General features: G+C 34.9%; 4 protein-coding genes across 5 annotated transcripts; all 4 read right to left on the reverse strand.

Moving 5' to 3' along the window:
* Positions 1–4,946: 4,946 nt before the first annotated feature.
* LOC127559743 (Fc receptor-like protein 3) lies at positions 4,947–32,873 on the reverse strand. Of its 2 annotated transcripts, XM_051993718.1 has the most exons (8): positions 32,813–32,873; positions 25,793–25,813; positions 24,463–24,702; positions 23,728–23,994; positions 23,205–23,489; positions 16,755–16,889; positions 6,046–6,114; positions 4,947–5,251 (listed from the first exon to the last, which is right to left on the reverse strand). In XM_051993718.1, the coding sequence occupies exons 1-7, from the start codon at positions 32,841–32,843 to the stop codon at positions 6,068–6,070; spliced, it is 1,026 nt and encodes a 341-aa protein (XP_051849678.1). In that variant the 5' UTR covers positions 32,844–32,873; the 3' UTR covers positions 4,947–5,251; positions 6,046–6,067. The 2 variants fall into 2 exon arrangements, with proteins under 2 accessions (XP_051849678.1, XP_051849677.1); XM_051993717.1 differs by lacking the exons at positions 4,947–5,251; positions 6,046–6,114 and adding an exon at positions 15,640–15,715.
* Positions 32,874–49,944: 17,071 nt separating this feature from the next.
* On the reverse strand, positions 49,945–74,222 carry LOC127558699 (Fc receptor-like protein 4). The gene is made up of 8 exons (XM_051991940.1): positions 74,192–74,222; positions 72,598–72,618; positions 71,216–71,461; positions 70,463–70,729; positions 69,943–70,227; positions 64,290–64,577; positions 63,535–63,672; positions 49,945–50,014 (listed from the first exon to the last, which is right to left on the reverse strand). Exons 1-8 carry the CDS (start codon positions 74,220–74,222, stop codon positions 49,959–49,961), a joined length of 1,332 nt encoding a protein of 443 aa, XP_051847900.1. The 3' UTR covers positions 49,945–49,958.
* An 18,086-nt stretch (positions 74,223–92,308) lies between these two features.
* LOC127561318 (olfactory receptor 10R2-like) lies at positions 92,309–102,540 on the reverse strand. The gene is made up of 3 exons (XM_051996599.1): positions 102,448–102,540; positions 94,470–94,512; positions 92,309–93,252 (listed from the first exon to the last, which is right to left on the reverse strand). The coding sequence occupies exons 1-3, from the start codon at positions 102,538–102,540 to the stop codon at positions 92,309–92,311; spliced, it is 1,080 nt and encodes a 359-aa protein (XP_051852559.1).
* An 8,688-nt stretch (positions 102,541–111,228) lies between these two features.
* On the reverse strand, positions 111,229–133,234 carry LOC127561319 (olfactory receptor 10R2-like). The gene is made up of 4 exons (XM_051996600.1): positions 133,079–133,234; positions 120,974–121,072; positions 113,927–113,947; positions 111,229–112,164 (listed from the first exon to the last, which is right to left on the reverse strand). The coding sequence occupies exons 1-4, from the start codon at positions 133,232–133,234 to the stop codon at positions 111,229–111,231; spliced, it is 1,212 nt and encodes a 403-aa protein (XP_051852560.1).
* Positions 133,235–144,179: the final 10,945 nt, after the last annotated feature.

The following is a 144,179-nucleotide window of genomic DNA, read 5'->3' on the forward strand; positions in this document are numbered from 1 at the left end:
ACATTTGCCTAGTGTAATGGCAGAGCTTGTTTGACCCTATTTGTCCTCCTTCCTTTGCATTATTTTTACTCTTTTCTTACATTATAAAGTTCTTCAAATTTATAGTCTTTCTCTGAATAAAGTCCTCTCTTCTCTCTTTTTTTCCATTTCTCAAGATAAGTCAGAGTGTTTATTGGAAACAATAGGAGGAAGAACTTGATCTTGAGAAATCAGTCGAGCCTGGGATGGGTATAAGGAATTGACAGCAATTACCTGATTTTTCCTGGGTCCACCCTTAGAAATCCTGCTCAATGGGAAGAACATTGCCATTTTCCTACTTCTTTTGCAGCTCCACCAATGAAGGTGCAATCTGCATTGGCAGATTCTTGGGGACTTGGGATGGAAAGACTCCCATGACACATAGAAACACATGAAGATTACTGATAATGAGTGAGATAGTCATGGAGGTGGGAAAAGGATGTGATGATCTTGGGGTAATTAGAGAGGGAAGAAAATACTGATTTCAGGGAAATCAGTTGCATGGAAAGCTTTGGGTATTTAAAGGATGATAACTTCCTATATATAGACTCATGATATTATTGGAACAAATATAAGCAGGAAAGGTGGTGGGTTGATTATGTAGAATGCGTGAGGATAACAGATGGATAGCCTAAGGACTGCACTGATATCCACAAAATATTAAAAGAAGAAGAGGAAAGCTCCCAGCATGGGGATAGATTCTCTAATTAGGCTCTATAGTAAGACATGGCAAGCAATCACAAAGAACAAAGTACTATGGTTGGGAAGGAAGGATGAAAGGATGCTCACGTGTAGGAGAACAAATTCTGAAGTGGAAGCTCTCATGGCCTACATTCATGCTGATTGTGTAGGCTCTTTTAAGGAAAATTCTAGAAAGTAAGATGATTTGAAGCAGAGGTTCTTAACCTATTTTATATCATGTATGCCTGGTAAAGCTTATGGACTTTCTATCAAGGTTTTTAAATACATAAAATAGAACATGTAGGATTACCAAAAATCAATTATGCTAAACTATAGTCAACAAAATAATAAAATCAAAACAAAAAAGTTCAGAGACCTTCAAGTTAAAAGATCCTCCTATGAAGAATACTCAAGATACCTTATCAATCTACCTACATGTACTCTTCCATTTAGTGACATACTGGTCTTTAGCTGTTTTTTGTTCACTCCATCACCGGATTTAGGATATTTTCACTGACCATCCTCCATGGATAGGATCTTACTTTCCTCACCTCCAGCTCCTGGCTTCTTCCAAATTTTAGCTAAAGCATCACTTTCAAAAAGAAAAGTATCTTCATCTGTTATTTATTTCCTAATTCTGTATACATCTTGTTACAAGGTCTTTTGTATGTTACCTCCCCCACTAGACTGAATTTCTTGAGATCACAGACTCTCTTTCCTTTCTTTCTATCCCCATGGCTTAGTACATTGTCTAGCCTTCAGTAATCACTTAATGTTTATTGTCTGAATGAAAATAGGGCAGGCAGGGAGGGGATAGAGACAACTGAGGTAATGGAGCAAACATTAGTTATCATCATTTCCCAATTCAAAGACCTTTAAATCCTGAGGTATTGGGACCCTGGCAGCATGGGAGTCTGGGCCAGGAGAGTGGTTTACACTCACAATATTGATCATTCATTCACACTCTATACTTTATTTTCCTCTTCTAGCCTCACTTCATCTATAAAATGAGGCAGTTAGAACAATATATCAGCTTATAAAACTTTAGTATTTTATTTCCCCAATTACATGTTAAAAAATCAACATTAAAAAGTTTAGAGTTTCAAATTCTTTCTTCCTTCCTTGATTCCTTCCTTTCTTTCTCTTCCTCTCTCCCTTCCTCCCTCCCTTTTGTTTATTTCTTCCTTCCTTCCTTTTGTTCCTTCCTTCCTTCTTTCCTTCCTTCCTTTCTTCCTTTCTTCCTTCCTTTTTATATAAAATGACCAATATGGAAATGTTATACATGATTGAAGATGTATAACTATAGAAAGAATGAGAGAAACAGAGAGACATTATCTATATCAAACAATGTCAGTTTTTTTTTTCCCCTGGAGAGGATAGCATTCTTCATCATGAGTTTTTTTTTTTTTTTCTTTTGAATTGCCTTGGATCATTGTATTGTTGAGAATACTATCTTGCTGTTATTGTGTACAATGTTTACCCTATATCTTTTTTTCCCTTGAAGCAATTGGGGTTAAACGACTTGCCCAGGGTCACACAATCAGGAAGTGTTAAGTATCTGAGAGCAGAATTGAACTCAAGTCCTCCTGACTTCAGGGCTGATGCTCTATTCACTGAGTCACCTAGCTGCCCCCACCCTATATCATTAAAGACACTTCTAGCTCTGAGAAGATCTGTAAACAGTAATAAGTGCCCAGTTCATAGATTTGGAGGACAGTGATTGGGCCTAATTCTATTTTCACAGCACTTAAATGCATTCTATGAAATTAGAAAACAGGAAGATTATCAGTGGCAAATAAGAGCTTCATCTATGAGTACATTTTCTGCAAAACAAAGGAGAAGAGAATTCTGGACAGCAGAGGGAGCCCTTGGCTCAACCTTTCTCATAATATCAGCCATTCTCTCCCTTTCTAAGCAGTTGACAATGTGGAATAAAGGCAACCAAAAATTTTCCTTCCTTCCTTTCTCCCCTTCCTCTCTCCCTCCTTCCCTCTCTTCCTTCCTTCCTCCTTCTCTTTCTCTTTCTTTCCTTCTCTCCCTCCTTTCTTCCCTCTCTCCCTCCCTCCCTCCCTCCCTCTCTTCCTTCCTTCTTTCCTTCCTTTCTTTCATCTTCTTATATAAAATGACTAATATGGAAATGTTATACATGATTGCAGATGTATAACTATAGAAAGAATGAGACAGACAGAAAGACATTATCTGTATCAAACAATGTCAGTCCTCCCCACCCCACCCCACTCCCCCGGAGAAGACAGCATTCTTCATCATGAGTTTTTTGGAATTATCTTGGATCATTGTTTTGCTGACTATGGTTAAGTCATTTACAATTCTTTATCATACTATCTTGCTTTTACTGTGTACAATGTTCACCCTACATCTTTAAAGACACTTCTAGCTCCGAGAAGATCTGTAAACAGTAAGAAGTGCCCAATAGTTGGCCTAATTCTGTTTTCACAGCACTTAAATGTATTCCATGAAATTAGAAAACAGGAAGATTATCAGTGACTTATAGGGGCTTCACTTCTGAGTACACTTTCTGCAAAGAAAAGGAGAGGAGAATTCTGGACAGCAGAGGGAGCTCTTGGCCCAAATTTTCCCATAATATCAGCCAGTTTCTCCCTTTCTAAGCAGATGGATAATCTGTAATATTTAAAGGCAACCAAAAATCTTATTAGACCTCTTTCTTTCTTTCTTTCTTTCTTTCTTTCTTTCTTTCTTTCTTTCTTTCTTTCTTTCTTTCTTTCTTTCTTTCTTTCTTTCTTTCTTTCTTTCTTCCTTCCTTCCTTCCTTCCTTCCTTCCTTCCTTCCTTCCTTCCTTCCTTCCTTCCTTTCTTTCTTTCTTTCTTTCTTTCTTTCTTTCTTTCTTTCTTTCTTTCTTCTTTCTTTCTTCTTTCTTTCTTTCTTTCTTTCTTTCTTTCTTTCTTTCTTTCTTTCTTTCTTTCTTTCTTTCTTTCTTTCTTTCTTTCTTTCTTTCTTTCTTTCTTTCTTTCTTTCTTTCTTTCTTTTTCTTTCTTTCTTTCTTTCTTCCTCCATTCCCCCCCTCCTTCCTTGCTTGCTTCCTTTCTTTCCTGTGATCTACAGTGGAAATATCCCTAGGCTTGGGTCTTAGAGATATGTCTAATCCTAGGATTACTAAAATTTGCTGGGACACTTTACAATAGATCTTTAGACCTTTTAAAGTGGACCAGTGGAGAGAACTCTGAGCCTCACATTTCTGAGTTCAAATCTGGCCTCAGACACCTACCACCTGTGTGAACTTGGGCAAGTCACTTAATCCTGATTGTCTCAATCTGTTGGAGAAGGTTGGCAAACTACTCCAATGTCTTTGCAAAAAAAAAAAAAAAATGTAAGTAGCCAATTAATCCATGGATGGTATTAGCATTCTATGGTCCATGGGGTCATGAAGAGTTACACACATCTTAATTAGTGAGCAATAGCATGGTGTTCTATCCTAAGAACTCAGTACCTAGTTCCTTATAGCCTTACACTTTAAACATTAGTAGTAGACTTTTTATTATTTTGTATGTGGATAGGTCATCTATTGGAAATTCATCTTCATGAGTTCAAATCCAGCCTTAGGTTACTTACTAATTATATGACCCCAAGCATGTTACTTAACCCCATTAGTCTTAGTTTTTTCATTTGCAAAATGAGCTGGAGAAGAAAATGGTAAACCATTTCAATATTTTATGCAAGTAGGTGGCACATGGAATAAAGTGCTGAGTTTGGAATCAGGAAGTTTCATTCTCCTAAATTCAAATCTGGCTTTAAATAGTTGTTGTGTGACCCTGGGCAAATCAACCCTGTTTGCCTAGAGAAGGAAATGGCACACCACTCCAGTATTTACACCAAGAAATCCTTAAATGATGTCACAAAGAGTGGAATATAACTAGAAAATGACTAAACAACAGCAACAAAAGACTAGCTATGGACAATACCTAAAGAAAATAATATCAAAGAAAAGAGAATGATTTACAGTTTCAAAGACTACACAGAGAGGTCAAGAAGAATGAAGACTGACTAAAACTTATTGGATTTAATAATTAAGAAATCACTGGTGGAGGTAGCTAAATGTCAACAGTGGACACAGCACCCACAAAGGAATTTAAATCCAGACTCAGATACTTGACATTTATTAGCTGTGTAATTTTGGACAAGTCACCTAACCCTGATTGCCCCACCAAAACACACACACACACACACACACACACACACACACACAAAGAGAAAAGAAATCATTGGTGACTTTGGATTTTATGATTCATATTAAGGTAGTATATAGTATGATAGAGCTGAAAGGAATCTTGGAAATTATCTAATTTAATCTACTTATTTTACAAATAAGAAAATTGAGGCCCAGAGGTGTTAAATCAGTCGATGAAGGTCACATAAATATTAGACACAAACCGATGTACTTGAACAATGCTTCTCTGACCAGATTCAGTATGCTTTCTCTTGTACCACATATCACTGAAGTAGATGAGTGCTCTGGGTGGACAGTTTTTATGTCTTGAAAAGTTAATCTGGTATAACTGAATGAGGACTCAATACTCTGTGGGGGGAAAACAAAGTGAGTTCCTATTGCTTGGAGAATTGTGGAATAAATAATGGAATATATAGGCACACCTCACTTTATAGCACTTTACTTTATTGCACTTCCCAGATATTGTATGAATTTTTTTTAATTGAAGATTTATGACAACTCTGTGTCAAGAAAGTCTACTGGCACCATTTTTTCTATGACACACGTTCACATCTTCTCTCCATGTCACATTTTGGTAATATATTTCAATCTTTTTGTTATTTTTATATCTGTTATAACATATTTTGATGTTACTATTATAATTGTTTTGGGTATCACAAACTACACCCATACAAGAAAGACACCTAATTGATAAATGTTGTATGTGTTCTGACTTCTCTACCAATGGCTTTCTCCCTCTCTGTCAGGCCTCCCTATTCCCTGAGATGCAGAAATGTTGAAATTAGGCCAGTAAGTAATCCAACAATGGTTTCTAAGTGTTCAGGTGAAATGAAGAGTCAACCAATGCGGCAAACTTCATTGTTGTTTTATTTTAAGAAATAGCCACAGTCACTCCAACTCTTACCATTCACCATCCTAATCAGTCTAAAACCATCAACATGGAAACAAGACTCTCCATAAGCAAAAAGATTATGACTTGCTCAACATTCAAATGATGATTAGCATTTTTATAATAATAAAGTATTTTTAATTAAGATATGTACATTTTTTAGACATAACAATATTGAATACTTAATAGACTACAAATAGTATATATGTAACTTTCAAATGTACTGCAACACCAAAATATTATTATAACTCACTTTATTGCAATATTTATTTTATTTAAGTAGTCTGGAGCTGAACCGGCAATGTCTCTCTCTGAGGTATGCCTGTAAATATAATGGAATATCAATGAACCATAAGAAACAATGAATATGAGGAATTCAAAGAAACATATACAGACTTATATGAACTGGTGCAGAGTGAAGTAAACAAAAGCAAAAAGAATTAATATGCACAGAAGTTATACTAATATAAACAACTCCTCCCTAAAATTAAATCAAGGTCAGTTATCATGTTCAATATTGGCCTTGGAGAAGAGATAAGGAAATTTACCTCCCTCATTTCACTGAAGATCTAGATATGGAATGTTACTGTGTTAAGAAGCATGGCCTATTGATTTAACTTAACTGTTCTTTGTTTGCTTTGTTAAAAATTTGTTTATTTATTTAAAAGTTTAAAATTTAAAAATAAGAAAGAAAAAGAAAGACAAAAAAAGAAAAAAATTGTCATGTGTTCAGGAGAACATTGGGGAGGATTCAAAATATGTAACAAATTTTCACATCAAAAAAGTGTATCTAATGATAGAAGACATTGTATCATAATCGTCTGCCATTTCTTTTCTTGTGAGTTTTCTGTTGTTCACTGCTATACATTTTTTACTTTATTTTTTTTCCCCTTTCCTCCCTATCTCATCCTCCAAGCAGGCTGCAGTTATATATATACATACATATATACATATACATATACATATACATATACATACATCTAAGACAATATTGATATGGTTGACATATCATGCAGATTTCTCTCTAGATTGAATCTTTTTAAAGTTAGACACAGTAAGGGAAAATCATCAAGAGGATTGGGAGACTCAAATGATTAGGAGAACCCTAATAAATCCTTGGCTAGATAAGAGAAGGCGTATCATGGGAAAAAGAGAGGAATCATCTATCTGAAAATGTCTATGAGATTGAAATATCTATTTATCTGTATATATATGTATAAAATGTATGTTATATATAACATATGCATATATGTGTAGAATATGTATATATAGAAAAGAAAGACTATATAATAGTATTACATACAAACAACAAAAATATCTATGATAGATATTATATGTATGTATATATGTGATATTGTTATCATATATGTTTATTATTTGTCCTTCATTTTTAAAGGGAACAAGGTAATGTTTCAATTCATGCATGAAATGTCTTTAAGTGAGTCAGAACTACATAAAGTCCTCAATCCAGGACTTTATTCCTGGCATTGAAATCCACTGGCAAGACAAAAATCAAGATGACTAGTGATGACCCGGGATGCAGTGGATGACCCTGACATTTTTGATTCCTGATCAAGCTCTAAGTGCTTCACGATACTTGATTCAACCACTTTCATTGCTGTTGGAAGCAACTCTATTCATCTCTCCATTCCACTGGTTCAGCTTATCTGCCAAGATAGCTTACCAGGATGTTGCTGCTGCACACGCTACAGCTTCTTTTAGCTACAGCTAAGAAATAAATACCAGGTGGACACCAAAGGTAGATGAGTAGCTCTGAAATGGACCAGTTAGGTATCATACCAGAGATGGTAGAACTCCTTGAACATTCAAGGACACTCAACACACATGTATACACATACACATATGTTTATACATATATACTCGAACTTATACACATGAACTTTTATGTATGCAAATGTGTTTAAATATACACATCTGTGTGTGTGTGTATATATATGTGTGTGTGTGTGTGTGTGTGTGTGTGTATTTATATACATATGTAATATATATATAAAAGAATGATGCATCTGGAGTAGAAAGCCCTGGCTCCTAAGCCTATATCTAATGCTGACTGTATGATTATTGTCAAGTTTCTTCATCTTATGATCTTTAGTTTCTTCAGTTGTAAAATGGATTTCATTTGCACCACTCATTGTGAAGGATCATTGTATAGAGAAATACAGGCTTCTGCAAGCCGAAATGTACTATAGAAATGTGAATTTGCTATTATTATAATAGTCAGGACCAGTCTTCAGGAAAACCAAGGATTCATTAAAGTGGCTCTTTGGTGCCTTCAGTTCTTCTTTGTATGCCTTAAAAAAAACTACATACTTTTGTGACATCCCCTACCTCACCTCTTTGCTTGACTCAAAGCTCTCTCTTTCTGCCAACCTTCCAAATTAATCAACCAAGTTTTATGAGTCCCCTAGGCAGGGAAGGAGAAAGGGAAATGACTATGAAAATAAAATTTTGCTTCTTTTTGTAACCTCCCTTATGAGAAGTTCTCCTTATCAGTGAAGATGAAAATCCTGGCCTATGTGAAGAACAGGGATATGTTGGTGAGAAGCAAGAGAGATCCAACCTTCAAGAGTCTCTTTAAAGTCTCCTTTTGGTACGCTTCAAGGATGGAGTTGCTTTGAGTGCTTCTGGTTTCTAGCCTCAAGAGAGAAAGATGGAAGAGACTAGTACCACTTAAAGGGAAAGACTCTGGGAAGACATAGCTGGAGCAAGCAATCACTATCATGTCCTTGCTACACTAGAAACTCCAGATAAGTTTCGCCTTGGGGGAGAATCAAGATATTCCCTTTTGGTTGAATTGAGTTACCTCACTCCCAATGAAAGAGTACCTTCACTTTGCACTCTGTCATATATTCTCTTATTTATATTTTCTTTGATTTCTATTTTGCTATTGATTTGAATAGATGAATTTTCTTGCTATTTTTATTCATTGCGGAAGTGGAATTTGGTGAGGAAGGGGTCAAGCCTTGGATGTAAATCTTGGGGTACTCCTAACTCAAATGATAAAGTGATCAGATGGGAATTTGGTCATGTCCCTAGATTAATAGTATTTAAGAGGGGTGGTAGACAACTTCTAGCCTAGTATCTTCTCATTCTGAGAAGAACAAAAGGGCAGCCTTAGGCCTCAACTTCTTGCTTTACTTCCGGGCAGGAATTCTCTTTTCCCTTGGAAAAAGGTGGGGAAAGGAAGGGTTAGTGATGACTATTCTGCTTACTTTCAAGTCACACAATGATAGCCCTCACCTCTCCTCTGTATGAAGTTCTTTTTTATGTTAAAAATAAATCATCAAACTGAAACTTTCTGCTCTGTAATTTCTGCATTTTAAGTCACCTATCCTTTGCACCTCCCTTTATCCTCTCTCCCTACTTCCTTCTCTATTCCTGCAACTTAAACAGTTCTTTCCCAAATAAATTAGGTAAAGTTAAAGAAATTAATAATTCAGATGTACTGTCCCAGGAAAAATTAATCTCATCACTTCTCCTTTTTCTCTCTCTGTTGGTATTTTGTCAGTAAAAGGTTGCATTATTCCTGCCCAAAGCCTAGGGTTCAATCCAGAGCAGTCTTGACCTTCCCAGTTCAGCCTTCCATCAAGCAGTCATCTACTCACTAATTCCTAGACCATTAACTCCTGATGAACTATCTAGTCCCTCAAGACCATCTTCTATGCCCCGTGTGCCTTGATATGCTGACACTGTCCTCTCATACAATGAGGCTGACTCATAAAAAAAGCCTTCCCATTTTTCATCTTCTTCCTTTTCCACTCAATCAGATTATTCATATTTGCTGTACTCCTAAGGCTAACCCTCCCATTACTTACTACACTTTTAGTAGTTTTCTACCATTCTTGACTATAAGTAGATCTGGAGACTACTTTCTTATAACCCTAAATAAACTAGAGGTCTGAAAGCCCTTTTCTCAGGGCACATAAATATTTCCTGTTGGAACCTACTATTTCCCCCAAGCCCAGACAAAGAGGATCTGAAACTCATTGACACTGGCATAAATGAGTGATAATAGCATGTACTCTGAGAGGACCTAAAACCTTAAGTCAAAGGGATGGCCAAGGGATGGCTTTAGCCAGGAGATTAAGGATGATGTGCGGGGTGTGTACAATCCTTCCCCTGCAATCACATGCTATAGAATCATTTTCATCATTTTCACCCACCAAGTGTTGTATTTTTACAAGAGTCCAATTGTTATACCTTTGTTATCTGTGAAATATATCTAGGGGTATACTGGAAGTTATCAAAATAAAACAACAGAATCTCAAAATTGGAATCTCATTAATAGGCTTTCTGAAAAAAAAAAACATACATATACTTTTAAAGTTTAATCTGCATTATTAATATTTTTTCTATCACTTTTGTAAGTTTAGAAAATCAGCAAAACAAAAAAGCAAGGCTGGATATGTCAGGTTTGCCAGTCACAGAAAATTATTGCTTATGTGATCCTGAACAAATTATTAAACTTTTGTATATCTCAGTTTCTTCATCTGTAAAAAGGAAATCATTTCCTCTCAGAGCTGTCATGAGGAACAAATGAGATAATATATGTAAAAGTGCTTAGAACAGTGGCTGCATGTATTATTGTTGAATCATTTAAGTGTGTTCAACTCTTCATGATCCCATTTGGTATTTTCTTTCCTTTTAATTTTTTAAACATTTTTTCCCACTTGGTATTTTCTTGGGAAAGATACTTGAAGTGATTTGCCATTTCCTTTTCTAGCTCATTTTACATATGGGGAAACTGAGGCAAGTAGGTTTAAATGACTTGCACACAGCTAGTGTCTGAATCTGGATATGAACTCAGGAAGATGAGTATCCCTGGCTCCAGACCTGGAACTTTGTCCACAGTGCTACCTATCTATAAAGATAGATTCATTATCTTTTCTTCCAAACCTTCCTCTCTACTAAACTGAACGACTTCCATTTTTTCCCATTCTCCTAGGTTGTAACCTTGATATTTTTTAAGTTACTCCTTCTCCCTCTGCCCATCTCCAGTTAATCACTAAATCTTGCTCTTCCTATCTTCATAGCATCCCTTCTCTGTACTCATGGAGTTCCCACTTCACTTCAGGACCATAATTTTTATCTCTTGCCTGGATGATTGTAATGACTTTCTAATTGATCGTCTTGCCCAATCTCTCCTCACTCCAATCCATCCTCTATAAGCTGCCAAAGGGATAAAGTGATCTTCTATAAGCACAGATATGTCAATTTATCTCTTTTGGTAAGTTCTACTGACTCCCTATTGTCTCCAGGTTATACAGAACAGCTTTGGTCTTCCCAGTTCTGGAAACAAACTCTAAGGTTCCTTCCAGACCCAAATCTATGACTATTATTGAATGATTAAGACATACTCTTCTATCTACTAGTCTTTTTGATTCTAAAGGTGCATTGCTACACATCAGTATTCTAACTGAATCAACAGAATTTAAAGTATTATTTTTAACCTATTACTTGAATAGTCTCCATAACAATAATAAGACTTTGAGAGCATCTTGATATATATGAGTATTTGTAAGTGACTAGTTTGGTATATTAAATATAATACATTGCAAAATGCAATTATGCCATCAAAAACTAAAAACAACAATATTTTTTCTTCCAGTAAATTCCAGTAATAGGAGTATACACAGAATTAAAATTTTGGATGAGAATTTTTCAGGTGGAAAGTACAGTACAAGTGGTATCCAAATACAATGTGGTAGATGAACCTTCCAATGTAGACTCTGGCACATTTCTCATTTAGGGCCTTTGAATTATTTCCCCTAGGTTCCAGACATTTTATGAATGATTAACCTCTCAAAATATAGTTTTCAATCTTCCACTCACATGCCTTATTTTTACCAATTGGTCATAAGATATATTTAGCTCATAATAAAGGCATTTTAATTAAGATTATTTAAATAAAACAAAATAAAGTGTATTGACCAAAACTCTTGAGCTATCCCATAAATATCTTCTTGGAGATTTGGAAAATGCTATACAAAGATGAGCCAAAAATAGAAAATAATCTTTTAAGTCTGTGTTCATTCTAGATAATCTGTGCACAGCTTTGTCTTTGGGGGTGTGTGTGAAATTTGATTATATAAGAATTTCTTTGTGGGTCTGTAAAGTTTTAGTAGGGGTGGAGAGTATTTGGAGCCATAATAGATATGTTATTGTAGCCTTTAAAAATTTAACTGACCCTAAACTAAGGGGTCCAGAAACTGGATGGAGTCACATATAGAGAATGAACCCTTAGAAAAAGGAATTTGGCCTCTTGGTTCCTGATTAGGAAGTTTCTGAGATCAGGAGAATTTAAATTTGATTTAAATTCAAACCCGAGGAGAGCATCTGGGGAAACAGCTAGACCAAAACATAAAGCTTGAAGGAAGACTAGTTGTGATATAAGCGCAACTAATTTTTCATTGTTTACTTATATCCTTGGTATTATCTGCCAATCCAAATTTTCCCCATATTTAAAAAAAACACAACACCTTTGCATAAATCTCAAAATGATTTGAAAGTGGAATAGCTGAATTAGTTATGATATATGAATATAATAGAATACTATTGTTCTATAAGAAATTATGTACAGGCTGATTTTAGAAAAGCCTGGAAAGAGTTACACGAACTGATGCTGAGTGAAATAAATAGGACCAGGAAAACATTGTACACAGAAACAGTGAAACTGTGAAATCATCAAAATTATAAACTAGTTCTTCTCAGCAATTCAGTCATCCAAGGCAATTCTAATAAACTTTGAGTGGATAATATTATTCACATCCAGAGAAAGAACTTTGGAATTGATTGTGGATCAAAGCATACTATTTTCACTTTTTGTTTCTTTTGCTTCATTTTTTTCCCCTAGCTTTTCTCTTTTGTTCTGATTATTCTTTCCCAATATGACTCATATGGAGATATGTTTTTTTTAAAAATGCACATGTATAATCTATATCAGTTAGATGCTAGAATGGGGAGGGAAAGGAGAGAATGAGAAAAAAATGAAGGTCAAAATCTTACAAAAATGAATTTTGAAAATCATCTTTACATGTAATTGGGAAAATAACATACTATTAAAATAATTTTAAGAATGATTTGAATCTATTAAAGAGAATAAAGATGTAATCTTTGTGTAAAGCATCAGGAATATGTCACTGAGTTTGGGGGATGCCCTGAAGTATAAGATTATAGGTTACAAGACAAGCATTGTAGCCTTGAAGAAGTCTCAACAGTTGACTTCTGAGGTAATGTGATGTGAGGTAATATGACATAGATTGATTTTACAAACAAGAGACGTGTTTAAGAACTGCTTATGATATATTCTATATGACCTTGGACAAGTCACATGAACTAGTCACAGATTTGGCCATCCTGTCTGTAAACCCTTGAAATGCCTGGTGATAGTTCCTCATAGTGGTGCCATCCTGGCATATTCCCAAGAGACTTAGGGCCCCCCTTAGTGCCCTATAAGCATGAAATACCTGGTGTGTATTTCTTAATAATGCTTGTTGACTTGTCTTATTGACTCACAGAAGGCCCAGCATTCTCTTTATTTCTTTCTGGGCCCCTTAGTCTTCAGTGACTATCTAAGAAGCAACAATTATAGAGCTATTTTATGAAATTATTCCCCAGTCAAGCTTTCACAACAGGATTTAGTGTAGAGATCTCCCTGAAAGGAGCTTCAGCAGCCTCCTCCTAGTTTTTCATGGACTACATGGAGGCTGTTCTTGCTGGTCTGTCATATCTCCTTCTTCTCCTCTATCTGATGCACTCTGAAACCACTTGTTATTTTTAATATCTTTGTCCTACTGAGCTTGGATGTGTGCTTGGGGGTTATCTCTTCTGCTTGGAATAAATGTCACCAAATTGACTTCTTTGTTTCTATAATGCTATAGTAGCATTGACAAAGATAGGTGGGAGTTGGGGAAAAATAAAGATAATTTTAGGAGCTGGTTTACCATTTATGGGACAATAAAACAACAAATACTTAAGTTTTTATTATGCACAAAACACTACCCTAGGCTCAGAATAGGTGCTACCTATCTGTTTCCTGGAGGTAGAGGATAGGTATGGCATCACAGAGTAGTAGCAGAACTACTAATGTTGTGACTTTAATCGAAGAAGATATGGAATGAAACTCAGAGGCATTGAATGCCTAGGATGCCTTTTCTGATATCCTCCCATTCTCCATCTTCCAAATTTACCTTATGATGCTTTGTATAAACATATGTGTATGTGTGTGTGTGTGTGTGTGTGTGTGTGTGTGTAAAATACACATACACACAGAAGCAATATGACATAGATTGATTTTACAAACAAGAGACGTGTTTAAGAACTGCTTATGATATATTCTATATGACCTTGGACAAGTCACATGAACTAGTCACAGATTTGGCCATCCTGTCTGTAAACCCTTGAAATGCCTGGTGATAGTTCCTCATAGTGGTGCCATCCTGGCATATTCCCAAGAGACTTAGGGCCCCCCTTAGTGCCCTATAAGCATGAAATACCTGGTGTGTATTTCTTAATAATGCTTGTTGACTTGTCTTATTGACTCACAGAAGGCCCAGCATTCTCTTTATTTCTTTCTGGGCCCTTAGTCTTCAGTGACTATCTAAGAAGCAACAATTATAGAGCTATTTTATGAAATTATTCCCCAGTCAAGCTTTCACAACAGGATTTAGTGTAGAGATCTCCCTGAAAGGAGCTTCAGCAGCCTCCTCCTAGTTTTTCATGGACTACATGGAGGCTGTTCTTGCTGGTCTGTCATATCTCCTTCTTCTCCTCTATCTGATGCACTCTGAAACCACTTGTTATTTTTAATATCTTTGTCCTACTGAGCTTGGATGTGTGCTTGGGGGTTATCTCTTCTGCTTGGAATAAATGTCACCAAATTGACTTCTTTGTTTCTATAATGCTATAGTAGCATTGACAAAGATAGGTGGGAGTTGGGGAAAAATAAAGATAATTTTAGGAGCTGGTTTACCATTTATGGGACAATAAAACAACAAATACTTAAGTTTTTATTATGCACAAAACACTACCCTAGGCTCAGAATAGGTGCTACCTATCTGTTTCCTGGAGGTAGAGGATAGGTATGGCATCACAGAGTAGTAGCAGAACTACTAATGTTGTGACTTTAATCGAAGAAGATATGGAATGAAACTCAGAGGCATTGAATGCCTAGGATGCCTTTTCTGATATCCTCCCATTCTCCATCTTCCAAATTTACCTTATGATGCTTTGTATAAACATATGTGTATGTGTGTGTGTGTGTGTGTGTGTGTGTGTGTGTGTGTGTAAAATACACATACACACAGAAGCAATATGACATAGATTGATCTTACAAACAAGAGACGTGTTTAAGAACTGCTTATGATATATTCTATATGATCTTGGACAAGTCACATGAATTCATCATGCCCTATATAAATAAGAAGTTGTTGAGCTATGTTGGTAAAGAAAATTTTCAGACCTAACAGTTTCTTTTAGCAACAAAATCACTAGTTTAATCTATGTTCCCATTCTCTTCTTTATCTCTATCCCAAGCCCCACTCTAATCCTTATTCCCATCCATATTCCTGTTGTATGCATACATACTGTTTCCTCCATTAGAATATAAAATCCCTGAGAGTGAAGACTATTTTATTTTTGTTTTTGTATTTTTAGCACTTAGCAGAGTGCGTGGTATATAGTAGGCATTCAATCAATGAGTGCTGATCAAGTGAATGAAAACATGATCTAAAGAAGAGTACAATATGAGATCAGTTTTCAGAATATAAGACAAAATACAATACATGAAAAGTTAGTAATTTTTGTTGTTGTTCAGTTTTTTTCAGTCATGGCCAATTCTTCTTAACCCCATTTGGGATTACCTTGGCAGATATACAGGAGTGGGTTGCCAGTTCCTTCTCCAGCTCATTTTATAGATGAGGAAATGGAGGCAAATGGGGTTAAATGACTTAACCAGGGCTATCCAGTTAATGAATATCTATTTTTGATAATATCCTACAATAATTAACAATTACCAGATGAGTGGAACGGGTGGTGAGTATGAAATGTTTTCAAAAGATAAAGAAATTGTTATGAGCTTAGCTCCTCAGAGATGCTGAGATTTAAGTTGGGTCTTGAAGGGTAGGATGGTAAACTTGAAATTAAGAGACCTGGATTTCAGATCTCATTTTAATACTAAGATGAAAATATGTAGATAAATACAAATATAAATACTATTATGATTGAAGGAGGAATATAGTTTTCTTTTTTTCCCAGTGCCTAGCACAGTGGGAGGAATTTAATAAGTATTTATGAATATTTACAAATAACTATTTGTAAATGAGTAAGAACAAGAAAGAAAGGAAAGTAGATTATATAAAGGCAGAAAATGAGGGAAGAACACTTCTGGGAGGGAACCTAGCTTGAGCTAAATTGGGGAGATTAGTCTGATAAAAGCAGGGATCTTGTGCTGGTAATAGAGATAAAGTTGAAAAGGCGGGTTGGGCCCACACTTTCCTCATGGAGGACTTTATCCTGTACTGTAGGCAATGGGGTCACTGAAGTTTTTTTGAGCTGGAGTTAGTAATGAATATTTTTTGGGGGCAGATTAACCTGATATTAGTATTTGGGTGGATTGGAGCAGGGAGAGATTGAGAGGTAAAGTGACCATTTAGGAGTATATTTCAATAAATCAGGCATGGGGTGATTAGATGCTGAACTAGGATGACAATACTGGAAAATAGGCAAGATAAGAAACATGGTGAAGGACTAATTGTAAGGACATAGTGACTGGCTAAGTGAGGTCTAGAAGAAAGAGTCATCCCTGGTGACTAAAGATTTGGGATCTGGGATAAATGAATGAATGATAATAACATTGGCAGAAATCAAGAGGAGAAGATAGCTTCTTAGGCAAAGATGATTAATTCATTGTGCACTAAAGTTCAAGAAAGAAAAGTCACCAACCTGACTTACTCCACGGTCCAAAGAAAAATAGAAGCGCAGAAGCAGCAAGTACAACCACAATGAACTGGGTCACAATGAGTCCAAGAGATAAGTGACTAATCTTTTCACTTGAATTGAATGAGGAGAGATTTCCACCTGAGGATCAGAGTAAATAAATTTGTGAATGAAGCTATTATTTCAGTTGATGTCATTAAAGATAATAGAGTCAACCAAATCTAATACACTCCCAAATGTAGGTGAATTAGTTTTGAGATTATGCATGCTAGGTGATGACTCATTTATTTTCTTTATGAAAAAAAATACAGTATTAATATAGACTTTATGAGGGTATCAAAAGAAGGTGCCATTAACTCCCACATTGCGGCCTAAGAATAAAAAAAGGAATTTTGAGAGACTGTCAGATTATCAGAAAAATTAACTATATTTACCTAATAACCTGAATTATGGTTACCAGTAACACACTAATACGGGGAGAAGGATGATAAGCAGTTGTTAAGCTCTGACTTCCCCTCATCCCACTCCAGTTAGAATCTTAGCTGAGCCACTTTCAGAAAGTATTGTCCTATAATTCACCAGCATCAAAGTTTTGCCACCATTTTTGGAGGACAGCATCAATTCCGGAGTATCTCATTTACCTGAGATGGAGAGTGTTAGATTTTCACTGAGCTGATAACTGAGACTGTTGTTGCCTTTATACAAGTAATTTCCAGAATGCTCAGATGTCATGGTGAGGTTGAAGGAAGCTGAACCTTCAGAAGGGGCTATTTTGTTCTTAAAGATTGTGTTTTCATGATAAAATTGATTTGGATAAATATGTGAATAAAACTGAATTGGAAAAGAACCTCTGAGGACTTTACAATGAAATTTTACCACACCTACCATAGTGGTCGGTGCCCAGAGTTTGAAGAGGAGCTGAGACATTGGAACTGACAGAGAAAATAAAACATATCAGAGAAAGTTTTTCCTCTTCTAAAGAGACTTATCAATTCTTTACCTGAGATGTGGGAAATAGAAAGGTGTCTCAGTGGTCTTTCCAGGCTTCATAATATGTATATTTCATATTTAATAATGAGGTTTTTCCTCAGATACTTTCTAGATTTTGCAGTTTTTTCCCCAGTAGAGTGGTTCTCTAAAGTTTATAATTTCTAAGAATAGATAAGCAAGACCTAAGTCTCATCTTCAAAAACTCAAGGATACAAATTTCAGTGGGAAAACTGCTTATTTGACAATTTTCAAAATATTGTTAAACAATCTAGCAGGAATTATGTTTAGACTTACATTCACACCATTGGCCACAATAACCTTCAAATGGATACACATTTTAAGTAAAAAATCACAAACAAGATATTCAGGAAACTGAAACATCTTGTACAACTCTTGACTAGAAGGAGAGTTCTTAAATATTTAGTCAAATTCTCAAAGAAACAAGGGATGGAAGTAATCACAGAAAATAGAATAGACAATTTCAATCACATAAAATTGAAAAATTTCATATGAACACAAAGTTTCCTAATTTGTAAGATGAAGATGATAATACTCATATCACAAGGTTACAGTAGAATCAAATGAGATAGTTGCAAAATGTTTATGAAAATATTTGTAAAAGTATTTAGCACATAATAAAAAGTTATTCCCTTTCCTTACCTTCTCTTTCATCAACGTAGTCAGGATTAGAAAGAAGCAATTAACTGGGAAACATTTTTGCAATATCTCTCATAAAGATCAGATTTCTATGTTATATAGGGAATTGCTGAAAATAATATCAAAACAAGAACAGTTCTCCAATAGATCCCCAGTGACCAGAGGATATGAATAAACAATTTATTCAATCATTAATTCAACAAGCATTTCTTAAGCTATATCTTGTGCCAGGCACTGTGCTATATCTTGGATATACAAAGACTATAAAATAAAATAGTTATAGTCTTCAAGTAATTCAAATTGTATTGAGCAAAACAATGTGTGCATAGAAAATTAAATACAAAATACACAGAAATTTTTAAGGGGTAAATACTAGTAACTGGAGGAATAGGCTTTGGCAGACAAAGAGATTTGAACTAGACTTCAAATGATACTGGGGATTCTCTATGGTTGAAGTAGGAAAAGAGTTTTCTTTTTAAAAAATAGTATTAGTTTCATTAAACTTTAATCTCTTCCCTTCTCTATTCACTCTTCTCACTAAAATAAAAGTCTCAATTATAGTAAATGAGTATAGTCACTCAAAACAGATCCAGCACTTTGGCAGTATCTGAAAATGCATATCTCATTTTACATTTTCACCATCACTTCTCTGTCATGAAGTGGATCTAGAAACCTGACTGGTTATTGAATTAATCCGAAATCCTAGATTGTTGACAATTATTTCCTTTATGATATTGCAACCATTGTGGAATTTTTGTCTATTATTTCTGCTTATTTCATTATGGGTCATTTCATTTCAATCATTCCCAAATTTCTCTGAATTCATCCCTTTCATAATTTCTTTAAAAATTTTTTTTTCTGTTCTGAATTCTCTCCCTTTTTTTGCCCCTTCTCTATTCATTGAGAAGGCAAAAAACCTTTCAACATTTCTTCTGGGAAAATAATATACCATAGCAGTTGATAATCTCATCAGTTTCATGGATTTAATAATTTATCCTTATGCTAATGATTTTCATATCTAACCCTAACTTGAATCTCCAATTGCCAATTAGACATCTTAAACTCAATGAATTATAGACAGAATTATAGACAATTATAGACATAGGCCCAAAATGAACTCATTATCTTCTCTCCTCCAAACATTCCTTTTGAGGCTTCATCACTCTCCCAGACACTCAGTCTCAGGATATATCCTTAGCTTCTCACTCTTTCTCACTTTCATATTGAATCAGTTGTCAAGGCCTGCAACTTTTGCCTTCTTAACATCTCTCATAGATATTCCCTTCTCTCTTCTGATATCACTCTCTTGCATCTATCATTTTGCATCTGGACTTTTGCAAAAACCTATTGGCTAGTTTCTCTGTCATAAGTCTGCCCCATTCTAAATCATCCTCAATCAGATGTCAAAGTGATGCTCTTAAAGCTTGGGTCTAACCTTGTCACTCTTCCTCTTCCTTCTTTATTTGCTTCACCTCTACCCCTATTCAGTAGTCTCCATTTTTCCCCTATCACATAGAGGATCAAGTAGAAAATCCTCTGTTTGGAATTCATAATCTTTCATAACCTCTATCTCCCTGTTCCTCTCTCCCCCACCTTTCTAATATTCTTATGACATACAACCTAATGTGTATTCTATAATTTTGTCTCTTTTGTTATTTCTTAAATAAGACATCCATCTCCTGACTCCAGGCATTTTCACTGGATGTTCCCTATTTCGGAGTTATATGTATGTACAATGGGAACTTAGTGAAACATATAGTAAGGAAAGAGGAAATGGGTCACTGGTATATTAAAATTAAATATGGGGAATTATTCTGAATATATTAGTGGGGAGAAGTCACCCCCCCTCCAGTTTAAGATAATTTTGATTTCCTGCTCATAAATTTCTGAACCACAACTGGCTTTGGACCATTACAGGGTAGGCCAAAGCAGGGAATTGAGACATTTCCTCACTGGGTAGACATTTTTGTCAGATAGGATAGAGAGGCTACTGAGAAGTGTCAGCTCTACCCTAAAGTGGAATCATTCAAAATACTTGAACTATATTTGCCTTAAAGGCCCCAAAGAAACTTTTTTTATATTCTTCAAGCCTATAATTATCTTTCTTCTATTACTTCCTCTAAATTAAATGACACAGTATACTATCGATCTATACTCTGTCTTGGGGCTTGTATTTCTTAATGTCATTGTCAGCTTGTACTCAGAAACCATGCCTGCAGCTTCTTTGTATCTTACTATTTTGGTTTACTTCTTAAGCATTGAGAATAGTATTAGGCATGAAGCAAATATTTAATAAATTTTTTTTTGGAGGTGGCTGGATTGGCATGAAGATATAGAATTGTAAAAATGTTATCAATTAATCCTACAATTCTGGGATTCCTTTTTCATTTTAGACCTGATGACCATAACTATAACTTGACTGGTGCAGCTGGAGTTTTGATTTAAGACATCACAATTAATTTAATTATCTTGGAACATATTTTTCTTCAGCAGCATAGAAGTCATTGTATTAATGAATTTCCCATCTTCCTCATTCTCTAATGAATTTATCTCATTTTTTGTTATATTGTTGCACTGACAATTAAAAATAATCATTTGAGGGTGGTTCAACCAAATTATAAAGAATAAGAGACATTCCTCAATTGATAAATGATCAAAGGATATGCATGGCAGTTTTTCAAAAGAAGAAACAAATCAATAGCCACATAAAAATCCTCTAAATCATTAAGAATTAGTGAAATGCAAATTAAAGGTACTGCCAAATACTTATCAGATCAGCTATGACATGCTAGAGGGGATATGGAAAAATAGAGACATCAATGTACTGTTGGTGGAGTTGTGAACTTTCTAGAGAATAATTTGGAAGTATGTCCAAAGAGCTATAAAACTGTGCATACCCTTATAGCAGCAATCCAATTATTAGATCTGTATCCAAAAAATATAAAAGAAAAAGGGAAAACACTTATATGTACTAAAACCTTATGGCAGCTCTTTTCATGATGGCAAAGAATTGGAAATTCAGAAGATGATTGTCACTCGAGGGAATAGCTAAACAAATCATGGAACATGATTATAATGGAATACTGTTGTGATATAAAAAATTACAACAGTTATGAGTTCAGAAAACCTAAAAAAAAGGTGGAGCTAAGATGAGTAAAGCCAGAGACTTGCTCAAGCTCCCCCCCCAACCCCTCCAAATTTTTTAAACTATTGACTCTAAACAAATTTTAGAGCATCAGAACCCACCAAAAGGCAAGTGCAACAATTTTACAACCTAAGATAATTTAGAAAGTCAAGCAGGAAAATTTCTGTTGCACCAGGGATAAGAGAAATACAATCCTAGTACAGCCCATGAGAGTAAGTCTCAGCCCCAGCCAAACCAGGAGTGGGCCCAGGGCCTCTGAATCAGTGGCAGCAATGGTGATTTCCAGACCTCTCAGCCCACAGATATCAAAGAGAACTTGGAAGGTTAGCAAGAAAGGTTTGTCTCACTAGGATGAGAGGGCCTTGGGAAATCAGCAAACCAAGGGCAGGCCTTGTTAGCCACTGAATTAGCAATAGCAGCAGCAGTGGCTTCTGGAGATCTCAGCTCACATATGGTAAAGAAATTTAATTGATCAGAAGGAGATCTCATTATTTGCATTGAAAAAGGTTTTTGTGAGCTTTAGCACAGTAGAACTTATAGCCACAGTGGAGTAGGACCATCCTCACAGTTTCAGGGCAGAAAACAGCATTTGTAGTCACTCAAACACACATCCTTTTGGATCATACCACCTTGGAAGAATTGTAAACTTATAAGTTCCTAGAAGAATCTTTGAAAACAGCAGCACAAAATTTCTGAAGCTTAAGACATTGTACCCTACATCCTAGAAACAGAGCCTGACTTTAGCAAAAAGTTAAAAACCAAGTAATAGACTGGGGAAATAAGCAAACAACAGAAACATATTCTGATCACAGAAAGTTAACATGGTGACAAGAAAGATCAAATACACATTCAGAAGAAGATAACAAAGTCAAATCTCCTATATCCAAAACCTTCAGGAAAAATAAGAATTGACCTCAGAACATGAAAGAGCTCAAAAGAAATTTTGAAAATCAAGTAAGAAGGGTAAAGGAAAAATTGGAAGAGAAATCAGAATGATGCAAAAGGAAATATAAAAAGTTATTGAAAACCTAGAAAGAAACCTGATACAAATGGAAGTGAGCAGAATTAGGAAAACATTATATAAAGTACAGCAATATTATAATGATGATCTTCTCTGAAAGACTTAGCTACTCTGATCAATATAAGCATCCACACATTACAAAGGATATATGATGAAAAATGCTCTCCACCTGTAAAGAGATCTGATGAACTATGAATGCATATGAAGCATCCTTTTTTCACTCTTATTTTTGTTGCTTTTTCTGTAACATGAATCATATGGAAACATGTGTTGAATGATTTCTTATTTATAAGTAATATCACATTGCTTTCCCTCTCAATGGATGATAAAGACAATGGAAGGACAGAAAGAATTTGAAACTCAAATTTAAAAAAAATAATGTTAACAATTAATTTGAGGGTGCTTGCTCAGGATGGGATTCACACTGCTTGTTTATATCAAATTTGCTCTGTTGCTTGTCTCCAGCAAATTATTTGTAACTCTATTGATGTCTTAATGTAATAGAAGACCCACAGAAAGCTAACTGGTTGTCCCCATTTCCAAGGAAAGAGGAAAAGCATATTACAAAGTATCCCAAAGTCTAAATTGATGCCAGGGCCCCTTCCTCCATTTCTCTATCCCAGCCTGCATCACTGATACTCACTTTTCACACTGATCTTCACGTAGTTGCTCTGTTTCAAAATATTCTGAGTCACTGCTTTTGCCTCACACCGGTATGACCCTGAGTCTTTTGTCTGGATGGCTGGGATCTGGAGCACATGGGAATTCTTCCCACCTGATGCGATGACCGTGCCATCTCTGATGAAGGAGAAGTTCAGTTTGGTGTCTAACCTCTGTGGAGAGAGCTGAGTCTCACAACTCAGTGTCATTGGGGTCCCTTCTATGGGTTCAGAGGTTGTGGTTTTCAGCTCAGGGGGTGAAAACAGTTCTAGAGAGAGGAGGCAAAGCCAGGACAGTGAGGGTCAGAGTACCTGGGGTAATGTCTTATATTCTCAGCTGAACATATGAAGGAAAACACAAATGACTCCATCTCATTTCCCTTCTATGCTCCAGCCATGAGGTCATCTTCCTGTTATGAGTCTACCCAACCCACCACATAAAGAGCCTGGCCCTGAAAAGTCCTTCTCCTTCCTCCTTCTCCCCTATCTCAGGACTGAAGTTCTTACCTTGGACTTGGATAGTTACAGGTTTTGAAATTTCTGTCCAAGTAGACCATCTAGAAACAATTCTTGTGCAATGATATTTGCTACTGTCATTTAAGCCAACTTGTGAGATGAAGAGGAACTCATCAAAATCTCTAATAAGATCACGCAATTTTCTTTCATCTTTATAGTATGCCATGTAATTGACTGTCCCCATGTTCTTTCCCCGGCATCTCATGACCAGCGTGTCTCCTTCAAACACAGAATATGGGGTCTGCAAGATCAGCGTTTCTGTAAGAGAACCCAGGAGGCATTGGAGACTCAACTCCCACCTTTCTGCCCTGTCTTCCTTCCACCTGCCTCTAATCTGGAGATTATCTGGTGTATAGTGGGGAATCCATGTTCCCCTTGTGCTTCCCACTTTACCCAGATGATTCACTAACTCTCCCTCCCTGGAACAAGGAGCTTTCCTAGATGGTGTCTTCTCAGATAAATCCCAACACATCTACTGTGTGAAGGGAGTCCCATCCTTTACCCTCAGTGGTCAGAGTTGGTCCCTAGCTGCAGGGAATCTCAGGGTATCCAACTGCTTTCTGAATGACTGAAGGGGAGTCAAGGCACCCCCAGTTCTGCTGCTATCCCAAGGGCATCATGCAACATTCTAGAGCCCCCAGTGCCTTTCCCCTTGTCCCTCCCTCCCAGTGAGAGACTGCACTTAGAAAGTCTGTCCTGAGGGTTAGTGAGACCCTCTGTCCTCACCAGAAGAAAATACCAGGTTTACAGGGTCACTGAGAGTTGAGTCCTGGGTCTGGCATCTGTACTCTCCAGGCTGATTAGTCTGAATGATGTTTTTAGATAGAATTTCTTGTTGATTTTTGTACCACCGTGTCCTTTCTTGTTTAAGAGGTCCGACTCCATGGCAAGTTAAAGTCACTAGCTCCCCTTCCAAAAGAGGTGTCCATGAAGGCCTGGGTTCCACCACAGATTTCTTTGCAATAGCTGGATGAGAGAAAAAGAAGGGCATGAGATGAAGATGCCTGTGCACAATTCCTGAAAATGGGAAAGGTAGGAGAGAAGCAGAGAAGTCCTGACCCCATACTGGCCCCACCCTGGGATGGAACCTAAAGCTTGGAGTTCCAGGTTGAGATGCTCTGTCCCAGCCTCCAGCTCATGCACAGTCCACTTGCCAACTAGAAATTTAGTAAAAAATCAAAGAAAAGTCTTGGCCTCTTAAAATGCTAAACCTCCTTCTGATTCCAGTCCAAATTGATAGGAGAGATTAGATATCAACTAAAGATTGGGTTGGAGGGAAGGTAATCAAATGTGCCCAAATGAACCCAGGAGATTAGGGCTAATATTGTTTTAATGGCAGGTTAGGTCCCCAGGAAACTGAGTTGGTTCTGAAGTCTCCTTGAAGTAGACTTTCAATTGAATTAGACACTCAAGATGTAGTTTTTTTTTCCCCTCTTGCATGTGTCCAGTGCTATTTGTACATATTTTCACATTCCATCCTCCACACAGATGAAATTATCACCATTTTACAGATGAGATCATTTGATTTGGAGATGAGGCGATTGTCTAAGATCACACTGTAGATATCAAGTCTCTTGATTCCAAATCTAATACTCTTTTCACTACACCATGGAATTAGAGAGTCTAAACTTGAATTTTTGTTTGAAATCCTGGATACATGATTTTACCTAATTGAGTCTCAGTTCCCTTTTCTGTAAATTGAAATTAATTTAGATCATCTGCAAGATCTTTTCCTGTTCTAAAATGTAACAGTTTAGAATGATCCTGTTTGCATCAGGATGCCCCAAGGTCAACCCCCCAAACTCTCAACATAACAGAAAATTGTATCAACGTTCATGTCTGAGGGAGTAGAGGAGAATTCTGAGCAGACATACTAGAGGATCTGAGAGTAGTCTGAGCCTGAGACCCAAGGCCAGTCAAGGAAAAAAGAGAGCTTGGGCACTGCAGACCTCAACCAAGAGGTATAGAGCAGTCAGGGCAGCTCAAAAGGCATCCTGTGGTCCTGAAGGAGACAACATTACCCAGAGACTTTGAAGAGCGAAAAAAGGGGACTTACCAACATGTCTGCTAAGCAAACCTGGGAAAGAAAAAAGAGCCAGAAGGTAAATGGAGTGGAGATTCTCAAACTTTTCAGCTTTTCTAAATTCTTAAAAATTCTTCAGATCCCTCAAGGATATTATCAACTTTCTTTAATCTCTCCCCATCCTTGGCCTAAAAGAAATCTCCTAGATCATGACTTTTTAAAATAATATTTTCCCCAATTACTTATAAAGAGTAACATTCATTTAAAAGTCATTTTGAGTTCCAAATTCTCTCCTTCCCTTCCTCACCTCCCTCCTCCCTGAGGCAGTAAGGAATTTGATATAGGTTATATCTGTGCAATCATCTAACATATTTTCATACTGGTCACGATGTAAAAGAAGAATCAGATAAAGAGAAGAAGTTATGAAAAAATAATAAAGAAGTTGAAAACAGGATGCTTTGATCCATATTCCAACTCCACCCATTTTTTCTCTGAATGTGAATGGCATTTTCTATCATGAGTATCAGCACTCTCTAAAAAGCCCTTTATATCCTGGCTCCAGTCTTTCTGTCCAGCCTCACTCTATGTCATACTATTTCATGAGCTTTGTGCACCCACTAGCTGGCCTGTCTTTTCCTTCTCCAGGACACTTCATTTCTGAACTCTCTCCTTTGTACTATCTCCTATGCTTACAATATGTATCTTTTCCACATCTACCATAAAAATCCCTCTCTTCCTGAGGAGTCACCTTAAATATTCGCCTTTAACTTGCCTTTCCTAATTCTTCAAATACTAGTGCTCTGCCTCCTATAAAATCTTTTGATTTTTAACAATTTATATTTATTCTATCTCCATCTAGTTCTGTGAACTTTGACTGTGTGACTTTGATAATATGCAAGGTTCTTGAAAGTAGAAATTGTTTCATTCTTTGAATTTATAATATTCTGACTAGCTCAGTGCCTGACACATGGTAAGGCTTTAATTGATTTTTGCTGATTGATTGAATCACTCATCTTAAAACACTAAAAAGATATTTGGAACTCAAAATTCCAACTGTTATGAATTAATTCAATAGACATGTATTAAGCACCTACCATGTGTTAGTCACTGTGCTCAGTGTTGGTGACATGAAAAAAGGTAAAAGACCATCACTCCCTTCAAGAAGCTTACAATCTAATGATCCCCTTAAAAGTTTGAACTGTTTCATCTGAAAGCAAGGATCATGGAAGGTAAGTGGACAAATTATTTTTCTCCCTGTACAGACAGGAGTCCTAATCTAAAAGGTAATGGTGTAGAGTGGAAGGAATTCTTAAGAGTAAAGAGACTGGAGTCTAGTTCTGATTTTCTGTCACTTTAATCCCTATAACTTTTTAGTTACTTTAACCCCTGTGATCCTCCTTTTTCTTCTCTTAAAAATGAAAAGGATAAAATAAAAGGCCTCTTGAGGTTCCTTATAAATTTTACATATGAGAGTCACTTTCTAAATCTTGTTTTGAAAGAGATCATAAAATCACAGATCACAAAATCACAGAAATTTGAATTGAAAGGGAACTCAATAACCACCCCTAGATATCTGCAAATTATTTGATATAAATTGAAATAATTCAATTTGTTGAGCTATGCAATAAACCTTTATAATTTGTTATATCTTTTAAAAAAGTTAATGTACAATATTTTCTTTTTTACTATAGTCACTTATTTTATATGCTTTGTCATTGAGTTCACAAAATTTTGACATGTATTCTTTAGTTTTTCATCATGAAATCAGACTACATTGGATTAGACAAACTTTGATGAATAGTGCATTTTTAAAGGTCGAGGTTTTTAATGTGATTTCAATTCAACAGATTCTTAGGCTTTTGAAGTATTTTGATTTCTTTTTCTTCGATAAATTTCTTAATATTGTGTGATATGAAGCATGTCTTGGTATTCCATTTCCATTTGGGAATTTCTGTAATTCCAGAGCAATTCTACTTTTCACTCTATCAATACATGTTGTAGAGTTCAACATTTTGTCAGTGGGAACAAAACTTCAGGCTCAGTGGAATTTTTTTTTAACTCCTCAAAACATCTTTTAGTATGTTTTACAGTCTCATAAAGATGACTCAATCTTATAGGCTCACTTGGGCTCTTCTGAACAGTTTCTGTGTATCCTTGGGGGGAAAAAATGAGCCTCTTTCATAAGAATTTTTTTTTCATATTTTCAGTGCTTTAAAGTCTTTGTAACTCATTGCACATGACAAGTTTTGTTTTGTGTTTTTTCCCTCAATAAAGCAAATGTTTTTAACTATCTTCCCTCCCCGCCCTCCACCCCAGATTTTTTTTATTCTTCTTCTAACTTCTAGAAGAAAAATCAATAATAGTCTTTGTCAATCAAGTCCCTCTGAAGATCTTTGCCTGTTTTCTAGGAATAAATTAGATGTGCATCAATATTTTTGTCAGATTGGATTACTAATTTGTCATATTATTGTTTTGCATTTTTTACTTCAGTTGGTATGACTAATTCTGATTCATTGTAGACTTGAATTATCTTTGAGATATTTTCTTTCTCTATAATTCTAATGGTAGGTAGAGTGTGCTCTTCATGAACTACAACTTCTGCATGCTTTCTTGGAGTAATACCTATTTTTAAAAAAAATCACAAAATTAAAGAAAAAGATAAGAGAGACAGTTGGTCTTAAAAGACATTTGTATAATATGAAATCCAGCACTCAGCTGACAGAGAACTAAGTGAATATAGGAAGCAGTTTCAGTCTGAAACTGTAACTGAACCTTTGCTTGTCACACATAATTGACCCATTTCTATAGTCTACTTCTTATATGAAAAAGGATTTTCTTTATAAATACCTAAGATGGGGTCATCTAGTCTTTGCCTATTGAACTCACAATGTGGGGCAGCTAGATAGCCCAATGAATGGAGCACTGGCCCTGGAGTCAGGAGAGCTTGAGTTCAAATCCAGTTAAATCTGGCCTCAGACACTTGACATTTATTAACTGTGTGCCTTGGACAAGTCATTTAATCCCAATTGCTTACCAAAAAATATGACACTTAAAATGATAGGGAATCCATTAATCTTTGAGTCAAATCAAATTATTAGAATATTTTTCCTATAGCTAAACTTGTTTCTTTGCAATGTGCATATATTGCTCTTTTCTGTTTTCTGAAACTAAAGAGTATAAATCTAATCTCTACTCTAAATGATATCCCTTTGGATAATTGAAGATAGCTATCCTCATGAGTTTTTTCTTCTCCAGGTAAAATATCATTATTCTTCTAATTGATCCTCATATGATGGGGATTCTTCTGCATTTTGACTGTTTTCCTCTGGACATTCTCCAGATTGTCAATTTCCTTAAACTGTGGTGCCTAACAAAAGTGGAATTCACAGTATCAATAATGACAAGTAATGAAACAATATTACGATTCATAGACAATGAATAAATAGATTAGCATCAATTTTTCACAATACTAAACATTTATACATCATTGCATAACATCTAAATATCTAAATGGACAATAATCCTTGAAAAAAACAGAAAAAAATGTAAAATACCTACTTGATCCAATAATCCTCAGATTGTCTTTCCTAGATCTATTTTCCAGGTGAGCTGTTTTCCTAAGTAGATATTTTACCTTTTTTTCATTTTTTTTTGGTTTTGCTTGACTGATTCTTGTCTCATTGAGTCATTAATTTCCATTTGTTCAATTCTGATTTTTAGTGAATTATTTTTTTCATTTACTTCTTTTTGTATTTGTCCAATTGAGTTATTAAATAAGTTGTTTTGTTCTATGGAATTTTTTTCCCAATTCACAAATTCTGTTTTTTAAGAAGTTTTTTACCATTTCAAATTCACAAATTCTATTTTCCTTGGAGTTTTTTACCTTTTCCATTTCACAAATTCTGTTTTTCAGGGAATTGTTTTCTTTTTCCACTTTATCAAATCTATCTTTTAACAAGTAATATGCCTTTTCCACATGCTCTTGCAGAGTTTTCCTTTCCTTTCTCCATTTTTCTTCTAGCTCTCTTTTGAGATTCTTTTAAATTGCTTCTAGGAGAGCCTTGTGTGATGGATACCAGATAATCTTCTTTTCGTCTCCTCAAGGTTTGAAATCTGTTCTTCTTTTTCACCATAGAAGCTGTCTACAGTTAGAGTTCGCTTTGCCTTTTTACTCATTTTTTTAAAGTTGGGAACTGCTTTTAGGGCAGGGAAGGTTTTCCAAGCTTCCTCTACAGGCATCAGCAAAGTGGCTGTGGCTGCACTGGGAAAATCTCCTCTCTCAAGAAAAATAATGAATGAAGTAAGCATGATGGAGGAATACTACTTTCAGATCTCAATTTGAGAAGTTTCCCTCTTCTCTATTCCTCATGTTGAAATACTCAGATGCTTACTGTCACAGTTTCCTCTTTCATCTGCCCCACATAGCAAGGTGGCACTTCCCCTTGCCAAAGCAAACCCCTTTACTTCAAAAAGCAATCCCATTTCTTCCCATCTTCTCCAGCAGATTGTCTCCTCTATAATCCAAACTGTCACTAATCTTTGACCTCTTCCTGTCTATTGTTTGCTTCTCTATAGCTTTTAAACATGTCTTTCTCTCCTTCCTCCTAAAAAAAAATGTCATCTGATCCATTCATCCCAACTACCTCTCATTCTATATCCTTCTTTTCAAAGTTAAACTCCTTGAGAAGGCTCTCTTCACTTGGTATATCCACTTCCTTTTCTCTCACTTCCTTCCTAACTCTACAATCTGGATTCAGATTTTAGCTTTCAATAAATCTGTTCTCTCCAAAGTTAATATTGATCTCTTCCTAAATTTAATGGCCTTTTCTCACTCCTCCTTTTTGACTTCTCTATAGACATTTACATAGTCTTTCTTCTTGGCATTCTCTTTTGTCTTGATTTTTGTGACACCATCCTTTCCTGATTCTCTTTCTATTATCCTACCACTCCTTCTGTTTATTAGAACACTACTCAGTCTTCTTCATTCAGGTTGTACTTATTACCCATGAGTGTCCCACAGAATTTTTTCTTTGGCCCTCTTTTCTTCTCTCTCACTATTATTTTACTTTGTGGGTTTATGAATTCTCATGTATTCAATTGCTTCTTTATGAAAATAACTTTAAAATCTCATTATCCAGTCCTAAAATCTCTCTTCACCTCATGTCTTGCATCTCCAATGGCCTATTAAATATCTCAAACTCAACATGTCAAAAACTGAACTCATCTTTCCACCTCTTCCTAACTTTTCTATTACTGTTGAGGATATCTTCCATTCTTCCAATCACCTAGCTGTCATCCTCCACTTTTTATTCTCTCTCACTGCTCGTATCTAATCTGTTGTCACTGCCAGTTAGTTTTTTCCTCTTAGCATGTCTCAAGTACATCCTTTTCTCTCTCCCAACACTGCTGCCATTGTGGTACAGGACCTCATAATCTCTTACCTGGACTATCACAACAACCTGATGGTTGGGTTCCCAGCCACAAGTTTCTCCCCACTCCAATATATCCCCCCATCAACAGACAAACACATTTTTCTAAAACACAGATCTTACTATATCATATCTCAACTCAATGACCTCCCATGGCTCCCTATCACCTCCAATATAAAATCTTCAATCATTGATAACCCTTCATACTTTGAACCTTCAGATTTTCCTTTTTTCCAGCTCTGTGAGCTTGTGTCACTAGCTTCTTTGCTTTTTTTTTTTTTTACAAGAGAGTCTCTCTTCCACCTCTGGGCACTTTCACTCACTGTCCCCCATCTCTGGAGTTCTCTCCCTCTTCATCACCTCTTTCTGCCTTTCCTGATTTCTTCAAGTCCCATCTAAAATCCTTCCTTCTACAGGAAGCCTGTTCTTCATTCTATTTATAGTTAGTGCCTTGCCTCTCTCCTCTTTTGCTTGTACAGTTGTTTGCATATTATCTTCCCCATGGGACTGTGAGTTACCTGAAAAAACGGATTTTTTTTTTTTTTTGCTTTTCTTTGTATCTCCAGTGCTTGGTACATAGTGGACAATACCTATTTATTGACTGGCTGACTATCTTCCTTCAGGGCCAAATTTCCTAATTTGTTTCTCTTTCAATTTCTCTCTTTCCCAATCCATCCATTCTATAGCACCAAGTTAATTTTCCTCAGATTTAAATGATATCATACAATCCTCCAGTTCAAAAATTCTTACTCACTCCTTATTCTTTCTAGTATAAAATAGGAAAAAAAAAGTCCCTCACCAATTTGTTTCCCTCTTACCATTCTGATTTTATTTCCTAGGGCTAGCTTTGGTGTACTTTCCACTTCAATCAAACTGATGTGGTAGTTGTTGAAACAGGACCGAAATGTAGACAGAAATACATACTATTTGTAGAGAATATGTACCATTTCTCTATCTCCTGCCTTAGTGCCTTGGCACAAATGGTCCTCTTTAATTGTGGTGGATCTCCTTCTTTAGGAATCTCTAGATTCCTTTGAGACACAGCTCACGTTTTGCCTCCTATAGTAGGTCTTTCTTAGTTGTCAACAGACTTAACCTCTTGAAAATATTCTCTATTGTTCTGAACATATTTTGAATTTATTTAACTGTATAAGTTGAAGATAGTCCCTGTTTCATTTTTGCTTTTGTACCCCCAGCTTCCTCATTCAGTTTCTTACTTTGGAAAAAGTTTTTTAATTGAATTGGTTCCTTTACAAAGAAACTTAGATCAATCCATTAAAAATTTTGTTTGTAGCCAATTTTCTTGCAAAGTTAAAAACACATGCTGGAAATCTATAATTTAATGTCATCATTTTTCCCCTACAATATCAGGATTATCCATCTTCATATTGTTTTTCTAGTATTCAATATTTTCTTTGTTTTTCCCCTCTACAGCTTGGCCTTGGTCCTGCAGAACTTACCTTGAGGGAAAGACTGAATTTCCCATCCCCTTATAGAGATAGATTTTCTGTTTATCCCAGCTTCCCCAGAGTAGGGACTTTTATTCCAGAGGAAGTATGTTCTCAAAAAAACAGAATTCTACTTGGTCCCCATTCCAGGTTCCCCTCTGAGTTGCTGTACTCACCAAGGACCATTAGCAATGTCCACAACAGCATGAGGGGTAGGTAGAGAGATACTAAGATGGGAAATTCTCTAATGCAGTAGAAAATGACAAAACAAAGATCAGAATCAGTAGATTTAAAACTTATCTTCAAAAAAGAGCTTGTGAAATTAGAAAAAAGGAAGTCAAAAGGACCTTCCTCAATTGTTAACTCATATTTCCTCTCCTGCAGACACTGAGAAAGCAAAAGATATTCTCTTTGGTAGAACAGCTCAAGTATACATTCAACCCTTCTCTCCCCGCCCTGCCTTGACTTGTGATGATCCTTCATCTGCTATACCCCCAAAAGAACTGATTTCTTCAAATCCAGTTTCCCAGGAGAAATTGCCTCAACTTACTATCTCTGATTTCAGATGTCAGATTATGGTCCTTTTCAAATCCCAACTATATTTGTTTTGCATCTTTGGGACATGTAATGTTTCTTTTCTCATTTATAGTCATTCCTGTGAAAATCTGATCATTCCTTTGAGGACCACAGTCTGTTCGGTCCATCATATCATATCTAGTCAATTTCTTCTCTTTCTCCTTCTCCTCTTCTAACATCTCAGTTAGTCATCGAATTCTGTTTTGTGCTGTGCCACTAACAAAGAGAATAATTTAGCCAGATACAATTCCTGTCCTGGAATCTTACAGCCTAAAAAAAGCACACTATTAACTACATTTGTCTGAGGCTAAAGAGAAAGGAAATATTTAACTATACATAAATGAGTAAAATGAAAGTATTTAAGTGATATATTTCTAAGGAAGATGTATAGTCAGATGAGGAAATAGGAAATGAACAATGGAGCTCCATGACCAGATAAGTCAGATAAGGGAATCTATGACCTTTTCTCATATCAAGAGCAACCAAGAAAACTTCTTGAAGGAGGTGTTATTTCAGTAGCTTGAAAGAGGTATGAATGGTTTATTAGGATAAAGCATATATTTTATGTATATAGTATTGATAGTAAGGATATTTATGATAGGGAGGAAAATAAGATATGAAAAGGAACCCATTGTTTTGTGCTCCTATATAACTTTTACAAAGGCAATGATTTGCTTATGGTGAAGTATGACCCTTCACATGGACGGTATGTAGGTATTTAATCATCTTTCTAGGATACCTCACTTATTCTAATTTTGTCTTACCTTGTGAGATCTAGTTTCCAAGTGATAGAATTCTTATCCTTCAGTTGTTTTCAATCATGTCTGATTTTTCATGACTTCATTTGAGTTTTCTTGACAAAGTGATTTGTTATTTCCTTCTTCAGTTTATTTTATAGATGAAGAAACTGGGGTGGAGTTAAGAGACTTGTCCAGGGTCACACAGTTATTGACTGTCTGAGGTGAGATTCAAACTCTTGCAGATGAGTCTTCCTAACTTCAGACTTGGCACTTTATCCACTAAGGCACCATCTATATGCAAATAAGCTGAGGAATCATTATACACTGCATCATTTAGTGTCCTCAATACAGTCCTTAAATACCTTTTGGTCTATGAACTTGTTTCTTTGTTCTTATTATTTTTCATTTTCCTACAAATTGAATAATTTTTTTACCCACTTAAAATACTGAATTGTTTGTATACAAATGAAATATTGTTCCATATACTTTACAAAACTATTTGAGCATTTTAAAATTTATTCCATATTTTTTATTCTAAACCACTTGAATCCCATTTGAAAACTTTATAGCTATTTTTTATTTTATTTTATTTTTAGAACAATCAGATTTATTTAGATTAGTCTCAGGCATACAACCCAGATAGCAATGTTACCTTCTAGGAAGTTGTTAAAATGGAAATATGGCTTTGGTTATTTTCTGGTAGAACAAGTGCTCTTTTTTTTTTTCTTTCAGAAATTTTTTTTATTATAGCTTTTTATTTACAAGATATATACATGGGTAATTTGTCAGCATTGACAATTGCAAAACCTTTTGTTCCAATTTTTCCCCTTCTTCTCCCCACCCCCTCCCCCCGATGGCAGGTAGACCAATACATGTTAAATATGTTAAAGTATATGTTAAATATAATATATGTATGCATGTCCATAGAGTTATTTTGCTGTACAAAAAGAATTGGACTTTGAGATAGTGTACAATTAGCCTGTGAAGGAAATAAAAAATGCAGGCAGACAAAAATAGAGGGATTGGGAATTCTATGTAGTAGTTCATACTCATTTCCCAGAGTTCTTTCACTGGCTGTAGGTGATTCAATTCATTATTGCTTTATTGGAACTGATTTGATTCATCTCATTGTTGAAGAGGGCCATGTCCATCAGAATTGATCATATAGGATTGTTAATGACATATAAGATAGTTTCCTGGTCCTGCCCATTGCACTCAGCATCAGTTCATGTAAGTCTCTTCAGGCCTTTCTGAAATCATCCTGCTGGTCACTTATTACAGAACAATAATATTCCATAACATTTATATACCACAATTTATTAAGCCATTCTCCAATTGATGGGCATCCACTCAGTTTCCAGTTTCTGGCTACTACAAAGAGGGCTGTCACAAACATTCTTGCATATACAGGTCCCTTTCCCTTCTTTAAGATCTCTTTGGGGTATAAGCCCAGTAGTAGCACTGCTGGATCAAAGGGTATTAATAGTTTGATAACTTTTTGAGCATAGTTCCAAATTACTCTCCAGAATGGCTGGATATATTCACAATTCCATCAACAATACATCAGTGCCCCAGTTTTCCCATATCCCCTCCAACATTATCCTTCCCTGTCATTCTAGCCAATCTGACAAGTGTGTAGTGGTATCTCAGAGTTGTCTTAATTTGCATTTCTCTGATTAAAAATGAGTTGGAGCATCTTTTCATATGGCTAGAAATAGTTTCAATTTGAATTGTTTGTTCATATCCTTTGACCATTTTTCAATTGGAGAATGGCTTGATTTCTTATAAATTAGAGTCAATTCTCTATATATTTTGGAAATGAGACCTTTATCAGAACCTTTGACTGTAAAAATGTTTTCCCAGTTTATTGCTTCCCTTCTCATCTTGTCTGCATTAGTTTTGTTTGTACAAAAACTTTTCAATTTGATATAATCAAAATTTTCTATTTTGTGATCAATAATGATCTCTAGTTCTTCTTTGGTCATGAATTCCTTCCTCTTCCACAGGTCTGAGAGGTAAACTATCCTATGTTCTTCTAATTTATTTATAATCTCATTCTTTATGCCTAGGTCATGAACCCGTTTTGACCTTATTTCGGTGTACAGTGTTAATGCCTAATTTCTGCCATACTAATCTCCAATTTTCCCAGCAGTTTTTGTCAAACAGTGAATTCTTATTACCAAAGTTGGGGTCTTTGGGTTTGCCAAACACTAGATTATTAAAGTTATTGACTGTTTTGTCCTTTGAACCTAACCTATTCCACTGATCAACCAGTCTATTTTTTAGCCAATAGCAAATGGTTTTGGTAACCGCTGCTTTATAATATAATTTTAGATACTTTCATTTGATTTCTTTTTCTTTAGTTCCCTTGAAATTCTTGACCTTTTGTTTTTCCATATGAACTTTATTGTTATTTTTTCTAGGTCATTAAAATAGTTTTGGGGGAGTCTAATTGGTATAGTGATAAATAAATAGATTAGTTTAGGTAGTGTTGTCATCTTTATTATATTTGTTTGCCCTATCCAAGAGCATTTAATATTTTTCCAATTGGTTAGATCTGACTTTATTTGTGTGGAAAGTATTTTGTAGTTTTGCTCATATACTTCCTGATTTTCCCTTGGCAGATAGATTCTCAAATATTTTATACTATTGGTAGTCACTTTAAATGCAATTTCTCTTTGTAACTCTAACTGTTGGATTTTATTAGTGATATATAAGAAAGCTCATGACTTATGTGGGTTTAGTTTGTGTCCTGCAACTTTGCTAAAGGTGTGGATTATTTCTAATGGCTTTATAGTATAATTTCTGAGATTTTCTAAATATACCATCATTTTATCAGCAAAGAGTGATAATTTGGTTTCCTCATTACCTACTCTAATTCCTTTAATTTCTTTCTCAACTCTTATTGCCAAAGCTAGCATTTCTAATACAATATTGAATAGTAATGGTGATAGTGGGCAACCTTGTTTCACTCCTGATCTTATTGGGAATGGTTCCAGTTTATCTCCATTACATATGAAGCTTACTGAAGGTTTTTAATAGATGCTACTGATTATTTTAAGGAAAAGTTCATTTATTCCTATACTCTCGAGTGTTTTTATTAGGAATGAATGTTGGATTTTATCAAATGCTTTTTCTGTATCTATTGACATGATCATATGTTCTTTGTTAATTTGATTATTGATATCATCAATTATATTAATACTTTTCCTAATATTGAACCAGCCCTGCATTCCTGTATACCTATTTTTTAAATCCAGCTTTTATTAAAAGAAAGTATTTTCTCATTTCTTTTAGACTTTGAGAATGCTTTTCACATTTGTATTGAGTTTTAAATTTTAGTTCTCAGTAGAAGTTAATTGGTGAAAAACTTTACCAGCAAATGCTTCTATGTGTCTTTCTTCTTGTATTGTCTATGTTTTGTATCTTGGTAAATCAACTTAATTTCTTCCTGTGCCCTTTCAGCCAAAGGAAAAAGAGTATAAAGAATAAAACTTTCTCTGCACAACTTTTAGTCTTCAGAAATATATATATATATATATATATATATATATATATATTATATATATATATATATATATATATATATATATATATATAATATATATATAGGAACCAATTCAATTAAAAAACAAAAAACAAACTTTTTCCAAAGCAAGAAACTGAATGAAGAAGCTGGGGATGCAAAAGCAAAAATGAAAAAGAGACTGTCTTCAACTTAAAACAATTAAGTAAATTCAAAATATGTTCAGAACAATAGATATTTTCAAGAGGGTGAATCTGTTGACAACTAGGAAAGACCTACTATAGGAGGCAAAACTTGAGTTGTTTCTCTTTCTCTCTCTCTCTATCTTTCTGTCCCTGTCTGTCTCTGTCTCCATTCTAATTCTGGACAGGTCAGAGAAATAAAACTAGATAAGAGGGAAGGTAATCTGCCCCTGCTCCCCAGTCTGTACAAATTCTTGCCATTGTAAATTAATTGGAGATTAAATTTGTTACTGAAATGTAATTTCTCTGTTATTGTTGAGGTTGGGAAGGGGGACCCCAAAAGTCCCAGACAGGTGTCACAAGGTGTCTCGAAAAAATTTTTAGGCTTGAACCCATCTCCTAGTCAAAGGGAAAAATTCTTTTGTATACATAGTAATGTAGTCATTACTAAGTGGACTGAAACTGAAGGAAGGAAACAGATTTATATAGCTCTCAATCATAGATATATTAATTCTATGGCCCGAGGGTAAGGCTAGAGAGTAATCTCCAGATAAATTGTGGTCTCTGAAATTTGATTTTCACTGAACAAATCAGTCAGCAATGAACTGAGAAATAATCTATTCAGAATCAGACAGATTGGGTGTAGGGGTTTCCTGAGGCCAGAAGCTATCTGACTTAGGAGTGGTCAGAATCAGCCTCCAAAACCAAAAGTTCTAAGGTTTCATATTACATCATTCCCCTCCCTAAAGCAGTCATTTCCAAATTAATTTGGGACAAAAGGATGGAGGTCTCATCTTTTGGAGCTGCTTCATGCTGAAAAGGGGTATAAAGCTGTTCCTGCCCAGTGAGGTCCAGACTGAGGAGGGGAGACAAGATGGCAGCAGCAGCATTCAGTGGGGTGCTGAGTGTCAGAATCAATTAGCCATTGGTATTCAAGGTGAAAAAAGAAGTTGGAAGTTCATAGTTTGGAGCCTGGGGGGGAACAAATCTCACAAGTGGGTTAAAAATGCAGGGGCCAAATATGAGCAAAAAGGATAATTAAAAGTGGAGTTAGTAGGAACAATAGCCAGGATCTCAACTCAGAGAAAGGCTGGATGGGGAGGAGATGAGACTATCATGAATGTCTCTTATCCAGACAACTTTTCCTAGGATAAATACCAAGGAATGTTTTCCCCCCAAATCCCCACTTTTATCTCCTTGAAGGGGTGAGGGCAGTATCTGAAGCAGTGGTCTTATACACAGTGAAAGGAGAACTCAGATGACCTGGGGTGCAAGCACCATGTTTAAAAGGTGTTAAGCATTGGGTAGAGAGGATGATATGCAGAGTGGAAATATAATTAATCTTAAATGGATTTGATCTCGTTTTACAAAAACTCTGAGCTTTTTCAGTCTTACCAGGGAAGGCTTTTACTAGTAAAGGTGACAACAAAAACCAAAAAGCAGTTTGAAGCTCCTGAGAAAGGATATATGTGTAAAATCCATCTACCAGTCCTTGTCTGGGTGTGTACCCCTCCTCCAGAGAGGCTGCAGGATGGGGGTTTAGCAGCCCTTTCACAAACTGGGCATATTTTACAGATCTGTTTAAATTTTTCTCCCAGCTTGTGACCAGTGGAAATAGGTTTCACAAGGGATTGAAGACATAGTGATGGGGTAAGTGACATTGTCAACATGATGGGTGGAAGAGGGCAAGGGGAAGGAAGGAGGGCCAGAGGCATTTGGTAAAGGGAGCCTTTTTTAAGTAAGTAGCTTGGTGCAGGCCATAGAGAAGTTCTTACTGCCTGGCTTTGGGATTCTGAATGTTAGTTCTCAGGAGTTCATGAAGAAGCTTTAAGGAAGATAATGTGGAAGCATTAGGAGTGAGTTTGCCAGAATAATTTTGGAATAGATATTCTATAATTATTATCTTTCTGGCAAGAAGACAAAGGTTAGTCAAGTTAAAGTTATTCCCCTGTGGGGTTAGCTAGTACAAATGGTGTGACATTTGGGAAAGAGGCCTCTGCAAATAATGCATCAGGTCGCATGTGTGGGCTACCTTGAGGAAGGTGAGGGCACACCCAACAATCCTGAATGCCCCCACTGTTCATGGAGTTCACTAAAGACTAAGGAGTTATCTTACCATTGGCAGGGGCATGACAGAATAAAGTTCTCATAAATAACAAGAAAGAAAGAAAACTAATCTTAAATGCCTCAACCCGTTATTGAGTTATTTGAGAAGTGGTTTTATTCACTTTGCAAAGAGATGGGCTGGAATTAGAAGCTGAGCTGAGGGTGTTTGAAACCACCCAGAAGAAGAAAGAGTGTGTTCTCTTTTTTTCCGGCTGGGGAAGTAAAGATGCAGGGGTAAATGGGCAGCAGCAGGGGCAGCTGAATCTGCAAGCCTATTTCTCTTGCATATTTAATAGAGAGCTTTTTGCTGTCAAAAGTCCCCTTTCTTTCCACCTAACCCCATAAGTGTGCAAAATATGAAAAGCATACCTGGAGTTTGTATAGATGTTCACTTTCTGGACAGAAATTCCAGGGGGTAGTGGCTCAGCCTCCAGGATGCTATTGAAGTTCATCACAGAAATAACCTGCCTTTCTTTCCCCATTTTCAAGAAAACTGGATCCATCTGTAAACTGACTTGTCAAGAGGAATGTCCCTCAAGTCAAGTCAACTAGAGTAGACAAAATCTAAAGCTTCCTTGCAATTATGAATAAACTCACCTAACTGAGTGTTGTCAGGGAGCAGAGTGGCAGGATTAAGAGTATGACACACAAAGGCAGCTAGGTGGTGCAGTGGATAGAGACCAGCCCAGAAGTCAGTTCAAATCTGGCCTCAGACACTTAACATTTCCTACCTGTGTGACCCTGGGCAAGTCACTTAACCCCAATTACTTTAGCAAAAAAAAAAAAAAAAAAAAAAGAGTGTTACTCACCCAGAGAGTCAGGTTGGGGGTGTCTAGCAGGAGAGCCTGATGTCTAGTAAGCCTCCTACCAGCAAACCACTGATGCCCTTTGGTTTCCAAAATGCTCTAAATCTGGTGGGGAGTTAAAACCTCCAAGGACTGCCCTAAGGTGAGCTTAGAGGCTTAGAAGGGCTATGGTAGCCATTGCTCTGAGGCAGGAGAGTCACCCCAAAGACACCAAGTTTCTTTGAGAAGTAAGCTTTCATTTGGTAGGGGCCAAGGCTGGACAAGAGATTAGTTTAGCTTTCAGGATCTTAACAGACTGATAAGACTGTGGGGGGGCTGGAGAGAGGGTTTGTATGGCTGCAGCCAGAGTAGCCTCTGGAATGGGGCTGCAGATACCCTCACCTATACTGGCCCTGTGCATTGGTGGAGGGTTACATCCCCCTGAATTTGCCCTTCAAGGGCAAAAAGAAATTGTCAGTCTTATGCAATGACATGCAAAGGAAAGCATCTTTAAGATCTAGATCTAGGAGAGCCAATGTGTCTCTTGGGATCTGAGTGGGGACAGTATAGGGATTAGGCCACTAAAGCTGGGGCATGATGACTCTCCCAGGGATTCCTGGATCCCAGACAAAGGGATCTCCTTCCTCCCAGATTTCAGAGGGAATATGGGAGGGCTTTGAGAGAAGCACAAAAAGTTCACCTGGAGGTCTGAGACGGGAAAATTAGGTCCTCAATGTCATCAGTTAATCAGCCCCAACAAGGGAGCAGGACATGAGGGATTAATAGTAAAAGAGTGTTTAAATAACAGGCCAGCAAACATTACTCTATGGGGGAAGGGACAGGTGAAACCAGAGTGCCAGAGCATGACAGAGAGGCTCCTCTATAAAAAAGAAATTCAGTGGTCTTACCTGCCACATCCAAAATTAGCCTGAATTGGCCATCGTGATAGAGTTAGGGGGAGCCTGACCAAGTCCCAAACTCCTGTTGGAGGGCAGGGTATTGGGGGGGCAGCTTGACCTTTGTGGGCAGTCTCTCTTCCAGTGCTCTTCCTGATTGCACCTGGGTCAAGGGCCTGGAGTTTCCTCTGAAGATAGTTTCAAAACCAATGGCCCTGGCCATGACATCTAAAGCTTGAACCTCCATCGTTCTGGATATGGAAGCAGCTAAAAATTGAATCTGTTCCTTGTTTCTTGCTCTGGCCCTGCGGTTTGCTCCTCTGCAACTGTTTTGGTTTCTATTATTAAAGACTCCAAAGGCTGTTTCTAACAGCTGAGTTTGGTAAGTTTGAGGTCCCAAGGCTAATTTCTGCAGCTTCATCTGAATATCTGGGGCAGATTGATCAATAACAATGCATGCTGAGGACAGTGGTCCCCTCTCTGTTATTTTTTTTTTAGAACCTCTACAAGATGCCTCCGAAAGAGGGCAGGATTCTCCTCATCTCCTTGGGTAAATGTTGTGCCACAGTTCCCTTTTAATATCCTAACCAGTTTCCCTAATTGTCCTATTTAGTTACTCTGCCTCAGCTTATAACCATTCCCTCTTAATGTTTGATGGGATAAAGGTTTTATATCTTAGACCTTAGGCTATACTTATTCCCTCTTAGTGTTTAATGGAATAAAGGTTTTTATCCATTTTAGATGTCATTAGAATATCAGGAGCTTCTTCACCAGTACCTCCCATTATGTCATCCTAGGTGCCTGCCTCCATTATGCATCCCCATCCAGATACCTCCCCCATTATGTCATTGTTCTTATTATCTTATAAAGGAATCTTGTGATCCGACAATCAGGGCTGAATTCTTTGAGCCAATAGTCTCATTCAGCCCTAGGACCAAACATAGATCCATTTGGTCCCAGTAAATCTCTCCATTTAATAAACTATTAAATTGTTCTCTAATCTCTGTCTTGCTCAGTTTCTCCGGTATTATATAACTTCCCTAAATCTTTCATAATTAGGCAGGTTAAAAGATGATCCCTTTTCCCTTGAAGGGTGGGCTACTGACTTAATGATCAGGCAATCAAATTCAGAACTCAAAAAAGAATATCAGTTACAGCCCCAAGTGATTTTATCTCTAATAGCAAATTCTACCTATCACAGCTTAGGGCTAGATAAATTATTTTAAAAGTTTACCAGACTTAAACCCATAAGAGATTTTGCTTAACATGTTTTATATGTCTAAACTGATCCTGGAACAAAGGAGCAATCATTATACAGGCTTATAGATGCTTAATAAACATATTCCTTGTTAAAAACTATAAATCCTTATTTCTCAGGGTTGATGATGCTTACCCTAATGGTCTCAAGAAAACTGTCGAGGTTACAAATTAATCGGTGGAGACAGAGACCCCATGGAAGGGCTGAGCTTGCTAAGTTGTCCACCCCAAATATTCTTAGTGCTTTCAAGGATTGTACTGTTTGATACCTTCCCCACTCTGTGAAGAGAGAAAGGAATTCATACCTCATACTTAGAGGTAAACTGATAAGGCTTAATCATGATGACAATAACTCCAGTAACTTAGTTAACAATTTTAGAATTTTCCCAAGTAATAACCAAATAGTCTTAGTTGTAGTTTCTATTTCCTTAAATAAGTTTCCCTTTTGTTTTAGGGGGAAAATGAGATAATTCTTAATATTAAGATAGAACAGATTTTAAAATTGACTTAATTTTAGTTAATGAGCCTAGACAAACTGAATTGTATTTTGGTTATTTTCCAATCTACACAAATCATTTCTCTTTTGTGATCCAGGAAAAGGTGTCAGTTTTTACTGACAGGGTCCTTAGAAGTCTGATTCTGCATAGCTAGAGTTTTAAAGTAGTGGCAAACTGCTTTTCTGTTTTCCTAAAAGTTGCAAAACTCTTCTATTAACACTATCAGTGCAAATAAATATCTTTAGTGGACTTTCCTTTAAAATTGCTTAGAAATAATTTATCTGTTGGTCACATTAAAAAACAAACCAACCCATAGTTATCAAATATGAAGCAATTATATCCAGTAAAGCAGTTAACATTCATATAGCATGTTTTGTGCTAAGCACTTAACAACAACATATATTATTTCTCTTAACAAATTAGAAAACTGGCAGAAAAAATAATTTGTCATAAATTTCCTAGCTAATATATATCCATAATTGATACAGAGAATGGTGGTGTTACCAAATGCCAAGGTTGACTAGTTTTCTGGGGGCTGCACGGGGTACCCAAGTTCTTCCCAGGAAGTTCCTGGACAGAACCTAATGAGAGCTGGGGTGACTGGTGCTGGGGCTCAGGGAATGCTGACCATGGAGCTTGATCCCCAACTCCATCCCCATTCCCCCAAGCTAACTTGGGTTATCTGGGCAAAGTTGTGTGGGGTTCCCACAGTTTTGCTTCCCTTTCAGATGAGGCAGAATTTTAATTTCCCTATAATTCTGAGATGATCATCATTAGCAAACAGAGACTTGGGCTATTATTGATCTTGCTAACAATCCCCACAACTGAAGTGTTTCAGGTGTTTTGCAATTTTAAAATAGTCAAACTTCTTGATCATTGCTTTCAAAATTTTGAGAATTTGTCAAGATGTTTGGCTCTCACAATTTTTGAGAATAACAAAATCTAGCTCACAGTACAAACATGACAAAAGACATTCTACACAAAGACACGGATACACACAGAATGAAATGAAAGAGGACTGTCCCATCTTTGCCAAAAGCCATAAAATTTTGCCAAAAGCTATTCTGTAACATCTGTCTTATCTGGTGTCCCAGAGAAGGTAAAGGGTAACAAAGGATCCCTAGGGACTTTGCTGAAAACTGCAAAGAATTTCCCAGTCTGGGCATCCCCCATCAAGGAAAACTTGCTGAGCATGGAGCTTATGACAACCCAGACAAGCCTTGTTTGGGGTGTCCTACTATAGGATTGTGGGAGAAAAAAAATGAGAGGCTTACCTTGACAAGGAGGGAATCAAGCAAGGGGAGGCCATAATTATCCTGTATGAGCTAGCAAATATTGAGGTTGGCAAGGGATACCCCAAAAGTCCCAGACTGGTATTACAAAGTGTTTCAAAAGAATTTGCATGCTTGAACCCAGCTCTTAGTCAAGGGGCAAAGTTTTATTGAAAGTAATGTATGTCATTACTAAGCAACTGAAAAGGGAATTCAGTAAAGAAACTGAAACAAGGAGATAACACTTATACAGCTTTCAATCATAGATATGTTAGTTCTATGGCCTGAGGTAAAGGATAGAGAGTAATCTCCAGATAAATTGAGGGTGATCTTCAAAATTTGATAATCATTGACCAGATAATCAGTCTGCAAAAAACTGAGAAATAATCCATTCAGAATCAGACAGATTGGGCATAGGAATTTTCTGAGACCAGAAGCTATCTGACTAAGGAGTGGTCAGAATCATATTCCCAAACCAAAAGTTTTAGGGTTTCATATTGCATCACTATGAAATTCCAAATTATAAAATTTTCAAAATTTAAATTTTTAAAAATGTAATTTAAAATTATTTAAGCAATTCTAACATTTTATCCTTGGAAGACCTTTAGAATCTTGTGAATTAAAACTCCAATAATGGTAGATGCCTGAGGAATAGATAAGGCCTGCCCTTTAATAACTATCTTAAAAGTAATTGGGAGGAGTTAGTTTTTTCATATCGAATTGATTTGGCTTGTTTGGTGATTTTAAAAGAACCAATAGCACTATATAGTTATCCCTTCCACACTGGGGAAGTTAGGAGTATGGTGTTCTCTCCCCATCTAAAAAATCCACATAAAATTTTTTGGTATTCCCTTCATACCAGAGAAAAAGATCTGAATTATTATGATATTATAAGATAACATGTTGATATTTTATGATACTACACATATATTTTATTTGTTTATGAGTTTCTAAACTTTTTCTATGTTGTCTGCTGGCCTTCATGTGCCATCTGTTCAGAGCTTGATTGTAACACCCTATGTTCAATGTAGAACTTTTCTGGAAAGGATATTGGAAGAAACAATATCTTACCAAGAATTCCACTGATGAATGCAGGGAAGATTTGTTTTACATTCTTGAAAGAATGGGTGCCTAGGTTAGTAGACACACCTTTGAAACTCCAAGGGCAGCATTTTATTTCCTATCCTGAAGCACATCTCTTCCCTGATTTCCCATTAATTAGATGTTACAGAAGTTACATGACATGAATCTCCATTCTTCATTACATTACAAGTTCTTTTCCCCAACGAGCTTATATTCTAGAAGGAGGAAGATAATAGAGGAGGGCTAAGGGCAAAGAACAAAAGATCCTTTTCAAAGATCCTTTTCAAATATAAGACCACCACCCAGGATTACAAAACCCAAGGATTCTTTTTGGGGAAGATAAGCTTCACCCTTGGTTATTCCTTGATGTCATTGTGAATTTCAGTTTTCTAATTTAAGTTTCATTTCTCCAATTTAATTTTCATAACTGTGGAAACCAAATAAATGTCTTCCATTTCTCACAATACTAAAGATGTCTTAACCATCCAATCATATGTACAAAGTAGAATCCACTATGTAGAAATTTTTGTACTTTTTTATTTGTTTTTTTGATTGCAGGATGGGATCCCCACTGTTGTGGTAATCAAGTCATGACTGCATAAACAAGCAGTTTTTTAGGGCACTTTTCTACCCCTTCCTCACACCCAGAGGGGAAGCAGTGTGATTTTTAAAAGGCTTCTCAGACACCCGGGCTGTAGAATACCACTGCTGCTTCCTGTGAGAAGAGATACTATGTCCTGGGCCCCCTGTGTGTAAGGTTGTGACTACAATTCACTGTATATCTACATGTGTTACTTCCTCACTCTTCCATTGCCAAAGGACTTTGAGATAGGTAAAATGATAAAATGGTATGGGGATGTCTTTCAATTCGTGTGTAAATTGAATTAAAGTGAGGCAAAGTTGCATGAAGTCATTGGCTACACTCTCTTCCAGAGTCATCACTGTCCAGTGACAGAACAGAGTCAAGATGACTGGTGTTAGCTGAAGATGGAGTGGATGATTTTGGTATCTTTGATATCTAACCATGCTCTAAGCTCTCCATAGCACCACCTTTGGCTGCCTTCATGATTGTTGAAACTAATTGTTCTCATCCACCCATTCCACTAGAAAAAGTCTTCACATTCTTGGGTAGACTTCCTCTTAACTCCCCATAAAGTTTGAGACCCATTGGTTACATTCAATCTGGTTTAGCACATTTGCAAAAATGGCGTTGCTTCTGTGAATGTTCTTTAGGTCCACAGATGAGAATTAAGTAGATCAGGTAGACACCAAAAATGGAAAGCAGTCCTGAAAAGGAGTCTGTAACTTTCACCCCAGAGATACTAGTCTTCTCTGAACATACTCCATCCCTGCCTGGCCTATAATAAGCAGTTAATAAATGTCTATTATATTACCAAAAATAGAGCAGGCAGGGAGAGGACAGGGATAACAGAGATGATATTGGTCATCATCAATTTCCCATTTCAAAACTCACAAGTCCTGAAATGCTAGGACCCTGGAAGTATGGGACTCTAGGCCAGGAGATTGGTTTCTAGGCACGACATTACTCATTCATTCATCCCTTACATTTTATTTTTTCCTTTTAGCCCCTTACTTTACTCATCTATAAAATGAGGTGTTTAAACTAATATATCTTTAAAAAAAACTTTAATATTTTATTTCCCCCTCACATGTTAAAACAATTTTAATACTTAAAAAAAAAAAAACTCTTTCTCTCATTGCCTACCCTTACTTCTTCATGAGATAGTAAGCAATCCTGGATCACAATCTAATACATGTGCAATCTTGCATAACATTCCTATACTGGTCATTTTGTAAAAGAAGACTTTAGAAAGAAAGGAAGGAGAGAAAAAGGGGAGAAGGAAAGAAAAAAAAGAAGGAAGGAAAGAAAGAAAGAAGGAAAGGAGAAAGGGAAGGAAGAAGGGAGAGAGGGAGGGAGAAAGGAAGGAAAGAAAGGAGAAAGGAAGGAAGAGAGAAAGGGAGAGAGGGAGGAAGGAAGCAAAGAAAGGGGAAAGGAAGGAAAGAAGGAAATAAGGATGGAAGGAAAGAAGAAAGGAAAGAAAGTAGGGAGAGAAGGAGGAAGGAAAGAAGAGGAAGGGAGGGAGGAAGGAAAGGGGAAAATAGCATGTGCCAGTCTATTGGACAATATGAACTCTCTTTGGAGGAGGATAGCATTCTTTATCTTGAATCTTTTGGGATTGTCTTAGATCATTGCATTGCTGAGAATAGTTAAGTCATTTACAATTTTTCATTATACAATCTCGCTATTATTGTGTACATCATTCACAATATATCTTTAAAGACACATCTAGTTCTGATAAATCTGTAAACAATAAGAAGTGCCCAGTTTGCAGAATTGTAGGACAGTGACTGGGCCTAATTCTGTTCTCACAGCACTTAAAATACTGTGGAAAATTAGGAAACAGGAAGAGTATCAGTATAAACAGGGACTCTCTCTGTAAATACAACGTATCTTTGAAGAAACAAGGAGAGGAAAATTCTGGACAGCAGATGGAGCTCTTGGCAAAGATACTGCTCAGCTTTTCATAGCATCAACCAATCTTCCCTTTCTATGCAGGTAGAAAATGTGGGATTATTTAAAGGCAACCAAATATCTTATTAGGCACAACTATATTCTACAATGGAAAAAATCCTAGCTTGGAAGTCTAGAATCTTGGGTCGTAGAGCTATGTCTAATCCTAGGTTTGTTAAAATTTGCTGCGAGACTTTCAAAAAGACCTTTAGACCCTCTTACAGTGGTGTAGTAGAGAGAGTGCTGTGTCTCATCTTTCTAAGTTCAAATCTGGCCTCAGACATTTACTAGTTGTGTGAACCTGGGCAAATCACTTAATTCTGATTGCCTCATAAAAAAGAAAAAAATGAAATCATTGGTGACTGAATTTTATGATTCATGTTAAGGTAGTATAGTATGATAGAACTGTCAGAGGTCTCGAAGATAATCTAATCCAACCCACTTATTTTAAAAATGAGGAATCTATGGTCCAGAGAGGTTAAATCATTTGATGAAGGCCACATAAGTATTAGATATCAATAGATATATTTGAATGCTGTTTCTCTGACTAAAGCCAGTGTGCTTTCTATTGTAGGGCACATCCTCTAAGTGGATGGTGGGTGGGTGGTATCTACTCATGAAGAATCAATATGATAAGAGTTAAATGAGTGCTGAGCACTATGTGGGGGCAAAAAATAAAAACCAAATGATTCCCTGTTGTTTGGAGACTGACAAAATAAATCATGGAATTTTCAGGTACACCTCATTTCATAGCATTTCACTTTATTGCATTTGTGAGGTTTTTTTTAAAATTACAAATTGAAGATTTGTGACAACTTCATGTCAAAAAAATCTATTAACACAATTTTTCCTATAATACATGTTCACATTAAATCTCTTTTTTAAAAAATTTTATTTTTTTAAATAACTTTTTATTGACAGAACCCATGCCAGGGTAATTTTTTACAGCATTATCCCTTGCACTCACTTCTGTTCCGATTTTTCCCCTCTCTCCCTCCACTCCCTCCCCCAGATGGCAAGCAGTCCTATACATGTTAAATAGATTACAGTATATCCTAGATACAATATATGTGTGCAGAACCAAGCAGTTCTCTTGTTGCACAGGAAGAGTTGGATTCAGAAGGTAGAAATAACCCGGGAAGAAAAACAAAAATGCAAGCAGTTTATATTCATTTTCCAGTGTTCTTTCTTTGAGTGTAGCTGCTTCTGTCCATCCTTGATCAATTGAAACTGAATTAGATCTCTTTATTGAAGAGATCCGCTTCCATCAGAATACACACATTAAATCTCTATGTCACACTTTGGTAATACAATATTTCAAACTTTTTGTATTATTATATTATGGCACTTTTTGATGTTACTTTTGTAGTTGTTTGGGAACACCACAAACCACACCTATGTAAGGTGAGAACCTAACTGATAAATGTGGTATGTGTTTTGACTGTTCCACCAACTAACTCTTCTTTCCTCTTTATTCCCTGAGAAACAGCAATATTGAAATTAGGCCAGTAAATAACTCTACAATGGCCTTTAAGTGTTCAAGTGAATTGAAGTCAATCAATAAAGCAAAATTCATTGTCTTATTTTAAGAAATTGCCAAAGTCACCTCAGTCTTCAGCAATCACCACTCTGATCAGTCTGAAGTTATCAACATTGAGGCAAGATCCTCCACCAGCAAAAAGATTGTGACTCACTGAACTCTCAGACGATGGTTAGCATTATTTTTTAGAAATAAAGTATTTTTAATTAAGGTATCTTCTTTTTTTTTAGACAATATTGTACATGTAATCAACTATTATATAATATAAATATAATTTTCATATGCACTAGGACACCAAAATATTTTTTATGATTCACTTTATTGTAATAATTATTTTACTGAAGTGGTCTGGAACTGAACTGGCAATGTTTCTCTTTGAGGTATGCCTGTAAATATAATGGAATATCATTGAACCATAAGAAACATTGAATATGAGAATTCAGAGAAATATGCATACACTTATATGAACTGATGAGTTGTTAAGCAAACAGAAGCAGGAAGAAATCACATGCAGCAAGATTATTAATATAATAAATAATCTTTTCCTAAAATTAAATCAAGGTTAATTATCATGATCAATATTGGTCCCAGAGAAGAGATAAGAAAACTTTTATTTCTCTTTTTTCACTGGAGACTTAGGTATAGAATATTGCTCCTATTACAAAGCATAGTCTATTGGATTAATTTTACTATTTTTTGTTACAAGGGTAATGGGGTCTCCAAAATTCACTTGATGAAACTGCAGGATGCAAAATGTAAGACACAGAGTTTCTGAGGCATAATAAGGTTTACCACTTTTAGAATTCAACTGGTTACATTGGTGGGGACTAATAGAGAAGAGCTTAAACCTCATTATCTTTGTTGTCTGTTCCTTGTAGACAGTAAGAGAAGTTCATTAAGAGAATTAGGGGGACTCAAATGATGAGAGGTCCCTTGATAAATCCCTGGCTACACAAGAAAATGCAGAAGAGTGAGGAGGAGCCTATATGGAAATGACAATGAGATTGAAACAAAAGGTATCAAATCACTAGAGCTACTTCATCTCTTCTTCTATCTGTAGATGTAATATATGAGATATACATATATAAGATATGCATACATATATACATATATGATATACATATACATATAGCTTACTTCTCTTTATCTCTATATATAGTATCTAAGATATACTTATATATATTTATGTACATATAAAATAATATATCTAGAAAAAAAGAATATATAATAGCATATAATATATAGACATCATATGTGATATTGTTATTTGTTCTTCATTTTCAAAAGGACCAATGATATTGCAAAGTGATGTCTTGACTGTTGTGTAAAATGAATTTAAGTGAGTCACAGCTGCACAAACTAGTCAGCCTCTTTCATAGTCACTGAAGTCCACTCATAGTCATTGAAGTCCACTGGCAAGACAAAAGTCAGGATAATTAGTGATGGCCCATGATCCTGGCATCTTTGATGCCTGACCAAGCTCTAAGTGCTCCACAAGGCTTGATTCAACTACTTTCACTGCTGTTAAAAGCAAATTGTTCTCTTTTGCCAGTTCCACTAAAGAATGATGGATCTGGAGTAGAAAGCTCTGGTTTCCAAGTCTATATCTGATACTGATTCTATGATCATTGTCAATTTTCTTCACTTCTTATTTATGAATCTCCATATCCTCATTTGTAAAATGAATTTCATTTGCACTAAACACTGTGGAGGGTCATTGTATAGAAAAAAGCTCTGCAAACCGAAAAGTACTATAGAAATATGAGTTTGCTGTTATCATACTCGGGACCAATCCTTAGCAAAATCAAGGCATCATTAAAGTGGCTCTTTGGGGCCTTCAACTTTTTCTTGTACACATATCCCATCTCTTATTTGGCTCAAAATATCCTGAAGCTTTCTCTTTCTGCCAGCCTTCCAAATAGAATAAAAAAGTATTATGAGTCCCTTAGAAATGATTATGAAAACAAGACATCACTTTTTCGTAATCCCTCTTATGGGAAGCTCTCCTTATCAGTGATGATGTGAGCCTTGGCCTATGTGAAGAACAGGGATGGGTTATTGAGAAGCAAGAGAGATTCAGCTTTCATGAGTCCCCTTTCAATCTCCCTTGGTACTCTTCAAGAATGGAGTTGTTTTGAATGCTTCTGGCTTCTAGTCTCACGAGAGAAAGATGGAAGGGGCTAATACTACTTCAGATTGCTAAAGGAAAAGGCTCTGGGAAGTACAGCAGGATCAGGTGGTCTCTATCATGGCCCCTTTTCTACCTTGTTACGCTAGAGACTCCAGGAAAGTTTCTCCTTGAGGAATTCAGCACATTTTCTCTTGGCTGAGCGGAGTCACCTAATTCCCAATGGGAGAGTACTTTCACTGTGCAGTCTTTGTCATATATTCTCTTATGTGTACTTTCTGTGATTTCTATTTTAATGCTGATTTGAATAGATGAATTTTCTTTGTTATTTTGTTATGTGCATTCATTGTGGAAGTGGAATTTGGTGAGAAAGGGGTCAAACCATGGATATAGATCTTGGGGTCCTCCTCTCCCAAATGACAAGGAACCTAATCATGTCCCTAGATTAATACTACTTGAAGGCTGACAGATACACTTCTGGCCTGGTACCCTCTCTCTCTGGGGAAAACCGAAGACCAGTCTTAGGCCTCAATGTCTTGCTTGACCTCCTGGTAGTAATTCACTCCTTCCTTTGAGAAGGATAGGGAGAGAAAAGGCTAGAGATGCTTATTCTGCTTCTTTTCAAACCACACAATGATAGCCCTCACCTCTCCTTTGTGTATGGAGCTCTTTCCTACATTAAAAAAATAATTTATCAAAATGTAAAATTCTGCTCTACAATTTCTACATCCTAGGTCACCCATTCTTTGTTTCTCCCTTCTTCCTCTCTCCCTACTTTATATTCCTATAACTAAACCAGTTCTTCCCCAAACAAATTAGGTAAAACTAAGGAAATTAATAATTCAGACATACTGTCCCAAGAAAAATCTAATCTTATCACTGATCCTTTTTTTTTTTTTCTTTCTGCTGGTATTGTCAGTGAAATGTTGCATTATTCCTGCCCAAAAGCTATGGTTCACTCCAGGGCAGTCTTGGCTTTTTCAGTTCAGCCTTCCATCAAGTAGTCATCTACTCACTCCTGGACCATTAATTCCTGATGAGCCTTCTAGTCCCTCAATACCATCTAGAGCCTTGATACCCTGGCACTGTCCTCTCAAACACTGAAGCCTGACTCATAAAAAAAAGCCTTCCCATTCTTCATTTCCTTTCTCCCTCTTCCACTCAATGAGATTGTTCATATTTATTGCACACCTAAGACTAATCCTCCATTTCTTTACTATACTCTGAGTAGTTTTCAACCATTCTTGATTTCAAGTAGGTCTGGAGGCTACTTCCTTATATCCCTAAATAGACTAGAGGTTTGAAAGCCTTTTTCTTAGAGCACATAGATGCATATTTTCTTTCCTGTTGAGACCTACCACTTCCTCCAAGCCCAGACAAAGAGGATCTGAAACTCATTGACACTGGCATTAATGAGTGATAATAGCATGTACTCTGAGAGGACCCAAAGCCTTAAGTCAAAGGGATGGCCACGGTGGGGTTCAGGCTTTGCCTCGGGATGATGGATGATGTGTGGAGTGTGTGCAGTACTTCCCCTACAATCACATGCTATAGAAGCAGTTTTGCCATTTTTACCCACCAAGTTTTGTGTTTTTTCAAGACTCCAATTTTTATACTTATTATTTTACTATCTTTGAAATATATTTAGGAGTACATTGGAAGTTATCAAAATAACACAACAGAATCTCAAAATTAGAATCTCATTAATTGGCTTTCTGGAAAAACATACATATACTTTTAAAGTTTAATTTACTTTATTAATATTTTTTCTATCACTTTTGTAAGTTTAGAAAATCAGCAAAGCAAAAAATCAAGGCCAGATATGTAGTGTTTGCCAGCCTCAGAAACTTACTACTTATGTGATCCTGAGAAAATTATTGAACTTTTGTATTTCTCAGTTTATGTCTCAGTTTCCTCAACTATTAAAAAGGAAATAATAATAGCACTTACTTCCCAGAGTTGTTATGAGGATCAAATGAGATAATATTTGTAAAAGTGCTTAGAACAGTAGCTGCATGTAGTATTGTTGAATCATTTAAGTTGTGTTCAACTCTTCATGATCCCATTTGGTATTTTCTTTCCTTTTAATTAATTAATTGATTAATTTAACCATTTGGTATTTTCTTGGGAAAGATACTGAAATAAGTTGCCATTTCCTTGCCTAATTCATTTTATATGTGGGGAACCTGAGGTAAACAAATTTAAATGACTTGCACACAGCTAGTGTCTGAGTCTGGATATGAACTCGGGAAGATGAGCGTTCTTGGCTCCACACCTGGTACTCTGTGCACTGTGCCATGTCACTTATCTATAAAGATAAATTCATTACCTTTCCATTCTAACCTTCTCTCCACCAAACTGAATGACTTCCATTCCCCCCCCGCCCCACTCTTCTAAATTGTAGTCTTGGCATTTTAAAAACTATTCCTTTTCCCTCTCCCTATCTCCAGCTAATCACTAAATCTTGCTTTTCCTATCTCCATAGCATCTCTTCTCTCTACTCATGGTGCTGCCATCTTAGTTTAGGACCTTTTTATCTCTTGCCTGGATGATTGTAATGACTTTCTAATTGGTCTTCTTGACCAAGCTCTCCTCACTCCAATCCATCCTCCACAAGCTGCCAAAGGGATAAAGTGATCTTCTATAAGCACAGATATGTCAATGTCTCTCTCTTGGTATGTTTTAGTGGCTTCCTATTGTTTCTGGGATTATACAGAACAGCCTTAGTCTTCCCAGCTCTGGAAACAAACTCGAAGGTCTCTTCCAGACTTAAATCTATGACTCTGTTGTTGAATGATTACATCAAGACGTACTCTTCTACCTACTAATCTTTTTTGATGCTAAAGGTGCATTGCTACACATCAGTATCCTAACTCTGAATCAACAGCATTTAAAAGTATTATTTTCAACTTATTACTTGAATAGTCTCCATAATAAGGCTTTGATAGCATCTTGATATATGAGTATTTGTGACTATTCTAGTATATTAAATACAACATATTGAAAAATTCAATTATGTCATCAGAAACTAAAAACAATAGTTTTTCCATCAGTAAATTCCAGAAATAGGAATATCCAAAATTAAAATTTTGGGTAGGAATTTTCCAGGTAGAACTCTATAGTATATGTGGTATACAAATAGAATGTGGTAGATTAAACACAATGTAGACCCTAGCACATTTCTCATTTATGACATCTGAATTAGTTCCCTTAGGTTCCAGATATTTTGTGAATGATTAGCTTCTCAAAATATAGTTTTCAATCTTCCACTCACATGCCTTATTTTTACCAATTGGTCATAGGGCATGTTTAGTTCATAATAAAGACATTTTAATTAAAGTCATTTAAGTAAAACAAAATAAAATGTACTGACTAAAACCCTTGAGTTCACTATCCTGTAAATATCTCCTCAGTGGGAAGAATGTTCCTTTCTAGCAATTATGTATAGGGCATCCACACATGGGAACAGACATGGGTACCATCATTACCAGCACCACCCATAATAATTGCTAACATTTACATGAACCTCCAAGATTTGCAAAGTGCTTCATGTATATTACCTCACTTGAAAAGATACCCATACAGGAAACATGTGGGTAAAGTTATGTGGGTGCAGGCAACATCATGCCTCCAACATCAGCAAAAAGGCTGATGCCTCATTCTTCTCTCTGCTAGACAACTTCCTCACCAGGCATTGCTCACTACAGCTGCATAACAGCTTTGCTCTCCACTGCTTCCCAACCAAGTGATCTTATTATCCACGTCAGCTAATTGTCAATTCTGACTATTTTTAGAGTTACCTAACACTCCTTATAGTATTAACTATGTATGTACTGGTTATAGCTCTTTCATGAATTATCCATCCCTCAGGGGTGCTATTGAGAGTTCCTCTTTCAGTCTCTTTCTGTACTTCAGCTACAGTTATAGCTATAGATACAGAAATAGAAATCGATGTAGATCTAGATATAGATTTACCTATAATTTTACCTAATAATAGATGTCTATTTCTATGTTCTACATAGATCTAAATATAATATATCTACATATTTCTATTCATATGAATAGACAAGTAAAAAGAGAACCCTGAACATAGATAGATATCAAGATCTCCTATATGTATTATTATATAATGTATTAACTATATAATCTATCTATTGATAAAGATAGAGATTTCTTTATGTAAAATATGTAGTCTTATATATAAAAAATCTACCTTTCCAGATAATTTTATATAGAGTATATTACAAACTATATTGTCTATCTATAAATAGATATAATGATCTAGTTATAGATAGATGATATAATATATGATATATAGATATCCAAAGACAATCTATAGCTAGAGATAGAGATCTCTATATTACATAGACTATATTACATACATCATCAATTTATACACTATAGAGAATATATCATCTATATATAGAGAGATCCATATTCATTATTATATCCAGAATATATTACATATGCTTATCTATCTACCTTTAAGGTGCTAGTTTTATGGCTTCTCTAGCTACTGAAGATACCATACTTAATATTCCTTTCATTGCCAGAAATGACTATAGCTTCTCAGTCACTATCCTCACCTAATGGTTATTTCTCTTCTCAAGACAGATGTTTTAGCCAGGAGCTGTAAAGATCTCTCTTATCTTTCCAGCCACACTTTCCACTCTGCCAATAGCTTGGAAGCTTTCTTCTCCTCAACTAGCTCGGTTCCCCCCCCTCCCCTCCCCTATGTTTAGCCAAATTTCTCCGCCAATAGCTAGGAAGTTCTCTTCTCCCCAGCCAGGATGCACCAGAAGTTATAGAAGCTTAGCATACAATCAGGTCTGCTCTTTGGACTCTTTTTACATCAAGCTTATGATCTGATGAAGCAGATTTAAAAGATTCCAAGTTCATAGTTATTTTGCCCTTGCAAATTTAATTATGAAATATACGAATAGGTCATGATTATGCCCCTTAGTAAAAGAGAAAAAACTCAAAGTGAATTGGAGATTGGGTTTTTGGCTCTGATCTAGGAAAGATCACTTTCTCTTGAATGGCTCTTGGAATTGTTTTATATTATAAACCCAAAGACACAAAGAAATGCAAGGATGGAGTCAAAATATGTGACTGTGAGAAATAAAATGAGTCAGGTGCCATCTTTCAAAAAAGTTTTTTTGTTACTGGTTCAGTACAAGTTCTATACTCAGTATAGGCTGAGTGAGGTAAAGAGAGCTTCAAATTAAATGAGGAGATTAGTTGAATAACTTGGCTATCTTAACATCTGCTTAGAAACAGATTTAAAATACATCTTTCTTAAATAAGTCAGGAAAAGGGGATAAAGACCATGATTTCTTCTGATTCTGTTTTTACCTCCTGGTACACCCTAACCCCTTCAGTGAGTTCCACAATAGATTAAAATAAAGCCTGATATCTTGTTGCTCCAGGTTTCTGGGAGGTGAGAAATCAAGGAGAAAAAGATGTGATTATCTTTACTACTCTGCTGTCCCAAATACTCACACCTCTCTTCCGCTCTCTCTATTTTCCTGCCTTCTTGAGAACTCTCCTGTTAGTTCAATTCTACCCTTAAGTCCTGTTCTTGAATTAAGTTTCTCTCTTCTGTAGCTGGAAAGAAACATAACATCTTGGATCTATAGCATCTCTTTAGCTCCTTGCAAGATGGCCAGTGTAAGACTTGCTGGTAAAACTTGTTACATTGCAATTTTTCTGTAAGGTATTTCCTAACTTCTTTTCACTGCTTTATTTTCTGTCTTCCTTGGGTTTCTCAATTCAACTATCACTAAACTCATGGTGGGAAATCATTTTACTTTTTAGAACTCATAACACTGTGCCCTCTGCCCTACCTTCTACACCCATAGTTTTGCTTCTTCAAATGGAAAAGCAATAGAGAAATAGAAATTGTGACAAGAAAACTGTTTTAACTACACCCTAGCAAAATAGCAACTATGGTGTTGACTAGAGAATTTTTGAAGAACATACTTTTGTCTCACATTTTTTAGCAACACATTACAGTTGATATACTTCTCTCCATCTCTTTCCCTCGCTCCCTCTCTCTCCCCCTTTTTGCTCTCATCATCTTCTGTATCTCTCTTTCAACTTCTTTTTTTCTTTCCCCTCTCTTTTTATTGTCTCTTTTTTGCCTTTTTCTTTCTCTATATTTCTCTACTTTCTTTCTTGTTTCTCTCTTTTCTTTCATTATTTCCTTCTCTCTGAGAAATCCATTATCAACAATACTTTACTAAGACTTATTATATACCAGAAAATATTCTGGATACTGGAGATATAAAGAGAAATAAAACAGAACTCAGCTTCAAAGAGTTTACATTCTAATGGAGGAAACAATTTAAACATGGACATATATATATGCAAAGTAACCTCAGTGGAAAAGAGCCTATTAGCTGGAGAGAGGAGAAAAAAAGCCTATTGCAGAAAATAGTACTTGAGTTGAGTCTTAAAGGAAATCATGAGTTCTAAGAGCCAGAGTGAGGAAGGATAGCATTTTAGGAATGTGGATTCAATATAAAGGTCTAACTATAAGAGACAGAATGTTGTGTATAAAGGATGTCAAGGAGGCCATTATAGATGGAATGAAAAGGGCAAGTCAGGGAATAATTTCAACTGTCTGGAAATTAATGAAATACTATAATGCAATCAAGGATGGTTAAAATGAGAATTGTCAAGAAGTGAGAAAAGTTTGATATGAAATCCTATGGAAAAAATAGATAAGTGTGAGACCAGTCAAGGCACACAATGACATTAACCAAGTCCGACCTGAATTACTTTCAGTATTCTAAATCCATGATCCTCCAGCTCTGCAAAAAGAACAAGGCATATTTTTCTAATTCTGCTCTGGCCACAAACATTGAGAGTCTTTCCTTCACAGATTGATATTCTTATGATGTAAATTAGGCCACTTTTTGTCCCAATTCTTACCTAGCCCTTAGTCATTGAATGGACATTGTCTCAGACAAACTGAGGCTCAGGAGAGACCTTACTTTAATTTAGAAAACCCAAGGTCATCTATTGCATCTTGGGCCATTGCCAGTCATTTTGACTATTGTCTCACCACTGGACTTTGACCACTATGGAGGAGAGTGTGAAGATGATGATTTTGTCTATCTCTTTGTTACTTAAGTCCAATTCATGTGCAAGTCAAAACATCCTCTTCCAGAATGAAGGATGAACAACAGCAACAACACAAATGACTACAACTTTTTCAAAGTAGCAGTAGTAGAGGATGCAGAAGAAGGAAAAACTGATAGGTTATCATAGATACTTTCAAGTGAAAGTGGTAAATGTTAAATTTCATTGGTTTTGTTATTATTTAAAGCTAAATACATGATCATTTATGTAGAAGTTAAAAAGGGGATAAAGAAATCACATAAAGATGCTTTCACTATATGTGATGTTATCATTGGTGTCATCTTATAGAATCATACATTTAGAGCTGGGAAGGAGCCTAAATGTCATCAAGTCTAATCCCTTTAATTTTACAGAAGATGAAAATAAGGTCAGTGATAAGCAATTTTCAAATGATTTGTCTAGGGTTGCATAGCTATTTAATATTAAAAGTCAGGGTTCCTTCTCAAGCCTCTCTGGCTTCAGGTCCAACACTCTATCTGCTTTCCCACAAGGACTCTTTCTTTGGATATGGTCACCCTTTGCTTTCTTACCAATCCTGGTGGTATTTCACTTTAGCAGGTCAATGGATAAAATGGTTGTCCTTTATTCAATGTGTTTGCTATTGTCCAGTCTACTCTAAAAGCTCCCCATGGCAACAAAGAATAGAAAGTAAGGTTAGAGGTCTTGAGTTTGATTCCTGCTCTGTCACAAGCACATAATCTTGGAAGGTCATTTTATGATTTTGAAACTTGGTTTTCTCATCTGTAAAATGGGGATATATGCTTATATTGTCTACTGAGAAATGTGTAATGAGGAAAATGATTTGGAAAGTGCTTTACAAAGAGGAGCCAGAAATAGAAGATTATTTTTAAGTTTTATTCCTTCTAAATAATCTGTGTATAGTTATATCTTTGGGGATGAAATTGATGATATACGAATTTCTTTGTAAGTCTGTAGGTAAAGTTTAACTGGGATGGAGAGTATGTGGACCCACAACACACATCAATTATTGTAGACTTTAAAATTTTAAGTACCCTAAACTAAAGGGTCCAGAAATTGGATGGAGCCACATATGGGGAATGAGATCTTGGAAAGAGGAATTGGGCCTTCTGATCCTTGGTAAGGGAATGTCTGAGACCAGAAGGATTTAAATCAAATCTAAGGAGAGCATCTAGGGAAATAGCTAGACTAAGACATAACTATAAAGCTTGAGGGAAGACTAGTTGTGATATAAGCAGAATCTTCTTTCACTATTTGCTTATATCTTTGGTATTATCTGCCAATCCACACTTTCCTCCTTTCCACCTCTGCCTAAATACCAAAATGACTTGGACCTGGAATGACTGAATTACTTATGATATATGAATGTGATGGAATACTATTGTTCTATAAGAAATTACGTACAGGCTGATTTCAGAAAAGCCTAGAAAGACTTACATGAACTGATACTTAGTGAAACAAACAGAAACAGGAACACATTGTACATAGCAATATTGAGATTGTGTGATGGTCAATATGATGGACTAGCTCTTCTCAGAAATTCAGTGATCCAAGGCAATTCTAATAAACTTTAAATGGAAAATGCTATATGCATCCAGAGAAACTATGGAGACTGAATGTGGATCTAAGCATATTATGTTCCCCTTTTGTTTCTTTCTTTTTTAAAATTTCTCCTAGCTTTTCTTTTTTGTTCTGATTTTTCTTTCCTAACATGACTCATATGGAAATACATTAAAAATGAGTGTACATGTATAACCTATATAAGATTGTTGCTAGAGTGGGAAGGAAGGAGGGAAAGGAGGGAATAAGAAAAAAAGTTGGAGCAAAAAAATCTTGCAAAAATGAATTTTGAAAACCATCTTTTCATGTAATTGAAAGATAATACATTATTTAAATTTTTTAATGACTTGAATCTGTTGAAAAGAGAGGAGTAGTCTTTGTGTGAAGTATCAGAAAGATGTCCCTGAGTTTGGGGATGCTCTGAAATATAGGACCAGATTAAATTACAGGACAAGCCTTCAGTCTTTGTATCAGCCTCAACAGATGATCTATGAGGCAATGTGATGGGGCACTAGTAAATGATTTGGTCATCCTGAGTGTGAACCCTTGAAATGCCTGGGGATTATTCCCCATAAGGATGCTATCCCTGCTCATTCCCAAGGGAGTTGGTGTTCCACTTAATATCTTATAAGCATTAAATGTCTGGTGCATAGTTCTTAAGAAATGCTTTTTGACTTGTCTTGTTGACTCACAGAACACCCAGAATTCTCTTTATCTCTTTTTGGGCTCCTTAGTTTTCAGTGACTTTCTAAAAAGCAATAATTATAGAGTTATTAAATGGTATTATCTCTCAACCAAGGTCTCACATCAGGGAAGAAATTTTCTGAAAGGGATTTGAACAGCCTCCTCCTAGTTTCTCAGGTTACATAGAGGTTCTTACTTCTTGCTTGTCTTCATGCCTCCTTCTTCTCCCTATCTAATGCACTCTGAAACCACTTATTATTTTTAATAACTTCTTCCTACTGAGTTTGGATGGGGTTCTTGGGGGTTACATCTTCTGCTTACAACAGATAGATCACCAAACCACCTCCTCCTGTTTTTAGAGTGCTAGAATAGCAATGACATGGATAGATGGTGGTTGGAGAAAAATAAACATATGATTTTAGGATAAAGATATGATTTTAGGAGCTTGTTTACCATTTCTGAAACAATAAAACAAAAAATACTCATTAAGTTTTTATTATGCACAAAATACTGCCCTAGGCTCAGATTAGTGCTGCCTATTTGCTTCCAAGAGGCAGATGATAGGTATGATAATATAGAGTATTAGCAGAGCTACCAGTGTTATGACTTCAGTGGAAGAAGATATGGAATGCAACCCAGAAGCAATGAATGCTAAGGATGCCTTTCCTGATATCCTAAGTCACTTGATCCCCCCACTCTCCATTCTCCAGATTTACCTTGTGTTGCTGTTGCTCTGTGTGTGTGTGTGTGTGTGTGTGTGTGTGTGTATGATATACAGACACAGAGGAAATTTGGCATAGAATGCCGACCTCACAGCCAAGACACTTGTATTTAAGTTCTATTTAAGACTATATTATGTGGCCTTGGATAAGCCACATAAATTCTCCATGTCACATACAACTAAGTTTATGAATTGTGAAGAAATTGCTGGCCTGTGTTGGTAAGGAGAATATTCTTACCAGAAAGTTTCTTATAGCAACAAAATCATAGGTCTAACCCACATCCCCATCCCCATCTTTATCCCATCCCCACTCTGATCCCTGTTCTTATCCATATTCTTATTGTATATGTACATACAATTTCCCCTACTAGAGCACAAACTACTTGATTATTTCATTTTTGTCTTTGTATCTCTAGCATTAAGTACAGTGTCTGGTATATAGCAGACACTCAATCCAATGCATGTTTATTAAATAAATGAAAACATGTAAGAAGAGTAGGACATGAGATCTGCTTTCAAAATATAAGACTCAAAGACATATGAAAAGTTAACAATTTTGTTGCTGTTCAGTCATTTTTTTTGTCGATCATCTCCAATTCTTCTTAACCCCATTTGGAGTTTTCTTGGCAGATATACTGGAGTGATTTGCCAACAGTTCATTTTCTATATAAGGAAACTGAGGCAAATGGAGTTAAGTAACTTGCTCAAGGTTCCCTACAATATATAGCAATTACCAGATAAGTGGAACAGGTGGTAAGTATGAAAAGTTTCCAGAAAACAGAGAAATCATTATGAGCTGAACTCTTTAGAGAAAATGAAATTTAAGTTTGCCTTTGACAAGTAGGATGGCAAACTTGGAATTAAGAAACCTTGATTTGAGATCTCTTTCTAGTACTCAGATAAGAATATGTATATTAATCTAAAGGACTTATAGAAATGTAAATACTATAATGATTAAATGAGGAACTTAGGTTTTTTTTTTTTTCTCAATGCCTAGCGCAGTGTGAGAGACAAGTATTTATGAATATATGGAAAAAAATTGTGAATGAGTTAAAACAAGAAGGAAAGGAAGACAGAGTATAGATAGGCAGAAAATTAGGAAAGAGCATTTCAGAGGGGAAGCCTAGCTTGAACAAAGTTGGGGAGATTCATGTGGCAAAAGCAGAGGTTTTATGTTGGTGATAAATAGGGATAAAGCTGAAAAGATGGGTTGAACTCAGACTTTTCTCACTAAGAACTGTATCCTGGACTATAGACAATGGAGCCATTGACCTTTTTTTTTTTTTTTTTTTTTTTTAGCTGAAAAGTTAGTAATGAATATTATTTGGGGGAGATTAACCTGATATTAATGTATAGAGTGGATTGAGGGAGGGAGAGATTGAGAGGCAGAGTATCCATTTAGAAGTATATTTCAATAAATCAGGCATGAGGTGACACCCTAAACTAGGGTGACAATACTAGAAAACAGGAAAGATAAGAAGCATGTGGAAGGACTAGTTGTAAGGACATGGTGACTGTCAATGCGAGATCTAGAAGAAAGAGTCATCCCTATTGACTAAAGATTTGAGGTCCGAGATAATTGAATGAATGATAATGACATTGATAGAAATCAAGAAGAAAAGATAGTTTCTTGGGCAAAGGTGATTGATTCATTGTGTACTAAAGTTCAAGAAAGACAAGTTACCTACCTGGCTTACTCCAAGGTCCAAAGAAAAATAGAAGTACAGAAGCAGCGAGTACAATCACAATGAACTGGGTCACAATGAGTCCAAGAGATAAGTGATCAATCTTTACACTTGAGTTGAATGGGGAGGAGAGATTTCTACCTGAGGGATCAGAGTAGAAAAATTGGAAGATGAAGCTATTACCTTAACTGGTGGCACTTGAGATAGTAGAGTCAACCTAATCTAATTTACTTCCAAGTGTAGGTGGTTTTTCTTTAAGGTTATATATGCAAGGTGATGCCTTTCTTTATGAAAAATAAAATACAATATTGATGCAGACCCTATGAGACTATCAAAAGAATGTGCTATCATCTTCCACATTGCAGCCTAAGAATAAGAAAAGGAATTTTGAGAGATTGTCAGGTTAGCAGACATAAAATAGGCTCAGTTTGGAATAAATATTTCTATCTTCTTAGTTTCTATAGATCCTTTAGCCACTAATATATGAAATTCTATATGAAATTATTAGGTGCCTGCTATAGGCAAATAACTTTCTAGCTTTAACAGATAAATTTCCACAGAAATGTTTGATAATTTCTAATTAACATTTCCCTGGGAATCTACTAGAAAAATGAATTTTCCTTTTAAATTTTTTTTCTTTCAAAGAGTAATCACTTTGGATACCTGAGCTCTCTGATTCCCTTGCTAGTCTTATGACCCCATAGAGGTCCCACCCAGGTGAACAAAGACTGTTTGAGACAAACGGAGTGGGAACTCACTTTTCACAATGACGTTTGACATCAGACTGCTGATGGTGCTGATGTTGTTGTCAGCAGTACAGTAATACTTCCCTGCATCATTCTCAGTCACTGTAGGGAGCACAAACTTCTCCTCCAGAGAATGTTGAATCTTCTTTTCCAGACTTGCATTAATGCCCTCTCTGTGCCAGGAGAATGTGATGTTCCCTGTGCCCTGAGCTATCGAGCAGATGAGGACCAGCTTCTCTCCTTCAGTCACTTGCCCCCCAGTAGGTTGGATCTCCATGAGGATGCCAGAGATAGGGATTCCTGGGTAAACACAAGTTGACATATGAGAGCCCTCCATGACTTTGTAGAACGTTAAGGATGACAGGGAAAGCAGCATCCAACTTGGACATGTCTATACAATGGGAATGTAGGGAAACATATAGTAAGGAAAGGAGAAATGGTCTTTTCTATAAATCACTAAAAATATTTTTTCTTCTGAAGTTTGTCTTATTGTAGATGCGAATCTGAACAATAAATTTTCTTAATCAGACAAAAGGTAAATAGGGATTCAATAAGATTAAACTGCTTATATACCTACATGGAAAAGTATTATTTAAAACTTCTAAAAAAATTTTTTATTACCAGGGCAGTTAGGAGGAGTATACATAAACAGAAAGCAGAGTTGTAAATTGAATGTGATGGCATGGTTATCTAAAAAAACAAAGTTAATGTATGAAAATGAATACACTAGAAGAAAGGGAAAGTATAGAATGGGTTAAATTATCTGACATATAAAGACCTGAAAGAGATTTTACTGTGGAGGAAAAAATGGGAGAAACAGAATGGGAAGCACATGAATCTTACTCTCATCAGAACTGGCTCAAAGAGGGAATAATATACTTAGTTATGGGTAGAAACATCTCACCATATAGGAAAGTAGGAAGGGAAGATGATAAAAAAAGAGGAGCTGATGGAAAAGAGGGCATTTTGGGGAGAAAAAGTCAGAAGCAAAATACTTTTGAGAATTGACAGGGTAAAAGGAGAGGGGAGGAAATAGGATAAAAAACAGGGAAATAGAATGGAAGAAAAATGCATAATTGATAATCATTACTGTGAAAAAAATTTACAATAAGTTTCTCTGATAAAACTTCATTTCTCGCACATAGAAAGCTGAATCAAATTTGTAGAAATAAGAGCCTTTCTTAATTGATAAATGGTCAAAAGATATGAACAGGTGGTTTTCAGAAGTAATCAAAGCCATTTATAGTCATAAGAAAGAAAATGCTTTCAACCATTATTGACAAGAGAAAGGCAAATTAAATCAACTCTGACTTACCAAATCTCACCTGTGAGATTGGGTAATATGACAGAAAAGAAAAGTGACAAATACTGGAGAGAATATGGGAAAAATAAAACACTAAGGTACTATTGGTGAAATTGTATAGGTGAAATTGTATACTGATTCAACCATTGCATCCCCTTTAACCATAGAAACCATTACTAGGTATGTATCTCAAAGAGATTTTTAAAAAGGAAGAGGACCTATGTGTACAAAAATATTTATAGTAGCTCTTTTAGCAGTGGCATGAATAGGAAAAGAAGGGATTTGCATTAATTGGGGAATGACTGAAGAAGTTGTATATGATTATGATGAAATGCTATAGTGCTTTAAGAAATGATGAGCAGAAAGCTCTCAGAAAAAAAAAAAACATGGAAAGATTCACATGAACTGATGCAAAACATAATCAGCAGAACTAGGAGAACACTTTATTACTGCACACAGTAATAGCAAAATTATATAATGACCTACTATAAATGACTTAATTATTCTCAGTAATACAATGATTAAAGATAATTCTCTAGAACTTAACAATGAAAGGTGCTGTTTATCTCCAAAGAACAGATAGAGCCTAAATGCAGATCAAAGATGCTTTTCTTTTCCTTTCCTTATTTTTCTTAGGATTTTGTTTTTAGTTTGTTTTTTCTTCCACAGAATGACTTAGATAGAAATTGTTTTCCTTCTCAATGAGGGGAGGAAGAAAGAGGATTTAGAACTCAAAATTCGGGATGGGCGAAGAATGTTAAAACTTTTTACATATAATTGGAAAAAAGAAAATGTTAAATTAGAGAAATATATCTTTTTTATCAGGAAAGAGTAGGAAGGGAAAATGAAGTAAAGGAAGGGGAAAGATAAGAGGAAAGGAAGATCATGGGAGACAGTAGTCAGAAGCAATATAAACCTTTGAGGAGAAATAGGGTTAAAAAAGAGAAGAAAGAGAAGAACAAAAAGAAGAAAATATGATGGAAGGAAATGCATAGTTAATAATCCTAACTGTGAATATGAATGAGATGAAGTCATTTTATGAATGACATATGAATGACATTCAGAAAATCAAAGCAAATAGCAGAATGGATTAGAAACTAGAGTTCTACAATGTTGTTTACATGAAATACAATTGGAAAGACACACATATAGAATTAAAAGAAGAGGTTCAAATAGAATTATGTTTCATTCAAAGCAAAAAAGGCAGGACTAGTAATCGTGATCTTGGACAAAGCAAAAGCAAAATTAAACTAAATTAAAAAATAACCAGGGAAATAATTTTGCTAAAAAAAAGTACCAGAAATGGTGAAATAGAATCAATACTGAATATTTATGCAGTACATGGTGTAGCAAGTTATAGGAGTTATAGGAAGAAATAGACAGTAAAACTGTATTAATAGGAAACCTTAATTTGGTATTCTCAGAATTAGAAAAATCTAACCATAAAATGTTATGGGCCAGAAATCTGTACTTGAAACAAGGATTCTTACAAGGTGCTAACTAAGTGGAATTGGTAAGACAATGGTTATCTAGTTTAGCATGATGATTAATAGTTCTCTAGTTCAGTATGATTGATTTAATCTTACAACAAATAATGGTTTCCTAATGATATAATGACTGGCTTATACTTAGTATGATGAATGGATTTAACTGTAATAGAGCATATAAGCTGGGACAAACTCAGCCAAGGTTGGACTGAGAGACACATTCATTCCATTTTCCACTTTTGTGGTAGCTGGAGGCTGGAGCACAAGCTCTCAGACTCAGAGACAGATTCACTCCATCTCACACCACCGTGGTTGGCCTGTCCTGCATTTCCTCCACTGAGACCAAGCTATCCTGGGCCCCAAGCAAGGAGACAATAAAGAATTTGGACTTTAATACCTGGCTATTCTTGTAGTGATTAATCTGCTGAAAGGAAGGCTGGTCCAGAGACTTTCCAGAAAACCAACCAGAACATTAAGAACAAAGTTAAAGAGATGAATAGGATTTTAGAAAAGGTAACGATGACAGACCTCTGGAGAAAATTGAATAGGAATAGAAGAGAATACGCTTTTTCTCAGCTGCATATGACACAGTCATAAAAACTGACCAGGTATTAGGTCATAAAAATCTGACAAGCAAATGCAGAAAGGCAGAAATAATTAAATATAGGACCATAATGCAATGAACATTGCCTTCAATAAAGGACTTTGGATGCATCAATTTAAAATTAGTTAGAAATCAAATAATCTAATCCTAAAGAATGAGAGGATCAAAGAATGAATCATAGAAACAACTAAAAATTTCATTAAAGATAATGAAAATCAACTCTGGCCTCAGACACTTAACACTGCCTAGCTGTGTGATCTTGGACAAGTCACTTAAAGCCAATTGCCTCAGCAAAAAAAAAAAAAAAAGATAATGAAAATAATGAAGCAATATACCAAAATTTAGAGGATATAGTCAAAGCAATTCCAGCTTAAACTTTATATCACTAAGTGCTTACTTCAATAAAAGAGAGAAAGAACAGATCAGTGAATTGGGCATGCAATTAAAAAAGGACTACAAAAAGAACAAAATTTAAGTGTCCAATTTAAAACCAAAATAGAAATCTTGAAAATCAGAGATTAATAAAATTGAAAGTTAAAAAAATTGAACTAATAAGATTAGGATCCAGTTTTATGAAAAATCCTATAAAATAGATAAAACTGATTAATTTGATTAGAAAATAAAATCAAATTATTTTATCAAAAATGAAAGTGGAAATAAAATTAAAACAATTATGAGGAGTTATTTTGTTCAATTATATGCCAATAAAACTGACAATCTAAATGTATGAATATTTACAAAAAGGTTAATTTCACTATTAAAAGGAAATATAATATGTAAATGATTTTTGTTTTAGAAAAAGAAATTGAACAAGTCAAAAATTATTTCCCTAAGAAAAAAATCTCCAGGACCCATATAGATTTATAAATGAAATTTAACAAACATAAAAGGAAAAATTGATTCCAATACTACATAAATTATATGAAAAATGAGGCAAAGAAGGAACCCTAACAAATTCCTTATATGACACGAATATGGTGCTGACACTTAAACCAGAAAAAAAGCAGAAACAGAAAAATGAAATTATAGACTAATTTCCTTATGAATATTGATAACAAAATTTTTAAATAAAAGAGAGAGACTGCAAGAAGACTACAGCAATGTATCACAAAGATCATAAACAATGACCAGGTGGTTTTTAGGCAAGAAATCCAGGCCTAGTTCAACAGGAAAACTATCAGCATAGTTGACTATATCAAATACAAAAACAACAAAAAAATTTATAATTATAACAATCAACGCAAGAAAAGATTTTGACAAAACACAATATTCATTCATATTTAAAATGTTTGCTAGCATAGAAATAGGTGGAGTTTTCCTTAAAATGTCAAATATTATCTATCTAAAACTAAAAGCAAGCATTATCTATAATGGAGATAAACTAGAAGCCTTTCCAATATGATCAAGGGTAAAGTTTATCAGAAAATAATGCTTGCTATAGCAATAAAACAAGAAAAAAGAAATTGAAGAATTAAAAATAGACAACCAAGAAACAAAGCATATTTTCCAATGATATGATAGTATATTTAAAGAGCCCTAGAGAATCAACCAAAAAGGGAGTTGAAACAATTAACAACTTTAGCAAAGTTGCAGAATATAAAATAAATCCACATAAATCATCAGTGTTTCTACATATTATCAATAAAAGCCAGCAGAAAGAAATAGAAAGACAAATTCCATTTAAAATAACTACAGGTAATATAAATCAACAGGGAGTCTTCCTGTCAAAACACTCAGGAATGGGTGCTAAAAGGTATGAAAGGGGGAGAGAATTTAAAACTCTTGAAAATTTTGAAAAAACATTTTAAATTGATTTGTGGGGAGATTGGTCAGGGTGGAATTCATACTGTTTGTTTACAGCAATTTTCTGTTACTTGCCTTTAGCAAGTTATTTACTTATAAGTTTCCTGATGTCTTAATGAAAAGGACCCAGAGGAAAGCTAGTTGGCTATCTCCAATACTACTCCCATCCTCAGGGGGAAGAGGAAAAACACATTACAGAGTATCCCCGGTTCTACCAGGGGTCCTCAAATTTTTTGAATAGGGGGGCAGTTCACTGTTCCTCAGACTGTTGGAGGGCCGGACTATAGTAAAAACAAAAAGTTTGTTTTGTGGGCCTTTAAATAAAGAAACTTCATAGCCCTGGGTGAAGGGGATAATCGTCCTCAGCTGCCGCATCTGGCCTGTGGGCCATAGTTTGAGGAACCCCTGACTGATGCCAGTGTCCTTCCCTCCACTTCTCAAATCCAGGCATGCATCACAGACACTCACTTTTCACACTGATCTTTATGTAGCTGCTCTGTTTCCGAATATTCAAAGTCACAGCTTTTGCCTCACACCAGTATGACCCTGAGTCTTCTATCTGGATGGCTGGAATCTGGAACACATGAGACTTCTTCCAGCCTGATGTGATGACCCTGCCATCTCTGAAGAAGGAGAAGTGCAGTTTGGTATCTGACCTCTGTGGAGAGAGCTGGGTCTCACAGCTCAGCGTTACTGCAGTTCCCTCTGTAGGCTCAGAAGTTACCATTTTCAGCTTTGGAGGTGTGAACAATTCTAGGGAGAAGAAGAAAAGCCAGGACAACGAGTGTCAGAATTCCTGGGGTTATGTCTTATGTTCTCAAGTGAACATATGAAGGGACATACAGATGACTCCATCTCATTTCCCTTCTATGCTCCAACTGTGAGTTCATATTCCTATTATGTGCCTAACCAGCCTTCCACACATAGACCCTGGTTCTGAACAGTCCTTCCCCTTCCTCTTTCTGCCTTCCAGGATTGAAACTCATACCTTGGACTTGAAGGTCTACTTTTCTTGAACTTTTTTCCCAAGGAACTATTATATACGTAAAAACTCCTGTGCAGTGATATTTGCCACTGTAACTTAAGCCAACTCGTGAGATGGAGAAATCAGAGTGTTTAAGGAAATAAGAAAATATCCTTCCATCCTTATAGTATGTCATGTTTGTGATTGTCCCACCACCATCACGTCCTCGGCATCTCAGGACCAATGTGTCTCCTTCAAACACAGAATATGGGGTCTGCAAGATCAGCAGATCTGTAAGAGAACCCAGGAGACATTGGAGATTCAGCTCTCATCTTTCTCCCACATCCTCCTTCCAACTGAATCTAAAGGGACTAATCTGGAGATTATCTGGTATATAATGTAGGATTCAGATTCCCCCCCATGCTTCTCACTTGAACCAAATGTCTCACCATATCTCTTTTCCTGGAACAAGGAGCTTTCCTAAATGATGTTCTCTCAGATAATCCCAATATATTGGCATTGAGAAGGGAGTCCCATTCTTTATTGTGCTACCCTCAGTGGTCAATTAGTCCCTAGCTTCCAAGGAATTTCAGGGTATTCAACTATTTTCTGAATTATTGAAGGTGAGTAGTAGATCCCCGCCCCAGTTCTGCTGCTGCCCCAGCAATATCATATGGCATTCTAGAGCCCCAGTACCTCTTCTCTTGTCCCTCCCTTCCTGAGGAGATCATACTTAGAAACTCTACCCTGAGATTTGGTGAGGCTCTTGGTCCTCACCAGAAGAAACTACCAGGTTCACAGGGTCACTGAGGGCTGAGTCCTGAGTCTGACATCTGTACTCTCCAGCTTGATTAGTCTGAATGCTGACGGTAGACCAAATTCTTTGCAATTGTTGGTTTTTGTACCACCATATTGTGCCTGATGTGAAGGAGTTGATTCCATGGCAAGTCAGAGTCACATTTTCCCCACTGAAGATAGTGGTCCATGGAGGGCTGAGGTGCATTATGGCTTTTTTTGCAATAGCTGTGTAAGAGAAAATAAGAGCATGAGATGAAGGTGTCTGTACACAGTTCTTAGAGTATGGGAAAAATAGGAGAGAAGCAGAGAAATCCTGGACCCTCACTCCCTTGGGATGGAACCCTGAAGCTTGGAGTTCCAGATTGAGGTCCCCTGTCCTGGCCCCTAGCACATACGTAATTAGAAATTTAGTAAAAACCAGAGAAAAGTCCTTTGGCCTCCTAAAATGCTGAGCCTCCTTATGATTCCAATCCAAACCAACAGAAGAAATTAAATATCAAACAAAGATTCAGAGGTTTTTTTTTTTTTTGGGGGGGAGGGAATCAAATGTGCCCAAATGAACCCAAGAGATCAAGACTAATATTGTTTTAATGACAGGCCAGGTACCCAGAAGACTGGGCTGGTTCTGAAGCCTCCTTGGAAATTGATGTCCAAATGAAGTAGACATTCAAGATGTAGTTTATTTCCCACTTGAGTATGTCCAATGCTATTTGTACATGTTATCACATTTCATCCTCCATACAGGTGAAAGAGGTTTTATGATTGTCATTATCACCATTTTACAGAAAATTTGGCTTGAAGCTGAAGTGACTTGTCTAAGCTCACACTGTAGGTAATTTCAGAGTCTAGATTTGAATCTAAGTCTCTTGATTTGAAATCCAATAGTTTTTCCTCTGCAGAAGACCTAAATTTGGATTCTAGTTTGAAACTCGGTGGTCCTGGACACATGATTTCTCCAAATTAGACCTCAGTTCCCTTTTCTGTGAACTGGGATTAACTTAAATCATCTGCAAGATCTTTTCCTGCTCTAAAATGTAACAGTTTATAATTCAAAGACTGGTCCTGTTTGCATTAGGATGCCCCAGGACTACTCCTCAAATCTTCAAAATAATAGATAATTATATCAATGTTCATGTCTGGTGGTAGTGAGGGGAGGTTGAGAGAGAAGAATCCTGAGCAGAAACCTTGGAGGGACTGAGAGTAGCCTGAATCTGAGGCCCAGGGCCAGTCAAGGAAGAGAGCTGGGGCATTGCAGACCTCAACCAAGAGGTACAGAGCAGGCAGGGCAGCTCAGAGAAGCTTCAGTGGTCATCCTGTGGTCCTGAAGAAGACCTCAAAGAGCAAAGAAAAGGGCGACTCACCAATTTGTGTGCTGAACAAACCTGGGGAAGAGAAAAGAGCCAGAAGTTAAATGAAGTGGAAATTCTCAAACTTTTCAGCTTTTCTAACGTCTCAAAAATTCTTTAGATCCCTCAGAGATATTATCAACTTTCTTTAATCTCCTAGCAATACTTAATCTAAAAAAAATATGACTCTTTAAAAAGCCTTTCACAACTTGGCCCTAATCTCTTTTTCCAGTCTTACCATACTGTTTCACAGGCTTTGTATGCGTGATAACTGGCCTGTCTGTTCTTTCCCCTAATATTCATCTCTGGAGTCTCTCCATTGCACTGTTTGTCCCCCATGTTTGCAGTGCATGTCCTCTGCAAATTCACTCATAAAATCCCTCACTTCCTAAGGATTCACCTCAAGCACCCAACTTCAGCATGATGCCTTTTCTGATCCTTCAAAAACTATGCCCTGCCCCCTGAATTCTCTAAATTTTTTTTAACAATTTGCATTTATTTTTAAAGCCATCTAGGTCTGTGTACTTTGACTTACTGATGCATGCAAGGTTTTTGAGAGTTAAAATTGTTTCATTCTTTGCATTTGTATCTTCAGTGACTTGATTGATGCCTGGCATATCTTACATTTTTGAACAAATGTTTATTAATCAATTTACTCATCTTTAAACACTAAACAGATGTTTGGAACTCAAAATTCCAACTGATAGGATTCAATTCAATCCAATAAACATTTATCAATTGCCTATTACATGGTAGTCCCTTTGCTAAGTATTGTGGATACAAAAAAGGGCAAAAGATAGTCTCTGACTTGAAAGAGTTTACAATATAATTGATCCCTTTAAAGGTTTGGACTCTCAAGTCTGATAAACAATGAAATCAAATAGCACAGTCAGGGAAGGGCATTGTATAAAGAGAATAGCTTTTCCCTTATACACACAGGAACTCTGACTTAAAAGCAATGGAGTAGAGTGAAAGGATCTTCACTCTAAGAGTCAAGAGATGTAGGTTCTAGACCAGATTCCCTGCCAATTAAGTGAATTGGGCAAGTCACCTAATCTCTGTGGTCCTCCATTTTCTTCTCTTTAAAATAAAAAGAATGAAACAGAAGGTGTCTTGAAGCCCCATATAATTTTTACACTTAAGTGTATTTCCTAACTGATGTCTAGAAAGAGATTATAGAATCACAGATCACAAATAACTAAATGTTGAGTTGAAAGGGAACTTGGTACTCAACCATAGGTATCTACAAATTATTTGGTTCAATGTAAAATAATCCAATGTTTTGAACTTTTAAAATTAAAAACAAACATATTAGAGACCTAGAAGCTGATGTCAGCAATTTCCCCCCACAATATCAGGGTTGTCCATTTTCCTATTGTTTTTCTAGCATCCCACATTTGCCTAATCCTCATTCTCTTCAACTTTGCACTGGTCCTGGAGCCCGACTTTAAGAAAATACTAAATTTCCTACCTTCTTAAAGGAGATGGCTTTTCTATCTATACCACTTTCCCCAGGGCAGGGGCTTTTATTCTGGGGAAAATATATTCTCAGAAAACTAGGACTCTATCTGGTGCCAATCCAGGTCCCCCTCTGAGTTGTTGTACTCACCAAGGATCAATAGCACTGTCCACAGCATCATGAAGGGTAAGTCTAGAAATACTGGAAGGGGAAATTCTCCAAGCAATAGAAAATGGCTCCTCAAAGATCAGAATCCAGGAGCTTCCAAGATGCTTTTCAAAACAGAGTTGGTAAAATTAGAAAAAGGGAAGTCAAAGAAACTTTCCTCAACTGTGAACCCACATTTCCTCCCCTGTAGACACTGACAATACCGAAGACACTCTATTTGGTAGAACAGTTCAAGTACACATGTCATTCTCTCTCTTTTCCCCTTGGCTTCTAACAATTTTCATCTGTTACACTTCAATAGAACAGGTTTCTTTAGGTCCAGTTTCTTAGAAGAAATTGCCTCAATTTATTCTCTCTAATTTCAGAAAAATTGTAAGACTATGGTACTTTTCAAATCTCACAAAATGATGTCATTTTTGAAAACTAAAGTTAAAAGGATCTCAGAAGTCATGTGTTTAAACATCTCCATTTAATGGAAGCAGAAACTGAGGCTCATAAGTGATGTGACTTGTCCAAGGGCATGCAGAGGTCAAGCCCCAAATCCCTGTCTCCTGACTCTTAATTCATTCCTGCCTAGATGTCATCACACTTATATGACTCAAATTCAGAAAGAAATGTAAAATGTCAGAGAAAAGGGCTAAGAATTGTGAAAGCAGAGATGAAAATGATAATCAGATTGGATCAAAACTCTTCCTATGACCTTCATATGGTTACTTTTTAAAAAAAATCTTAATAGTGAGACTACTTAAGCTTTGGGTATGGACAAAATCCAAGTGCAGAAATTAATATCTCAAAACAAGTGAGAAAAAGGCAATTATTGGGAATTATGAAGCAAGCATACTTGGAGTCATACTGAGAGCAGAAATGGAATGCCAGCTACTGGGACGAAAGTTTACATATAAGGTGCAATATGATTGAAACTATGCAGATACTCTATTTTCTTCAAGGAAGGGACAACTAAATCTCCTAAACTCTGGCTACACTCATTTCCTCTTGTTTATAATTGAGGATTTTGGTGAAACAATGGGCAGAATGAATTGATAGATTAAAAATTGTGGTTGTATGAATGACATTGACCCTCATTTATACTTCTGTTTTACAAGGTTTTTCATATTTTGGGTAAACATAACTATTCATGGAGTTTTGAATAATTAAGTAACATAAAAGGTGAAATTGAGATGAAAGGGAGTTTTTTTAAAGTAGGATGTGAGACAAGAGATTTGAGATTTGACTAGATAATCCACATGTTGCAACCAGTCACTCAGTCAATAGACATTTGTAAAACACATAGCACATGTCAGGTACTGACCTATGTTGCAAGTTCAGCACTTAATAGTTTTGAAGATTGGGTTTCTAAGGGATTGACCACTTTCCTGGATGAGTCCATATACCTTACAAGCAGGAATCAAGAAGTTTATCTTTAAAAGTTAATCCATATGTGAAATTAGCTAAAAATAAAGGCATTTACTAAAATGGCACAAAAAAATAAGTAGCTACAAATTGCCTACCCACACATCATAATCCTGGAGTATATCGTCTCATAAGTGTGCATAGTGTCGATGGGAATAGTGAAAACTAATTTAGAGGGTATTGTTAATGAGGCACTCAATTAGGAAATAAATGCAACTGAAGCAATTCATGCCTCTGGGACAGAAATGCTCCCATGTCTTTTCTTCTGGAGCCATAATGCTCCACACTGTGGACACTGCATCTCTGATAGATAGATCACTCAGTTGCATTCTGCATTTGCTACTTTTCATAGCTCAATTTTGAAATTCCGGAGTTAGTTCCCTCTTGAGTCCTGAATCAGCTCTCTTCTTTTCTGCCAGAAGACCCATTCTTTGCAGGTGCTTCCTTTCTTGAATGCTACTTTTATGTCTAAGTTTATTTGGAGAGCATAGTCTTTAACTATGAGACTCTATTGCTAAGATGCTAGATACGGTGTCCCCTAGTAGTTGTAGGACTCTGCTGCTAGATGCCAGGACCAATGTAGGGATGAGAAAATCCTCTCTCTTCTTTCTGTTGCTCTCTGATAGAAACATAAACTGTTCTCTACTTCAAAGCTGCCCGATCCCTAAAGCCTCAAGGCTTAGTTTTTTAAAGGTCTCCAGAAGAGTGGTCAATCTTTTCTCAATTCATGATCAGCTGCCCTTGCAAATCAAAGATAGAATTCCTCACTTCTCAAAGGGATAGGAGGACTTAGATAAAGCTTGGTATTTTGTTCTATTACTTTCTCTGTAATCTTACCGTGGTTTCCTATGATTACATTAACTAGCTGACAGTGGAAAAATAAATTTGTTTTTCTTTCCCCACAAGACTTGTGTCATTTTCTAGATAAATGAAACTTAATATTGTATGTATCATGACCTTATTTGATTATCTGGTAAAGCCTATGGATTCTTCAGAATAAAGTTTTAAGTGCATAAATTAAAATATATAGGATTACAAAGCAAACTGATTATACTGAAGTATGATTACCAACTTTTTTTTTGGAAAAACAAGTTAATGGGCCCCAAAGTAGCACTCCTTGTCCTAGATCAATGAAAGAAAAATTATGCCAGTCACAAAATGTTGGAGTTAATCAATCAATTAATAAACATTTACCTAGTGTCAAAATAGACCAAGTTATGCATTAGGCAATGCTAAAAAGTAAAAATAAAAATGAGACACTCTTTGCTCTCGAGAAGCTTGCATGCTATTGAAGGAAATAATATACAAGTCTAAATCTTTTTATTGCATTTAAACTTATAAAACTTCAAAGATATTGCATTTGTTTATTAAAGATTATTTATACTGAAAGTCTGTTGGTGCCATTTTTCCAATAGTTCATACTGATGTTGTGTCTTTGTGAATTTTGGTAATTCTCACGATATTTCAAACTTTTTCATTATTATTATATTTATTATGGTAATCTGTGATCAGTGTTCTTTGATATTAGTATTGTAATTGTTTTGGATCCCACAAACCATGCCATATAAGATAGTGAACTAAATTGATTATTGTTGTATTAGTTCTGATTGCTTTACTAACTGGCCATTCCTCCGTTTCTCTCCCTCTCCTCAGGCTTCCTATTCCCTGAGACACAATAATAATGAAATCAGGCCAATTAATAACCTTACTATATGTTCAGATGAAAAGAAGAGTCTCATGTCTCTCACTTTAAATCAACAACTAGAAATAACCGAGCTTAGTGAGAAAGACATGTGAAAAGCTGAGATAGGTTGAAAGCTAAGTCACAACCCTGAACAGATAGCAGCCATCAATATCAAGGCAACACCAGCAAAAAAAATTATGATTCTCTGAAGACTTAGATGATGATTGGCATCTTTTAATAATAAAGTATTTTATAATTAAGGTGTGTACTTTTTTAGATTTAATACTATTATACACTTAATAAACAACCATATTGTATAAACATAACTTCTATTTGGACTGAGAAGCTAAAAAATTTGTATCTTGCTTTATTGTGATAGTTACTTTATTGTGTGATCTGCAAATAAAACTGCAACATCTCCAAGGTATGCCTTTCCATATACATGGAAATACATACAAAATGTATACAGAATAAATACAAGGAAATTCAAAATAGGGGTAAGCGATAGCAAATAAAGATAGGGGATGAGGATTAGGAAAAACTTTATGTAGGAGCTCATATATGAGCTAAGCTTTGAAAGAAGATAGGAGTACTAAAAATTGAAAGTGAATTAAGTGATTGGCAGCCAGCCAGACTGTTCAAAGGCAAGGAGACTGAACATAGAATATAACATAGGAAAAACAGCAATTGATTGAATGTAGAGTATGTGAAGTACAAGAACAAATCAGAGGGCAGGAAAGGCAGGCTGCAACTGGGTTGAAAGGGTCTTTAAATGTTGAATAGAGAAATTTCCTTTTGGTCCTACTAGTGTTAGGAATGACTTGTTTAAACCTGTGATTGAGAGATATTTTGACAGCTGTGTGGAGGATAAATTGTTTTATCCTTGTTTAAACCTGTGATTGAGAGATATAATTGTGACAACTATGTGGAGGATAAATTAACAAAAGGAGAGGATCTAGGTAGGGCAACCAATTAAGAGACTGTTTTTAAGTTTCAGGTAAGAGGTGATGAGGACCTGAGAGCAAGAATGAAGGCTGAGAGAAAACAGAGAAGGGGGTGAAGGTGAGATATATGTGAAGGTAGAATTGGCAAGTCCTATCAAGTGATTGGATTGAATAGATAAGGAAAAGAAAAAGGTCAATGACTGGGGGACTACAGACTTGACTGTCTGGAAGGGTAATCATGATAAGCCGAGACATAAAATATAAACCAGAGAAAACACTGGTTATCCAGAGTGCCCTTTGGTGCTAGACACTGCAAATGACAGGTAGGTATAACTATGACAGCAGCTGGTCTTTGCTGATACTTCCTTCCTAAGAAGAGTTATAGTGGTTTCTCCCTTTACCAGCTTTTACAGACAACTCAGAAAAAGTAAAAACAAACAAACAAACAAACAAACAAAAAACAATGGCTGTGAATTAAACAGGGATATGCTGGAGCCAGCTTCTCCTGGTTCAGAAGAAATAATTATTAAACTTTTAATATGATCATTTCCACCTTGGAAAATCTGTAAACACTATAAATCAGGATTTGATTTATTGCTTTGTTGGTTGCCCAGACTTAAGACATTGATAGAGAGATGCTTAATATGCAGACTAAAATTAAAAGTATGTCTATCCTCAGAGATGATTCTAGTACTGGTTCTGTTTTGAATCAGTTGTGCAACTTTCAAGTGTCTTCATTTTTTTAGCAGTGTTTCCTCATCTGTTAATTGGCAGCTAGATAGTACAATACATAGTGCTGGGTTTAGAATGGGGAAGACTCATTATCTTGAGTTCAAATCTAGCTTCAAATACTTACTAGCTTTGTGGTGCTGGGCAAATCATTTAACTCTGCCTTAATTTCCTCCTCTGTAAAGTGAGCTGAAGAAGGAAATGGCAAACCACTCCAGTACCTTTGTCAAGAAAATCCTAAATGGGGTGACAAAGTATCAACTGTACAACAAAATTTACTATGCATTCACTTCATTTCCATTTCTTTGCTTTAAGAAAAAAGTACTACTATAAATATTCTGGCATATATGAGGATCTTTCTCATTCATCATTAATTTCCTTTGACTTTGTATTGTTACTTCTAGGTGTATTTTCCCAAAAGGTCAAAGACAGAGGAAAATGGCTCACACATAGAAATATATTTACAGCAGAATATTTTGTTGATGTTCTTGAAACAAAGTTTGGTAGTCACTGAACAAGTTGTGGCACATGGATGTAATAGAATATTATTGTCCCATAAGAAATAAGATATGAAAAATTCTGAAAAACCTAAGAGTATTTTTGTGATACAGAAGAAATGAACATAAGCAGGAAAGCAATTTATTCAATGACTTACCATTATATTAGGGAAATTAATTTAAGTTACAGAATTCTGATCTACTCTTCCCAATGATTTCAGAGTACTGAGGATGAAGCAAACTCAGCTCTCAGCAGAGAGGAGATGAAATAGAATTTTCCAGTTGTATAAATAGTTTTAAATGTGGTCATTGTATAAAATTGTTTTGCTTCACTAATATTTTGCTGTATTTTGAGGGAGGGAAGCTTAAGAGATAGTGAGAGAAAGTCAGAAGAAAAGAACATCAATTAAAACTTTCAAAATAAGGACACAAAAACTTTCAAAATAAAGACACACACAAAAAAATTTAAAAGTTCACAAGGAAGCACAAATAGGGAAATTTTGTTCCAACCATATTAAATTATATTTTAAAATTGTACTTAACAGAATTCTCCAATTTCATTTTCAATCCTTTTTTTGTTCTTTGCATAATGACATTTTCATGTTTTTTTTTAAAAATAGAATAGAAAAGTAATTTATGAAGATCTACTGCTCATCATAAAAGTCAAGCCAAGTACTTAAAGCTTCTTCTAGCTTCTTTCAGTAACTTTCCTTATTTCAGACAATAGTATTGACATTCTGCATTGCTTTGCTCTCCACCCCCAATAATTGATACAGAGACACTTATAAATTGACATAATTAACTGGTAGAAAGATTGTCAAAAAAGAGAATATATAATGGGTTCTACAGAGTGAGTTGAGAGGCCCCAGGACTTAGGGTATGAAATTGAGGGGCCAATTTTTTGGAGGCTCACATTTGAGGTTTCTTGGTGCCACAGTATGGCTACCATACAACCTTGAGGAAACTTCTCTTCTGATTGATGGTGCAACTGCAGCAGTAGCACATATTTTAAACTGGCTTTTGCAAAGCCACCTGGAAGAAGTGAAAGCAAACAATAAGGATGTTAATCTTGTTCTCTAGGGCAATGACACCAGTCTGGAGGGTCAGGGTTTCTCAGGATAGTTAGTTCTTCAACATTTAAACAAAATCCACATAATCTTGATTTTCCTCCTCTTGAGATCCTGAACCAGTAGGAAAGCAAAAAGGGGGGAGGGAACAATGATGATGTATCAATGTGCATATTGGATGTGAAAGAAAGAAAATCAGAGAAGACACAAAAACATACAAGAAAGAGGAGAAGAGAAGATAGCATTGTCCATATACATACTAAACAGAGTTGAATAAAATACAACTGAATGTTCTATAGAAAGACAGGAAGACATTAATTTGTCCATTTCCTTTTTGAAAAAAAAATACCTCAAATTGAGTGTCAATTGGAAAGGCTCATTGTTGACACTTAAAGGTTTCACAGAAGAATTAAATAGAGATCTCATGAAAAGCGGTAAGATTTTTATTATGTTTCAGAGAACACTATGATGACTTAAGTATGGTAGACATCCGAGGGCATGAAGACAAAAATATAATCTGAGTCAAGGGAAGTCATGAAATCAATCAATCCAAAAATATTATTAATTTTACACTGTGTGTTAGGAACTGAGGGAACAAAAATGAAAATGAAACTACAATTCCTGCTTTCAAGAAGTGTACAATCTTTAGGGGATACTACATATGCAAATAAGTGAAAAATATATTGAGGGCTTGTGGGGGAGACAAAGATCACCTGAGGTAGATCAGGAAAGGCTTGGTGTTGGAAGTGACATTAGGTTTGAACTTTGAAGGAACTTAGAAATTCTATGTTATAGAAGAATTTATTTTGGGCATAGAGTTACATTGTGAAAAGGCCAACAAAGATAGGATGATACAGTTTTGCAAGGGAAATAGTAATGTGTGGGATGTAGAAGACCCTTACCCATAATGACTACTCAGAGATCACTCAAAATAGAAAGCAGAAAGGTTATTTATTAAACCTCCAGAGGATGAGCTGTTCTATCATGAGATAAGGGAAAGAGAAAGCTCATAGTAGGAGGGTTAAAGAAATACTAAAGATACACAGCTTTTATACAAGAGATTACATCACAAGTAAGACAGCATTGAGAAGGGGGGCAGGGGGCAGGAAGGGAGGCATCTAATTGATTGTTGCTATCCAAAGAGATTGGAATGGAAGGTTTCTGTTTCCCTGAAATCACCTGATTTTTAGGAAACAGAAAATCAGGCCTTCAGGCTTCAGATAATTAAGCAGACAGTGGTTAAGCTAATAGACTAAATATCAATAAATGTCAAATACTGATAAATGTCATTAGCTCAGGTTAAGTAAATATGTTTATAGCAGGCCAAGTCTCAAGTAAATATGGGCCTATACATATTATACAGGTCATAAGGGAAACACAGAAATAATGAAAATAAAATACAGAAAAAGAATTCACATATTCCTGTAAGTTCTCTATTCCACGCAGTAAGAAAATCAATTTTTTGAGAGTCTGTGAATGAGATGTGGGTTGCCTTGTGTTTGATATGCCCTTGAGAATTGACCTTAAAAGAAATGAGATTATCTCTCTATCTATATAATCTATAATATAGATCTTTCCTAGACTTAACTGTTTCTTCCTCACTCCTGAGTTCAATGATTTATCTCTCATTGACCTATTTTCCAGATTAGTTGCTTTTTGATATCAAGTGTACAATCAAATAATCCAATCCAATACACATATGTAAAGTATTAAGTGCTAAGTACTGTGCTAACTATTAAGGATACAATTAATAAAAAGAAAGACAATATGTGGTCTTTCCTTGTAGCCTCAAAGAACTTATAATCTAAAGGGGAAGACAATATACAATAGAAGAAAGGGAAGGAGGAGGGAGATGGGACACTAGAGGGTACCCACTGCAGGGACATCTTGTTCTATGGAACTGAAACCAGACTGAACAGAAGATGCAAAATGGAGTGACTTGAGAGTCCAATTTCTGTCCTCTATAAAGGAAGGCATTGGGAGAAGTTTGGTACTTTGACCTCCAGTTTTCCAGTCAGAAGGAAGAGGAAGCTGAGAAAGGTGGTAGCATGTTGATAGTTGTCTAGCAACTTGGTAGTAAGTTTAGAAGTGATGAGGTTATCCTGGGAGGGGCATCTTGTTCCATGGAGTGGAAAATAGTTGGGGAAACAGATGCAAAGTGGTTTCTCTTAAATTTTCTTCTCTTTCCACCCTCCCTCTTTTTTTGTCTTTTGAATCTTGTTCAGATAGATGGCTCAATGAACTGATTACTGGACCTAGGATCAGAACAGAAAGAATTACTTGGTCACTTCCAGAAAGAAATACACAAAATGATTCTAAAGTCCAGAGCTTTCAAGTCAATGGGGAAACAAAATAAAATAAACACCTAAAAAGGAATTAAAGTATCAAGGAACCATAAGAATTACATAAGATTTAGCAGTTACCATAAAAATTAGGAAAATCTATTACAATATTCTAAATGACAACAGATATTTTTTAGAAGCAAGGATAAGTTTTCTGGTGATATATTTCTGTCTTTAGATACTTTAAGTGACAGAGAAAAGAAGAAGAAATTAATTAGGCATTAAATTTATAACAAAAATTCGAACAAATTCAAATGAAAGTCCCCAATTAAAGAAAAACTAATAAAAATTAAAGGAGAGGTTAATGTTTTAAAAGTAGAAAGACTACCAAATTGATAAAGAAAACTAGGAGTTTAAAAAACTTATCAAATAAATGGGAAATCTTTTATTTAAAAAGAAAGAGGAAAACCAACATGTAACAAAAGTAAAAAGCAACTCATTATAATTGAAAAGGAAATTATCACAAACATTTTACCCAAATAATCTCCTAATAAAACTAATAATTAAAAAAATGATGACTATATATATAATAAAATACCTAGATTAACAAAAGATGAAATAAAATGAAATAAATTGAACAAAACATTGACTCCTAAAGAATAAACTTCAGCATGAAACACATTTATAAATGTATTATATAAAACATTCAAGTAGCAACATTTTCAATACTACCTAAACTATTTTTAATAATAAGAAAAGAAGGTATTCTTCCAGCCTCTTTCTGTGATATAAATATGGTCTTATAACTAAACCAAAAGAGAGACAAAAGTGAGAGAGAAAATTATAGATCAATATTCCCAGTGAACATTGATATAAATTTTTTTTCCAAATAAATTTTTAGGCAATAGGTTACAATAAAATAATATAAAGTTTAGACACGAATCAGAATAGGTTTATGTAAGGATTGCAGATTTGTTTTAATGTAACAAAAACTACAATGTAATGCATTATGTTAATAATATGATTATAATTAATAAAAACCACATACTTGTATCAATAAATACTGGTATTTCTAGTAAAAACTCTAGAAATCATAGGGATAAATGGAATTTTAATTAATCTAGTAAATAATGTTTATCTAAATCACAAGAGAGAAAACATTTTATATAAAGGAGAAAAGCTTGAAATTTTTCTAATTTAATAAGGGTGATACAAGATGCTCCTTATTACCACTATTATTTAATATAATACTAGAAAAGCTAGCTATAGCAATAAAGCAAGAAAAGAAATGAATAACATATAAACAAATAATAAACAAAATCATTGCTTTTAGCAAATGATAAAATAGTCAACCAAAAATTAACTGAAATAATTAAAAACTTCAATGCGGGATATAAAAAAATCCACATACATCATCAGTGTGCCTGTAAATTAATCATTAAGCTCAGAAAAAAAGAGGTAGACAGAGAAATTCTATTCAAAATAACTAGAGGAGTTATTAACTATTTGGAAAGTGTATCTATGAAAATGTACACATCTAAATATTAAACATTTTAAAGAAATAAAGACAGACAAATAATTGGAGAATAATTAATTGATCATGGATAGGCCAAGACAAAGTATGAAAATGACACAGCCACCTAAAGTAATATATTCTATTTAGCACTGTACCAAGTAATATATTATGGATTTTGAAAAAAAATAAAAAATTCATCTGGAGGAATAAAAGGTCAAAAATCAATAATAAAAATAGAAAGGAAAAGGAGCCATCATTACTAGATTTCAAACTATGCTACAAAGCAGTGAACATTTAGATTATTTGATTGAAAAAAGGAGAGATCAATTAGTAGAACAGATTACATACTGATGTATAAAAGCAAACAAACACAGTATCCAACAAATCCAAAGATCACAATTATATGAGCAAAGACTCACTATTTAACAAAAACTTCTTGGAAAACTGTCTGGCATAAACAATGTTTAGACTAACATGTTATATTATATACTATGTATAAATTTTGATATAAAAAGTCACATTTACAAAGAAATTAGAGAAGCAAGCAAAAAAAAATACCCTTTGAATCTGTGAACAGAGGAAGTATTCAAGATTAAACTGGCTTTAGAAAAGATCTGAAAAATTAAAGTGGACATTTTGGAATACTTAATTTAAAAAATATTTTTTCACAAATTGAATGCAATTAAAATTGGAAGGAAAACAGGTGACTGGGGGAAAATCTTTGCAGCAAGTTTCTCTGATAAAATTCTCAGATATGTGAGGAAGAAATTGAAATTTCTAATAAGAGCCATTCTCCGATAGAAAAAAATGGTCAAGGGGCAGCTAGGTGGCACAGTGGATAGAGCACCAGCCCTGAAGTCAGGAGGACCTGAGTTCAAATCTGATCTCGGACACTTAATACATCCTAGCTGTGTGGCTCTGGGTAAGTCATTTACCTCTAATTGCTTCAGGAAGAAAAAAAGAAAGAAAGAAAGAAAGAAAGAAAGAAAGAAAGAAAGAAAGAAAGAAAGAAAGAAAAAATGGTTAAAGGATATGACCAAGTAGTTTTCAAGGAAGAAAGCCAAGTTATTAGCAATGGTATGAAAAAATAATGCTCCAATTCACTTATTATTAGAGAAACAAATTATAGCACACCTCAACACTATTAAATGTGCAAAGATGATAAGGGGTAAGGGCAAATATTGGCGGGACTGTGGAAAACCTGTATATTGATGGTGGAGTTATGAATTGTTCTAGCCATTCTCAAAAACAGTTTGGGAGAATCACTCAAAAGTTACTTAGCTATGATCCAGATTTCTACTAATGACATATCTGTATAAGAAATCAAAGAAAAAGGGAAAAGATGTAGATGTACAAAAATATTTAAAGAAGCTTGTATCAAAGTTACCCAAAACTGGAAACTAAGAGGGTGTTTTCCTAATAGGGAATGAGTAAATAATATGTGATATATGAATGTAATGGAATGTGATTGGACCAAAGGAAATGATGAAAAGGACAATTTCAGATGGAATCAGGATGAACTAATGCAAAGGTATGTGAGCAGAAATAGGAGAACAATTTATCTGTGAGCAGAAAAAGTAAATTGAGAGGAATTTACATAATGAAAACCACAGTATGGTGAAAAATTTTATGATTGTGATCAATTCAACAAGAAATCATCAGCCTAAAAAGATGAAGATGAAACATACTATTCACCTATTGTCAGCTAAGAGGCAGTGGATTTAACATGTAGAATAAGAAGCAATTTTTGGACATGGCCAATGTGAAAATTCATTTTGCCATCCTATACAAATACATATATGAAGGCTTTATTTTTGCTACTGAAAACAAATGAAGCTTTGTGAAATACTGTAAGTACTATGTTTCTAGAAGGCAGCTAGGTGGTACAGTGGATAGAGTGCTGGGTCTGAAGTCAGAAAGACATCTTCATGAGTTCAAGTCTGGTCTCAGATACTTATTAAATATGTGACCTTGAGTAAGTTACTTAACTTCCTTAATCATAGTTCCTCATCTGCAAAATGTATTAGCGAAGGAAATGGAAAACTATGATAGTGTCTTTATCAAGAAAATTCTAAATCGGGCCACAAAGAGTCAGATATTACTGACCAACCAAAATGATAACATTTATCTAAAACCAAGAAATGGCCAGGATTTTACTGGCATAGTATTAACTGTCTGACAATGTTTGAAATGCTAGCTATAGTAGTAATAAAAGAAAAATAAAATGAAGGAATAAGCATATGCAAAGAGAAAATGATTATGAATTTTTTGCAGATAATATGATAGTTTACTTATAGAATCCTAGAGTTACCTAGAAATGACTTTAACAGTGTCAGGATATAAAAATACATTCATCAGCATTACTATAATATTACCAACAAAACACAACAACAACAAAAAAAAAAAAAAAAAAAGAAAGAGAGAAGTTCCACTTAAATTCACTACAGAATTTCTATAATACTTGGAAGATCTCTAATAAAATACACATAGAAACTTAATGTATACCACAATAGAATGTTATCAGCAAAGTAAAGATGGGCTCAATCTAGAGAAATATTAATTACCCATAATCATTTGAGTCAATATCATAAAATTGTAGTATTATCTAAATTAATTTATTTCATAAATAAAAACTAATAAAGAATTACTTTAAAACCATAAATAACACTGAAATTCATTTGGAGGAAGAATTCTCAAAGGAACTAATGCAAAAAAGTGAAAAAGAACGGGGATCTAATAGGGCCACATCTCAAAAATATGCTACAAAAAACCAGTAATAATAACATTAATTTGGCATTGGTTAGAAAGGTCTAGAACCATTGGCAGCTAGGTAGCACCATAGTGCACAGTCTGATCTGAAGTGAAGAAGACCATTTTCCTGTGTTCATATTTGACTGTACTTGCTGTGTGACTTTGAGCAAGTCACTTAACTGAGTTTACCTCAGTTCCTCTGTAAAAATGCCTGGAGAAAGAAATGGTAAACCATCTCAGTACCTTTTGCCAAGAAAATGTTGTCATGAAGAGTCAGACATGACTAAAACAACTGACTAAAAACATCTATAAAACATACTGTGCACACAGAAACAAACAAATGCAGCAACCAAATAGCGGGTAAGAACCCACTGATTCACAAAAATTTTAAGGAAAACTGGAAATCAGGGCAGGAAAATTAGTTTTATTTTTGTGGTTTGTAAAGAGTTGAATATACATTTATATGCATACGTATATTTGTATAGACAAATATATATGCTCAACATGAGTCTTATAAAATTAATATAATCTAATTTTTATTGTAATTAATGTAATATTTTGTTTATATGATTTCTAATACTGAACTAGTTTTGTATTCCTAATAAAAATCCAACACTTTAGTATAAATTTTGTAATAATTTGCTATAGTATCTTTGCTGATATTTATTTGTTTCCACACTCATTAATGATATTAGTTCATAGTTTTCTTTCCCTGTTTTGACATTCTAGGTTTAGATGTTAATATCATATTCTTATTATAGATGGAATTTCTCAAGGTCACTTTGCCCTCATTTTTTTTTTTTTGTTGTTGTTGTTGAGGCAATTGGGGTTAAGTGACTTGCCCAGGGTCACACAGTTAGGAAATATTAAGGGCCTGAGGCCGGATTTGAACTCAGGTCCTCCTGACTTCAGGGCCAGTGCTCTATCTACTGTGCCATCTAGCTGTCCCTACTTTCCCATTTTTGCAAAGAATTTATGTAACATTGGAATTAATATTTTTTAAATCTTTGATAGAATTTGCTTATCAATACAACTGATTAAAAAAAAAGTTTTCCCCCCAATCTCACCTCTTCATTTGGTAACTCATTTGTGACTTGTTTAAATTCTTTTTCTGAGTTTATTTAAATTCTCTCCTTATTCTATTAATCTGTATATTTTATATTTTTGTAAATATCTATTTCATCTAAGTTGTTTATTAATTGACATGTAAGGCAAAATTGTTTCTAATATTTTGCTTATTTCTTCATTACTTGTTAATTCTTCTTTATATGTGTGATTCTAATACTTTGGGTTTTGTTGATTTAAAATTAATCTAGTCATTTATTAATTCCAGAAGATATTTTTGGCTTTTATTCTTATTATTACATTTTGATTTTCAAATTTCAATTTTGTTTTTAGTTTGGGTTTTTAATTTATTAATTTTCTTTCTTTCTTTCTTTTTTTTTTTTTTTTTTTTTGCTTTTGTTATTTGGTTTTATTTCTTTAATTAGTTGCATGCCCTGAGGACTTTGATTGCTTATCAAAAATACTGGAATGTTCTCATTTTTGATATTATCTTTAAAGAAATTTTCTCTTGTTTCTATGATTTATTCTTCAACTCACCAATTCTTTAGAATTTATTTAGTTTCTATCAATTGTAATTGTTTTTTCAATGGAACTTTATTGAATATACTTTTTTTGCATTGTCATCAATAAAGCATTTGTTTGCTATTTCTGGTTTTCTGCACTTGTTCATGAAGGTTTTATGCCTTAACACATAACTATTTTCTATGCATTAACAGCTGATAAACATGTATACTCTTTTTCATTTTTGTTCAGTAATCATTAGAGTTCTATGAAATCTAATATTTTCAAAATTCTAATTCCCTATTTGGTTGAAAGTATTTCTGTATCAAATTGTGGGTGTGGGTGTGGGTCTGAGTGCATGCTGCGTGTATGTGTGTGTGAGAAAGGTAAACAGATAGAAAGAGACAGAGATAGAGAGACAGAAAAAAAGAGACAGAGAGACATACAGAGAATGAAGAAGAGTATATATATATATATATATATATATATATATATATATATATATATATATATATCCTTTCTCTTCCAACTCCTTCTTCATTTATATATGTGTATTCATGTGTGTTCCTCCACCCTTTATTTTTCTTTCTTAGTGTATCAATTTTCCTCCTTTTTCTTTTTTTTTCCTAGGATCATAAAAACATAACAAAGTCACTCCCAGGTTCTCTTTCTTATTTAAGTGCATCTATGATTCCTGATAATATCAGGATTCTGGGGGCAGATTTGTATCATTTCTCAAAATATAAACATTTTGTCTGTGTTTAGTCCAAAGAGGCAATAAGTGGCATAGTGAATAGCATACTTTGGAGGCAGAAAGACCTCAATTCAAATTTGACTTCTAACCCTCACTGCCTGAATGATCCTGGGCTAGTTATTTTGCTTCTTTCTACCTGTTTCCTCAACTGTAACATGAAACAATCATAGAACCTACCTCCCATGATTGTTATGAAAATCAAAAGAGATAATATTTGTGAAGTACTTAGCACAGTGCCTGCTACACAGTAGGTGCTTAATAAATGCTTGTTTCCTTTCTTCTCTTTCTTCCTTTTTTTCTTTCTACTTTCCTTCTTTCTTTTTCTTCTTCCTTCCTTTTTATCCATCTCTTTTTCTGGGTAGTCTTCAAGTGACATTCTGATCAACTCCAAGACTGATAGCTGTCCTCTTGACCTAAGATCCTGATCCAGATTTGGGTCTAGGTGAAACAATAGAACATTTACCCTCCGAGAAGAGAAATAACAGACAGCTGTTAATCCTGGTTCTTTAACTAGCTAGAAGATTCTGTAAATTTGAAATGACATCAATTCTGGACTGATCCTGGAGACTAAGATCTGACAATTTAAGAACCCACTCTGAAATTAGAGTTACAAAATTAGTGGCTTGGCCTTGGTATGATGTTGAGGTTTGAATCCTTGTTGCTTCTGTATGACTAAAAGTACTAGCCCATCTTTCTTCCATAATTCCATTGAAGAAATAACATTTTTGTTTTCATTTCTTTGCTGTTACATAAAGGTAAATATTAGACTTATCAATTTGTAACTATAGCTTCTATGTGTAGTAGTGGGAACTCTGGATTAAAATGTGTGTGTGTTTGGGTAACTTTTAAAAATTATAATTCTATATTGATCGGATCAATTCTTAACTTCACTAACAATAATTTAGTGTACCTACTTTTTCATAGTTCTTCCAGTTTGGATAATTTGCATCTTGTGGTTATCTTTGCCAATTTATTGAGTATGATATCAACCTTTAAAATTATTTTGATTTTCATTTCTTTTATTATTAATGATTTGGAGTATTTTTAACATGATTATTAAAAGTTTATAGTTCTCTTAGAAACTGCACATGTCATTTGACTATTCTGGAGATTAACTCTTGCTTTTATATGTTTGAATTAGTTTTCAATACATATTTTATATCCAACCTCTATTACAATATTTAATATAAAGATTTTTCCTCAATCAATGGATTGATTTGGCTCATTCAATAACAATAATTCAATAATTAAGAACTCCTGTGATACTTCTATCCCATGTTAAGCTAAGAATTTTTTTTCTAGATATGAGTGATTCTGGTTCTGGTTCTCTTCAAGATTTTTTTTAATTGATGGGACCCTTAATATTCAGATTGTTTGACCATTTTTAATATAATGTGACATATGGCAAAAATTGAAAATTTAAATCAAACTGTTTTCCAGTTTTCTCAATAAGAAAATTGATGCTTCTTTCCCAAGTAATTTATTGAATATTGGATCATTGAGATTACTTTCTTTTGACTTTTCCTCATCTAGTCTTTTCTGCTTTTCTATATTTTTTTTAAATGTGGACCAAATGGTTTTGAAAATTATTCAATTACTATATTATTTGAGGTCTGAAAGTGTTATTTCTTCTTCCTTTCTACTTCCCCCCCTATTAGTTCACTTGAGATTTTAGGTCTTTATTTTATCTAAATGAATTTGTGTATATTTTTCTATTTCTATTAAATATTTCCTTCTTAATTTAGTTGGCAAAATAATAGCTTATAAATTAATTTAGGTAGGATCATGATTTTTATTTTATTTTCATGTACAAAATATATGAACTTTCCCCAATATAGCTTACTTGAATCATCTTTTATTTTATTGAAGAGTGTTTTTATACTGCATCTTTACAGGACTTGAGTGTACTTTTATGATTGATTATCAGATATTTTATTCAGTTTTTACTTATTTTAAATTAAATTTCCTTTCCTATTGCTTTTCATTTTTATCTTTTTGAGTTTTGCTGTTTTATTGAATTTCTTTGATGATTATTTAAGACTTTTTTTTTTTAGTAAAGCATCTGTCTTCAATAAATAAGCATTACAGCTTTTCATCTTATATCTGTGATTTTAATTTGTTTTCCAATCTTGTTGCTCAATACTCTGGTTGTTAACCCTCTTTCCCTTCAAATATCTTGCTTATGTGTATCTGTTTACATGTATAATCCAAGAGAAAGTAAGCTCCACAAAGATAAGATCCATATTGTTTTCTTTGTTAACTGGTTTGTTTTGTCTTTGAATCGCTAGTGCTTAGTATAATGTTTTACTAACAATAAATGTGATGATTTGGGTTTAATTCAATTGACTAGGAAGGGAAACCTGGAAGTGTGTGTGTGTGTGTGTGTGTGTGTGTGTGTGTGTGTGTATGTGTGTGTGTGTGTGTGTGTGTGTATGAATATCCATTCTCAAGATGTCTGGTGTCTTATTGTGTAGTTGATACCATTCCTACATATCTAGATGCAGTTTTCTAGTAGCAACTAAACCTATGATGAGAATGCCTTTCAAAGATAACTCCAATTATATATGTGAAATATTATTTGCCCAGAGCCTGCACTCCCTTGATATAAGAACATGTTTCACAAGAGAGCTAAACTTTAACAATCAGTTCTTAAAAGAGTATGCTAAGATCTTTCTGAGGTTAGTAGAGGGATTAGATGATTGAACATAATTTTCCCATGTTAGCTCTGACAATATGAAGTAAATTTTCCCCTATCACTTGATCTTCACTATAATAAGTGGTCAGGAAAAAAAAAAATCCTCCACAGATTTAAGAAACATCAAGATGAGATAATAGCAAATGAACCAAAGCTATGTCTATACTGGTAGCTTTTGTATCTTTATGTACAGTTCTGAAATATCTAAATTATATGTTTTTTAGGAGAAAATCCTCCCCAGCTTATCACCTTTCGAATGGCCATCTGAACATCCTTGTTCCTGAGGCTGTAAACTAAAGGATTCAGTAAGGGAGTGATGATGGTGTAAGTCACTGTCACCAGCCGATCCTTGCTAGATGTATATTTGGATGAAGGCCTCAAGTAGACAAAAGATGCACAGCCGTAGTGGACCACAACCACTGTGAGGTGGGAGGCACAGGTAGAAAAAGCTTTCTTTTTCCCTTCAGTTGATGGGATTTTCAAGATAGTTCTGACAATGAAACCGTAGGTAATACAGATGAAAGTCAACGGGACCATGAGTATCACAACACCACCAATGAATATAATCACCTCATTGATATAGGGGTCCCCACAAGCGAGATGAATGACAGGTGCAATGTCACAGAAGTAGTGATTGACTCTGTTGGAATTGCAGAATGGCAATGTGAAGACCAAAAATGTACCCACCATTGAAATCACAAAACCTGCCACACCACAAGTAGCTGCCATCAACTTGCATATCCACCAGCTCATGAGGACAGGGTAGCGCAGGGGGTGACAGATGGCAGTGAAGCGATCATAACCCATCACACCCAACAACAGGCAGTTGGTTATTGCAAAGCCAAGAAAGAAGAACATTTGGGTAGCACAACTGATGAACGATATTGTCCTGAGCACAGATAGGAGGTTGAGGAGCATCTTGGGTAGGATAGTAAAGGTATAAAAGGTCTCAGAAAAAGAAAGGACACCCAAAAAGAAGTACATCGGGGTATGGAGGCTATGCTCGAGGTAAACTGTGGTGATAATGGTGATGTTTCCACTCAGGATGAGCAGATAGAGGCAGAGAATGACAGCAAAGAGAACAAACTGCATTTCCTGAAGGTCAGAAAATCCCAGCAATAAGAATTCAGTGATCATGGTGAGGTTCTCTATTGGAAGCTGCTTCCAGGGAATGACCTAGAATGAGGAAGGGGGAAAAAGTCTCAATTCTGTGCATTGAAGAATCTGGGGTTCATTCCTTCACTCTGAATAGCCTTGGTAAATGGTTCTACCCTGGATTTCTTCAATAAATATTTTTTTTAGAAGGCAAAAAAGAAGGATGGTTAAAGATGAGCAACTTAGAAGTGAAGGTAACCAGGATTGTGTTTATGACAGAAATTATTTGAATTTAGTCAGAAGGATTCTGGGCAACATGTGGGGCATATTTACAAGAAACTGGCCAAGATTCTAAGAAAGACTAAGTTATGCCATCAGAACATCAATTGAAACAACCAAGGATGTTTTAATCTTGAAAGGAAAAGGAGGCTTGTTTATTACCTGGCATTTGAGGGACTAGTATAACTCTGAAACTTTAGAGGGCATTTAGTCTATGCTCTTAGAACCCATAGGAATACATTTTTACATATTTCTAACATGTAGCCATCATTTTTTTTTCTTTTCTTTTTTCTTTTTCCTTTTTGCTGAGTCAATTAGGATTAAGTGACTTGCCCAGGGTCACTCAGATAGGAAGTGTTACATGTCTGAGGTCAAATTTGAACCCAGGTCCTCCTGACTTCAGGACTAATGCTCTATCCACTGCACCACCTAGCTGCCCCCCCCCCAATTTTTTTTTTTAACATTTCCAGGGGTCAGCATTTCAACATCTCCTTCGACCCCCAATGTAGCCCATTCAATTTTTATGCAGCTCTAAATTTTAGGAAGTTTATTTTTAACTATTCAAAAAAATCTTCCTATAACTTGAAATTGTTAGTAATCTGTGTCATCTCTGTGTTACATTTTTTCCTACTTTTCCTATCTTTGTCTATGTTTTGGCATCGGATTTCTAAAAGAAATCCTTGATTTTCCTGCTTGCTTCATATGAAGCACAGCTACCATTTTCCTCAATATGCCAAAGATTTGTGAAATTATTTTCATCTACTGCCCACACATTAGTATTATTCAGCCAGAGAAAACAAAGCTAACTGCACATTAGAGATTTCACTATATTATCCTTTCTCCAATCTCTGACAAAAATATTCACTTGCAATCATCCCAGCATGGATCCCTGAAAAGCCTCACTTTTCTTACATATTCCAAATCAGTAAGAAATTTTAAATCCTAACCACTCTTTCCTATTTTCAGTTAAGATTATCTTCCTGTACCAAACCAAACAGTAATATCTCATTTCCTTTGGAGTTTCTCTTTGTTAACTTTGATGCAGAATTGTGTCAAATAATTTTAAAGATTCATATAAATAATATTAATGAGCTTTCCCTAGAAATAGGCTTGCAAACTCCTAAGAACAATCATAGATTTTCTTCTTCTAGGTAATAGAGTGAATAGAATACTGAACCTGGAGTCAGGAAGGCCTGAGTTCAATTCCAGACTCCATATCTTAATAGCTATATGACTTTTAAAATCTGTCTGCTGTGTCACATAAATTCTGTTTGCTTCAGCTTTCTCAACAATAACTTGGAATGTGTAACCTCTTAGTTCCCAAGATCTTCACTGAATCTTTTTCTTGGATGAAGACAGGCCTACAGATAATCTGACAGTCCTGTAACTAAATGGAGATTGGTAACAACAGATTGCTTATTTTAGCCAATGGTTTTCTTTACCATTTTACTCTCACTTCATACTGATACCATCTTATACCAACTATTACTCCACATCTGCCCTATAGTTCAGGTCTGGGATATTGTCTTGACTATTCAGATTTCAAAACAATTTGACTTCTAAGAAGACAATAAAATTAAAGAAGTAAAAGGAATTAAGCTTCATATAACCAGAACTAACAACAAAAACAAACAAACAAAATAAAACTACCACCAACAAAAACACAAGAAAAATTACAGAAAGAAATAAAATTGTGCTCAACATCAAACAGGTAGTGAGTAGTGGAACTAAAACTAAAACCTAATGCCTCTCACTCTAAATCCAGCCATCTTTTCTCTCTACTGTGCCAGTACCAAATTTCTGAGATTCAGGAAAATGTAAAATAGAGAAGAATTGAATTATTATATTTTAGTTATTCAAAAAAATTTCCCAGAATGTTATAAAAATGAAATAACAAATATGCATCTTTCACCTAATTGCCAAAAATATTTTTCTTAAAGTATATGTATGTCTATGACCATTTACTTACAATAAAATCTATGGTTCTCTATTCCTTCCAAGGTTCAACTCAATATCCTCTGTTTGACATTTGAAGTTCCTTCCAACCTAGCCCCTTCTTACCTTTCTGGTCTCCTGACACATTACTCTCCTTGCATCTATGACCTACAGTTGCCTCTTTGTTGATCTTCAGACAAAACATCGCCTTAGCCTTGCTTTTTCCTCTTGGCTAGAATGTACTCCTTCCTCATTTCCACTTCACTTTTCCTGACTGTCCTTAAAAGTTGACCCAAATCCTACTTTCTGCAGGAGGTCTTTCCAATCCTGCTTCCTGATAGTTAGTTGCTTCCCTTCTTTGAAACCTTTTCAGCTACCATGTATATACACACACATATACATACATAGTGTCTTACCCTATTGCCTGCTGCTTCTTCCATTAAATTGTGAGCTCTTTGAAAGCAAGAATTATTTAGTTTTGTTTTTCTTTTCCTTACTTTGTATCTCTCGGACTTAATACAGTGCCTGACACATAATAAAACACTTAATAAATACTTATTGACTGAAATACTAATTCAATCCACAAAACTCTAACAATTCAACTTCAAGAAACTTAATTTGCTGCATTACTTAATCAAACTTCAGAACAATAGCAAATTACAATGAGAAAGAAAATGCTTAAAGTCACCAGATATATAACATATAATGTATGTATATATATATATGTGTGTGTGTGTGTACATATAGATGGACACATATGTAATCTGCATGTCATAACATTTATTCTTATTAGATATCTGATCTATTTATATTATATAGAGAGATTTTATTTATGTGCTGACTATATATACTCAGATATGCTATATATAAGATATCTATATAGCTTACATATAAAAATATAAGAAAATATTAGTTTTATCTCAATCATGGAGAATTAGAAAATATTTTGTCTATCACATGTAGAAAGAATTGGTGGTAAAATAAATGTACTTAATATTTGTAAGAAAAAAGATGTAACAGCAAAATAAATAAACCAAAATTTCAAAAAGAAGCATGTTGAAAAATATTATAATAACATTATCTGATAAAAATTTAGCAGCTTCATTCTATAGCAATTATAAAATTTTTTATCAAGTAATTTCTCAGTGGATAAATGGTCACAAGAGATAAACTTGTAATTTTAAAATGTGGGAATATAAAATAAGTTATTTTAAAATCATAAACATGAGTAAAAACAACTTTGAAACATTGTCGTAATCTATCAACTGGCCAGACAAAACTTTAAAATAGTAGTCATGAAAATTGGCAGGATTATAAGGGAACAGGCATTCTATCATATCACATATAGCAATAGAGAGAGGAGTATGAATTCCATTCATGGAATCCATGATTCCATTAGTATAGGGAAGAGCTCAATAAAGAAAGCTGTTTCTTACAATGCAGGTTAATATGTTCTCTGCAATTTCATAATTTCAGAGAATACTGAGAAATTAAGTTATTTGTCTAGGGTCACACAACCACTGTGTGTCAAAGTGACAACTGAACCCAAGTTTTTGAGGCTTCAAGGCAGCTCTCTCTCTCTCTCTCTCTTCTCTCTCTCTCTCTCTCTCTCTCTCTCTATATATATATATATCATAGTAGGATTACAAAAAAGCAATCTTTTTGCAGGGCAATATAGTTATATACTAAGGAATAAATTGATCATATACCCCTACATCCAATGATTCTATACTACTATATAGTATTATATCCTATAGTATTACTAATACTATCCTAAGGAAATTAGTAATCTCCAATATAGGATGTGGGTTTACTACTGTTGATTTTGATGGTGCTGCTGATTGTAGTAGTGCTACTGCAGGTGTTAATGGTAGTGATATGATCAATCCCTTTTCTATTTCAGTTCAAAATTCCTCTCTAAAATATAATTTCAAAAGTTGCTGTAGTCAAAATTTCTTCATCCTATATGTAACCTTTTGATTAGAAAGATCAGTCTTCAAATAATAAACATGAAGTCCATCCCATAACTTTAATTTGAAGCAGTTCTAACTTCATAGACACTATCAGAGATTGTGAAACTTCTTGGAACACAAGGTCATCTCCAGGCTACAATACAATGGAGAGTATTTTATTTGAGGTAAAGTTAGAAAATGAAATTATTAAAAGGGGTGAAAACCTCTTATATGTCCAAAAATATTCCATTTTTAATAATAAAAAATTATTACAAATTGGTATGGTAAATGTTTGGACAATAGTTGGCAAAGTGGTAATTAGCTATTATTGTGCCATTGAAATGACAAATAGAGAGAATATGGGTAAATACATTAAAAATGTATGCTCCTGAACTATTGCAATAGCCTAATACTGGTGGCTCTGCTTGCCTCAAATCTTTCCCTTTCCAATCCATCTTCGAATCGTCTAAAAAAATTTTTCCTAAAGCACAAATCCAACCACTTAACTCCCCCTATTCGATAAATTACAGTAGTTCCTTATTGGTTCCAGGAATGAATACAAAACATTCTCTCTGGCATTCAAAGATTTTACTAAATTGGCCCCTCCCACCTTTCTCCCTTTTCCCAGCTCCAGCAAAACAAACAAACAAAAACCAAACCTTTTTAAATGACTCTTGCCTCCTATTTCAATTTCACATATAAGACTCATAACTTTTTGCTCTGAGCATTTTCTCTGACTTCCATGCCTTGAATATCCTCTCTCCTCAACTTCTACTGCCGAGTCCCCTTGTTTGTTTTAAGTTTCAACTAAAATCTCATCTTTTACAGTAAATATTTTCAAATCCTCTTAATTCTAGTGCTTTCCTTTTATTAATTGTTTCCTATTTATCCTATGAATATCTATATCTATATCTATATCTATATATCATGTTGTCTCCCCCATTTCTAAGATTTTCAAAGGCAGAGACTGTCTTTTGCCTTTTTTTTGTATTTCACACATTTGTCACATAGTAAATGTATACTGAGCAATTGATTTTCTTCTAGTTGATTTAAAGGGCTTCATACTGTTGGCTTTGTATTCACTTAAAAGATGTTCACTAAAAGATGTTTAAAAGATGTTTTAAAACCAAAAATTCTTTCTTATTTCTAAGATTTTCCTGCTATTTTGGGTCAACCTTTTAGGAAAATTTGGACCATCTTATCTTTTGATATCATTATCCCTTTCTAATCTATTCTATAGCATCATCTTTCCATTGTCCAATAACGGATGTCCAGATACTTTCTGGAATCGTGGAATGCTAGAAAATTGAATGAAACTTTAGAGATCTTCTGCATCAGTCATTGCCTAAACCACAAGTTTCTTCTATTGCACTCCTAGAATGCAGATTCTAAATGTATTTTCCAGTAAGAAGAATCTCTACCCCATAAAGCAGAACAATCCATTTTTATATAATTCTCATTGTTAGGAATTTCTTCCTTATATTGAGCAAAATTATGTCTACAATTTCTATCCTTAATTATACCTTAATTATAATATTATTATCTATAAGGTATAACTATACCTTGATTATATCTCTATATAATTATAACTATGTAATTATACATTTTCAAGCTGTGATGGTATAAACGTTCTTCCCTATGATAGCCCTTTAAATAGTTGAAGACATTTATAACCACTCAACTCTATCCCTAACACTTTAGGCTTCTCTAGACCAGGGCTTCTTAAATTTCTACTACTCCTGACCCTTTTTCACACCCCCTTCCCCAAATTTTTACATGATTCAAGACATTTGGAGTTATAAAACAGGTATACAAAACAAACTTCTCATGATAATAAATTATAATTTTACAATCCTTACATTCAATTACAAGATCTCATAGAGGTCTTGATCATAGAAGGATCACATCTCTCAGTTTAAGAGCCTAAACTCTAGGCTATCTCCAATTCCTTCTTTCAATACACAGAATTAAAAAATCTCATCACTGGATTGGACCAGAAACTGAACAAGAATCCCCACAATAATATCCTGCCAATATATGTAACTAACCTATATTAAAGACTTCCAGGGAGGGGCGATTCATTATTTCCTGAAAAAACCCACTACAATGTGCTACAATCCTAATTGTTGGGAAAGTATATTTTCAATTACACTAAGACTAAATCTGCTGCCTTGCAAATTTCATTCATTTTACATAGTTTTATCCCCTAGATTCAATCAAGACAAATCTAACCTATTTTCAATCTTGTAGTTCTGCTAATTCTTGAAGAATATTATTTTTGCATGTTGGACTTAATTCATTATACATCTTAATCTGTTGTCTCCATAATGCTATCCTTTGGTGTCTGACAATTTTTTTCCTCATGGAATGTATTTCTTCCCTGTATCTCCCCTGTGAAAATTTCACTGTTTGTCAAGACCCACTTCTAATGCTACCTTTTCAACAAGGCAGTTAGTTGTTCAACTCTCTAGAGAGAGGGAATGATCTCTTCTTCCTCTGAACTCCTAAAATACTTTGTTTTCACATCTTTTGTAGCATTTGCTCTGTATTGCTCCATATTGCATATAATCTTTACTTCTAGATTTTAAGCAGTGATTGTGTCTGCTTTTTCTGTGTATGTCCAGTGTATAGAATTCAGCAATATTGTTGGATGAATTAATGTATATTTATATTTTGAAAAGAAGACAGATCAATAACTTGTTAAAATGTGGAACAAAATGTTAGCATTTCAAGCAACAAGGTATCCAAGAATTTGGTGAGGGTCACATATTTTGGGGGAGTAGGGATCTTTCTAGTAGTACTCAAAACCCATCACAAAAGAAATTCTTCATTTACATACTTATTGAATTTAAGGTTCTCACTTGAGCTGTCTCTTTTTCTGCCTTTTCCCAGCATAAATTTTTCTTATTTTCCCAATTGGACACAGGACCTTTTTCTCCTAGTCTGGTTTTCTGGAGCTTAGGTCGAAGAATGGAACTTGACTCTTGCAGAGTATGATGTTTGTCCAGAGCTGTGGTTTTCCTGGCATAAGAAATTCCTTCTCCCAAAACATATCAGCTGATGTTCTGCTATATCTTGTTTTGGAAAAATGCCTGGAGGCATTAAGAGGTTAATTGAGTTCTCACTAATCAAACATCTAGTATGTGTCAGTGATGAAATTTGAATTCATGTATTCTAGACTTTGAGGCTAGACCTCTAGTTATTTTTGCAAAGCTGCCTCAGTTGATTTGAATAAATAATGTCATTTTCTCTTCATTTGCATCCATATTTTCCCAGTACGTCTCTTGGATTTATTGAGCCACAATTTGTTATAGTGAATTAGGCATTGGGGGGATTTGGAGCTGAGTGTCCATTCTGCCATTATTAATTGTGGAACCAGTTTCCTCATTTGGAAAATATGAATGATGATGCTTATAGTACATGTCTCACCAAATTGTAATAAGGAAAGTGATAGGAACTACAGCTGTGATTTCCTTGAAATACACATTTCTTGGGGCAGCTAGGTGGCACAGTGGATAGAGCACTAGTCCTGAAGTCAGGAGGATCTGAGCCTCAGACACTTAACACTTCCTAGCTGTGTGACCCTGGGCAGGTCACTTAACTCCAATTGCCCCCCCCCCTCCAAAAAAAAAAAAAAGAAAGAAAGAATATACATTTTCTGAATGAAGAACTTATTATCTCTACTAATATGAATCAGCTCCCTCTCTATAACATTCTGTCTTGGTGTATATTTTTGGACAGTTGTCTAGTATTGAGAGATTGAATTGGCCAAGGTTACTCAACCAGTTAGCCTGAGAAGGACTTCATCTCAAGTCTTCTAGAATCAGAGCTCAATTCTATATCCACTGTGCTATGGATGACAATCAGTAAAAGAAACAACTCTATTAATCCTGTAAATGAATCCTATTATTATTATTATTCTAGGTTTTCCTTTTCTCACCAATATGAAAGGCTTATTTATATTAGGATGATTTTTATAAGGTTACTAACAAGAATAAATTTCTTAACCAGATTTATTAATTAATCAAGATTTAGAGTAGCACATATCTTTTCCAAGTGAGATCCAGATTTGATTATTCTAAGTAACAGTCAGATATAATATGGAGATTCACTAAAAGACAGGAAGATATAGTAGAAAGAATGCTTAATCTGGAGCAAACAGATGAATTTGAATCTACGTCTGCTTCTTATTAGCTTGTGACCTTGAACAAACCTGTAAATTACTCTCTACCTCAATTTTACCCTTTACAAAAAAGGGGTTGCACTAGACAATCTCTATAATAGTTTCCATTTCTCCCACTTATCCATCCATTCCTTACTTTGTTTAGTATGTAGGGTGATCATGTCAGTCTAGGTGGAGAGAACCAAAGGCCCTCTTGCCTTATCTTCCTGATATAATAGATATAAAACACTTTACATACTGCATGACACATAGTAGATAATTAATAATTGCTTCTTTTCTTCTTTCATCTTTTCCTTTTTCCTGCCTGTCTTCCTTCCTTCCTTCGTTCCTTCGTTCCTTCCTTCCTTCCTACTTTCTTTCAGTGACTAGTTCCATACATAAGAGATACATCTTTTAAAGTAGATCATATACTCTCTAGGAATAGGGAAAAGGTTTTGTATTCCTTTTGTTTCTCCCATCATTACTCTCAATATTGGATAATAAAAATATCTTGCACAGATATAGTACTTGACAGATTTTTCAAAGCACTTTTTAATCCATTAACTAAATGGATTCTTGTAACAATCCTACTGTTTTTTATAACACAAGTGTTATTTCTCCCAATATATAGATAATGATGTTGAGGCCTTAGAAGCTCTTCTCTAAATCACTTGCCAAAAGTTTAGACAGATGTTAATATGTGGAAACAGCTTCTTGATTCCTAATTCAATGCTTTTTCCACTTCCATCCCAAACTGGAACCAGAGCTATTCGTTGAGTCAGCACAGTCCCATTGTGTTCTGTGCCCAAAGATGTTAAAATCCATGCTGCTACTGGATGAATGATGAAATCACTGACTGAGAAACAGGTTGATGTATCAGGTACTAATATGATTTTCCTTAGCCCATTGGGCTCCCTTACCTCATCAGTGATCTGATTCTTCATCTCTGCCATTGAGTCAGTGGTAAATTCATTCCCAGATTTATACGGGAAAGTCAGATTCAAGAACAACATGGTTTTCTAGAATAAAACGTTCATATTACAAATTTACTTCATTATTTTCTTGAATATTTTTTCAATTACACATTAGAACTCTGAGGCCACTTCCCTTTATCATTAAAAGAATCATAATGAGTAGAGAATTACTGGGGGGAATTGAAACTGAATTATTTAGGATTTTAATTTACAGACTTGTTGCCAATTTGCTTTTTAGAAGGAATTTCCACATTGGGATTTCCCTTCAAATTCATGTCAACAGCACATACACACATTTAAGATGTGAAGAACACTTTCTCTTAGAAGAGCAATGCAAGTATATATAGAGGTTGAGGGAAAATTTTTGGAGAGAAGAAATTGAGTAATAAAAGAGGGTAATGAGACATTTTGTATAAGAAGTTGATGGGGCAAGTAAAATAAAGAAACTTACAGTTCTCTTCAATAGAAAAGTTTTCCAGGGACTTAACAGCTAAGAGTAATGAAAGTGAAGTTGTAAGCTATTTCTAATAGCCATAAAAACTGCATTGACTAGTTCAACATTATCAGTTTTGCCCTCCTTCCAAGCTACTTCCTTATTGTCTGTCTCCATAAGCTTTGTACCCATTATCTCTTTTCCCCTAATCCCTTCCTTTCCATTAGCAGCTTGTTTCTGAAGGAGCAACTCACTACCCACTTCCCCACTGCTTAACTTGTTGCCATATCTCACCCATAATCCAAGCAAGGAAGTTTAATAGGCACTGTTCAGGAAAGAGCTATGAAATTAAATGAATAAAACAATTTTAAGTCACGGAACTAATCTTCCTGTTTATTAGTGGTTGGCAATTCCCAATGTGTTAAAGGCCCTAAAATCCTTAAGAAACCTATATCTTCAATTTTATACCCTGAGAAATAAGTCCAAGACTTCTAGGTAAATATGTCCCAGGTCCCCACAAACATGAGTATGTGGTTAGAATGAATCCTGAGTAAGTCTCTCTGCTCCAGATCACTCCCATATAAAATTTCCTAAACTATCTAGTTCTTCTGTTCCCCCCTGTTATACTCAGAAATCCCATAGCTGAATGAAAGAGACTTAGCTTTTTCTGTTGTTATGCTGTTCTACTATTCTTACCTCACTCCCTTGCACAGTCCCCAACTAGCCTCCTCTCCAAGGACATTCCTCTAAGCAGTGTCCCAATGAGTATCTTCAATGTTATCTTCTTCTTCTTTTTTTTTGTCAGCAGTGATCCCTACACCCTGAACAGTAATTGTGTCACCATAACTCTAGGGAGCCATTATCAGCCAGGTCCTTTTTTTCGTTAATGAGTGACTAAAATTCAATGGGAATTACAAATGATGAAACTATGAATATCAAAGATTTGTGGTCAAATTGGGAAAAGAAGACACTTAGAAGGAGAATTTCTTAGCTGCTTCTCATAGGTTTCTTTGGTTCTCACTAGGTAGCTGGCTCTTACAGTATACCATATGTGAAGGCAACAAGTCTCTGCCAGTTCCCCCAGGAGATTTTCCTGTTTCCTGGTTCTTACTTTCTCAAATTATGAGATCCTGGGTCAAGCTCAGTAATCCACATCTCTATTTCTCTGCTTCCTCCTAGAATGGTAGCTGAAATTTGGAACTATCCTCAAAAAGTTATCAAACTGTGCATACCCTTTGATCCAGCAGTGTTTCTACTGGGCTTATACCCCAAAGAGATACTAAAGAAGGGAAAGGGAGCTGTATGTGCCAAAATGTTTGTGGCAGCCCTGTTTGTAGTGGCTAGAAGCTGGAAAATGAATGGATGCCTATCAATTGGAAAATGTTGAGTAAACTGTGGTATATGAACGTTATGGAATATTATTGTTCTGTAAAAAATGACCAGCAGGATGAATACAGAGAGACTTGAAAAGACTGACATGAACTGATGCTAAGTGAAATGAGAAGAACCAGGAGATCATCATATACCTCAACAACAATACTGTTGGAGGATGTATTCTGATGGAAGTGGATCTCTTCGATAAAGAGATCTAACTCAGTTTCAATTGATCAAGGATGAACAGAAGCAGCTACACCCAAAGAAAGAACACGGGGAAATGAATGTGAACTATCTGCATTTTTGTTTTTCTTCCCAGGTTATTTTTACCTTCTGAATCCAATTCTCCCTGTGCAACAAGAGAACTGTTCAGTTCTGCAAACATATGTTGTATCTAGGATACATATATAGGACTGCTTGCCATCTAGGGGAGGGGTGGAGGGAGGAAGGGGAAAAATCGGAACAGAAATGAGTGCAAGGGATAATGTTGTAAAAAAATTACCCTGGCATGGATTCTGTCAATATAAAGTTATTATTAAATAAAATAAAATATTAAAAAAAAATCTGCCCTCTGTTGCCAATCATAGAGCCTATTTGCTCTTTAAGATCCAGTCTTTTGAGTAATAAAGAGGTCAAATGTTCTTATCACCATTTTACAGGGGCTCAGAGAGAAAATAATAATATATTTTTGTGGCAAACAAGGGGTTTTTCATAGTTGAATTATAGGCTGAATATAGGCTATCATTCAAACTTGATACATGTATGATCATGGGCAAGTAAGAATGCCTGTGGGAGCAGTAACAAGACCTCTCAGGAAAAGTAGGTAGCATAGTGGCTGGAACATTGTGTCTGGAATCAAGAAAATCTGAGTTCAAAGAGGTCCTCACACACCCATTAGCTGCATGCAAATCACTAAATCTATCTGTACCATTATTTTTATCTACAAAATGGAGATAATAATAGAGCCTACCTCCCAGGGTTGTGGTAAGGAATAAGGGAAATATTTGTAAAGCACTTAGCAGAGTGTCTGGAACAAAATAGACACTTGGTAAATATTTTTTCTTTCTTCCTTTCCTCCCAGTATTACATAGCTAGGGAGTCTTTAAAACTGCTCAGTCTACTATATCACAGCTAGGTGGTTGTTGTGAGGATTAGATGTCAAACACTAGGTACTGAGTAGGTGCTTAATAAATTTTCTCTCTTTCTCTCTAATTGCCTTTCTAATTAATAAAATGAAAAGACTGGTTAGAATCAGAGTTGCCCAGTATGTACCGGAGACCCCACAACCCCTTTGAAAGGGTCCAAGAGGTTCAAACTATTTTTATAGTTTTATTTATATTATAAAATGGTTTTATTTATACTATAAGTATTACCCTTTAAGCTATTTGCATAATAATACCAAGATCCTTTAATTTCTACTGTGATAAACATCAATGGATATAAGCCATATTTTTTTAAAAAAGCTCTTAAGGAAGGGACTATCTTTTTAAAATTTTATTAAAGCTTTTTATTTACAAAACATATGCATGGTTAATTTTTCATCATTGACCCTTGCAAAACTTTCTGTTCCAAATTTTCCCCTCCTTTCCCCTACCCCCCTCCCTAGATGGCAGTTATCCAATACATGTCAAATATATTAAAATATGTCAAATATAATATATATACATAATATTTCTACAATTATCTTGCTGAACAAGAAAAATTGGATCTAGAAAGAAAAAAAAAACCTGAGAAGGAAAACAAAATGTAAGTAAACATCAACAGAAAGCATGAAAATCCTATGTTTTGTGGTCTACTTTCAGTTCCCACAGTCCTCTCTCTGGCTTTCTTCTGGGTGTATACGGCTTTTTTCATCACTGAACAACTGGAATTTGAATCATTGCGTTGTTGAAAAGAGCCATGTTCATCAGAATTGATCATCTTATAGTCTTGGTGCTGTGTATAAGGATCTCCTAGTTCTGTTCATTTCCCTTAGCATCAGTTCATGTAAGTCTCTCCAGGCCTCTCTGGAATCATCCTGTTGGTCATTTCTTACAGAACAATAATATTCCATAACATTCATATATCATAATTTATTCATCCATTCTCTAATTTATGGGCATCCACTCAGTTTCCAGTTTCTTGACACTACAAAAAGGGCTGCCACAAACATTTTTGCACGTATGGGGCCCTTTCCCTCTTTTAAGATCTCTTTGGGATATAAGCCCAATAGAAACAGTGCTGGGTCAAAGGGTATGCACAGTTTGATAACTTTTTGAGCATAGTTCCAAATTGTTCTCCAGAATGGTTGGATCTGTTCACAGTTCCACCAACAATTTATCTGTAGAGCGTCACAGTCAGTGGGGAAACTCTGGATAAGGTTTAAGACCCTTCAGCCAAGAGGGAACCTGCTAACAATGTCTGGTTCAGTTCCCCATCTCCCCTAAGGGCTCTCAGTGTTCCTGAGAAGTCAGGGAGCGGTGACAACCTGTGTTGAGATTGAAGCAGAGTGATACCAGGTGAAGAGTGATACAAGCTGGCAAACTACATACAATAGCAAGTTGTTTATGTCATCCTACAGTGCAGTGTTGTTTTTCTTACGTTATATAAAGGGGAAGATCCATGAGATAAACAAAACTCTCTATTTTTCTACCATCCTTGGGAGTCCCACCTCATCACTTCTTCACTAGGAAGGTATATTTAATCGCCTCAGTGTGGGGGCTCTAGAAAGCAACAGTATATTTTGTCATCCCAACTTGAGGGCTCTAGAAAGCAGGAGTGTCCCAGTTTTCTGACATTCCCTCCAACATCTGTCATTATCTTTTCTTGACATCTTAGACAATCTGACAGTGGTATCTCAGTGTGATTTGGAGCACTTTTTCATATGCCTAGAAATAGTTTCAATTTCTTCATCTGAAAATTGTCTGTTCGTATCTTTTGATTATTTATCAATTGGAGAATGGCTCGAATTCTTATAAATTTGAGTCAATTCTGTATATAGTTTAGAAATGAGGCCTTTATCAGAACCTTTAAATGTAAAAATGTTTTCCCAGTTTATTGCTTCCCTTCTAATCTTTTCTACATTAGTTTTGTTTGTATAAAAGCTTTTTAGCTTAATATAATCAATATTATCTATTTTGTGATTAATAATGATCTCTAGTTCTTCTTTGGTCATAAATTCCTTCTTCCTTCACACATCTGAGAGGTAACTATCTTATGTTCTTCTAATTTGTTTATAATATCATTCTTTATGTCTAGATCATAAACCCATTTCAACTTTACCTTGGTATACATTGTCTTGATATGCCCTTTTAAAAAGATGTGGATCTATGCCTAGTTTCTACCATAGTAGTTTCCAATTTTCCCAACAATTTTTGTCAATTCGTTAGTTGTTACCCCAAAAGCTGGGGTCTTTGGGTTTGTCAAACACTAGATTATGATAGTCATTGACTATTTTGTTCTGTGAACCTAACCTATTTTACTGATCAACTACTCTGTTTCTTAACCAGTACCAAATGGTTTTCATGACCGCTGCTTTATAAGATAGTTTTAGATCTAATAAGCTAGGCCTCCTTCATTTGCTTTTTTTTTTTCATTAATTCTCTTGAAATTCTTGACCTTTTTTTTCTTCCAGATGAATTTGGTTGTTATTTTTTCTAGGTCAGTAAAATAGTTTCTTTGGGGGTTTGATTGGTATAGCACTAAATAGATTTGTTTAGGTGTATTCTCATTTTTATTATATTCATTCAACCTATCCAAGAGCACTTGATATTTTTCCAATTGCTTAGATCTGATTTTATTTGTTTGTAAAGTGTTTTGTATGTTTGCTTATATAGTTCCTGATTTTCCCTTAGCAGATAGATTTCCAAATATGTTATATTATTGACACTTATTTTAAATGAAATTTCTCTTTGTATATCTTACTGTTGGAAGCAAGTGACATATAAAAATGCTGGTGATTTATGTGGATTTATTTTGTATCCTGCAACTTTGCTAAAGTTGTGGATTACTTCTCATAGTTTTTTAGTTGATTCTCTATGGTTTTCTAAGTATACCATCATATCATCTGCAAGGAGAGAGAATTTGGTTTCCTTATTATCTACTCTAATTCTTTTCATCTCTTTTTCTTCTTTTATTGCCAAAGCTAGCATTTCTAATACAATGTTGAATAGTAATGATGATAGTGGGCAACCTTGTTTCATCCCTGATCTTACTGGGAATGGTTCCAGTTTATCTCCATTACATATGATGCTCGTTGATGGTTTTAAAGATACTACTGACTATTTTAAGGAAAAGTTCTCCTATACTCTCTAGTATTTTTAAATAGGAATGGATGTTGGATTTTATGAAATGCTTTTTCTGCATCTATTGAAATAATCATATATCTTTTGTTAATTTGAGTTATTGATATAGACAATTATGCTAATAGTTTTCCTTATATTGAGCCATTCCTCCATTCCTGGTATAAATCCTACTTGATCATGGTGTATTATCCTGGGGATGATTTTTGACAATTTCTTTAATAATATTTTATTTAAGATTTTTGCATCAATATTCATTAGGGAGATTGGTCTATAATATTCTTTCTCTATTTTCAACCTATCTGCTTTAGGTTTTATCAGTACAATGTCTGTGTCATAAAAGCAATTTGGTAGGAGTCTTTCCCTATTTTTTCAAATAGTTTATATAGTATTGGAGTTAATTGTTCTTTAAATGTTTGGTAGAATTCACATGTAATTCCATCTGGTCCTAGGGATTTTTTCTTAGGGAGTTGATTAATATCTTGTTCTATTTCTTTTTCTAAAATGGGACTATTTAAGTAATTTATTTCCTCTTATGTTAACCCGGGCAAGCTATGTTTTTGTAGATATTTCTTCATTTCACTTAGGTTATCAAATTTATTGGCATAAAGTTGGGCAAAGTAACTCTGACTTATTGCTCCAATTTCCTCTTCATTAGTGAAAAGTTTTCCCTTTTCATTTTTGAAACTAATGATTTGATTTTGCTCTTTCCTTTTTCTAATGAAATTAACTAAAGATTTATCTATTTTGATGATTTTTTCATAAAAACAACTTTAGTTTTATTTATTGAATAGTTTTTTTTGTTTTGTTTTTTTACTTTTAATTTTGTTGATCTCTCCTTTTATTTTTAGAATTTCAAGTTTGGTATTTGATTGGGGGATTAAAATTTGTTCTTTTTCTAGCTTTTATTTAGTAGCAAGCCCAATTCATTGATTTTTGCTTTCTCTATTTTATACAAGTAAGCATCTAGAGATATAATATTTCCCCTTATTAATGCTTTGGCTGCATCCCACACATTTTGGTATGTTTTCTCATTGTCATTGTCTTGGATGAAATTATTAATTGGCCTTATATTGCATGTGACTTTTATTCCATCATGATCTGAAAAAAAATGCATTTACTATTTCTGCCTTTCTGCATTTGATTTTGAGGTTTTTATGCACTAACACATGGTCAATTTTTGTATAAGTTCCATGAGCTGCTGAGAAAAAAGTAAACTCCTTTCTGACTTCATTTTCTCCAAAGATATATCATACCTAACTTTTCTAACATTTTGTTTACCTCCTTTACTTCTTTCTTATTTATTTTGTGGTTTGATTTATCTGGTTCCAAGAGAGCAAGGTGGAGATCCTCCACTACTATAGTTTTGCTGTCTATTTCTTGTGGTGTTTTTCTTCTTTAAAATATAATGGTTCTTTCTGGGAGCAGGTTTTTGGGGGAGGTTTTCTGGAGGTGGCCTTAGTTTCAGTTAAAAGTAATATTGTCCAAATGCAGCCAGGTGTTAAAAGTTCAGATCTTTTATTGCTTTCTCCAAAATAGCCCAGTTAATTTTTCTTAGAGGTCTATCTATCTGCTTGGTTCCAAGAGCTTCCTCTGAATGTCCCCAAATCCAAAGGTTTGTCCTTCAGCCTCCAGCCAGCCAAGTGGAAGTTGTAATGAATATTTCTTGCCTCCGAGAGAGGGCTTCTGGCTGAACTCACTTGATGGTCCCCTCTCAATCTAAATTCAGCTGAACTCCCTGAGAGAGCCTCTGTCTGTTTCTTATATATGATCTCCTCTAAGAGAGAATGGGATTATGGGTTTCTCCCAGAGTGCTCTCTGGCCCTCAGAGCTTCAAGGGAGGTGTGAATTTGGATATCTCATTCTAAACCCTGAAATCTCCCAAAAGTGTGAACTCCAATGAGTAAAGGTGTGAACACAAGCATTGTTTCTCAGTTTCACTTAGTACCTTTCAGATCAATAATATTGAACCATGCTAAATTAGATAATTATTGTCTCTATCAACTCTAATGACTTGACAGTTTGTAAAGATTCCAACAATTTCTTTTTGCACCTCTCTTTAACTTCTCTTCTAGGAATTTCCATTCTATACCACTTGGTGCATATATGTTTAGTATTGATATTGCTTCATTATTTATGGTATCCTTTAGTAAGATATAGTTTCCTTCCTTATCTCTTTTAATTAGATCTATCTTTACTTTTAATCTTGTGTCTTATTATATAGTTGATACAATTCCTACATATGTAAGGTCAGTATTTCAGTAACAGTTAAGCCTATGATGAAAATGCTTTTCAAAGATAACTCCAGTTTTATTTTTGAAATATTTGCCCAGAGCCCGCAGTCTCTTGACATAAGGACATGTTTCCCAAGAAAGCTAAAATTTAGCAATCAGTTCTTAAAAGACTATGCTAAGATCTTTCTGGAGGAATTTGATGGTTGAACATAATTCTTCCCATATTAGCTCTGACAATATATGGTGAACTTTCCCCTATTATTTAATCCTCACTGTAGTAGGTGGTCAGGAAAAAAATTCCTACACAGGTTTACGAAGCATCAAGAGCAGATAATAGCACATGAACCATAACTAGATCTATACCAGTAGTTTATATATATTTGTGTACAGATCTGAAATATTTAAATTATATGTTTTTAAGAGAAAATTTTCCCCAGCTTATCACCTTTCGAATGGCCATCTGAACATCCTTGTTCCTAAGGCTGTAAAGTAAAGGATTCAACAAGGGGGTGATGATGGTATAAGTCACTGTCACCAGCCGATCCTTGCTAGATGTGTACTTGGATGAAGGCCTCAAGTAGACAAAAGATGCACAGCCATAGTGGACCACAACCACTATGAGATGGGTGGCACAGGTAGAAAAAGCTTTCTTTTTCCCTTCAGTTGATGGGATCCTCATGATAGTTCTGACAATGAAACCATAGGTGATACAGACGAAAGTCAAGGGGACCATGAGTGTCACAACCCCACCAATGAATATGATCACCTCATTGATATAGAAATCCCCACAAGCAAGATGAATGACAGGTGCAATGTCACAGAAGTAGTGATCAATCCTATTGGAGTTGCAGAATGGTAGGCTGAAGACCAGAAATGTACCCAGCAATGAAATCATAAAACCTGCTACACCACAAGTTGCTGCCATCACCTTGCATATCCACCAGCTCGTGAGAACTGGGTAGCGCAGAGGGTGACAGATGGCGGCAAAGCGATCATAACCCATCAAACCCAACAACAGGGAGTTGTTGATTGCAAATCCAAGAAAAAAGAACATTTGGATGGCACAACTGATGAACGATATTGTCCTGAGCACAGATAGGAGGTTGAGAAGCATCTTGGGTAGGATGGTAAAGGTATAACAAGTCTCAGAAAAAGAAAGGACAGCCAAGAAGAAGTACATTGGGGTATGGAGGCTGTGCTCTAGGCGGACTGTGATGATAATGGTGATGTTTCCACCCAGGATGAGCAGGTAGAGGCAGAAAAAAATAGCAAAGAGAACAAACTGCAATTCCTGAAAGTCAGAAAATCCCAGCAATAAGAATTCAGTGACCATGGTGAGGTTCTCTAAAGGAAGCTGATTCCAAGGAATGACCTAGAATGAGAAAGGTTAAAAAAGTTCAATTCTGTGCCCTGAGGAATCTGGGTTCATTTATTCATTCTGAATAACCTTGGTAATTCATTCTACCCAGAATTTCTTCAATAAATGTGTTGTTAGAAGGTAAAAAAGGAAGGATGATTAAAGAAGAGCAGCTCACAAGTGAGGTTAACCAAGACTGTGTTTGTGATAGAAATTATTTGCGTCCAGTCAGACAGATTCAGGTCACATTGTGAAGCATATTCCCAAGAAATTGGCCAATATTCTAAGAATGTGCAAGTCATACCCTCAGAACATCAATTGAAACAAGAAAGAATGTTTTAGTCTTGAAAGGAGAAGGAGGCTTGTTTATTATCAGGCATTTGAGGGATTAGTATAACTCTGAAAACTTAGAGCATCTAGTCTATGCTTGTAGGACACATAGGAATATATTTTCTAATGTTTCTAACACATACCCATCAATTTTTTTTTTAACATTTCCAGGGATCCACATTTCAATATCTCCTTCAACCCCCAATGTTTTAGAAAGTTCATTCTTAACAATTATCAAATATTTTCCCATAACTTCAAATTATTAATAATAGTTCTGTCTGTATACTCTCTGTGTTATATTTTTCCTACCTTTCCTATCTTTGTCAAATGTTTTATCATCTTATTTCTAAATCAAGTCCTTGAATCTCCCGTTTGCTTCACATCAAACACATTTACCATATTCCTCAACATGCTACAAATTTGTGAAATGATTTTCACCTCGTGCCTGCACATTAGTATTCTTCAGCCAGGGAAAACAAAGCCAACTGCAAATTAGAGATTTTGCTATATTATCCTTCCTCCCATCACTGAAAAAATATTCATTTGCAATCATCCCAGCATGGGATGCATCCTGAGAAGCCTCACTTTTCTTACTTATTCCAGATCAATATCTTTTAAATCCTAACCACTGTTTCCTATTTTCAGTTAGGATATGTTCCCATCCTAATCCAAATAGCAATCCCTTATTTGGAGTTTGGAGTTTCTCCTTGTTAACTTTGACATATATTTGTGTCAAGTAATTTTTAAAAGTTCAGATAAAGAATATTAATGAGCTCTTTCTAGAAACAGATTTGCAAACTCCTTCTAAGAACAATAATAGATTTTCTTCATCTAGATAGTGAAGTGAATAAAGTATTGGACCTGGAGTCGGGAAGGCCTGAGTTCAAATCCAGATTCAGACTTTTAATAGTTGTAAGACCCTTAAGATTTGTTTGTTGCATTACTTAAATTCTGTTTGCTTCAGTTTTCTCAATAATCAAATGGAATATATAACCTATATCACATTTCTGTTTTGGGAAGGGTGGAGAGTAACAGAGAGGGAGGAAAAATCTGGAACTCAAAATCTTACAGAAATGAATGTTGAAAACTATATATGTAATTGGAAAAATAAAATACTATTGAAATTTAAAAACTATAAAATAGAGATCATAATAGAATCTATATCACAAGGTTGTGATGAAGAACTAATGAGCTATCTGAAAAGTATTTACCACAATGTCTGACAAATAGTATGTTGTTCCTACTATTGTTTCCTTTTTTTCCCCATGTAGCAACCATGTTGACTTTCCCCAATCTTTTATACTTTTTTGTTTAAGGATCATATATATTTAGAAATCCCTAATTTTATATAGTTCATCCCAATCTACAATTCCCAGTATCTTCCCTGAATCTTTTTCTTGGATGAGGACAAGAAGACCCTAGAGAGTATCTGATAGTCCTGCAACAAAATGGATATTGGTAACAGGAAGTTACTTATTTTAGCTAATGGTTTTACAGTTTTACTCTCAGTTTATACTGATACCATCTTATCCAAGTATTACTCCACATCTGCTCTACAATTCAGGTCTGGGATATTCTCTTGAATGTTCAGATTTCAAAACAATTTAGGACTTCTAAGAAGACAACAAATTTAAAGAAGGAAGGAATTAAAGGAATTAAGCTTCATATAACCAGAAGTAAAAACAAAAACAAACAAAAAACCTCCCACTAACAAAAACACAAGAAAAATTACAGAAAGAAAGAAAATTGTGCCCAACATCTTGTAGGTAGTGATTGGTGGAGCTAAAATTGAAACCTGAGATCTCTCACTCCAAATATAGTCATGTTTTCTCTCTACCATGCCAGCACCAAATTTTTGATATTCAGGAAAATGTAAATAGAGAAGAATTTAATTATTGAAGAAAATTTCCCAGAATGTTATAAAAAATGAAATAACAAATATGCATCTATCATTTAACTGCCAAAAATATTTTTCTTAAATTATATTATGTCTATGTCCATTTACTTGGAATAAAATCTATGGTTCTCTATTACTTCCAAAGTTAAATTCAATATCCTCTATTTGACATTTAAAGTCCTTCATAACCTAGCTCTTTCCTGCCTTTCCGGTCTCCTTATATATTACTCTCTTTCATGCATCTATAGCCTACAGTCACCTCTTTGTTGATATTCAGACAAAACATTGTTTTAGCACTGCTTTTTCTTCATGGCTAGAATATACTCCTTCCTCATCTCTACTTCACTTTTCCTGACTGTTCTTAAGAATCAATTTAAATCCTAATTTCTGCCTGAAGCCTTTCTAATCCTCTGTCTCACTAGTTAATGGCTGCCCCTGTAAGAAACTTTTTTAGCTACTACACACACACACACCTACACAGTATCTGCCCAATACTTGCTGCTTCCTCCATTAAAATGTGAGCTTTTTGAAGGCAAGAACTATTTTGTTTTACTTTTCTTTTCCTTAATTTGTATTTCTAGGACTTAACATAGTGCCTGACACATAATAAACATTTAATAAATACTTGTTGACTGAAAAAAAAAATTCAATCCACAAAACTCTTACAATTGAACTTCAAGAAACTTAAAATTCAATTCACTACATTACATCATCAAACTTCAGAACAATAACAAACTACAATGAGAAAGAAAACACTCAGTCACCAGAAAAAAAGATATATAATATATATATGTATATATATGCATGTGTATGTATGTATACAAACATATAATACACATAGATGGACACATAAAATCTGCATGTCATAACATCTATCCATATTAGATATATAATCTATCTATATTATATAGAGATTTTATTTACATGATACATATATATATATAGATAGATATATATTATGTATAAGATATCTATATAGCTTATATATCAAAATATTAAAATGTAAGAAAAATAATAGTTATATCTCATTCATGGAGAATCAGAAAATATTTTATCTATCACATGTATAAAGAATTGTTGGCAAAATAAATGGCCTTAATATTTGTAAGAAAAATATGTCACAGAAAAATAACTAAACCAAAATTTCAAAAAGAAACAGTTGAAAAATTTTATTATTATAATAAATTATCTGATAAAAATCTAATATTTTCATTATATAGAGACAATAAAAAATTTTATTAAGTGATTTATCACAAATTCGGTCACAAAATATGAACAAGTAATTTTAAAATGTGGGAATATAAATTTCAGTTATTTTAAATGGCTCAAATTGTCTTAAAATCATAGACACAAATAAAAAACAAATTTGAAACACTGCCTTAAATCCATCACTGGCCAGACAAAACTTTAAAATGGCAGTAATGAAAGTTGGTAGGATTATAAGGAAACAGGCATTCTATCATATCACATATCATAACAATAGAGAGAGGAGTATGAATTCCATTAGTATAGGGAAGAGCTCAATAAAGAAAGCTGTTTCTTACAATGCAGGTTAGTATGTTCTCTGCAATTTCAATTTCAGAGAGTACTGAGAGATTAAATTATTTGTTTAGACTCACACAAGTACTTATATGTCAAAGACAAAATGGAACTGAAGTTTTTGAGGCTTCAAGGCAATGCAATATAAATAGCATAATAGGATTACAAAAAGGCAATCTTTTTGGAGTGCAATACAACTATACACTAAGTTATAAAGTGATTATATACTCCTACATCCAGTGACTCTATTATTAGGACTATATCCTAAAAAAGTTTGTAATCTCCAATACAGGATATGGGTTTGCTACTGTTGGTTTTGGTGATACTGCTGGTTGGGTAGTGCTACTGTTGCTGTTAATGGTGGTGACATGAGCAATCCCTTTTCTATTTCAGCTCAAAATTCCTCTCTAGATGACAATTTCAAAAGTTGCTGTAGTCAAAATTCCTTCATCCTCTGGGCAACCTTTTTGACTAGAAAGATCTGTCCTCAAATAATAAAGATACAGTCCATAACTTAATTTTTACTTGAAATGAAATCTAACTTCATAGATTCTATCAGAGATTGTGAGACCTCCTGGAACATAGGATCACCTCTAGGTTACAATGAGATAAATAGAAAATAATTCATTTGAGGTACAGTTAGGGAAGAAAATTATTTAAAAGGATAAAAAATTCTTATATGTCAAAAAATATTGTATTTTTAGTAATAAAAAATATCAACAATTGGTATGGTAAAATGTGTGGAAAATAGTTGAAAAAGTGGTAATTAACTATTATTGTGCCATTGAAATGACAACTAGAGAGAATATGGATAAATACATTAAGGTTTATGCACCTAAACTATTGCAATAGCCTGGTGGTGGATCTGCTTGCCTCAATTCTTTCCCTTTCCCATGCTCTAATCCATCTTCAAATCAACTAAAAAAAGAAAAAAAAAAGTTTCCCAAAGCACAAATCCAACTGTCTCACTCTCACTATTCAATAAATTACGATAGTTCCCTATTGCTTCCAGGAATTAATACAAAATGTTGTCTGGCATTCAAAATTCTTACTAAATTGGACTCTCCTACCTGTTCAGTCTACTTATACTACACCTTCCCTTCTTCCTGTCTCCCTTCTTTCCCACAAAAAAGAAAATGAAAAACCCATCTCTTTGATCCGGTGACTCTAGTCTCCTATTTCAACTTCACAAATAAGACACTATATCTTTTTGCTCTGGACATTTTCTCTGCTGGGCTTCCATGCCTTGAATGCTCTCTCTCCTTAACTTCTACTACCAAGTTCCTTCTTTTAAGTTTCAACTTAAATCTCATCTCCCCCATTTTTAAGCCTTTTGAAGGCAGGGACTGCCTTTTGCCTCTTTTTGTGTCCCAAATGTTTATCACATAATAAATGTATACTGAGCAAATGATTCTCTACTAGTCTATTTAAAAGCTTTCATATAATTGGCTTTGAATTCACTTTAAAATGTTTTAAAAACAAAAATTCTTTATCTTTGCTGAGTTTTTCCTGCTGTTGTGGGTCAACCTTTAGCAAAATTTTGAAATGTCTCATCTCTTGATATCCTTATCCCTTTATAATCTACTCTATAACACCATCTTTCCATTGTCCAGTAGTGGATTTCTAGGTACTTTCTGGAATGTTGGGATTGAATAAGACCTTAGAGATCTTCTGCACGACTCATTGTGTAAACTATAAATTTCTTCTATTTCAGACTCTAAATGCATACTTACAGTAGGAAGAATCTCTGTATCCTATAGAACAGAACAATTAATGTTTATTTAGTTCTCATTGTTAAGAATTTCTTCCTTATATTGAGCAACATTATGTCTGTAATTTGTACCCTTAATTGTATCTTCTAGGTTCAAGCTATGACAGTGTAAAGTCTTTTCCCTATAATAGCCCTTTAAATAGTTGAAGACATTTAGAATGACTCAGCTCTATCCCTAATACTCTCCTCTCAGGACTTCTTAAACTTCTGCTACTTTTGAATCTTTTTTTGCCTAAGAAATTTTTGCATGAACCAAGGCATATGGGGATACAAAATAGGTATACAAACTAAACATCTACCAATAATAAACCATCATTTCACAATCCTCACGTTCAATTACAAAACCCCATAAAAAGATCACAACTCTCAGTTTAAGAAGCTAAACTTTAGGCTAAATATCTCCAGTTCCTTCTTTCAATACATAGAATAAAAAATTTTTCATAATTGAAATAGATAAAAAACTGACCAAGAATCCTCACAATAATATCTTGCAAATGTAACTAACCTATATTAAAGACATTCAGAGAGGGAGAACTCATTACTTCCTGAGGAAGCCCGCCACACTGTGCTACAATGCTAATTGTTGGGAAAGTATTTTTTAAATTACATTAAGACTAAATCTGCCTCCTTGTAACTTTCACCTATTTTGCATAGTTTTACCACCTAGACTCAATCAAAATAAGTCTAACCTATTTTCAACCTTGTAGCTGTGTTAATTCTGGAAGAATATCATTTTTGCGTATTGGACTGAATTCATCATGCATCTTTATTTGTTGTCTCCATAATGCTGTCATTTAGTGTCTCACAATTTTTTTCTTCATGGAATATGCGTCTTTCCTATATCTCTCCTATCAAAATTTCACTGTTTCCCAAAATCCAATTCTAATACTACCTCTTCTACAAGGCAATTGTTCAACTCTCTATCAAAGAAGGAATCATCTCTTCCTCCTAAAATGCTTTGTTTACACATTTTTTCTAGCATTTACTTTTTATTGCTTCATATTACATATAATCTTTACTTCTAGAATTTAAGCAAGATTGTGTTTTCTAAATCTTTTTATGCCCAATGGATAGCATTCAGAAATATTGTTGAATGAATGAATGGATATTTATATTTTGAAAAGAAGACAGGTTAATATCTTGTAAAAAAGTATGAAACAAAAAGTAAGCATTTCAAATAACTAGATATATAGGACCCTTCTATTACTACTCAAAACCCATCACAAAAAAAATTCCTCATTTACATACTTACTGGATTTCTGGTTCTCACTTGAGCAGTCTTCTTTTTTTCCTTTTCCCAGCATAATTTTTTTCATATTTTCCAAATTGGACACAGGACTTTTTCTCCTAGTCTGGTTTTCTGGAGCTTAGGTTGAAGAATAGTATTTGATTCTTGTAGAAGATGATGTTTGTTCAAAGGTGTAGTTTTCCTGGCATAAGAAATTCCCTCTCCTAAAACATATCAACTGATGTTCTGATATATCTTGTTTGGGGAAAATGCCTGGAGGCATTGAGAAGTTAATTGACTTGTCACTAGTCAAACATCCAGTATGTGTCAGTGTTTAATTTTGAATTCATATCTTCTTGACTCTGAGGCTAGACTTCTATTTATTTTTGTCTCAATTGATTTGAATAAATAATATCATTTTCTTTTCATTTACATCCATATTTTCCCTGGATTTATTGCAAAACAATTTGTTTTAGTAGAATAGGTATTGAGTGAATTTGAAGTTCAATAACCATCCTGCCAATATTAACAATGGGACCAATTTCCTCATTTGTAAAATATGAGTGATAATGCTTACACTACATTCTTACTAAACTGTAATAAGGAAAGAGATAGGAGCAACAGCTGTGATTTCATTGAAGTACACATGTCCTGGATGAAGAAGTAATTATTTCTACCAATAAGAATTAGCTACCTCTCTGTAACATTCTGTCTTGGTGTATATTTTTGGACAGTTGTCTAGTGTTGTGAGATTGAATTGGCCAATGTTACCCAACCAGTTAGCATGAGAAGAAGAACTTTATCTCAAGTCTTCCAGAATCAGAGCTCAATTCTATATCTACTATGCTATGGAGGCGATCAGTAAAAGAAACAATTCTGTAAATAATGTAAATTGATCCTATTATTATTGTTGTTGTTGTTATTATTATTATAGGTTTTCTTTTTCTCACCAATTTGAAAAACTTATTCACATTAGGATGGTTTTTATAAGGTAGCTCACATGAATAAATTTCTTTACCAGATTTATTCATTAATCAGAATTAAGAGTAGCATGTGTCTTTTCCTAGTGAGATCCAGAACTGATTATTCTAAGTAGTAATCAGGTATAATATGACAACTTACTAAAAGACAGGAAGATGTAGTGGATAGAATGCTGAATCTGGAGCAAGCCGATGAATTTGAATCTAAGTCTGCTTCTTACTATCTGTGTGACCCTGAACAAAGCACCTCAGTTTCTCCCTTACAAAAAAGGAGTTGCACTAGATAATCTCTATAGTAACTTCCAATTTTCCAATTCATCCATTCCTTATCTTGTTTGGTAGGCAGGGTGATGATGTCAATCTAGGTGGAGAGAACCAAAGACCCTCTCTCATTGTCTTCCTGATATAATAGATATAAAACATTTTGCATACTGCTTGACACATAGTAGGTAATTTAAAATTGCTTCTTTTCTTCTTTGATCTTTTCCTTTTTCCTTCCTTCCTTCTTTCAATGACCAGTTCTATCTATAAGGCATATATCTTTTAAAGTAGATTATAAACTCTCTAGCAATAGTCAATAGATTGTCTATTCATTTTGTTTTTCCCACCATTACCCTCAATACTGGATAATAAGATTTTCTTACACAGATATAGTATTTGACAGATTTTTCAAAGGATTTTTTTAATCCATTAACTAATTGGATTCTTATAACAATCATACAAGTTTTTATAACACAAGTGTTATTTCTCCCAATGTATAGATAATGAAAGTAAGGCCTTAGATGTTCTTATCTAAGTCATTTGCCAAAGTTTAGACAGATGCTGGTAGGTAGAACCAACTTCTCAATTCCCAATTCAGTGCTTTTTCCACTTCCATCCCAAACTGAGACCAGAGCTATTTGTTGAGTGAGCATGGTCCCACTGTGATCTGTGCCCAAAGAGGTTAAAATCCATGCTGCTGCTGGATGAATGATGAAATGATTGACTGAGAAACAGCTTGATGTATCAGGTAGTATTATGATTTTCCTTAGCCCATTAGGCTCCCTTACCTCATCAGTGATCTTATTCTTCATCTCTGATATTGAGTCGGTGGTAAATTCATTCCCAGATTTATATGGGAAAGTCAGATCCAAGAACAACAAGGTTTTCTAGATTAAAACAGTCATGTTACAAATTATTTCATCATTATTTTCTTGAACATTTTTTAAAATTACACATTAGATCTCTGAGGCCCTTTGTCATGAAAGAGTGAGTGATAAGAGTAGAGAAGTGGAAATGCATTTCACAGAAGCTTGAATAAAACATTGCTTCTCACAAGAACTTAGGAAGTCTTACTAAAAGAGGTGTGTTTTAAAGATGTTTAAAAGATTAGGAAGAAAACATGGCATAGGAGATAAAGGTCTGGCCCTGAAGTTATGAATGTCAAATACCAACTAGCAACTATGAATGCCAACTAGCCTTGTGTCAAGGACAAGTTGCCTCACTTCTCAGAGACAAATCTAAATTGTCTAAGATTTTAATTTACAGACTTGCCAATTTGCTTCTGTGGAGAGAATTTCCACACTGGGATTTCCTTCCAAACACATGCACACATGCACACACACACACATTTAATATGTGAAGAACAAAAGTTAAAACTTTTGACTTAGAAGAGCAATGCAAATATATTGAGGGTTTGGGGAAATTTTTTTGGAAAGAAGAGATTGAGTAATAAAAGAGGACAATGAGACATTTTGTATGAGAAGTAGATGGAGCAATTAAGATAAAGAGACTTAAACAGTCCTCTTCAATAGAAAATTTTTCAAGGGACTTAAAAAGCTAGGAGTAATTAAAATGAAGTTGTTAGCTATTTCTATTGGCCACAAAAACCTCACTAACTAGTTCAACATTGTCTGTTCTGTCCTCCTTCCAAGCTCTTCCTTATTGTCCCTCTTCCTAAGCCTTGTACCCATTATCTCCTTTTCCCTCTTCCCTCACTTTCCATTAACAGCTTGCTTCTGTCTCAGAAATTCATTCTGCCCTTCTCCAACTGCTTAACTTGTGCCATGTCTCACCCATAATCCAATCAAGGAAGTTCAATAGGCATTGATTTAGGGAAGAGCGATGAAATGAAATGAATAAAACTGCTTTAAGTCATGAAGCTAATTTTTCTATTTATTAGTGTTTGGCAAGTCCCAATGTGTTAAGGGTCCTAAAATCTTTAAGAAATCTACATCTTCAGCTTTATTCCCTGAGAAATAATCCATGACTTCTAGATAACCATGTCTCAGGTGCCCACAAATATGAGTACTTGGTTACAATGGATCCTGAGTATGTCTTTCTGCTCCAGATCACTCCCAAATGAGATTTCCCAAACTATTCCCACTTTCTGACTCTTCTGTTTTCCCCTGTCATACTCAGAAATCCTATAGTTGAGTGAAAGAGACTTAGCTTTTTCTGCTGTTACCCTGTTTTACTCTTCTCACCTCATTCCCTTGTACAGCACCCAACTAGCCTCCTCTCCAAGGACATTTCTCTAAGCAGTGTCCCAATGAGTATCTTCAATGTTGTTTTCTTTTTTTTTTTTTTTCGGTCAACAGTAATCCCTTCAGCCTGAGCAATAATTGTGTTACCATAACTCTAGGGAGCCATTATCAACCAGGTCCTTTTTTTTCTTAATGAGTTACTAGAATTCAGTGGAGATTACAAATGATGAAACAATGAATACCAAAGATCTGTGGTCAAATTGGGAAAAGAAAAGATTTAGAAGGAGAATTTCTTGGCTTCTTCTCATAGGTTTCTTTGGTTCTCAGTAGGGAGTTGGCTCTTATTGAACACTATGAGTGAAGAAAACAACTACTCTGTGTCAGTTTTTCTAGGAGATTTTTCTGTTTCCTGGTTGTTACTTTCTCACATTATGAGACCTTGGTTCAAGTTTGGTAATCCTGATCTCCATTTCTTTGCTTCCTCCTAGAATGGTAGCTAGACATAATGAACAGGGCACTAAAGTTGGAATCAGATCTGATCAGTTGGAATGTGATTTCATTATAAGCACTAATTATCTGGGTGACTCTTATCTAGTCACTTAACCTCTCTCTGTATTTCAATTTCCTTATCTGTGACATTAGTAGTTTGGATTCTATGGCATCAAGGGTCACTCCACTCTCCAAATATATGAACCTATTGAGCTAGAACTGACAGAATTAGACCCTAAAAAATAGCCATAATGAGCAAGTGGGCAACAGAGAGAAGTGTAGTTTGTCTAAGATCAGTTTGAAAAATGCTACCAAAGTTATTGTTTAGTTTTCTTTCTGGCTTCAGAGAGCTAATATATATCTATGTTGATTGCAGGGAGAGGAGGGAAAAACCTCAAAATTAGCTAGGTAGGTAACAGCAGACAGATTTCCAACGTGGGCTCTGACATTCTTTCTAGGTAACTAGTCTTCACAGCCTCAGTTTCATCTGAGGATAGAGAGGAGAGGCACTAACATTGCATCCAGGAATGCCAATCAAGGCTCACAGGCACACTCATGAAAGAAAGCTTGAATAACATCCAAAGGAAGACTGTCTTTAGGAAATAAAAGGTTGAGTATTATGAGCCCTAATAATTTCAGACATAAAGGTGCAGTTCTGAACCACTAGAACCAGATATACTGTGCAATTCATTAGGATATCACAATGTGGGGAAACAGTACTATCTGTGAAGTCAGAAATTTTCAGGTAGAGTTGACACTAACTAGCATGCTTGACCCTGTTAACTACCTAAATATCTTTTAGTTTCAGATTTCTCATCCACAAAAGGGGGTTAATAATACATCACATATTCATAACATTGTGAATAAAGTAATGTGATTATATTTGTTTTTTTTTATTACACTAATGTGATTTTTCATGAGCATTATTTTGATCATCAAGGACATTTTTTGCTTGTGTTGTGTTTACTTCCTATATAACTGTAAATAGACCAAGCTGCCAAAATCTCCATGCATGCCCTCTGATATGGTTTATTCATGGTTTTCTTTTAATTGTCAGATCCCAGGACAGTATCCAGATGCTTTATGACCACCCAGATTTCACAGTCAGGCCCTCTTCCCCAAGGAACCATTGACTCACTTTCTGTACCTAGAAGCTTAGAGTCTGAAGATACTTCAGAAATCAGATAATCCAACCCATACCTTAACAAGAATTCTCAATACAATTTCCCTGAAATATAGTCATCTAACATGTACTCACAAAGACTTATGAAGGTGAAGTAGGAAAGAAAATAAAACCATTACCTCCCAAGAAAAATCATTCTACATTTTGGCAGGTATTTGAGGAAGATTTCTTTCCTCCTCTCCTGTTCCCTTAAGATAAGTGTTTTTATCCTTGTAAACAAGGAGAATTGAAAAACAAACAGAAAGAAATATGACTTCAAGAAGCTTACATTCTAGAGAGAAAAGTTGCCTCTTTCTGTTACGCAACAGTTCCCTTTTAATGTCCTGACCCAGTATCTCCAATTGTCCTATTTAGTTACTCTGCCTCAAATTATAACCTTTCCCTCTTAATGTTTGATGTGATAAAAGTTTTATATCTTTAGGTGTAATACCGGAGAAACTGAGGCAGGAGAGAGATTAGAGAGTTTTTAATATTTTATTAATGGGAGAGTAAGATTGACTGGCCAGGACTCTTGTCTCAGATTATCCAGTCAGACAGAGATAAGTATACTGGGACCAAGGAATCCATATTGGTCCCAGGGCTGGAGGACCCAAAGAATCCAGCATACAGCTTCCAGACGCCATTCTCCAGCAATGAATGGAGGAACCCCAACTTCTTAAATACCTTTTTGGAGACAAAGAAGAGAAAGGGAGGGAAAGTTTTTTTATCAGGGAGGGGAAGCCATAAAACCTAAAAATTCCAGAAACAAAGAAGTAAAGATATCATGGGTTGATCTTGGAATATTCTAAAGGAATATTGTAAATCCATAAAAGAATCAGGAGATCTACTCTTTTATCTTGCTAATTTATAACCCAAGAGCGAATAATCCTTAGTTTTACTGGGTCAGAGACAGAACAGTTAAGGTAACTGAGACAGGGAAACTGAGTCAGGACAGTTAAAGAAAACTGTGGCATAACATAGGCTATAATCATTCCTGTTTAATGTTTGACAGGATAAAGGTCTATCCATTTTAGACATCATTAGAATATCAGTAACCTCTCCAGTACGTCCCTCCACTGTGTCATCCTAGGTGCCTCTCCCCATTAAGTTTTCCTCATCCAGGTGCCCCCCTTATGTCATTGTTCTTGTTTTCCTATAAAAATCTTGCTGTCCCGAAACTTGGGGCTGGATTCTTTAAGATAATAGTCTCATTCAGCCCTGGGACCAATCATGTATCCATTTGGTCCCAGTATGTCTCTCCATTTAATAAACTATTAAATTGGTCTCTAATCTCTGTCTTGCTCAGTTTCTCCAGCATTAGTAACTAAATAGGACAATTGGAGAAACTGGGTCAGGACATTAAAAAGGAACTGTGGCATAACATTTCTATGTGGCATAAAAGTCAAGGCTCTTAATGCCAAGGAATGAAAAGAAGCAATAAAAATAAAATTACTGTTTCCCATTTGAAATAATGTGAAATCTCAGAAATGGCTAAACATTTTGGAAATGAGACCTGAAGCTATATAACTGAAAGCTGAAGATCAGTTACTAGGAAGCTACATATTTCAATATGAAGAAGAGCGCATGAATTCTAAGAGGGTCAGATTTACCAAAGCTATTAGTCATACATATGAACTATTCCAATTAAAAGAAGCTGGTTGGGGGAATAATTCAGTTGGAGTTTGGTCCTGTGTAGATGTGGAATCTCATACAAATTGTAATAGCAATGAGAGATTTGTCTAATAATTTATCCAATAACAACTCCATTGTGGTATTTTCTTATTATTTAGTATATAATTACTATATTCAGTTATTACCTAACTGTCAAAGTGGGGGATGCCATAATTTAATATTGTACTTGAGGAAAAGACTTCATTTAATGATAGAGTGGGGTTACACATTATAACTTTGGGCAACATTGTATTGACCCTCCTATATTTTCCTTCTTTCTGTTTTTTTGTCCCAAAACCATGATTTTTAAAATTTCTTTTGTTGTTAATTATAAAACTGGTTAATTTTTCTTTAGAAATCTAACAAGAGAACCATGTGGAATGTATAAAAACATATAATAACTGCTCTTATCTAATGATATTTAAATGACTTTAAAAATTTTAGTTCATTTGACAAAAATTGCAGAAAATTGGAAAATAATTTGTCAGAAACTTGGCATAGACCTACATCTCACACCTTGTACCAACATGACATAAAAAATTGGTACATAATTTGCACATATACTAATTAGGGGAGCAAGGAATAATACCTATCATATCTTTGGAGAAAGGAGGAATTTATGACCAAAGAAGAATTAGAGAACATTATGAAAGGAAAATGGACAACTTTGATATTAAATTTAAAAGATTTTGCACAAACAAAATCAACAAAAAAAAGATTAAAAGGGAAGCACAAAATTGGGAAAAAATCTTTTTCAGACTGTTTCTGAAAACAGTGTCATTTCCAAAATATATAAAGGACTGTCTCAAATTTATAAGAGTACAAGTCATTCCCCTATTGACAAATGGTCAAAGGATATGAACAGACAATTTTTAGATGAGGAAATTAAAGATATCTATAGTCATATGAAAAAATTCTCTAAATCATTATTGATTAGAGAAATACAAATTAAAACAACTCTGAGGTACAACCTTATAGAAGAAAAAAAATCATGAAAAGATGATTAACAGCCTTCTAAAAGAAACACAAAAAATACTGAAGAAAATAACATATTAAAAAAACAGAAATGGCCAAATGAAAAAATTGAATAAATTATCATTGAAGAATTGGGCAAGTGGAAGTTATTGACTCCATGAAATATCAAAAAACAATAAAGCAAAGTTAAAAGAATGAGGGAAAAATGTGAACAATCCATGGAAAAACAGTTTAACTAGAAAATCTATCAAGGAAAGATAATTTAAGAATTTTTAGATTATGTGAAAGTCATAAAGAAAGAATTTGGACATCATATTTCAAGAATTATCAAGGAAAATTGCCCTGATATCTTAGAACCATATGGTAACATAGAAATTGAAAGAATTCACCAATTACAACCTGAAAGAGATCCCAAAATGAAAACTCCCAGAAATATTACAATCAAATATCAGAACTTCCAGATCAAAGAGAAGAAGCTTCTAGCAGTCATAAAGAAATCATTCATATATCATGAAGGCACATTCAGTATCCTATAAGAGTTAGAGTTAACCTACATTAAAGGACTAAGACTGATATAATATGCTGGAAGGTAAAGGAGTTAATATTATAACCAAGAATAAGTACCCTGCAAAAAATGAATATAATATTTCAAATTGGGAAAATGGATATTTAATGAAATAGAGGACTTTCAAGCATTCCTGTTGAAAAGACTAAATTAAAAAATTTGATGACAAAATTGTGATGACAAAAAAATTGAAGACTCAAGAGGAGGATAAAAAGATAAAAGTGAAAGATAAATCAAAAAGGTCTCAATAAGTTTTTTTTTTTTTATTGTAAATTTTTATTGACAGAACATATGCCTGGATAATTTTTTACAACATTATCCCTTGCATTCACTTCTGTTCTGACTTTTTGCTTCCCTCCCTCCATCCCCTCCCCTAGATGGCAAGCAGTTGTATACATGTTAAATATGTTATAGTATATCCTAGATACAATATATGTGTGCAGAACCTAACAGTTCTCTTGTTGCATAGGAAGAATTGGATTCAGAAGGTAAAAATAACCCGGGAAGAAAAACAAAAATGCAAACAATTTACATTTATTTCCCAGTATTCTTTCTTTGGGTGTAGCTGCTTCTGTCTATCATTGATCAACTGAAACTGAATTAGATCTTCTCTTTGTCGAAGATATCCACTTCCATCAAAATACATCCTCATATAGTATCATTGTTGAAGTATATAATGATCTCCCGGTCCTGCTCATTTCACTCAGTATCAGTTTGTGTAAGTCTCTCCAGGTGTTTCTAAAATCATCCTGTTGGTCATTTCTTACCGAACAATAATATTCCATAATATTCATATACCACAATTTAGTCAGCCATTCTCCAACTGATGGGCATCTACTCAGTTTCAAGAGGGCTGCCACAAACAGAATCCAAATTTTTAATGAGAAAAGTTAATTAAATTACAGGAGGACATAAACAATAAAATGGTACTAATGACAAACCTCAACTTTCTCCTTTAAGAACTAAATAAATCTATCCATTAAAAAGGGAAAGAAATCAAGAAAATAAATAGAATCTCAAAAAGATATGATGGACATCTGGAGAAAACTAAATGGGAATGAGAAGCAATAGAGCTTTTTCTAAGCCATTTATGACACTTTCATGAGAATTGATCATGTATTAGGACGTAAAAATTTCCCAACCAAATGCAGAAAGGCAGAAATATTAAATGCACTTTTTAAAAATAACTTTTTATTGGCAGTACATATGCATGGGTAATTTTTTACAACATTATCCCTTGCACTTACTTCTATTCCAATTTTTCCATTTCCTCCCTCAAGCCCCTCCCCTAGATGGCAAGCAATCTTATACATGTTAAATATGTTATAGTATATCCTAGGTACAATATATGTGTGCAGAACATAATAGTTCTTTTGTTGCACAGAAAGAATTGGATTCAGAAGGTAAAAATAACCTGAGAAGAAAGAAAAAAATGCAAACAGTTCACACTCATTTCCCAGTGTTCCTTCTCTGGGTGTAGCTGATTCTGTCCATCATTGATCAATTGGAACTGAATTAGATCTTCTCTTTGTTGAAGATATTCACTTACATCAGAATCATCCTCATACAGTATAGTTGTTAAGTGTATAATGATCTCCTGGTTCTGCTCATTTCGCTCAGCATCAGTTCATGTAAGTCTTTCCAAGTCTCTCTGTATTCATTCTGCTGATCATTTCTTACAGAACAATAATATTCCATAACATTCACATACCATGATTTACCCAATCATTATACAATTGATAGGCATCCATTCATTTTCCAATTTCTGGCCACCACAAAAAGGGCTGCCACAAACATTTCAGCACATACAGGTCCCTTTCCCTTCTTTAGTATCTCTTTGGGATATAAGCCCAGTAGTAACACTGCTGGATCAAAGGGTATACACAGATTGATAACTCTTGGGGCATAATTCCAGATTGCTCTCCAGAATGGTTGGATTCGTTCACAACTCCACCAACAATGTATCAGTATCCCAGTTTTTCCACATTCCCTCCAACATTTGTCATTATCTTTTCCTGTCATCTTAGTCAATGTGAATGATGTGTAATGATATCTCAGTTGTCTTAATTTGCATTTCTCTGATCAATAGTGATTTGGAATACTCTTTCATATGAGTGGTAATAGTTTCAATTTCATCATCTGAAAATTGTCTGTTCATATCCTTTGACCATTTATCAATTGGAGAATGGCTTGATTTTCTTATAAATTAGAGTCAATTCTCTATATATTTTGGAAATGAGGCCTTTATCAGAACCTTTAACTGTAAAAATATTTTCCCAGTTTGTTGCTTCCCTTCTAATTTTGTTTGCATTAGTTTTGTTTGTACAAAGGTTTTTTAATTTGATGTAATCAAAATTTTCTATTTTGTGATCAATAATGATCTCTAGTTCTTCTTTAGTCACAAATTCCTTCCTCCTCCACAAGTATGAGAGGTAAACTGTCCTATGTTCCTCTAATTTATTTATGATCTCATTTTTTATGCCTAAATCATGGACCCATTTTGATGTTATCTTGGTATATGGTGTTAAGAGTGGATCCATGCCTAATTTCTGCCATACTAATTTCCAGTTTTCGCAGCAGTTTCTGTCAAATAATGAATCCTTATCCCAGTTTGTCAAACACTAGATTGCTGTAGTTATTGACTATTTTGTCTTGTTAACCTAACCTATTCCACTGATCAACTAATCTATTTCTTAGCCAATACCAAATGGTTTTGGTGACTGCTGCTTTATAATATAGTTTTAGATCAGGTACAGCTAGGCCACCTTCATTTGATTTTTTTCATTAATTTCCTTGAAATTCTAAACCTTTTGTTCTTCCATATGAATTTTGTTATTATTTTTTTCTAGGTCATTAAAATAGTTTCCTGGAAGTCTGATTGGTATAGCACTAAATAAATAGATTAGTTTAAGGAGTATTGTCATCTTTATTATATTCACTCAGCCTATCCAAGAGCACTTAATATTTTTCCAATTATTTAAGTCTGACTTTATTTGTGTGGAAAGTTTTTTTTGTAATTTTGCTGAGATAATTCCTGACTTTCCTTTGGTAAATAGATTCCCAAATATTTTATGCTATCAACAGTTATTTTGAATGGAATTTCTCTTTGTATCTCTTGCTGCTGGATTTTGTTGGTGATGTATAAAAATGCTGAGGATTTATGGGGATTTATTTTGTATCCTGCTACTTTGCTAAAGTTATGAATTATTTCTAATAGATTTTTAGTAGAATCTCTGGGGTTCTCTAGATATTTGCACTCATCTGCAAAGAGGGATAGTTTGGTTTCCTCATTGCCTACTTTAATTCCTTTAATCTCTTTCTCGACTCTTATTGCAGAGGCTAGCATTTGTAATACAATATTGAATAATAATGGGGATAGTAAGCAAACTTGCTTCACTTCAGATCTTATTGGGAAAGGTTCCAGTTTTTCCCCATTGCATATGATACTTACTGACGATTTTAAATATATGCTCCTGACTATTTTAAGGAAAAGTCCATTTATTCCTATATTCTCAAGTGTTTTTATTAGGAATGGATATTGGATTTTATCAAATGCTTTTTCTGCATCTGTTGAGATGATCATATCATTTTTGTTTGGTTGGTTATTGATATAATCAATTATGTTAATTGTTTTCCTAATATTGAACCAGCCCTGCATTCCTGGTATAAATCCTACTTGGTCATAGTGGATAATACACTATTATCCTGGGGATAATATTATCCTGGGGATGATTTTCTGTAATCTTTTTGTTACTATTTTATTTAAGATTTTTAGCATCAATATTCATTAGGGAGATTGGTCTATAATTTTCTTTCTCTGTTTTCAACTTACATGGTTTAGATATACTATATCTGTGTCATAAAAGGAATTTGGTAGGACTCCTTCAATCCCTATTTTTTCAAATAGTTTATATATCACTGGTGTTAGTTGTTCTTTAAATGTTTGGTAGAATTCACATGTAAATCCATCTGGTCCTGGGGATTTTTTCTTAGGGAGTTGGTTAATAGCTTGTTCTGTTTCTTTTTCTAAAATGGGACTGTTTAGTCTATTTATTTCTTCCTCTGTTAATCTGGGCAAGCTATATTTTTGAAGGTATTCTTCCATTTCATTTAAGTTATTGAATTTATTGTTATAAAGTTGGGCAAAGTAACTCCTAATTATTGCTCTAATTTCCTCTTCATTAGTGGCTAGTTCTCCCTTTCCATTTTTAAGACTAACAATTTGATTTTCCTCTTTCCTTTTTAAAATTAGATTTACTGTTTGTCTATTTTTTTAATAGAACGAACTCTTAGTTTTATTAATTAATTCAATAGATTTTTTTACTTTCAATTTTATTGATCTCTCTTTAATTTTAGAATTTCAAGTTTAGTGTTTGACTGGGGGTTTTTAATTTGTTCCTTTTCTAGCATTTTTAGTTGCAAGCCTGATTCATTGACCTTCTCTTTCTCTATTTTATGCAAGTATGCTTCTAGAGATTTGAAATTTCCCTTTATTACCACTTTGGCTGCATCCCACACATTTTGGTATGATGTCTCATTATTGTCATTTTCTTGGGTGAAGTTATTAATTATGTCTTTGATTTGCTGTTTCATCCAATCATTCTCTAGTATGAGATTATTTAGTTTCTAACTATTTTTTGGTCTATTTTGCCCTGGCTTCTTATTGAATGTAATTTCATTGCATTGTGGTCTGAAAAAGATGCATTTACTATTTCTGCCTTACTGCATTTGATATTGAGGTTTTTTATGTCCTAATATATGGTCAATTTTTGTATAGGTTCCATGAACTGATGAGAAGAAAGTGTGCTCCTTTCTGTCTCCATTTAGTTTTCTCCAAAAATGTATCATATCTAATTTTCTAGTATTCTATTTACCTCTTTGATTTCTTTCTTATTTAGCTTGTGGTTTGATTTATCTAATTCTGAGAGTTGCAAGGTTGAGATCTCCCACTATTATAGTTTTGCTGTCTATTTCTTCTTGCAGCTCTCTTAATTTCTCTTTTAAGAATTTAAATGCTACACCACTTGGTGCATATGTGTTTAATATTGATATTCCTTCATTATCTATGCTACCCTTTAGCAAGATATAATGCCCTTCTTTATCTCTTTTAATTAGATCAATTTTTGCTTTTGCTTGATCTGAGATGAGGATGGCTACCCCTGCTTTTTTCACCTCACCTGAAAGATAGTAGATTTTGCTCTAACCTTTTATCTTTACTCTATATGTATCACCCTGCTTCAGATGTGTTTCCTGTAAACAACATTTTGTAGGATTCTGGCTTTTAATCCATTCTGCGAACCACTTCCTCTTTATGTGGGAGTTTACCCCATTCACATTTTTGGTTAAAATTACCAATTCTATATTACTTGCCATCTTGTTAACTCCTGTTTATGCTTTTCTCCCTTCCTTCCCCCTTACCCAGTATTAAACTTGTGAGCACCACTTGCTTCTCACAGCCCTCTCTTTTTAATATCCCTCTCTCCACCTTAGAATTCCTCCTCTGAATAAGAAATCTCCTTATTGGTAGTAAGTTCATTTCAATTCATTGTAAGAACGTGACTTTCCCCGTGTGAACCTAATCTCCATCCGAACCATATGAACCCAATCTCCATGTGAACCTAATTCCCATGTGAACCATGTGAACCTAACCGAGGTAGGACATGACTCCCCCTGTGGGAACTTGACCATTCCCTAACCCATAAAAGCATATGTTTTTGCTGATTCTCCTGTGGGAACATGACTGTTCCCTAACCCATAACAACAGGTGTTTTAGCTTTTACTCCCATGAGAACTTGACCATTTTTTAACCTATAAGATAGGCACGTACCACCTGTGTTTTAGCTCCAAATACATAATTCCAGGAACTCACTACTCCTTGGAACTGTTGCTGTTGATAAGGACTGGCCCTTTTGTCAATACAACATTTGACTAAAACCACCTGGAGCCCTAGTCGGTACGTCTCTGTCTTACATGAGGTCTTCATTTGGCCCAAAGCCTTCTTTGTCCTGATTCCTATAAAAAGCAGGCAAAGCATTCACCATTTTGAAGCCTCACCTATGGAGATGACGATCTGCCTAGGATTTTCCCAATCAAGACTCACAGGCTGAAATACTGGGGTCTCCCAGCCATAAATTAGAGTTGAAGCTCCCTCAACCGGTGATGTAATATCTCTTTTTTTCTGCTATTCTAATCATAATTCTTATTATTCTGTCTTTTGTCTGTTATGTGTCATTTGCTGTATTAGTTGCTATTGCAAGCAATCTATTCTGTGCATTGTATAATTAAATTTTACTTTCACTTTAATTGAGTCCGAGAGCATCATTTTGTAGGAACAAATCTGAACCTTTCTCTAAAATCACAAAACATCCTCCTATCTTACTCTTTTTCCTCACAATTTTTATGTTCCCTTCCACTTAGCTTATTCCTTCCCTTTTATCCTCCCACGTTTCAATAAGGTGGGAGAAGTTTCATCATAAATTGAATATGTCTAATATTTTTCTCTTTAAGCTAATTCTGATGGCAGTAAGATACACACTATATTCATCCCCCTCCATTTTTCTCTCAGATATAATAGGTTTTCTTTGCCTCTTCATGAGATGTAGTACCCCCACTTTACCCTTTTCTGGATACAATTTCTTTTCTACCTCTAGTTTCTAGAACAAAGTATACATGTATTCTTTATATATCTTTATTGCAGAAATATAGTTCCCAAGATTTCTTTTTACCTTTTTAGGTTTCTCTTGAGTTCTATATTTGTAGATCAAACTTTTTGTTTAGTTTTGGTTTTTTCATAAAAAATAGATGAAATTCACTTATATCATTGAATGTCCATCTTCTTCCCTGGAAAAAGGTGCTCATTTTGGCTGGGTGAGTTATTTTTGGCTGCATACCAAGTTCCTTAACCTTTTGGAATATCATATTCTAGGTCCTTCAATCCTTTAATGTGGGCACTGCTAGATCCTGACTAATCCTTATTATGGCTCCTCTATATTTGAATTGATTTTTTCTAGCAGCTTGCAGTATTTTTTCCTTCATCTGATAGTTCTGGCATTTGGCCACTATATTTCTTGGTGTGTTGATTTTAGGATCCCTTCAGTAGGTGATTGATGAATTTTTTCAATTTCTATTTTAACCTCTGTTTCTATAACTTCAGGGCAGTTCTCTTTGACAATTTCCTGGAAAATAGTGTCCAGGCTCTTTTTTTCATCATACTTTTCTGGGAGTCCAATAATTCTCAGATTGTCTCTCCTAGATCTATGGGTCTGTTGTTTTCCCAAAAAGGTATTTGACATTTTTTCCCATTGTTTCATTTCTTTGGTTTTGTTTGACTGAGTTTTGATGTCTCCTTGAGTCATTCAATTCCATTTGTTTGATTCTGATTTTCAATGAAGTATTTTCTTCACTCACTTTTTTATATCTTTTTCTAATTGTCCAATTGAGTTTTTAAATGAGTTGTTTTGTTCTATGGAATTTTTTTTCCATTTCACCAATTTTATTTTTTAGAGAGCTATTTTCTTTTTCCAGTTCACTAATTCTGTTTTTCAAGGATTTCATTTCTTTATCCACTCTATTTTTAAATGAGTGGGATGACTTATCCAGACTCTCTTGCCAAGCTTCCTTTTCCTTTTCCCATTTTTTTCTAGCTCTCTTGTGAAAGCTTTTAAAATTTCTTCTATGAGAATCTTGTGTGTTGAGGACCAGATCTTATCCCCCTTTGGGGATTCATCTGGAGACTGTCTGTTTTTAATCCCCTCAGGGTTCAAAGTCTGCTCTCTATCCATATAGAAGCTATCAATGGTTAAAGTCCGTTTAAATTTCTTGATCATTTTGTCAAAGAAGAATCAAAGAAGACAAACTAGCAGAAAAAAAACAAATGCAGTCTGCTTTTTGGGGGAGCTGGGAGAGGCTGGATGGTGTTACCTTGCCTCCTCTACAGACTGCGGGGGACAGCAGCGAGGTACTAGCAGGACAGCAATGGCTTCGCTGCGTCTGTACTCTGAGACTCTGAGATTTGAAAGCATGCTGAGACACTGTGGGTGGGTGTGGCCAAATCCTGAGAGGCCCTAGCTTTTTGGGGTTATAGTCTTCACCCCCTGTGTTTTTAGCTTCTCTGCTTGTCTACTGGCTTGCTTCCAGGGCAAAGTAGTCAATACTGTAGTAAAGCTCTCCCCACAGAGACAAATGAAATCACACCCCATCCCACTCCGGTCTGCTCAGTGTGAGCTGCCTGCTGTGCTCTCACTGCCACTGCTTGCCCTCAGCCTGTGCCCAGTCTAACCATTGCTGCCCTTGAGCAAAAACGGGCCTTTTCTGGTGAATTTTGAGCATGTCCTCTGTTGGTAATTATTTATGGAGTTTTTTTCAGTCAAGCACTAATTCCCAGGCTTGCCATGAAATAAAATCTGAGAGTAAATGTGGAGCTTAAGTAGATGTGTGCCTCCTCTCCACCATCTTGGCCAGAAGTCAGTCTCAATAAGTTTTAACTGTTTATCCTACATTTTCTTCAAAACATGTTATCATTTGGAGCATTTAGAAAGATTCTATAAGAGACACATTTGAAACAGGGAAAGACATATAGAATTAAAATAAATGACTGGTGCAGAATCTGTTATGCTTCAGCTAAAGCAACAAAGATAGGGGTAACATTTATAATTTCAGATAAAGCAGAAGTAAAAATAAACCATAGGCAATGAAGTAACACAATGCACACATATATGTATATATAACATATGTATTTGTGTGTACCAAATGACATAGAATCCAAATTTTTAATGAGAAAAGTAAACTGAATTACAGGACAAAATAAACAATAAAACTATCTAATGAGGAACTTCAAGTTTCTCCTCATAGAACTAAATAAATCCATGCATTAAAAAAAAAAAAAAAAAGAAATTAAGACAATAAATACAGTCTCAGAAAAATTAGATATGATGGATATCTGGAGAAAACTAAATGGGAATAAGAAGTATTAGCACTGTTTCTCACCATTTATGACACCTTCACAAGAATCAACCATATATAAAACTTCACAACCAAATGCAGAAAGGCAGGAATGTCAAATGCACTTTTTCAAATCATAATGCAATAAAAATTACAAATTAATTGGAAAGAAAATAATGTAATCCTGAAGAATGAGGGTATCAAAGAATAAATGGAAACAATCAATAATTTCACTCAAGAGAATGACAATTGTGAGAAAACATTTCAAATTTTATGAGATGTAAACAAAGCATATATATTAGCAAAACACATATGCCAATAAAAAAAGAACAGATAAATTAATTGGATATGCAACTAGAAAAAGCTAAAAAAAATTTTTAATTCTTAAATAACAAAATGCATATTTTGAAAATCGAAGAAGAAATTCATAACATTAAAAGTAAAATTATTGAACTAATAAAACTTGTAGCATATTTTATTGGTAAAGTAAATCATTTGTTAATTTTATTTTAAAAAATAAATATGAAAATCAAATTACTAACATAAAAAATAAAAAAGATAAATGCTCCTGTGAAAATGATATTAAAATAATTTTAGGAATTATTTTATACAATTATGTACCAATAAAATTGACAATTTTAGTGAAATGAATGAATATTCATAAAAATATAAACTTCCCAGATTAATAGAAAATTAATAGAAAAATAAATTGAACAGGGCATCATTGAATGCCCTAAGAAAAAATTTCCAGGACAAAATATATTTACAAGTGAATTCTATCAAACATGTAAGGAACAATTAACCTCAATAATACATAAACTATTCAGGGAAAAATAGGTTAAAGAGTTCTATTAAATTCCTTTTATGATACAAATATGCTTTTGATGCTTAAACCAGGAAAGCAAAAACAGAGAAAGAAAACAGACCAATTATCTTAATGAATATTAATATACAAATTTAAATACAATATTAGCAAGTAGCTTATTGTAACATGTCACAAAATAAAATACTATAATGAGCCAGGATTTAAGCCAGGAATATGGGACCAGTTCAACACTTAAAAAAAAAAAAAAAACTATCAGCATAATTGGTTATATTCGTAACAAAAGCAAAAAAAAAAAATAAAAAATCATGTGGTGATTCTATCAACAGATGCAGAAAAAACTTTTGATGAAATACAATATCTAAGTTTTTTTTTTTTTTAGAAAGAATAGGAATCAGTGGAGCTTTTTTAAAAATAACAAATAATATCTCTCTAAGACACAAAGCAAGCATTTTATATAACAGGCATAAATTTAAAGTCTTTCAATAAAATCAAAAGTAAAGCAAAGATACTCATTATCACCCTAATTCTTCAAAATTCTGTTTCAGCTGTGAAAAGCCCTTCTCCTATGCAGACACTGAGAATACATGAGTGAATCTTTGTGGACTTGATCAAGCTTATCTTCTGTACAATTCCATATATTAGAAAGCATAGAGCACATGTTTAGGTGTGTAAGTACACTTGGTCCATGCTCTATTCCCATCTATAACTTTATGTATAACTTACCCATTCAAGCACATCCATGCATTGATTTCAAAGATCAGTGGGACTTGCACATCATAATCAAGTAAAATGCTTCACTTCTGTTTTCCACAAGAGGCTTGTGTAGATGAAGGAACAGAGAGAAGATGAGTTCTAGAAGAGAAACAAAAAGAATTATAAAAGTGATTTAGAATCATGAAAGCTTTGGAATTGTGAAAAGGTTCAATAATGACTCAGAAAGAAAAGAAAAAATAGAAGGATTTGAGTGGACAGAGAAAGATTCAATCATTATGGAATACAAAGCAAATGCTGTAATAACTTTCAATGAGTGTGTGACATTTGCCTTTTTGACACATCCAGCAAGAGCAATCTATGGTCTAAGTGTCTTTCTTAGAAGAGGATTGGGAAAACAAACAAACAAACAAACAAACAAAAAAAACCTCTCCATTCTCTCAGTTATTAAGGATAATGAAGTATGTACCTTAGCCCCATCCCACTCTTCAAAATGGAAGAATTAGTTCCTTTTTATGTTTTCATTATTTATTTATAATTTTTACAAATTACAGACTCCTTCAGATAGACAAGATATTTCTTTTTTTCTTTTTCTTTTTCTTTTCTTTTTTTTTTTCTGAGGTAAGTGGGGTTAAGTGACTTGCCCAGAGTCACACAGCTAAGAAGTGTTAGGCACTTAAGCTAAGAAAGGTCTGCAGTCACATTTGAACGCAGGTCCTCCTGGCTTCAGAACTGGTGCTTTATCCACTGCACCACCTAGCTGCCTCAAGGTACTTATTTGTTTAACATTTAAATAGAAGCATATTTTATTCAAAAGTAATTCTATTTTCTCATAAAAATCATTCAATATCCATGGTTTATGCCCTATTGAAACAAAATTCAGGATATTTGAAACGTTTCCCAAAAATGTGGGGTTTCCCCCAAAAAAGGAATACTATAAATAAGCAACTTAAAAGACCATAGATAAAAATGACTACCAACTGATTAAACCCATCACAACCAAGTGTTATGTACTTAAGAAATATAATTCTATAGTGTATTTTAACCTGCATCTTTCATATTTCATTTCAATGACTACATCCTGGCAAAGAAAATGTGCTGTATATATCCAATATACACTCTTTGTTATAATGCCAGTACCACAAGAATTATGTAACAGAAAAGTTACAAAAACCATAAAGCAAAAGAATCTTCCTTTTGGTTACTTTGAAATTAAAAGACAACTTATATTGTGTCAACTTTGAATAAAAATAGCAGATGTTTTTGCAAAACAATAAAAGAAACACTCTTTCTTTGGGGTACTTTGGTATTAAAAGGCATTTTGTCTCAACTTTGAAAAAAAATCCTCTATTTTATTTTCTACCTTCCCATTCTCTTACCTTTCATGCTTCCAGAATGATAACATTGTAGTATTTTATTTCAATTTTCACATATATACATATACACCAACATACAAATATAGATTCACTCAATGAATATATTCAGATTATATAAAATATGTATAGTAAATTTATATATCCAAATGATAAACTTATTTCGACCTTTCATATAACCACTTACTTCTATTATCATTTTTTTTTATTAAAAGATACCAAGATTAAACTAAGTTTTCTTTTTCTGGGAAGGATTTCAATGAGAAACTGAAAATATAAAACTTTTGCTTTATATAAAGAATTGCTCCTTTAAGGTTTGAAGAATATTATTCATGGAAAAGAGAACAAAGAGAACATTTGAGAGGAAAGCTCTGAGAGAGAAGTACTTGGGGAGAAAAAAGATAACTCTGGACCTGAAAAGAAATAGTCCCTTAGATAAAAGTATTGAGCAGCCCAAGAGAAAAAAAATTCCCTAGAGGCAAAAGTACTTATTAAAGGCAAAAATAGTTCAAGTGTCTTGAACACTTGCATGTGACTGTTAGGAGCATTTTGAATTTGAAAACTTGGGAAATCCTGATAACTAGAACTTTCCAATCATATATGAACATGTATGTATGTATATATATATATAATATTAAAGTGGGATGTAAGGTTCAGGTTCTGGTGTGAGAGCTGCAAAGCCCTTTTCAACTTTAGGTCAATTCATGCAATTATACCCTGTGGTTCCAAGAAGCTAACCCCCTGGTAAACATTATTATTTTTTTTTTTGCTAAGGAAATTGGGGTTAAGTGACTTGTCCAGGATCAGTTAGAAAGTATTAAGTGTCTGAGACCAAATTTCAACTCAGGTCCTCCTGACTTCAGGGCTGGTGCTCTATGCACTGTAACACCTAGTTGTCCCTGTGGTAAAGTATTTTGGCAGAGATTAGCAGTGGCCACACTCCAGTAAAACTGTTTCAGCAGAGGTTGAAACACTTTGAGGGTAAATGAGGGATTCTCATACCTTTCAATGAGTTAGGGACATGTCTAACCCAAACATGTGAAGATTTCCCATGATGGTATAGAAGAATAACAAAAATTTATTCCAATGGCTATCAAGGTAGCAGAAGCAGGTGCTTTCGAGTGCTTAGAACTTAAATATCTATTTATGATGCCGAAGTCATCTCAAGTCAAGTCATCTTGATGTTTGTTTTGCCACTGGACTCAATGACCTGTACTGACTCTGGAAGAAATAGTTAGACCCAAATCTTTGAGCAATTCAGACTTATTGACTCCAATTTATGCCCAAGTCAAAATCATCACTTGTACCTATAAAGGGCTGGAACTTTGGAGAAGTATACTTGAAACAAGGATACTTACAACAAGTTGTTAACTCAGTAGAATTGAGATGATGTTTCTCTAGTTCACATATATACTTAGTACTTAACATAGTGATATAATGATTCTCTGTTTCACACATAATCAGTATGTTGTGATGATGTAATCACAACAAGGTATGTAAGAGCTAAGAAGGACTGGGAGACAAACATCTTTGACCATCCTCCTTGTGGCTCTCCTGCCTCCTGCACTCCTCCACTAAGATCAAGGCTGATCCTGAGGTTCTCCAGAAAGCTAGCCTGAACATTACATTTTGGCACCCAAATCTATACTTCAGTAGCTTGACTGACACAACCATAAGTTCAGTGGAGAAGTCCCTGTGACCTGGAAATAGGGTGAGTAAACTAGTCAGTTTTGTTTTTCAACTAAAATGGGGCAAATACTAAGAAAAGAGCCTTCCCCACCCCAAGGAAAGTGTGTAGCAAGCATAGTTAGGCTAATAAAGGAGCAGGGTTTGTTTGTATTTTGGGAGCAGATCATTGCATTCTTAGAAATATTAGCGTACAAGTCTCCTTGGTTCCCTAAGGAAGAAAAATTAGAGCCAGATAAGTGGAAACTAGTGGGAGAGCAATTAATTGAATATTACAATGATAATGGTCTTAATTCACTTCCTGAAGAAACATTCTATATATACAATAAAATACTATTGGCTTTAAGGAATCCCACGTTTTAAAATAAGGAAAAAGGAGAAATCAGGAGGCAGATGATACTGACAAAACAGCTGAAAAGCATGAAGAATTGGACAAGAAAGGAATTAAGTACAGTGCTGATTCAATTAAGGAGTGTGGTGCTTCTCAGTCAGCACCACCCATGCAGCAGCTTTGTCCACCCCCATGACACTTTTACAAAAGGCACTAATTAAATCCAAAGAGGAAGAGAAGGATACATCTGATATGAGAATAGAAGTGTACCCTGTAATTGAAGAGTTTGACTCTTCAGGTCAATAAAAAAGGAAATACACTCCGTTTAATTTAGAAATGATCAAAGATCTAAAAAAGGCTTTCACTCTTTATGGGCATACATTGTCTTATGTTAAGATGGTATTAGAGAATTTGGCCTATGAAATTTTAACCCTACTGATTGGAAATCTATAGCAAAGGCATGTTTAAAACCTGGACAAAACTTGATGTGGCTTTCTGAGTGTAGTGAACTTTATAGAATACAAGCCCAATGAAGTAGGCAACCTGGAGTTAATATACTAGTCGCCTTTGATCAACTACCAGGTTTAGATCTGTATGCAGACATTTTAGCACAGATTAATTACCCTGTGGCAGCATATGAGAAAATTGCTTCTGCTGCTTTCAAAGCATGGGGCACCCTCCCAAGAAGGCAAGATAGAGGAGAAGCCTTCACAAAAATAGTGCAAGGTCCAAATGAACCTTTTGCTGATTTCATGGGAGGTCTGCAGACAGTTGTCATACAAACTATTGGTGAAAATGCAGCAACAGAAATAATGATAAGGCAGCTTGCTAGAGAAAATGCTAATGAGATTTGTAGAAGAATTATACTAGGACTACACAAGAATGCTCCTTTAGAGGAGATCATAAGACTCTATGCCACAATGGGCATTAATATGTTTCATACCCAGGCTATGATGCGGACTTTTCAAGATCTGAACATGGGAAGACAGGATACCTTTTGGCAAGGGACTTCCAAAGAGACTTATCAGTGCTTTCAATGTGGTAAAGTAGGGCATCTGAAAGCTCAATGTTAGCAGAGAAGACAGTACCCAATGTTGAACATTACATTTTGTACATAGTGGGAGAGCAACTTATTGAATATTACAATGATAATGGTCCTAATTCAATTCCTGAAGAAACATTCTATATATATAATAAAATACTATTGGCTTTAAGGAATCCCACAAGTTTTAAAATAAGGAAAAAGGGAGAACAATACCCAAAACCCTCTGTTTAAAGTCTAGATTAGCTCTCTGGAAGACTATGATATCAGCCCAAGTTCTTGATCTTAGTGGAGGAGTGAAGGAGGCAGGACAGCCACCACATGGCTAATCAAAGATGGAGTCTGGCGTCTGAAGTCTGGAGCCTGGAGTCTTTTCTATATTTGTGGCTAAAAACTGTGTCTGAGAGAGTTTTCTGTAGTTGAAACTCCCTCAAATACCTCAGTACAATTATATCACTACAACACACTGAGCCATGTGCAACCATTACATCACCATACTAAGTACTAAGTATATGCTTAACTATAACTTACTGATTTAGATTCAAGTACACCTTTCCAGAGTTCCAGCCCTCTACACTTATGTCCAAAATGCAACAGAGGCTTCCATTGGGCATCAGAATGTAGATTGACTCAGGGAAATGGGAAGCAAAGCCTGGCTCCAAGGCCTTAGGCAAAAAACACTTTGGGCAGGATGGCAGCCCACGTTATACCCAGAGAGTCTCTAGAAGTTCAGTACTCTGACATGATCAATCAGTCGAGAAGCAACTTGATGGGAGAAAGGGATTACAATTGGGGGCAATAGAGTTGTATATAGCTGGGACTACTGAGATATCCCCTAGGGAGGTGAAATCTGTTCCTGTCCTGCTTATAGATTCTTTGCCTCCAGGCACAGTAGGTTTAACCATTTCACCTCCTGAGAGTACTTATAAAACAGTGTTTATCCATACACTGACTTGGGAAACTGGGGAATATGTAGCTAATATCCCAATCACTAATACAGGTAGACAATGTGTGTCTTATCAACCAGAAGAATAGTAGCATCAGGTTAACTGATACATACTCATAATAGGTAATTTGGTGATATTTATCCAGATTTTGACTCTCAACAATAGAATCAAGGAATATTCTAGACTGCAGCAGTTACAGCTGACTGATCTATGCTCACTATCAGTGGAAATGACATACCATTGAAAGGGTTTGTAGACACAAGTGCAGATCATACAGTCATTAGAGGTGACAATTGGACCAGTCATTGGCCAAAGATTAAGACAGACACCTATATATCTGGCATAGGAAGATCAATGGCAGTTGAAGTTTGTGCTACCCCTTTGAGATGGATATTTGAAGGTAAAACAGGAATTTTTATTCCTTTTATAGTGGAAAAAATCCCAATCAATCTGTGGGGAAGAGACATCCTACAACAGTTAGGATTACAAATGAGTACTTTGGTTTTTTAGGCAGGGCTTCTGTTGAAGGCTTGCCTGCACTCCCACATGTTCCCATTCATAGGAAAACTGATACAACAGTGGGTAGAACAGTGGTCCTTAATAAGGGAAAAAATTCAGGCCTTATTAGATATAGTACAGGAGCAACTTGACCAGGGACACTTACAACCTTCTCTAAGTCCTTGGAATTCCCCTGTATTTGTTGTAAAAAAAGAAATCTGGAAAATGGAGGATGTTGACTGATTTAAGAAAAGTAAATGAACAGATGGAAACTATGGGAATTCTTCAACCTGGGCTTCTATCTCCTACTCAATTGCTTAGAGAATGGCCTCTTTGGGTTATAGACATTAAGGATTGTTTCTATATTATCCCTCTAGATAAGGAGGATATGAAAAGATTTGCTTTTCCAGTGCCCAGCATTAATTTAGCTGAACTTTATAAAAAATCTGAATGGACAGTTTTGCCACAGGGAATGAAAATAGCCCTATTATGTGTCAAATGTATGTTGCTGCTGCTCTTACTCCAGTAAGAAAAGCAAATTCCAAAAGTTATGTTGTTACATTATATGGATGAT

Source organism: Antechinus flavipes, chromosome 4, assembly GCF_016432865.1.
Source record: "Antechinus flavipes isolate AdamAnt ecotype Samford, QLD, Australia chromosome 4, AdamAnt_v2, whole genome shotgun sequence".
Classification (NCBI taxonomy): Eukaryota; Metazoa; Chordata; class Mammalia; order Dasyuromorphia; family Dasyuridae; genus Antechinus; species Antechinus flavipes.

What these genes read in the sequence shown, in the direction of transcription:
- LOC127559743 (XM_051993717.1), bottom strand. Translation starts at nt 32,843, where the DNA reads ATGCTGTTGTGGACATTGCTAATGGTCCTTG. An exon ending in TTTGCTTAGCAGACATGTTG is followed by an intron (nt 24,703 to 25,792) that starts GTAAGTCCCCTT and finishes TCTCTCATCCAG; the next exon opens with CTATTGCAAAGAAATCTGTG. An exon ending in TGGACCGTGGAGTAAGTCAG is followed by an intron (nt 15,716 to 16,754) that starts GTTGGTGACTTT and finishes CTATAAAATGAG; the next exon opens with CTGGAGAAGGAACTGGCAAC.
- LOC127558699 (XM_051991940.1), bottom strand. Translation starts at nt 74,222, where the DNA reads ATGATGCTGTGGACAGTGCTATTGATCCTTG. An exon ending in GACAGTGCTATTGATCCTTG is followed by an intron (nt 72,619 to 74,191) that starts GTGAGTACAACA and finishes TCTCTTCCCCAG; the next exon opens with GTTTGTTCAGCACACAAATT. An exon ending in GAACCTGGTAGTTTCTTCTG is followed by an intron (nt 70,730 to 71,215) that starts GTGAGGACCAAG and finishes GTTCTCTTACAG; the next exon opens with ATCTGCTGATCTTGCAGACC.
- LOC127561318 (XM_051996599.1), bottom strand. Translation starts at nt 102,540, where the DNA reads ATGTTGTTCTTGAATCTGACTTTCCCGTATAAATCTGGGAATGAATTT. An exon ending in AGAATCAGATCACTGATGAG is followed by an intron (nt 94,513 to 102,447) that starts GTAAGGGAGCCC and finishes TCTGCATCAAAG; the next exon opens with TTAACAAAGAGAAACTCCAA. An exon ending in AAATGAGATATTACTGTTTG is followed by an intron (nt 93,253 to 94,469) that starts GTTTGGTACAGG and finishes AGCTTCCAATAG; the next exon opens with AGAACCTCACCATGATCACT.
- LOC127561319 (XM_051996600.1), bottom strand. Translation starts at nt 133,234, where the DNA reads ATGAAGACCTCATGTAAGACAGAGACGTACCGACTAGGGCTCCAGGTG. An exon ending in TTGGAGCTAAAACACAGGTG is followed by an intron (nt 121,073 to 133,078) that starts GTACGTGCCTAT and finishes GTTTTAATCTAG; the next exon opens with AAAACCTTGTTGTTCTTGGA. An exon ending in AGAATAAGATCACTGATGAG is followed by an intron (nt 113,948 to 120,973) that starts GTAAGGGAGCCT and finishes ATTTTGTTGCAG; the next exon opens with GACTATCAGATACTCTCTAG.